Source organism: Artibeus jamaicensis, unplaced genomic scaffold, assembly GCF_021234435.1.
Source record: "Artibeus jamaicensis isolate MK-2021 breed Jamaican fruit bat unplaced genomic scaffold, CSHL_Jam_final contig_3113, whole genome shotgun sequence".
NCBI lineage: Eukaryota > Metazoa > Chordata > Mammalia > Chiroptera > Phyllostomidae > Artibeus > Artibeus jamaicensis.
In genome coordinates, this window is record NW_026521719.1 from 254,500 (window position 1) to 376,395 (window position 121,896).

The 121,896-nt window shown below is 35.5% G+C and overlaps 1 protein-coding gene across 1 annotated transcript; it reads left to right on the forward strand.

Annotated features, from left to right (window-relative positions):
• Positions 1-29,627: 29,627 nt before the first annotated feature.
• On the forward strand, positions 29,628-121,308 carry HTR1F (5-hydroxytryptamine receptor 1F). The gene is made up of 2 exons (XM_037130643.2): positions 29,628-29,904; positions 118,971-121,308. Exon 2 carries the CDS (start codon positions 119,013-119,015, stop codon positions 120,111-120,113), a length of 1,101 nt encoding a protein of 366 aa, XP_036986538.2. The 5' UTR covers positions 29,628-29,904; positions 118,971-119,012; the 3' UTR covers positions 120,114-121,308.
• Positions 121,309-121,896: the final 588 nt, after the last annotated feature.

The window sequence follows — 121,896 nt, forward strand, 5'->3', positions numbered from 1 at the left end:
TTTTGTAAACAGAAGGGGAAGGCCCCATTTTCTGCATAAAACACTTGTCAGTACTTCTGGATATCTCTTCTGACCTTATTCTTGTAACTGTTGTTCTGATACTCCTCAGAACAGACAAATACTCCCCAGCTACATGCATGGGAGAACCAGACAGATCAGCCAAACTACCTCTCAACAGTCTCTCCCAAAACAAAGTTAGACTCAACAACTCAGACTTAACTGGGAACTGTACCAGCTGGCTAGGAGATGCTTTGGGAGACACCATCAACCTGAGTCTCCTAACCAAACTAAGTCCCTCTTGGGGGAGTCTTACAATTGTAAACAACAGTTTCTTTCCAAGATGCATGTGTACCACTGTGTATATTTCTGCAGAAGCCACTGTTAACTTTTCTCCCTCTTCCAGGCATTTAAGGGAATTCAACCTATAATTAATGCAGCCCTCAGATGACTGTGGGGATCTCTTCTAAATGGCTACCCTCGATCCTTCAGGGAGCTTTCCAGGGATAACTGAGTCATGATTTGTGAGTACTGAGTAAGCAGTTTTACCAACAATGGGAGCCATTCCGTTACAGAATGGACTGTGGTAGGGGACACAACACTGTTACAAAATGGAACCCCCATCTCCTGGGTTTCCTCTGTACTAGATTCGCCTTGCCTGCTGCCCTTAGGAATTATGGCTCTCAAAGCCAGAATTTGGTAAAAAGGAAAGGAACTATTTATTCAAAAGTTATATAGATTTAGAGTAATGGTGGAATGCTGCTGTTAAAATCACAAAGTCCCTTAAAACACCCACAAACATATACAGTCCTTCCTCTTCCCCTTTGCTCAGTCAAGATAGTCATATCTCAGGGAAAAAATAGAGGTCTGTGGCCCAGCTACCTTCCAGCTCTTCCCAATAGTCCATGCCCAGCTGGCAGGCCTCCCTTGGTTCCCAGCACTACCAGCTCTGTCCCCAGGATCTCCAGTTCTTAATTTAAACCTGCATGGTACCTTCTCCTGGCCCACCAGCAGGAGTCCTTTCACCTCTTTCTTTCCCACAGCATCTCTCCTTCATTCTTCCTAACCACTAAGAGAGCTCTGCATTGTTGCTACATCTTGCTTTCCTGCTTCCTAAACCATGTGGTTAGCCCTCAAAACCATGTGGTTCCAACCCCCAAGGGGTTGGAATCTTGTTCTGCACCCCCATTTCCAACTCCTCCCATAACTGGCTACACCTACCAGCATCCCCATATTTTTCCAGCCTTTCTTGGCTGCCATGGTTAGTCCAGGCAGGCATGACCTGGTGGCTTGGAGCAAACCATCTCCAAGCTCTCATGCAAGCTCTGTAACCAGGGGAGATGCCTCCCAGTTACAACATGTATCAAAGTCACTCCCATATCCCTGGCTCAAAGCACGGCCACAGCTACTTAATATATCTATGAAGCTAGCCAGCTGTTACGTATATGTAAAATAATCATTTTTTTAGGCCAAGTATGAAGCTGGCCAACTGTCAATATGTAAAATAACTTTCCATGGCCCTGTTCCATGTGTCCTATCCCCCAATTCAGACTTGGGGGTGAGGATATCCTATATATTTATATTTCTTGGACACCCCAAGTTCTGAACCCCATTACAAATCCCTCTTTGGGGGTCCCTGGCTGCACCCCATTACACTTCCATCAGAAAAGGTAGTATAAATTTGTAAAATTAAACTACTGTGTTTGGGATTGTTCATATCTCTGCACAAAGAGTCAGTAAGTTCCAACAGAAGACACCACCAATTGTGTCCTTCGGGAATATAATGTTGGCAGTCTGAAAGTGTCTCTCTGAAAGACATGGGTTCAAATTCCAGATGTGCCACTTAGCAATGAAATGACCCTCAGAAAACCAAAACACTTCAGTACTATTTTTTAACCTCTGAAAATGTGGATAATGTTACCCATATCAACAAACTATGTGAACTTGTCTGTTACACTTACAGGCATATAATAGAGGCTTAAATAAATGAAGATGTATTCTTTTCCTTGCTTCACTAAAAATCTTTAATGGTACCACTGAATTACTTTTTATTTTTATTTAGTCATTTATTATTTAAGACTTTAAGCTACTGACTGTCTTTAAAAGAAAATAAAATAAAATTTTGCCTACACTGTGTGATGTGTTGAAAATAAATTAGACTTTGGATCTACAAATATATATACAAATTGTGGTCCATCACTCTTCATCAATGTAAGCTTAAGCAAGTTACTTAAATTCCTGGACCTAAAAAGAAATAGTTCAATTAGGGTTTGAACTAAATGATCATCACTTTGCTACAGCTTTCTAAAAGAATAAATGTTTTTTTGAGTACAGTGTGTGATTATTAAAGTATTTTTTAAAGGATGCAGGGTTTTTTTTAAAGAATTTGGAAGTGTCATCATTTAGTACTCAAAATACATTTAATCATTTCGTGGTAAATCAAAATTGCCTTTACAATCATTAAATATCATAATGTGCTATAATAATGAATAGTCTTAAAATATTCATGGCTCATAATTTTTAGATTTAGACCTTCAGATATATGGCAATGTGCTTCCAAAATTGAGAGATGTAAACAATCTACTTTTAAAAACAAAATTGGAAAAAATTGATGGTCAGATTTTATTTTTCTTTACAACTGAAAAATACACAAGACAAGGAATATGTTCCTTTTAGACAAAAATTTCTATCTAAATATATATTCAATAAGATTATCTACATTATTAAATTTATTTATAGAAGCAAACTATATTCCACATTATTATTAAACACTAAACTTGGTGTTTTAAGTATATGCAAAAAACAATGGGACTTGTTGACAGAGCTCTAAGACATCAGCACTGTGCCAGATTGGAAGGTGTTAGGTCCCTGTCAGTGAAGTGAATGTGCTCTAAGCACTGCCAGCTCAGCCCCACGCACAGCTTATCACAAACCAGTTCCTCCAAGTATAAAGCATATTCTGTCAGTTCCTTTCAGTTACACAGACAAGGAACAAAATTATTGTCTAAGGGCTGTCTAAGGGCTGAGCTTGAGGGGCAAAGATGATTATTGTAAGCTACATTATTTGAGCCCATTATCTCCTTGTTTACTTATTTGTTATTCAGATTCATTCAAAAGCAGATCATTACGTTTCTTAAAACAAAACATCTACATAAATGCCATGAGTGTGCCATTTGAGAGACTGTCTAGAATGGCAAATCTCTTGCACAATGATCTAACCTCTGCCTTAGCTCATTTCAAGGGCATGTTGATATAAATACACCTTGAAATGTTAAAGAGAAATGGACTTGGTTGCTAAACAGGAGAGGCAATGATTTGAATTATGCTTCCTACATCAAGAAAACAGCACAGGGAAAATTGCTTTTAGATGAAACACTTAAACATTGTAAATGGGAAGTAATACTATCTTATTAAACATCCGAGGCAAGATGGTGCTCATTAATCATCTCTCTTCATGCAATGTCTTTTTTACCCAGATAAGGCATTCCGCTGCTCACAACACCTGTCAGCTGGGCACAGTCACTGAAGGAATCATCTGTTTGAGTAGTTTATTGGGTCTTCTTCACGGAAAACTGTCATTGTGTTTTCCCAGCTCCCTAACTGTATGAAATAAAAATATTTTTTCTAATGCAAAGCAGTCAAATTATTTGTCCATTCTTTCATTATAGCTATACAGAGTATCCAATTTGATTCCAAAAGCTCAAGGTATTTCTCATAAAAGCATTTTTAAAAGAACTTATCCAATTTTTAACTTTTTGGTTTTATAAGTGAACCTTCACTAAAGGACTTTGAGGAGTGACCCTGTGCCAGTGTGTGGGTAGTGGTGGTTCTGCATGTGTGGCATAGACACTGTGTTTCAGCAAGCCACAGAACATTAAGAACTTGAAGGAAGTCCTCTAGATTTCCTGGTATTATATTTCCCAAATTCTAAAATTTTATGGAAAAAATGCATATATTATTTTCTAAAGTATTCTTTTAATATAAATAGTTGAAAGGGTTTCAGTGAATTGAGGAAGTTATTGACAGGAGACTTACTACATTTCTTCCTTTTAAACTCAAACCACTATACCACAGTTCCAGCTGCTTTCTTCACTTGTACTCTGAGGACATTTCTGAAAATTTATACCTTTCCATAATTTATGTTCTCTGCAGAAAGACTATTCTGCCTTCACGATCCCTTCATAGATTCTTGTTCGTCAAGTACAAGCATGAGAGATATTTCTAAGGATGACTCAGTGGGAGCTAATGACTTATTTGATATTAGGAGCAAAAGAAATTATGGCATTTAGATAACAAGCATTTGAAGGCTTTGGTTACCAGCAAAAATAAATGTAAGATATTTATTTGTTTTTATAAGTATGAATCATCTTCTGCACAGTTCCCTTACTGAAAAGTTTGCTGCCACCTTGGGTTCTGGACATTTATTGAGGTTTCTGCTACTTTCCCTAAACAATCAAAAAACTGAGAGTGAAAAACAAGAACTTGCCCTGGCTGGTGTAGCTCAGTGAATTGAGCACAGGCCTGCGAACCAAACAGCCACCATTCGATTTCTAGTCGGGGCACATGCCTGGGTTGCAGGCCAGTTCCCAGCAGGGGATGCACAAGAGGCAACCATACACTGATATTTCAATCCCTCTCTCCTTCCCTTCCCCTCTAAAGGTAAATAAATGAAATCTTAAAAAAAAGAAACCAGAACTTAATCATCTAATCCAAGTTGCCATCTATTAGAATGCTCTTTGACTTTATTTGCCAAAGTACTTAAGTTTTTGTCTCTCTATGCTGCCTTACCTGAAAGCAGACATTTTCTTCTAGATCTTGACTGTATACTTGAAACTGAGAACTTGAATGCCTTTCACTGGAAAATACTCTCCTTTGAAATGTGCTTATGTCAAAAACGTTGGAGAAAATGGCATTTCTTGTCCTTGATTCTAGGGAGCCCTATCCAATACGATGCCAGGCATTGCACTAGCAATGGGAATTTCAAGGCAACTGAGAAAACCTCTCTGCCCTGAAAGGTTTAAAATTTCAACGTGCTAATGAATAAATAAATACCTTACAATATGACAAGTTTATGATTGAAGAAAAGAGAGAAGTCCACAAGGAACTCACAAATTCTACCTAGGGAATGAGGCATCACTAAATGGCTTTGTAGAGGTGCTAACTTGACTGATTATTGAACCAGATATGGGAATTTGCATTTCATTCAGAGAGAGCAGGTGAGTACAGATGCAGCAAACAGACTGATATGCTCAGGGAATGGCAAGCAGATTAGCTTGTATAAAGGGAGACTGCAAACAAGTCTCCTACAAGAGATAGAAATGAATAAGCAGGTAGGATTCACTTTACAGAAGACCATAGTACCTCTAGGGGTACTATGATTGCCTGTCCTATACTGAATACCCCATTCTAATTGAGTGGCAGCCATGTAGTTTTGTAACAGGGGAGATCTAGACAGATCTCTGGGCATAGGGGAAGGAACTTCAAGGCAGGCGAAAGCCTGCGCTCCCGCCCCCCACCCCCACCCGTGGAAAAGAGGGAGGGGTTGCAGGAAATCCCAAGGTGGCAGATTGAAGTCTCAGCTGGCACATGCCTCCATCCTCCCTGGTTAAGGGAAACGAAACAGCCCAGATGCGTTGCCCTGGGCAGAGATCCTGTGCCCTGTGTTTAAGTTAGAAAACCCTCCTACCCGCTTCCATATCATGGCGGCTGGAGGAGGGGTAGAGATGCTGTGTAGGTTGACAGGTGTTAGTCTAGCTGACAGGATTGACCAGAAAAGCAGGACGCTTCCCGAGAGCATAAGATTTTAGGACGGAAGATTTGAATTAAGGGCGTGGAGTCTTGCCCTTTTGCTTTCCCCTTACTCATTCGAAAGGTGGCCAGCTCACAGAGGCTGGGTCCACAGAAGATGCGCGCCTTGCCCTGGGTGGCCCATGGGATGATGTGGCTCTGCGCCACACAGCCTGGATTCCAGATTGCTCCCATTTTCTCAGTCAGAGAGCAGAGCACAGACGTGCATGCCGAGAACTTCACTGACCTAGGGGGTGCGAGCAGCCTTGGACCCCAGGGTCACACAGGCCAGCCCCTTCCACTGCTGGTTGCAGTGATCTGGCAGCGTGCTCTGGCTGGAAGACAGAGGAAACTATGGTGAAGCATTGGCAATGCCCAGCCTACAAGTGTGCACTCCCAGGAGAAAGAGCTGGAGAAGTGGAGACCCGTTGCTTAACAGCCTTGGGCCCCAGCAAGACAAGTAATAATGGAGCAGGGCGTCTGGACACTGACTCTGGTACTGGGGCAGGGGGGCAGAGTGGGGGGGTTGCTTCTTTCTGTGTTTCGCAGAACAGATTGCCTTGGAGCTGGAAAGTCCCTAAGCTCCCCGAAATTTGGCAACATTTTAATAAAAACCGTTTTTCTTTTCCACCATCCTTTGTGTTATGCCTGAGTATGGTAGCGGATGGCCAAATCCCAATTTGTTCAGTAACTGTTTGAATGGGATTTGCTACACTCCAAGTTCAGCCGTGGGCCATGGTTGATCTCAAGCATCAAGGTAATGTCATTCCCCTTCCCACAAGTGATTGGTTCATTGAGCAACATTAATCAAGCCCTAAATGGGTCGAAGCATTGCAATTCTTTGCCCAAAGGGATTTATTCAAAGAAGGCCCAATCAGCATGAACTAAGGTCTTTTGTATATGGTTTTGGGAATTGACTGGGACTGCCCTACCTCTGAAAAAGGAAACAACTTGTACTATTTTCAGGTGGAGCTAATTGATTAGAAGAAAAAGTCATAAACATGCAGGAAGAAATGTGCATGAGGCCCACCATGTATTTTATGATCCAGTCAAATGACTTTAACATTTAGATACAGTGTTAAGTTTTCTGATACAACACCCTCTCAGAGCCACTGAAACGTTTTTGTTAGAAATAAATTATTACCAATTTTATGTTTTAGAAGCACCATTCAAGCCATAGATATAAAAAGAATTTAAAAAGCATACACTGAGGTCAGAGGACTCTGTTAAAAAGCTACTTGACTGGCCCACCTCAGAGACAATACAGACCTACAGTAGAGGTGATGGAGTTGAGTGTCAAATGTCTGACATGATAAGAAGATAAAAACTCTAAGACTTCATGATTTGGGGTCTGGGACAGAGGGGTCAAGAAAGAAGAGCATTATTACACAATTACCATAGTTTTTCTAGGTTTAGGATACATTGTGATTCATGAGACAGGAGATTCTTGAACTGGAATAATTTTTCAAGAAGATTTGGCTATGTTAGCCAAGCTATAGAAGCAACCCAAGTATCCCTTAATAGAAAGGTAGATAAAAAAGTTATGGTACATGTATACAATAAAATACTGCTTGGCTATAAAAAAGAACAAAATCTTACCATTTGCAACAATATTAATAGGCCTTAATATTGACCGTGTATTAATATTAATTAGTATAATAATGGCTATCATACTAAGTAAATAAGTCAGAGGAAGACAAATATCATATGATTTAATTTATATGTAGAATCTGAAGAACAAAATAAATGAACAAATTAAAAAACAACATTAAAAGATTCATAGAGAACAGACTGGTGGTTGGTTGCCAAAGGGAATGGGGTTGGGGGACTGGGTGAAAAAGGTGAAGAAATTAAGAAGTAAAAATTGGTCGTTGCAAAATAGGGTGTAAAATACAGCATAGTGAATATAGTCAATAGTATTCTAATAACTATGTATGGTGCCAGGTAGATACTGCAAATATGGGGGGGGCACTTTGTAAAGTATATGATTGTCTAACCACTATGCTGTACAACTGAAACCAATACAAAATAATACTGAATGAAAAAAATTGTCTGGGTTGATTTTGAAGGAACTGTAAGAAATATAAAAGTAAGCAGTAGATATACTATACAATATAAATTTGAGAATTATAAATACCTACAAGGATATATATTGAGTGAGAACAAAAATGATAAAGGATAAAATTTAGAAAGAAGATTAATATGTAATGTGTGGCCAGAAGAAAAAGGTCTACTAAAGGAAGTATAGAAAATGCCCAGGAAAATAATAGAAAAACTGAGAGGAGGAAAAGAATGACTTAAAGAAAAGGAAGGAAATATTGAAAACACCACAGGAAGTGAGAAGAGAAGTCATTCATTCATTCACAATGTTTATCACGCTCTCAGCATATGCAGGAGCTGGTTGGAGTGCACACACAATGCAATGGGCACACTGTGCACACTCTCATGGAGCTCACAGTCTACTTGAGCTGTTTCTCACCTGAGACAAGGCAGTGTCAGTACAGCCATCAGGTCAAAATCCAAAATACAGATGTGGAAAAGTGAGCAGAATGAAAGACAACCTCAATTGTAGGTGCAAATGTTGAAAGCTGGCCCTGAAGCACAGAAAAGAAAGAGTAAACAGTTCTGGAGGGGCACATCACAAGCCATCTTTGGTTATCAGGACGATAATGAGCATACTTAGGCTATGGGACAAACAAACACTAGAAAAAACATTTGAATAAGAATGGGAACAACAGTTATTGCTGGGAAGGTCATAGAAGAAATGGAATGAGTTTAAATCAAGAGCACAAATGAAGAAGTAAGCCTTGAATAAGAAACAGGATGTGAAAGCAAGAAGCAGTTGGTCACCTGTGACGTCCCCATAGTGAGAGGCTCTGCCCTGTGCTCTGCACGTCACGCACGCACATCTGCTTGATTGTTGAGGTTGTTCTTAAGAGTTTTTTCCCCAATGAACTGAGCTCTGTGGAACCAGCGGCAGTGTTTATTGAGTTTCCCCAATAGTGAGAGTAGCACCTGGAACATAGCACATCCTTAGCAAATGTGTGCTAATAACAAAGCGCTCCCAGAGCTGGACTGAGTATTCCTGACTTAAAGGCCTATGTTCTAAAGGTGAAGGAATCCCCAAGGAACTTCAGTTAGCTCTCATTGTATTCCCATGAGACCTGGGGAGTCAGTGACAGGAATAAAACAAAACACTTAGAAGTTAAAATGGAGTTTTCTTTCTAGTCCTTATTTGATTTTCTTACCATCCTAGCTACAAATAATACAAACACTTCTATATGCTTTCAACCTGCTCCTATGAAAATTGTCCTCTATGTTCACTGGACAAAGGCCCTCCAAATGAGAATAGCTTGTTTGCTGTTAACTCTTTCAAAAATGTAAAAAATGTTCATATTGTGAGATAAAATTAACACTGCTACTTAGTGTTACAAACCACTAGTGTCTCTGGAGCATAAATAAATACAAAAATCTAGAGAGTCCCTTGAATTGATCATCATAACTGTTTTTTAGTTAGAAAAGAGTTCCCTAATGACTCACATAGTCAGTATTATGTGGGAAGGAATGGGATTTAAAACACAGTTTGGGTCTTCCCCTTCATGCAATAAAACACACAATAGCAATCACAATTTTCGCCTTGTCTCTCTTTTTTAAAATTTTATTTTTGACTTACGAAACCTATTTTATTTACTGTATAAAGTTCTCTTTTTACTTCATTTTTATTGTCTACCCAATTACAGATGTCTCTATTTTCCCCCCTTTGCCCACCTCTCCCCCAGCCTTGGACCCTCTTTCCCTCTGGCCATCACCAAACTGTTGCCTGTGTCATTAGGTTATGAACATGTGTTTTTGTCCTGTCTGTTTCTTTCCAAAATATCTCATTACATAAGTAGAAGACTATCATTTATGACCCAGTGAACAAGAATAAAATGCCTTACTTTTGAAAACCCTATTTCAGAGAGACCTTGAATACCTTCAAAGTTCAAGTAACCAAACTTTCTTCATCCTTAGTGAATAAATTTGGCTTTAGTTTTATAGGAAGAGACAATAGGAAATAAAATATGAATGTGTAGCCACTACCATGGACCTCTACAGAAGAAATTACTCTCCCTATTAGAATAAGTTTTTGACATTTTTCTACCACATTTAAAATCCAATTACAACCAAGAATTAATGTGATAATGATTTCTAAGCTCTTACCAATGATGCACTTAGTTTACATGGCTCTTGGGAATTTGCTCTGTAAGTGTTGACCTTAATTTATGTTGCTGTGTTACATCCCTATTGATCTTTTTGAATAGGAGTATCCATTAGGAATTTGTTCCACTAAGTGACAGAAGACCTAATTTATAATTAGTTACACTAACAGGGTTGTTGTTTCACATAATAACTATGAAGGTAGGAGGTGCCTGTAGCTGGTTCAGCTGCTCAATAACATTTTAGGAATTGCTTCAACTCACTGCTGCCCCATCTTTAGTTTTCTTCACATGAATGCTAGTTTATTATCACAATGTGTCTGGTGCAAGTCCAGATACATACCTTCCTGTTTTCAGGGCAGAACAAAAAGGCAGGGGGAACAAAAGATGTTGACCAACACCATTCCCTATTTCAAGAAAGAAGAAGCCTTTGCAGAAATCCCTCCATTTACTATCATTTTGGTCTCATTGACCACTCTGAGATACAAAAGATACCAGGAACGCAGAGAACTGGATTCTAGAAACTTGATTAAGCCAAACATTATTCACTGTCCAGGGCTGTGCTCTTTGTTGCCCCAAACTAAGTAAGAGAGCACTAACAGAAAAAGAGGAAGGAAATGGATTCGGGGTAGACAACTGTCTGCCCCATTACATAATAAAGTCTCTACTGTCTAGAATGTTTGGAGAATACAATTTTACTTTTTCTAGTTAAAAAAAGAGTTTGGGTAGTAACAACTCTGCGTAAGCTCCTCAGGAGCAAGGACTGTGATTTCCTAATTACTTTGTTAAAAAAAAACAGGCACAATGACTGTCATGTGGCAGATATCCAATAAACATTTGTGGGTGAATGGGTAAATGAATGAACGGGTGAATGAATACATATGTGATTACTGACTTTCTAAAATGTTAATTCCTTTTTCTTATATAATTTTGTTTTCTCATCTTTATTAAGATGTAATTGACATATAACATTGTGTAAGTTTAAGGTGTGCAACACATTAATTTAATGCACTTACTGGTACATATGACAAAACAATTACTACCATAGTGTTAGCTAACACCTCCAGTATATCACATCACTACCATTTCCTTTTTGTGGTGAGAATACTTAAGATCTACTCTTTTAGCAACTTTCAAGTGTATACTACTATTATTAACTATAGTTACTGTGTTTTATATTAGATCCCCAGAAGTTACTAATCTTACAACAAGCTTATTCAGACATTTGTACTCTTGGATTAACATCTCCCCATTTCCCCCATCCCTGACCTCTAATAACTATTCTAATCTTTGCCTTTATTAATTCAGATTTTTAAGATTCCACATATAAGGGATATCATATAGTATTTATCTCTCACTGTCTGATTTATTTCACTTAGCATAAGGCCCTCAAGTTCTATCTGTGCTGTTGCAAATGACGGGATTTTTTTGATGGCTGGATAATAAGCCATTGTGCATATAGACAGCATCACAGTTCCTTTATCAATTCATTAATCAACAGACAGTTTGGTTGTTTTTATATCCTACCTTGTGAATAATGTTGCAGTGAACATAGGTGTGCAGATATCTCTTTGAGGTCCTAATTTTCATTTCCTTTAAATACATACCCAGATGTTCAACTGCTGAATCATGCGGCAGTCTGTTTTTAAATTTTTAAGGAACCTCCACATTGTTTTTATGCTGGCTGCACCCATTTACATTTCCACCAATAGCACACAAGGGTTCCCTTTTCTCCACATTCTCACCAGTACTTTTTAATCTCTTGTCTTTTTTAATGATAAACATTCTAACAGGAGTGAGGTGATATATAATTGTGGGTTTAATTTACATCACACTGATGATTAGTGAAGCTGAGCATTTTTCATGAACCTGTTGGCCATTTGGATGTCATTTTTTGGAAAAATGTCTATTCAATTTCTATGACTACTTTTAAATCAGATTGTTTGGGGTTTTCATTTTGTTTTGTTTTTTGTTTTTGCTACTGAGTGATGTGAGTTCTTTATATGTTTTGGATATTAATCCCCTAACAGATGTATAATTTACAAATATTTTCTACTATGCTGTAGTCTTCTTTTCGTTTTGTTGATGGTTTCCATTCCTGTGCAGAAACTTTTTCAGTTTGATGTAGTCCTGCTTGCTTATTTTCATTTTTGTTTCATTTGCTATTGGTGTCAAATACAAAAATAATTGCCAAGACCAATGTAGAGAAACCTAGCCTATGTTTTCTTCTAGAAGTTTTATGGTTTCCATCATATATTTAAGTCTTTAATACATTTTGAGTTGATTTTTATGAATGGCATAAGACAGAGGTCCAGTTTTTTTAATTTAATACTTATTGTACTTTTTTCATTAGCATTTAGTCCCCTTACACTCCCTCCCCCCATGAATCATCACACTGTTCTTTACATCCACAAGTCCAGTTTCCATTTTGCTCAGTGCCTCCATCCCCTTGTAGTTCCCCTGCCCCAGCTGTCATCCTGCTCCATCTATGAGTTTCCATCTAAGAGTCTGTCTCCATTTTCCTTGGTAGTTCACTTTTTTCATTAGATTCCACATACGTGTAAAATCATAGGGTATTTGTTTTTCTCTGGCTTATTTCACTTAGTATAATATTCTCCAGACCCATCCATAGTGTCTCAAGAGGTAAAAGTTTCTTCTTTCTTATGGCCAAGTAGTATTCCATTCCGTAAATGTTCCATGGTTGTTTTATCTACTCATTTACTGATGGGCACTTGGGCTGCTTCCATATTTTGGTGATTGTAAGTAATGCCGCAATGAATGTAGAGGTGCTTATGTTCTTTCTAATTAGTGTTTTGGGTTCCTTCAGATATAGTCCAAGAATTGGGATCACTGGGTCAAAAATCATTCATTTTTAATTTTTGGAGGTATCTCCATGCTGCTTTCCACAGTGGCTGCACTAATCTGCATTCCCACCAACAGTACAAAAGGGTGACCCTTCTCCACATCCTTGCCAGCACTTGCTGTTTGTTGATTTATTGATGATAGCCATTCTGACTGTTGTGAGTTGATGTCTCATTGTGGTTTTAATTTGCATCTCTCTGCTAATTAGTGACATTGAGCATCTTTTCTTATGTCTATTGGTCATCTGTATGTCACCTTTGAAGAAGTGTCTATTCAGATCATTTTCCCATTTTTTAATTGGGTTGTTAGTTGTTTTGGTGTACAGTTTTATTCTTTATAAATTTTGGTTATTAACCCCTTATCAGATGTACTGGCAAATATTTTCTCCCATTAGAGGTCCAGTTTTATTCTTTTACTTGTGGCTATTCTGTTTTTCCAAGGATATTTAGTAAAGAAACTATTTTTTCTTCATTGCATATTTTTTTACTTTTTTTGTCACAAATTAATCTGACTTTTGTTATTTTCTTTCTTTTACTAACTTTGGACTTAGTTTATTCTGTTTACATGTTTTTAACTACTGCAAAGCTGTATGAAATTTAAAGGCAGTTTCCTTTCTCAAAAGTGTTAGGGTAAATTATTTAGATATTAGGTGTAGTAAAAGTCCAATTGGAAGAAAGGGAGAAGAAGAGAGAGAGATAAAGGGAAGCAATGAAAAGAAAAAAGAAAGGAAAGGAAACACTCAGGTCATCAGAGATTATCCAGGTTTGGGTGGCAGGTAAAGGTCCGGGAATAAAATGCAAGATCATCCAAAGTTCTAGAAAAAACACAAAAATATATGTTGATTTAGTTGTGTTTTCTTCTCAAGTATAACAATAAAACCAGAATTAGTTAAATAGTCTTTGATAATAGAATAAAATGAAAAAGTCTCTTATTAATACTCAGGCATTAGAAGCTCATTAAATAATACTCAGAATGATAGCTATTTTAAACAGGTCTAACTAAGTATGGGGCAGGCAAGGATTTTTGTGTCCCCTGTAAGTCCTTTCCTCTCCTGACCAAACCTCTCCTCAACTTTCCACTTTTAACAAAAGAAATAAATTGGTTAGATTGAGAAGAGACTCCTGATTTGCCCAGTGTCAAACTAAGCAAGCCTCAACAGGAAAAGTAGAGAAAAAGTCACACCATTTTCTGGACTCTATACGAGCCTATGGTGAATAATGAGAGCATTTTTTTCTGGAAACAAACTACCTCCACAAACCTGTACACAGTGCAAATGAGAAGCTATATTTTTTGGCAATTACTTTTCAAAAATTTTAATTTTTACAGGAAAAAAGAGAGCTAAGTATACTATAACCTATAATATTACTCTTAGCTGTACATAAAAATACTTGTTAAGCTGATGAGACTTTGCCCTCCTAGTGCAAGGTTGTTTCAACTGCAAGGCAAATATGGAGGAGGGAACAGGCAGCACCATAAATACCGTGTCCGTGCAAATGCAAACCAGTGAGGTAATGGCAAGTTCAAAGGAATCACAAAATTTAAAGCAGAATAAAACCTTAGGGAACGATGATTCTTACCTCCTCGTTTTAATGAAGAATAAAAATTCATATTAAAGCTGTGTAATTCGTTGGCAGAGGTCAAACTAAACTCAGGTATCCAATGGCATGTAATTAATCCATTTCATCATGCTGTTTAAGGGAAGCAGCTTTGCCACCCCCAAATTGTTTTTTGGTGCATTGATTAAACTGGACGTTAAAGAACAGAAAACTCAGGGGGAAACTTTGGCCCTCCCATTTTACCTGCCAAAAGTTAGATAGAGGACCTGCCCTAGGCAGAGAAAGATCACAGATAACTATAGTTGAATACAATCTAATGTGTGATGGACAGAGAGGAACATACAAAGGTCTATTTGTTCGAAGTCCTCACTGCATTCCCTTGTTAAAGATTGCCCAGCAAACATTTATTTGTCAGATATTTGCTTTTTCCTCTCCATGTGAGTGACTTTTCTGTCCTTCGAGGAAACCCTTCTCCTCAGCTCCAGAATGACATAATAGCCAAAACTGCCCAAAGTCTCTGTGGGTCTTGTTTTGATGACACGCCCGAATGTGCATTCATAAAATTATATTTTCACCTGTCAGTATATCTCTGTTAAATTTGGTTATTAGTGAGCTAGAAGAACTTGGTTGAAGGAAAAAAAACCTTTTGCAGCCTCCACACTGCAAATTTTCTTCCTCTTGATGGAGTTTATCATTATACTTATCAGGTATATAATCAAATTTACATGTAAATAGTTTCGGTTAATACAAAACCCGTTTGACAGATTTTTGTAGACTACCTTCATTTGCCTAGCAGCTAACGTGATTATGAATTTCAAAATTATCCATATTAAATAGGAGGCTTATATGCATATAAAATTAATGTGTGGAAGTTAATGTACATACTTGCCTATTAAATTCTATATGAATAATGTAAACATTAAGCCTGGAGTCAGGTCTGACAGAGCTGTGCTGCAGTAAGTGAGCAGCACAGAGGTGGCTCTTTGGAACTCTGCAGACTTGCTAGAAACTCACAACTTCAGACTAGTGCAAAACTGGGAGGATTAAAATCTCTCCATTTTTACAAGATCCCTAGATGATTCCGGGGCATTTTAAAGTGTAAGAAGAACTGGGATAGATTTCCTCCAGACTTCAGATGAGCAGATTTAAAAGAGCTCAACAAGAATAATAGACAAAATTTCATGAAATCAATATCTGGGAAGTATTATAGCTACAAATGAAAGTTCGGGAGTACTAGAAAGTAAGAGTTTGAGTGTACAAATAACCCTGGTGATGAATAAAAGAATGCAGCATGTAGCAAAAAAAAAAAACAATATCAAGTGATGTTAGACCAGGAGCTCTCTCTCAGTACAGGTTTTTAAAATAACAAGTGTAACACGTAATATTTAATGAGGGTTTTCTACATACTAGATGCCATTATAAGCTCTTTATACGAATGAACTTATCCCTCCTTTGTTTGTTAATTAATTCCGTTAAACACATGCAAACAGAGGGAATGCTGTCTTCCCTACATATGAAAATACCGAGAAACAAAGAAGTTGAATGCCCCAAGTATGAACAGCTAATTTGTTGTGGAGGCAAGTCAAATCCAAGAAACCTCTTTCTTATGAAAGTTATAAGATACTTGAACTAACTAGTGACTATAGTATTTTATAGATTCAAGACCAAAATGAGGTTTGTTAGAAGTCTATATATAACAAGAAGTCTTTCTTTTCATTCTTTTGAATTGAGTTTGAGCAAAAGAAGATAACGAAAAGGGCAGTCTCAGTAATCAGGTCCAAAGTTTTAATTGCTGGTAAATGAACAGATGATGATTATCTCTTTACTGACTGAGGTGGAACAAACATTTTTAGAAAGGCATATAAACTTAAGATGAATGAAAATTTGAAAATCTGATCTAACTGTGTTAGTCGCTTGGTCACAGACAAGTTACATCTCAGGGTATTAAGAAAACAAAATAAGAAAATGGGAAAACAATACATCGTAATTTAGTTATATAAAAAGGGGAAAAATTCTAAAACACTGGAAAGGGGACAAAGTGAATTATGTAAATTATAAAATATAATTTTCAAATATCTTGACACTTATTTTAATAAAAATGTTAGAAAAGTTTGTATCAGATAAGGAAAAAAGCTATTCATATATATGAATGTTCATTTCAGCTGTGTTTATAATAGCAAAATATTAGAGCAACCTAAATATTCAGTGATGATTATTATAGAAATTAGGCTACCCTCTATTCTATAGAATAATTAGCAATCTATGCAGGTGACTATATAGAGAACTATATAACCATGAAATGTCTAACAAATGTCCAGTAAACATTTTTTATTTGTATATGGTCTGTGTGCATGTGTACACTTGTGTGTGTTTAGATGTAAAATTATCGAACAATAAAAAGTCTAGAAAAAATTCATTGAAAGATAAAATATGTAAAAAATTCTAATAATTATAGCATTTGCAGAGATTTAAAAGATGTTTTTATTTACCTACATTCTATAAAAAATATGTAACAAATATGTATTATTTTTATTTTTAAAAAGATCTATAAAGCAACATTTTTTAAAGAAATGTTTTGTGAGCATCCCTCACCATCCCATATTACTCGCTTCTTTTTTAGGGAATCAACAGATTAGCAGAAGGGGGAATTGTGGTAGCCATAGAGAGTCTATACCAAAAAAAGCAAATGAAGAATATAAAGTAACTTCTTAAAACTGATAGAGGGAATTTCATGTCAGTTTGCTAAGACTTCTAATTATAAATGGAATGTGAATTATATCAAAATATTTTCTGCATCTACTCAAATTATCATATGGTTTTTCTCCTGTATCCTGTTAATGTGATATATTGCATTTATTTATATTAGAATGTTAACCCATTCCTGGGATAAATTCTACTTGTTTATGATACATTATCTTTTTTGTATAAATTTGGATACAAAACATCATCTTAGTATACTTTTAATACCTATAGGATGTGTAGTGATCATCCATTTTATATTCACTAAAATCTATTAGAACTATTGAAAGAGCTAAGTAAAATTGGGGGTTACATTGATTAATCTATAAAATTTGGTTGTATTTCTATACACTAACAATGAATAAACAAAAAAAATAACAAAACAATTCCATTACCAATAGCATGAGAAAGAAAATACTTAGGAGCAAATTAAACAAAATATATGAAAAATTGAAGATATGTAAATTAAAAGATATGCAAATTTTAAAAAGATATGCAAAAGATATGCAAAGACAAAACTATAAGGCCATGTTGAAATTAAAGAAGATCTAAGTAAATGGAAAGACATTTCTTTTTCAAAAACCAGAGCATTAACATGGTTAAATAATTCCTAAAGTAATTTATAGATTTGTTACGATCCCTATCAATCTTTGGTTAGTTTTATTAAGGAAATTTACAAACTGATTAAAATTTATATGATAATCTGGTTTTGGGATTAGGATGATACTGATCTCAAAAAAAGAATTTGGAAGTCTTCCTCTTCTTGGATGTTTTGGAGTAGTCTGTGAAGGATAGAGGTTAGTTCTTCCTCAAGTATTTTCTAAAATTCTCCTGTGAATCCATCTGGTCCAGGGCTTTTGTGTGCTGGCAGTTTTTTGATTACTGCCTCAGTTTCACCAGTTGTTATTGGTCTCTTCAGGCTTTCTGCTTCTTCTTCATTCAGATTTCAAAGATATTTTTCTAGAAATTTGTCCATTTCACCTAGGTTTTCAATTTTTTTGGCATATAGCTCTTCGTAGTAATTTCTTACAATCCTTTGTATTTCTGTGGTATCAGTTGTAATCTCTTTCTTTCTTATTTATTTGGGTCCTCTATTTTTCTTGATGAGTCTGCACAGAGGCTTATTTATTCTGTTTGTCTTTTCAAGGAATAAGATTCTAGATTTATTTAGTTCTTTGAACTGTTCTTATATTCTCTATGTCATTTAATTCTGCTCTGATATTGATTATATCCTTCCTTCTACCCAATCTGAGATTTGTTTGCTATTGTTCCTCCAGTTCTTGTAGATATAGGTTTATTTATTTGAAATGGTTTTATATTTTCTTGGTAGGTCTGTATCACTACGAACTTTCCTCTCAGGACTGCTTTTGCTGTGTCTCATATGTTTTGGACTGTTGTGTGCTCATTTTCATTTGTTTCCAGAAAATTTTTGTTTTCTTTCTTGATCTCATTTTTAACTCATTAGTTGTTTAATAGCATGCTATTCAATCTCAAATTCATGCTATGAATTTGAATGTTTTTGAGTTTTTTCCTTGAGATTGGTTTCTAATTTCAGGCCCTTGTGCTCTAAAAAAAATGCTTGATATAATTTCAATTTTATTGAATTTGTTGAGCCTTGTTTTGTGTCCTATCATATGGTCTATCTTTGAAAATGTTCTATGTGCACTTGAAAAGAATGTGTATTATTTTCTTTGGGATGAAAGGTTCCATATATATCAGTTCAGTCCATCTGATGTAGGGCATTATTCAATGCCACATTATCCTTATTGATATTTTGTTTGGAAGATCTATTCAATTTTTGACAGTGGGGTACTAAAATTCCCTAGCATAAATGTGTTGCTGTCCTTATCTTTCAAAGTCCTCCAAGATTTTCCTTATTTGGGTGCTCCTATGTTGGGTCCTTATGTTTAGAGTGTTTATGTCTTCTTCTTTTTAAAAAATATTTTATTTATTTATTTTTAGATGGGACAGGAGGGAGAAAGAGAGAGAGAGAAACATTAATGTGTGGTTGCTTTTTATGTGCCTCCTACTGGTGACCTGGCCTGCAATCTAAGCATGTAACCTGACAGGGAATCTAACCAGAGACGTTTTGGTTCACAGCACTCAATCCACTGACCAAACCAGCTATGGCTATTTATGTCTTCTTGATGGATTCTTCCTTTGAGTGTTATGAAGTCTCCTTCTGTGTGTCTTTTTACAGTCTTTGTTTTGAAGTCTATTTTATCTGATATAAGTATTGTTACCTCAGCTTTTTTTTCCTGTCCATTTACTTGGAATATTTTTTTCAGCTCTTCACTTTCGGTTCATGTAGGTCTTTTGTTCTGCTGTGGGTGCCTTGTGGGCAACATATGTGTGGGTCATGTTTTCTTACCCATTTGGCTACCCTATGTCTTTTGATTGGAGCATTTAATCCATTTGCATTGAAGCTTATTATTGATAGGTATTTATTCATTGCCATTTTACTCCATTTGTACCTGTTCTTCTCTCCCTCACTGATTTTCTTTCTTTTTTTAAAGCAGTCCCTTTGGCATATCTTGCAGGCTGGTTGGATGAAGGTATAATCTTTCAACCTTCTTTTGTCTGGGAAACTCCTTATTTCATCTTCCATTTTATTAGAGAGCCTGGCTCGGTAGAGTCCTCTTGCATTCAGGCCTTTCTTTTTCATCACTTGCAATATATCTTGCCATTCCCATCTGGCTCATAGTGTGTCTATTCATAAGTCAGCTGTGAGCCTTATCAGAGCTCCTTATATGTTACTATTTGTATCCTATCTGCTGCCTTTAAGATTCTTTGTCTTTAAAATTTGGCATTTTAGCCCTGGCTGGTGTGGCTCAGTGGATTGAGCATGAGCCTGTGAACCAAAGGATTGTGATTCGATTCCCAGTCAGAGCATATGCCTGTGTTGCAGGCCAGATCCCAGCAGGCGACGCACAATGGGCAACCATACATTGATATTTCTCTCCCTCTCTCCTTCCCTTCCCCTCTAAAGATAAATAAATAAAATCTTTAAAGATATATTAAAAATAAATAAATAAAAATAAAATTTGGCATTTGAATTATAATGTGTCTGGAAGTAGGCCTCTTTGGGTTCATCTTGATTGAGACTCTGTACTTCCTGAACTTGTGTGACTTTTCCGCTCTACACATTAGAGAAATTTTTATCATTATTTTTTCAAAAGGAAAAAATAATGCTTCTTTTCTTCTACTTCTGGTATTCCTATGATTCAAATGTTGTTGTGTTTCATGTTGTCCTGCAGTTCTTTATAAACTATCTTCATAATTTTTAAATATTTTTTTGTGCAACTGCTCTACCTGGGTATTTCTTTCTACCTTGTTTTCCAGGTCACTAATTTGGTCCTCTGCTTCATCCTACCTGCTTGCAATTCATTCTGGTGGGTTTTTTTTAAGTTTCAGATATTGTGTTCTTTATTTCTTCTTGGTTCTTGTTTATAGTTTATGTTTCCTTTTTCATACTGTTGTAGTTCTCACTCAGTTTCTTGTAGTTATCTGTGAGTTCCTTGAACATCCTTATAACCACCATTTTGAATTCTATATCTGATTATTTGCTTGCCTCCATTTCATTTAGCTCTTTTACTGAGGGGTCTTCTATTTCTTTTGATTGTGGGTTCTTTCTTTGTCTCCCCATTTTAGGTGGTTCTTTTTGTTTGTTTCTGTGATTCCAGATGCTCTGCCATGCTAATTGTCTTCGTAGGGTGAACTTCTGTAGTGGGGATTCTGTGGGACTTGGTGGTAAGGTCTCTTTGATCTCTTTTTCTAGATGCTATAAGGTTGCCCTTTCTTTTGTTTGTGTGGGCTCTCTTGTTGTAGTTGGGCTTTACTTGTTGGTGACTCCTTTGTTGGTGGGTTCTCCCCTCCAGCAGGTTCACTGGTATTCACAACTCCCTCCTTGTCTTGTATGCTGTTGTACAGGTATTGGTTAATAAATCAGTATTACCAGACAACCAAACCTATACCACCAAAAAAAATTCCCCTACCACATCAGCAGTCTCAAATGCAATTGAACTAAGATTAATAAATGTGAAGAGAGATTGTAGATATTAAAAGATATGGCAAAGGAAATATGAGATAATTGAAAGAGGGGGAAATGTTGTTGAGTGGTAAGAGAAAGGAGAAGTGAGTAGAGTTGGGATAGAGCCAAAAGCAAAGAAAGGGAGAGAGCAAAATTTACAATGTAAGTTACACATGAAGAGGTATTTAGAACAATAGGGTAAGAAGAGGGAAGAGTATACTATGAGGTTTGAAGTAAAACTGGATCAACTGGAGAAAAATTGTTGAAAAACCACAGCAGGATCTATAGTAATGACAACTGAATGAAGTTTAATAAAGGTGAAAAGGGAATAAGAATATTGCAGAAAAGCACAAAGTGAATATAAGATGTCTACAGTAACGAAAAATGATTTTGAGAGAATGGGGGTAGCAAACTAGTAAGAGTAAAAAGTAGAGCCAAGGTTGGAGTGGGGGAGGAAAAAAAGAGAGAGGAAATAATGAAATAAAATTCTTCACTCAACTGATCATGGGCAGGTCAAAGGCAAAATGGAGTAAGACAGCAGGAGACTATTCTAAGGGACTTAAAGTACAAATAAATAGTGAGCAAATAGGTGTCCCTTCGTAGAAATACGGCAAAAACTGTGATATTTCACCCAACTAGCCACTGTTATAGAAGGTGAAAAAATAAGACTCTTATTAGAAGGGAAAAATAATGTGAGCTGATTTAAGAAAGAAGAGTGCTTATGCAAGGTTAGATGGAGGAGTAATAGCGAAAAGGGATAGAAAGTTGGTGTGGTGTGAGAGAAAATAAAGTTAGCCACAATAGTAATAAAGCTCAGGAAGATGGCGATATGGATTAAGACCAGGGAAAGGTGCTGTGTGGGATTAGAATAACAGTAGTATGATAACTAATACATAATCTGAGTAAAAAGAATGAAAATAAAAGACCAAGAGTAGTGTGTTATTTAGAATATGAGTGACATGAAAGAAGAAAAATAAATGTGATATGAAAGGGAAAATAAAAATAAATAAATCAAACAATTAAAACCTAAGTAAATGGAAAGAATAGAAATAAAAAAAAACATGCAAGTTCTGAAAAATAGCAAAGTGAAATTTGTCTCAGCTATTTGTGGTCACCTTCTGACATTTTTCTGGATACATCTCTGGTTTTCTCACAGCTTCAGGACTTATTATCTCACACTTGAAAAAAACTAGGCTACAATCATCATAGGTGCCCGGTTTTCAGCTCACCGCCTCAGAGCACTGTGCAACCCGCACTGTCCACTCTGTGCACTTGCACCAGGCTGGCACCGATAATCCACCTTGTTTTGCAACCCTTTGATCAGTCTGTGAGGTGCAATGAGAGGGAGCCCACACTCCCTCTTCACTGGCTGGACTGCTGGGCATGTAAGGTCTCTGCACAGCTCTCCTTTTGACAAAAGTTCCCTTGGTTGCCACCTATCGCTCCTAACAAGCACCTGGCTTTCTACACAGTCCAACTCTCTGATCAGTCCAGAGTCTATCTGGGTCATGGCTTGTCACAGCCCAACTCTTATCCCAGCTTTATGTGTTACCCAGTTTCCCAATTTATTCAGTACTGTCCCAGCCTGCAACCATCACCCCAGCCAGGGTACACTGCAGGCTATGTGTCACTTACTGCCTTTTTATCCTCCTAGTGACTTTATGTGTCCAGGTCTCTCCTGGCACAAGTCTGGGACTTCCCTGTCCTGGAAAGGGTGGGAGCCACTAGGCTACTATCACTGACCCAGCTCTCCTCCAATGCTCCTGTGGCAACCGTGGTCTCTGGTGCAAGGCCCAGGACCTTTCCATTGGCTTTCAAAATCTCCTTACTGCCCATTTTTAAGCGTCCTCTGTATACGTTGGCATCCAAACTTCATATCAGCTGGGATTTTGTTGGCTGTTCATTCTGTTCTTATGAAGGTCAGCTTGGTGTCCCAGTTGGGTGCATGAACAATTTGGCTCAGGTCCCGCCTACATCACCACTATCTTCTTTATACATATAATGTAATATTGCTTGGACATAAAAAATAACAAAATTTTATTATTTGCAATAGCATAAATGGGACTAGAAGGTGTTATGCTAAGTGAAAGAATACAGTCAGAGAAAGACAAGCACGATATGACCTCGCTTATATGTGGAATCTAATGAACAATATAAACAAACGAACAGAAACAGACTCATAGACACAGAGAACAGACTAATGGTTGACAGAGAGGAGGGATTAGAGGAATGAAAAAGGTGAAGAGATTGAAGTGCAGATTGATAGTTACAAAATAGTCATGAGGATGTAAAGTACAGCATAGGAAATACAGTCAATAATGTTGTAATAACTATGTATGGTACCACTTGGGTACCAGAAATATGAGGGAGAAACACTTTGTAAATTATACGATTGTCTAACCAACATGCTGTACATCAGAAACTAACACAAAATAATATTGAATAGAAACTATAATTGGAAAAAATAGAAAAGATGCCCTTTTTGAGAAATATAAATTAATAGGTTTTATTTATTTATTTATTTATCTTTATTTATTTAAATGCATCAGGGTGACACTGGTCAGCAACATCATACAAGTTGCAAGCACACATCTCCACAACACGGGATCTGTCCACTGCACTGTGTGTCCACATCCACAGCCCAGTCAGCCTCGGGCAACACACACCTGGCCCCCTCAGCCTCTATTATCCCCCACCCCCTTCCCTCTGTTAGGTTTTATTTATTAAAAAGCTAAAAATATACACTTCTATATTTATTCTTTCATATATTTCAAAAATTACTGAGTATCTTCTAATTTCTAGGCATTAGGCAAATTTCCAAGGGTAAGCAAATATGAATAAAATGGTGGCTCCTGGAAACAGTTCAGAATCTAGAAGAAAATACACAAACACAAAAAAATTACAACAAAGTATGATAAATGATAAAGTAATAGGATAGACACAGTCTGAGGCATCATCTTGGAAAAAAGGTTGTTCGGAGAGTCTGCTTCCCAAAACTGAAATGAGATGTACAAACTCACTAATATTATTAGGTATGTAACTCAAATCACTAATATTATTGCCTATGTAAATATGTGCTCTTTATGGTAATATAAAAACTACAATTTAAAAATGTTGAGAAATTTTCCTGTTTTTTGAAATGAACAGTTCAATGGGTGAACCCAAGTTCAAAGAAACTATCTATTTCATCAGTAACTCTGGGCTTACTCATAGTAACTAACTATTGCGCTGGGGTCCTTGCTTGGACTATTACTATGAAGGCACTTTAGATGTTTACAAAACTGGAATGGAGCTTTGAACAAATTGTATTAAGATCTTTGGGGAATTTTACTTAATTAAGTAACATAATTTACCAATGGCTTTACCCAGCTGTTAGGAATTAGTCTCATTTCACATTCATAAGAAGCATACACATAAATATATAATAAATACATTATTTTTTAAATAATCACAATTTGTTCTTCATCAAGGACACATATTAATCAATCTCCTAAATACTAATGTTCTGGGATCATTTTATTTCACTTTAAATACATAGAATCTACTTTTTGTTCTAGTAAATATCTAAGGGTAGACTTTAATTACAGTAAAGCCCGTTTTACATACGTATATTTTTTGAGAACTGGCAATGAACTAGTATATATAGGGTTTTACCTTGGTTTTTCAAAAGCATTCGTGTTTTCTTTGCTATTATCTCTGTAACTCATCTATGAAGAAATAACCACCAGGACATTGTGAGGATAAAAGAGAAAGAGCTATTTTTCTCAGCTACATACTGGTTGTTTCATTTTTTTAATGTTGCCTTTCAATATTCCAATTGTTTGAGTGTACTCACTGCTACAAATACATGCAAAGCATCCTACCTGGCTATTCAGAAGCTGTATAGTTGCAAATTATATATCTACAAAATATCTTCATTTTAAAATTTGGTTCATATATGTTGACAGAACAAGATTCTGAGCAAAAGATTAGCAACCCTGAAGGTATTTCATTAAGTGTCAAAACCTGATGACTTTGTTCTGATCTTACAAACCTTCTTCACATAAAGTTCATCTTATGCTGTGTAATACTTTACTCTTTTTATGAAAGTTCATGTACTATATTCCAATAAACTCATGGTAACTTTACAGATAGATAATTTGGGCAATATTGCCATATAAAAATTTAGTAAGCTAAAATTGGGAGAAATTAAATTCCTTCTTTAAGTCACCAAACTGGTTAATAACCAGACAAAAATAAGAGTCAGTTTAGTTCAATTCTAATGCAAGTCTCCTTCATAATCTTTATGCCTAGTTTTTCATCAAGGCAGAGACATAACTGCAATTTTTCTGTCACCTTACCAAACACAGAATAAATGAGAAATTATAAAATGATATTGAAAATATTAAGACTAATATAAACAATGGCTATAGGTAAAACACAATTATAACTGAGAATAGCATCAAAATTATTAAGAAACTTAGATTTACTGGTGTTGACTATTTTTTGAGATAGCTTGAGATTTTAGCTGGAGGGTTTGATTATGTAGTAGGTTAATGTTGTTAGTATTTCTTTAACTTAATTGAGCAACAGTTAGTTTGTTATCAGGTCATCATAGTAGACTTATTAACTATTGTTTTTACATATCACATAGTCTTCAAGGTTTTTGTCTAGCCCTATTTTTGGATTGGGCAAAAAGTTTGTTTGTTTGTTTGTTTTCTGTAAGATGGCTCTAGTAGTGCTTACAATTGTTTTGAATGAAGTCTTTAACTTTATTCAAAATAATTTTGTTAAGTCATATTGTGACAGCTGTCATATCAGCATGCATTAAAGAATCTTATCAAAATTGGTCAATATTTGATAGCCATTTTAATGTTGAAGATGGAAGAAAATATGCGACATTTTGGCACATTATGCTTTATTATTTCCAAAAAGGTAAAAATGCAATTGAAACACACAAAAAGATTTGTGCAGTGTATGGAGAAGGTGCTGTGATGGATTGAATGTGTCAAAAGTGGTTTGTGACATTTTGTGCTGGAGATTTCTTGCTGGACAATGCTTCATGGTCAGGTAGACCAGTTGAAGTTGACAGGAATCAAACAGAGACATTAACTGAGAACAGTCAACATTATACCACACAGGAGATGTACCATATTCAAAATATCCAAATCAATAAAGTTATTGGTGAAATGAAAAATATATGTTTTGTATTTTATGGAAAAAAACTAAATGGATTTTTTGGCCAACCATCAATACACACTATAGTATACAAAACACCATGCTGCAGTTCTTCCAGCTGTGGAACTAAAGAACAATGTGGCTACAGATATGAACATCCATTAAGAGTCTGAGTTTATCTTGTTCACTGAACAAACTACCCCTATTCACCTATAATAAAATTGTTCCATAGCGACACACCTGGAAGCTTTTAGTCAAGTGGTCTTTCAGCTACACTGTATTCCATATGTTTGGAAAATGATTGGTAAATTTAGCTAACTAAATCACATAAAAAGGCCAGGTTTCATAAGCATTATTTTAAATACCACTTTTTTGAAAAACATTGCAGAGTAAAATGAAAACTCATGATGCAAATTAAATCATTCAAGTAAGTAACCTCTCCCTAAGTTTGTGGGGAAAGCATTTTAAGGAACTCAATGTTTCTGTCAATGTTTTATATGCTAGTATTCTCTCAGAGTTGTTTAGGCATATTTTCTATTTAAAAGAAAGTAGCATCATTATATGATAGGGATTATTTTCCAATCCAGTCTTCCCCCCATGTGTTATGAACTTAATAAATTGTATTTATTGAACTTCTGCATACCTTTCTATTTGACTTTCCAAGGATTTGATCAATTACCTGATGAATTTAATGAATAGTCCATCTGCATTATTATCAAAAGTAACATGGTTTTCCCATAAACTTAGAGAAAGTTTGCCTATTTCATCATGAGTTTTCATTTTACACTGCAGTATTTTTTCCAAAATTGAAAAAAAAAAGTGGTGCTAAAAACAATGCTCCTTAAAGGTGACCTTTTGATGTCACTTCAATGAGTCAGTGGATCTTGCCTCTGAGGTTCATAAGGTCAGATTAATCTTCAGGATTTAGCATAATAATCAAGAAAAACATAAACCATTAAGGAAAGATTACATCATTTAGGGCTGCACTTTTGGGGTTAATGCTGTCTATAACATCCTTTCACAACCTCTCAGCTTTTTCCCTAATTTTACATTTTATAGTTAGGTTTTACAGTTATCTTAACAGAGTTGTCAGCTTAACTGAAAGAAACAAGGGAATTTCAACTGAGTTTTAAACTGAGATCAGTATTACCAAAATAGTACAATTTGTCCTGAATGCAAATCTCTTTTCTGTCAAAAGCTCAAGAAACAGATTTTTAGTATCATGCCTACACATATGATACACGTGTCCTCGCATATTTAAGAGTAAAAATAAGCAAGACCTTTAAGTAGTGACATTTTCTGGATCTTTCCTCTAAGCTTTCAAGAAGAATTTGTCTCTGATGACTTAATTCAACCTAAACAACGTAAAATCTGTGAACCTAATGACTGACTGAGGTTCTGGTCTCTTTTTCACTGAGATTCAGACTTAAGATAATTAAGCAGCATAGTTACTCATTCTCTACTTACACCAAATAACCCATGCCGCGTGTCTTCACAGCTGAGTTAGTTGTGTGTACTGAATAGCAAAAGGAATATCTCTAGGGTACAACTTCCTGTTGTCCCATCAAGGTGCATTTTTGTCACTGATATCGCAGCAAATTTGCTGCAGTAGCAATAGCACAAACATTTGAAACCTTAGATCCTCTTTGCATCATAGGTGAGGTCTTTCCCAAATCTTCTTTTAATGGAATTTATTTCCCGGATATACAATAGAATTGTTAACTGCAATTGCATAAGTCCAAATAAGGAATCTGGAAACACCCCCTGTGTAGAAGACGGATACATTCCTAACTGCTTGTTGAAGTGGTGTAACGTTGGGCACTCTCCGTGGCTATCATCTATAAGATTATTACAAACTACTCTGGGTATGAGTGTAAAGTCAAGGTGGTCTATCGTATTTTCTAGGGAAATTACTATGTTCTATTAGGAAAGTTATTAATCTTGACTTCTTCTCCGATTATTTTTACTATGCTTTTCTAAATAAGTAGCCATAATGACACAGTCAGATATTCATAAAAGACAAGGACTGAAACTGTGCAGATCATGGTTTTACACAGAGAACCAAGGTTTAAGAATTATGTAAGAGAATAAAAACATGAAATAAATGTTAATGATAATCCGGTCATTACCTAGAATAATTCAGTTAACATTTCTTGAGTACTAAGTGCCAAGCATTATGTTTAGTGTTTTATTTACATACCTCATGTAAATATATGTTACCAGAGAACAAGGAGGACCTCACCAACAGAAGAAAGATGGGCTGGAAAATACAGGTTTAGTCTCCAGGGGAGATCTATATAAGATTGCCTTTGAATGGCCCGAAATATTAGGAGGTGGGAGAGCAAAAAGCATCTTGAGTGACAGTTCTTTTCTGGGAAAAAAAAAGGGATCTAGAACACAGGCCCAGAGTGAAACAACCCTGGGAGGGTCAGTCTTTGGAATGTGGGGGTGGAGCTCTCAACAAAAATATCTGTCCCACCCTTCCCATCATTGGAGACCAGCACCAGTGCCAGAAAACTGCCGCATTCCAAAAACCACTCAAGTTTCTAGGGTCAGTCAAAACAGGTTTGGGAAGTGCCCCTTAGGCTAGCTGAAGGGACTCTTGTTACTGGGCAATAAAACAGTACTCTGGGAGGAAAAATAATACAAAGATTTAAGGCCCTGAGCAGGAAAAGTGGAAGTATTTTCTTAAGGTCAAATCCAGGTCAAAACACTAGAGATGTATTCTTGTATTCTGAGGCAGAGAGAGAGAGAGAGACACCACAGTAGATGCCTTAGAATAGAGTTTTGGATAAAACTTCTCCTCACTACCCTGGCTACCTCTCTTCTCTCACCCTCAACATCAGTTCTCTTCCCGCCCCCCACAAAGATGCTTTGTCAAGTGGTGAGTAAACACATCTCTGTGCTCACTCAGTGGCGAGTTCTCAACCCCACTTCCAAGGACTGCTGCCTCTAATTCCCTCTTCGATTCCCTTTTCCTGACCTCACCTCATTCCTTGCTACCCAACCGTATACAAACTGCCACTGGGCAGGAGGAGATGCTGGGGGAAAGGAGATTAAAGTCGTTTTATGTGTGTGTGGTTTGTTGTTTGTTTGTTTGTTTTAATGCTTTCAGAAAGGTTGTTAACGTCATTTCCAGATCCCGGGAACAGAGATAATCTCCAAGGTATCACTCAAATTAAGGAGACGGGACTTTTTTCCTCCCCCGTCCTTGTCCACGCATCAGTGGAAAGGAGGGCGGAGAGGCTGAGAGAAGAGGGAGGAGGGTGAAAGTGAGAGAAGCAAGATGAGAAAGGAGTGTAGAAGGAAGGAAGAGGTGATGGCAAGAAGAGAGGAGCGTTAGGGGTGGTGGTGAGCCCCAGGCGTCTGCCTTGCCCGTCCACCCTTCTGTGTTTGGGAAGCACCCGGGGGGCAGCGCCCTAGGGTCCGCAGCGCGCAACCTCTCCGCAGCCGCGAGACCGCAGGGGCGCCCCACTCTCCACCTGGTCTCCGCCGGCGCCCCGCCGCCCCTGCTCCTGCCTCATCACCGGATCTGAGGTCAAATTTTCCCGCTTCGAACCTCTGCAGAGTAGCGCTCGCGGTGAGTGTGCATCCCTGCGCCCAGTAAGGTGGCACGCAACTGGGAAGGAGAACGGGAGGAACCCTGGGCAGCGCCTGCCCCTGGGGCCAGGGAAGGACCTGCGGGGCTGCAGCCTAAGTGCTTTCCGACACTTTGGGGCGAATGAGCATTGCTGGAATAGCTTTTTCCCACTCTACTCAAAACCTCTGCTCCCTGGAGCGAAGTTTCGGGGAGCAGGCGTGGTCCTGGGTGGAGCAGGTGAACCAGGCTGGTGGGAGGACCAGGGCAGCAGTTCGATCCCGCAACACCCCACCTTTAGGACAAGCTCCAGTGCCCCTTGTTTGAGGACCCCCTGGGGTGGAGAGAGACGGGGCACAGGCCAAAATTCAGCACTGGAAAGACAGGAGAATCAACGAATCTGTTCCTCAAGGGTGACCTGGGAAGGATTCTTGGGGGAAATAATAAGATAAATGAGTAGCTGCACGGATTCATAGACTGGGAAAAGGTTGCAGTTTTAGAATTTGATTCCCTGCAGCGCAGAAGAGAGCTTCCACCGGGGATCGCAACCTGTCTGGGCTGCGGCAGGTCCTGCCCTGCAGAGGAAGGTGCCTTCCTCTTTGGAAGGGCGGTTGAGCAAAGAAGAAAGGGGAATCCAGGCGACAGTTCATATTCTGTATTTCTGTCCCCGAAGGGGCTGGGAGAGCCGCATTTGTGTCGCCAGTAAGTTAAGGGATGAAATGGAGGTGGTGAGCAAAAAATACATACGGAGCTTAGCATTTTGGGTAACCCAAATGATGGATTTGGGGTTTCGGTTATTTTCCTTTGCACTTAGAGGTGGCCCTTTATAAGCAGTGGATGAGAACATCGGATGCCAGGCGTTTCAGTAGAAACCTTAAGAGGACTTTATTTTTTGCAAGCAAAGTATCTCCCAGGCACCTTGCCGGTTGTTTCATGAACTGATTTAAGTGTATATCTACGATAACATATGCAGACAGCTCACCAGCCCCTCCCCTCAGTTTTTCTGGATTATCTATATAGTCAGCCAGAAAAAATGGGACATTCAAAGTGGGTTTCACGCTGATTCCATTTACGCATACATTTTTGAAATTTGATTTATTAATTAACAATCCAACAATCCCTCCCTTTGAGTTCCCTCACTTGTCCGTTTGTTGAGGGAAGCGGCATGGACTCCTAGCTGGCTGCTTTTGCTGAGGCAATGGGAGTGTCAACATAAAGAGCAGCAAAGCCAACCTGAGGAGGTGCCTGCCATCCATCCCCTAGGTTTGCTCTTGCTGTGCTTCCTTCCCCTTCCCTTTCTCCCTCTACAAACTCATAAGCAGGTTGAAGCATCATCACTTTGTGTTTCCTCCAAAGAAAGTGTAGCCCTCCTTCCCCTTCCCCCCATTCAGATCTGTGTGTCAAGGTCAGTTTTGGCAATTAAAACCATTTGTCTCCGATCAGAAGTGGTTTTCTACACTTTGGGTAGATTGTTCATTAAACTAAGATGTTTCTAGAACAAATGTTATACTCACCCAGCATTACCTTAGAAGTTCCCAAATGTGAAAAATAACTTAGATTACTTATTGTGTTCTAGAAATTTTAGTATTGTTTCACACCCCCTTTGATCAGTGTAAATCATTTATTTGCCAATCTTTATACACTGAGACTTATTGTGGAGCTGATGAGCCTAACTGATATCAAGGGGTTATTCTCTTTCAACAGTATATAAAGATCTTTGTGGGAAGGGTTTAAAAAGGAATATATTTTTTGTCGCTTTGCCTCATTAGGCAAATTATGTAGATGCCAGGACTGAGCAATAGCACATTTTAAAGGCAGCTTTTTCATTGTTTTTAATTTTAAAAATGTTATTGCTTAACTAGTTTTATAAAGTGCTTGGATATACTGTTCTTATAAAGACTACTACCATAAAGCTGCTAATATAAATAATATGACACACCTTTCTTAGGAATTTTTTAAATTTAAAATTGGATGCATATCTCTTTTCAAAGACTTGCAAAATTACAACTTATTTCTTAATTGGAAATGAGAGGAGTGATAGTTTGAATTTTCTTATTTAGTAAATATTGTCCCTTTTGAATTTAATTAGCTATTATTTAAATCATTTCAAAGATTTTTAAAGAGCACTTTCTAGTCTATTAATAATAAATGGCTAGTGTAAAGCAACATAAACATGCTAATTTTTAAAAGGCCTTGACAGGATTCTTTATTTTTTTAAATATTAATTTAAAAGGTGGGAAAGATGTTATATGAGGCAGAATAAACAAGGTGCTTCTTGAATGCTGTAACTGAAAGCACTGATAATCCTTAGGTGAAGCGTCCAGGGATCCCTCGGGAAGCATCTGTAGTGATCTGATACAGAACCACAGCATCTCTGCTCCACAGTGGGAAACCTTGCTTTTCCATCCCCTCGGCCTTAAATTACACAGGCAAGAAATACTAAGTTCTGCTCTAAAGTGAAAAACTCATGAAGAGCAGTAAAGAAACTTAGAATTAGCATCTGACATCTATAACAGAAATGATTATCTCCACTTGAAAAAAGTACATGGAGAAATATTTCAGAGCCTAAGAATGAATGTAAGTAGGCAGAGAGTATGTCAGTGAGTGGACTTGAGTATTAAAGGGGAGGGGACTGTTCTGATCTGATCATTTCTCTTGATGGTGTTTCCTTCGCTCAGAAGTAATGGGTGGGGCCTTTTGACCCATGGTAAAGAGTATCTGTTTTCTTCTGTGCACAATGGAAAGCCATTAAAGCATTTCTTGTGGGAAACTGTTTACCAGTATCCACCTGCTATTGTGTCAAGATGATCTGGTGAAAGACAGAGGGTAAGCAAGGAGGCTGTCAAGAATATACTAGAGTTTCCTTGTCTGTCTTTAACCAGAGTGATAGCAGTAGAGATGGTAAGAAATGGCCAAAATCCTGGACATACTTGAAGATAGAAAAGACAACACTTGATAACAGATTAGATGCGGTTGCTGACAGATCAAGTTTCACGCCTAGATTTATGACCAGAGCAACTGGAAGAATACCATTGTTACCAACTGATATGGGGAAACTAAGAAGAAGCAGTTAAGTTTTGAGTGCTAATTAGATATTCAGGGACAAGCATCAGAAGGGTAGTTGGGCCAGAACAGTGGAACTTCATGAGACAATTTTAGAAAGACTGTTTTTAAAGGATCAGACTGAGAAAAGAGCTCTAGAGCAGTCCAAAATATAGGCATTGAAAAGAGTAGGAGCCAGAAAAGGAAACTGAGAAGGAGCGATTGGTGAAATGGGAAATCATAAAGGTATGATGCTACGAGATCCAAAAGAAGAAAGTATTTTATAAAAGAGGAGGTGATGGTCAGCTATGGTCAATGCTTCAGAAGAGTTAGCTTGCATGAGGACAGAGTTAGCTTGGAATTTTATTTGATCTTGATAGGAACTATTTCAACTGATTTGGTAGGGACAAAAGATGGATAAGGATTGAACAAAGATTGGTGACTGGTGACATAATGATTCTCATCTTAAGAATTTATCTTACATGTATGTTTGCAATTAGGAAAAATAATATGTATTTAAAGTTACTCCCTGCTATTTTTATATATGTAAATGTTGAAAAGAAATACCTAGAAAACAAGCAAAATAAACTATGTGCATTCATTGAGTGGAATATTATTCAGCTGTTAAAATTAATAAAGCAGTTTTCTATGTACTAACATAAAAAATCTTCAAAGTATTTTAAGAGAAAAAGTTGCAATATAATGTGCATGGTATGTTATCAAATATTAAATAACAAAGAAAAACAAACCTATAGGAGGGGGACCCAAGAAAACCAGAATTATCTTCTAGAATACTGGCCCCCTTGTAGTACAGGCTTCCCCTGCTAGATGAGTATTCTAAGAACCCATCTGTTTTAGTATATCAGCTGGTGTCATTGTGAGAAGCTGTGTTTGGCTTTGCTAAATATTTCTTGGAAGCCTGTTTCAATGCCTTTGCCCATTTCATGATGGATGATTTACAAGGGCACCTGTGCGCACAGCACTGAGTGTTCAGCAGTCTTTGACCAAAAATGGCGTGACCCCGGGGCCCCACCCTCTCTATTCACCTGACCTCACCCTCAAGTGACTTTTTTTTGTTTCCCCAATGACAAAAGTCCTCAAAGGAAAATGTTTTACCAGTGTGGAAAAGGTAATAAAAAGGCATCAAAGCACTAAAACACATTAAAAATCAATGAGTTCAAAAACCGTTTTGAGCAGTGGAAGACATTTCAATAGGTGTATTGCACCAAATGGAGAGCACTGGGAAGGTGACTGAAGTTTAAACATGTAAGAATAAATACACAATTTTTTATAATTAAATTCCTGTTTTGGGGATCCTCCCTCGTACATGAAACTGATACAGGGTGCAGCCAAGGGAGTCCCCCAGAAAAGATTTGGAATGGTGTCCAGAATTCAAAGTGTATAGGAATATTGGAGAGACATATAAGATGTCCTCACCCCTTCCCCCACAGGTGTGAGTTGGGGAAGGGACACATAAAGCAGGAACATGAAGGGCTGTTTTGTACAGCCACAGTTTTGCAGCTAACCTCTGGAATGGTCATTTAACATATCTATAACCTTTAACTGGTTTCATAGATATGTTAAATAGCTGTGGCCAGGCTTGGGGCTTGGAGCTAGGGGGATGAAGTCACTTCCCCCAAGATGTAACTGTGGGCAGGTCCCCTAAGTTACAGTGCATGCGTGGGAGCTTGGAGAAGATTGGCTCCAGGACATGGGGCAATACCTGCCCAGACTAACGATGGCAGCCCAGTAAACTGGTAATAATACAGAAATACTGGCAGGTGTAACTGATCATGGGAGGAGTCGGAAATAGGGGTACAGAAGAAGATGGGTGCGAGGATTTAAAAGCCAGACAAAGCAGCCATTAAGGGAGAGCCACGCGGTTTAGGGCAGAGTGAGGACCCCTGCAGTCATGTAGGTGAGAGCCACGCGGTTTCAGTAAAGTAAGAGTCCCCTCTTGGCCAGGTGAAGAGAGAGCCATGTGGTTTCAGCAGAGCGAGGACCCCCTCTTTACCAGGTGAAGAAGAAAGCCACATGCTTTTGGTGGAGTGCGGACCCCTGCAGCTTTGGTAGAAGAGGCCCATGCAGCCTTGGGGTGCCCCCTTTGACTGCGGGGCCTGGAAAGCAGGAGAGACTTTGACTGGAACTGGGTACAAAGAACTCTTTCCAGTGGACCGTGAGAGGGTTCCACGTGACTTTTGGATTAACTAGAGAGAGATCCTGCCTGCTCCGTGACACAGCTGACAGTGCCAACGGCCTGAAAAACAGACATGTGTTCCTTTCCTGATTTACGGTACCTGGAGTTGGGACAGTGGGAGAAGGGAGCGCTGTGTGGTTGTAGGTGTATACCCTAAAGGACTCTGATATTTTAGTGGAGGCGTTAGGCCTGAATAGCATTAAATAAACATTTCGTTTCCTTTTCACAAATCTCTGGCATTGAGAGATGTCTTTCCAATTGGCGGCGGACAGAAGAGCCCAGTAGGTATTAGTATTCCGTCTTTGGGGGGGGCCTCTTGTTCTGTAGCAGTTTTTGGCATGCCTAGGTGGGCCAAGTATTTCCTCCCCTTGGACCTCTTGTTCGCTAACAAAACTACATAGAAAAGAATGAATAATTGCCTACCGGACAGAAACTGAGTGACAAGGCACAATAATGGGGAAAAAGATTAACTGTTGTGTGTGCTTTAACAACTTTGAACTATGTGCACATAGATTAGGTATTCAAAACACCAAATAAAATTTTATACATAAATCTGAGAAAAAATATAATTTAAAATAATGAGAGGAGAAAGAATGGGAGGTGAGGCTGCAAACACTCTGACCCACCTCCCTGCCACCGTAAAAAAAACCAAAAAAAACACTTCTGAGAAGTTTTCGAGAAGAGGATTGTCTAACTGGAGCAGGCCATGGAAGTTTATTTCAAAATGGGAGCTACTCATGTCAGCAGTTACACCAATAAGAATGAATGAGAGAAAAGGAAAAATTAATGATGACAAATGAAGAGGACAATTATCGGAACGCAATTCTTTAATAAGTTGTAGGGGACGGCCTTCCAGGTGCTAGTGAGGCAGGGAACTGTAATGACTAGAGACAGTGCCTTTACCTACAAACCCCCGGACCTGGATCAGTCCTCTGGTCAGCCCACTTCATTCCTGAAGCTAAGCGCTGTGTAGGCCATCCATATAAACTGTTCCAAATGGTGCTATTGTAAAGTCTTAGTTCTAATGTTAGACTTCTCATCAAATCTCATCTGACCATTTGTTTTCCATAGCATTGGGAGCACAGCTTGCCACCCTTCTGAAAAGAAACTCTGTCTCCTCCCCTGACACCCTTCACTCTCAGGAGGATTCTTCTTTGCTAGAAATTCAGAAGCCTCCAGGCTTTACCGGATCAGCCGATTTACCTGATCAGCTGCTCTGCTTCCCTTTGATGTTGCCTGTAGTGAACCGACCTCCCTCTCTTCTCAGGATCCCATAACTGCTCCTCTCCAGTCTAATCCTGGCTCAGAACATATTCTATCACCTGCAACTTTAGCTTCTTTATTTAATGACTGCATCAATTAACTTTATTATTAAAATTATATCACATCCATCCTTAAAACAAGCAAACAGGAAAACCTCTCGTGGCACTATAGGAGGAGCCTGAACTCCCTCTATAGCTAGTCTCCTGTTCATTTCTCCCTTACTCAGCCAGCTTCTCAGTAAAACTAATTTTCCTTTATTGTCACAATCTCCTCCTTTCCCCTGCCTCCTCTCATCTCCCACTGTAGTTGGGCTTTCACTGGCACAACCCCATGAAACTCTTGGCGACTGTCACCATATTATTAAATCAGTGACTATTGATCATTGAAATCTTAGCTCATTGACCCATGACAGGAGCACTTGACAAACTTAATTCATGCCTTCTCTTTCCTTAGACTCAAAGATGACTTTCTTATTCTTGAAGAAAGTCAGCTACAGACTCTTTTAGTCAACTTGCTATATCTTTGAATTTTACTTCTCCATTCATGTGGTGAACCTCCCCACCCCAGTCCATCCTTAGCTCTCTTCTCCATTTACTACATTTTTTAAAAATCTCTTTTGATCAAAGCTCCTTTTGAGAATATAAAACTAAAACCAAACAGACAACCATGGTATCTCTCCCCAGGGAAAAAATGCACATAGATACAAATAACTGCAGGTATTTTCTGTCAATTAACAGTAATTGAAGCCCACCTATGGGAATTAAGAAAACTTTCTAGACCTTCTTATAAAATAGTGTAATCAGCTACTATGGTTTCACTCACCTCCAAATGAGGTGATAGATCTTAGTTATTCCAAATGTGAGTAGGAATCTCAGTTTTACCATTGCTCATGAATGGTCCTTTTTGTTGTATCCAAGTTCCCTCCCATACCACCTTATTGATTTTCTACATACATTCACATCACATTATCTTTTTTACATTGCTTCTTTTTAAGTTGAATTGCATTTTAGAACATAAATAAATAGAAATAAAATCTTTCTCACTGTTGTTAATGCAAAATCAATATTACTGCCACGAATAAGAGGCATTACTACAAAAAGAGAACATATAAAAAACAGTGATATTATTAAATTTTAAATCAGAATTTATTGCCAGCTGAAAGCCTTGAACCTGAGGCTGACTTTCACTTGGCTTATAAAAAAAGATAACGAAAGTTAAAAACAAATTTTCACCGAACAGAAGCTCTCTCATAGGGTTAATCCATGTAGAAAGAAAGGGAATAAGTTTCTCATATGTGGTACAGGGTTCTTCAGTGGAATGACCTAGTAGAAGTCAAGTCACATTGGGTGGCACCCATGGAACTTGGACTTGTGGAAGAGGTGGAAAACTCCAACCTCTTCTGCTTTTCTAGTTCAAACCTCATTGAGCTATAGATCCTAGACATCACCAAATGGACAGATAAATGAACTCTAGACCCAGTCAACAGATTCATAGTAAAACTTACCTTTCTCCTCTAAATGCTTAAGCATCTTATATTCCATAATACATGAGAGAGACTCCCAAATTTCTTTAAGTTTTTTTCTCCATCCACAGCCAAATTTAGTCAGTCTACTCCCTGATGAGCCTTTTGTATCTTCTTTTCTGACTACCTCTTAACTGACTTTAACTCAATATGCCCAGCCTGGACTTTTGAAAATACCTTCAATCTCATCATCTCATCTCCCTGGACTTAGCCTTGCCCACATGAATCATTTGTCCCATACTCTCTCCAGATTAATTTTAGAGATTAATTCTGTCCCATGCTTAAATTCCTTTGGAGGTCCCCCTTTCCTTCTGGGAACAAGCCAAGCCATGTACGTGACCCAGCCCTACTGTATTTCCTCCTTCATATGGATTTCATATGACTTCCTGCCACTCAACCTTGCTATGCTTCACCTATAGGGAACTATTCATGCTTATCTGACACATGAGATTTTCTTCCCTGTTCTTCACTTAGCTCTGAATGTCCCTCCTTCCACCTGGCAGATTCTTAGTCATTTGACAAAATTCAGATTTATTTGTTTTCTTTTCCTTAACCTATGTTATTAGGTTAATCTGTCCTTAACTATTTGTGATAGTTTGAAAGATACCTAAAATATTATTTTGTTTTCTGATGACCATAGCCAGCAATATTCCTGACTCCTGCATTCATAGCTAATTTCAGAAGAAACCAGTTTGGCTCCTCCTTACAAGCAGGGATGGCTTAGTTAAGTGGTACAAGTAATGATAGGTAGTTACTTGCATATTTTCATACCTTCTTATTACATAATATTTGAAATAATGAGTTCTGGATTTGGAATGTGGCCATTTCAACATTTTATCTGCATGTTACTCAATGCAGGCACTGTAACATAACACTAATAACTCAAAGTATCTTTTAGCTGTTCTTTGGAATTATGGCAGCTGTGCTTAACATGGCAAGGACTCTTCGGTCTTAATTGCAGTTGAAATAAAAGTACTGTTCTTATCTTTTATAACTAAAGTCTAGAGTGTGTGTGATTCGGAGGCTTTCTGTTTTCAGGAAAGGATTTCAAATGCTCACAGAACCATTTTCTCTCCAATTCATTTGTGGATCTTTCTTCCCCCTCCTTCCTGATTAGGTCAAGTTGGCCACCTAAAGTGCAAGGAGAAATCAGAAGAGAGAAACTAATATTCTTCCCTTCCTAGTCACAATCCTGGAAAGGGTTTTCAAATGAATGGCTTTTGATCCTGACAAACTTCAATTTTGTCCTGAAGTTAACCAAGATTTAGCACAAATCTATACAAGTTTCTTTTCTGGGCTTATCCTCACAGTATCACTAAAAGCAGTTGCGACCTTTCATTAAACATTATTGCTGCCTCAGGACCTAAGTGGAGAAAATCTGTCAAGATTGTTGCCCTTTTTAAAAAGTATGTTGAGTGCATCACACTATTGTAAAATTGTAAGTAGATAATAATACTGCAGTGACAAAAGGTGATTACATTAAGATTAGTCTTATATGTTGGCACATTATTTTCTCAGAAAAACATATAATTTGATATCATACAAATATGTAGAAATCATAGTGAAACAGGAGATAAGAAAGTGCTTTCTGAATGAATAAATTTATATTATAGAATATGAAAGTGGAAAGGGACCTCACTAAGTGAAAAACAGGAGAAATGCATCTGCTCTGGATATAAGCTATTTGAGTAACTAGTAGAGTAATTGGCAAAATTAAAAGTACATATACATAATTCCATAAGTACAATCATAATGGCTTAGGAACAAGAACTATTTAATAGTGTTCACATATGCATTCGGATATATTATTACATTTTATCTTCACATCCACATTATACCTATTTGGCAGAAGAGGCAAGTGATTCCCAGAAACTACATGGTTTGTCCCGGAGCTGAGGGATCATAAATCCTGGAATTAGGGACACAAACTGACATTTCAGCTCAATTCAATGATCTTGCAATTATAGAATTTATTGCCCTTTGACCATAAAGTATTTAAGGAAAAAAGTGAATTCTCTTCTGGATTCATTTTTTAAATGTGTTTTACTATTTTTACTGTTAGGTTTAAAACAAAAATGAATTGCAAAATTTACACTTAAAACTAAAAAGTATTTTTTACAAATGCTTCCAATATACAAAAATATGATTTTATTCCAACAACATTTGCCTAATTGTTGAAAGCAAGAATATATAAAATGATTTAAAGAATAAAATAAAAATATTCATAATTCTATCACAACATTCTCACAAGAATTGAATGTTATATCTTTTTAACATTTTTGTGGAATTACTAGCCAAAATTATGTATCTTGGAATATTTTTCACCTGGTTACTATCAAATGAAAGGTTGAGTTTTTTAAACCTTATTGTCATTTGAATTCTTCCTTCTAGAATTACCTGCTCATGCTTTTTGCTCATATTACTCTAGGAATATTTATGTTTTTAAAAAGCTTTGTCTGTCATATATTGCAAATTTTCCCCTTTGTTGATGTCTTTGAACTTGTTCCATGGTAATTATTGATAGCACATAAATTCAAATTTTGTCGTTCAACATTTCATTTTTTTTACTGTGACTCGGTTTTGATTTCATGATACCAGAAGTAAGTTAACAACTTTCCATACCATCATCAGTTGGATATTTGTTCATATCTTTCAATTTTATGTCTTATTTACTTTATATTTAGTTTTTTGGTCAAGCTATAATTCACTTTTCATATATCATGTATGATTATTTGCATCTGATCTCTTTCTAAAGAGTTAGCCTACCATCGTAATATCCAATTTTGAAAAGTTATTTTACCCCCCAACACAGAGAAGCCATCAGTTCTGTTTCATTCCTCTCCTTCCTGATGGTTGTAGCAGACCTGAAGTACTTTTAGTAATTATAAATTATATTTTAGCAAATGTAGGGCAAGGATTTTTTAACACTCTTCTCCAAATTTTTGTTTATTCTTTTCTATTTTTCTCCCTCAGTGAACATGGTTACTCTTGTGATATATCAAAAAAGTTAAGATTTTGAATTACAATAGCATTTTAAGTGAAAAGTGATCTGAAAGGACTGACCAAATTTCCCATGGAGGAATATGATATCTCTTAATCTATTTAGGACTTATTTTATATTTGTCAAAGAAGACATCATTGACTATGGGTTCTACATATTTCTTACTTAGATTTTTCTTAGGTATCTTATGTCATAGCATAGTAATATAAATGATCTATATCTCCTTTTAAGTATGCTTAGTTCACAGGAAAGTCACTTATTTTTATTCATTTATCTTTATCTAATTTGATAAATTCTTATTCATATAAATCTGTTCTAATTGATTTTCTTAGCTATTTGAAGTAGATATTATCTTTTAAACCTAAAAATTTTGTCCATTTAATCTTCTAAGCAAAACAATAGTGTATCATTACGTTTATAGAGCAATTCCATTAGAATTACATATTATCCTCAATAGCACAAAACAAATAGTATACCGTTGAATTCTATTGTGTCTCTTTAATTCAAAAGCTGTTTTGAAGGAGCTGTTATCAATGACAAGATTTTGTGGTTTTGTGTTTAAATGTTTTTATTCGATGCTTATTTTTATTATTGTATTATAAATAGAAAATGTTTCCAACATGATTTCTATTTGAGATGCTTCAGTAAGGTTTTATTTTTAGTTTAATATGTTTAATTTGTGTAAAATTTCATTGCACTGTTGGAAAACATTGAAGCTACGTACAGCACTAAAATGTAGCATTATATTTATCACTTTTATATGTTTGTATTATTTTATATTATTTAAGTTTTTTTATATTTTAGAAAGGGGAAGGGAAGGAGAATGAGAGGGAGAGAAACATTGATGTGCAAGAGAAGCATTGATCGGTTGCCTCTCGCACACCCACAAGCAGGGACCTGACCCACAATCCAGGCATGTGCTATGTGACTAGGAATCAAACCAGCGACTTTTTGGTTAGCAGGCTGGCACTCAACCCACTGAGCCACACCTGACAGAGCCTTTTATTTTTAATATTTTATTTATTTTTTTGGAAATAGGGGAATATTTTTATGTTATTTTATATGCTTTATCTACTGTTGACTTTCAGAGATTCATTAAAGTTTCTCTCTATAATTGTATGAATTTGCCATTGGACATCCACTGTATGTTTTATATATTGTGGTGCTTTATTATTGGGTACTTACAAATATGCAATTGTCTGCTTTTCTACGTGAATTTATTTTATCCTTTTTTAATTGAATTCATCTTGTCTGATATTAGCTTTATTTATTATCTTTCCTTTCATTAGGTTTGCCAAAAGTTTGTGGACTTATGTCATTGTATATTTGTATTTTTCTTTTTTTATTAAATCATTTTTATCGTTATTGTATTACAGTTCCAATTTTTCCCCCTTTGCCACCTTCTGCCCCTCCCATCCCCTGCTCCCACAGTCAATTCCCTTACAGTCGTCCATGTCCATGGGTCATCCATACGTGCTCCTTGTCTAGTCCCTTCCCCTTCTTTCCACCGTTATGCCCTTCCCCTCCCCCCACCTCTGGTCACTCTCAGTCTGTTCCCTGTTTCCATGCCCGTGGTTCTGTTTTGTTCATTTACTTTGTTCATCAGATTGCCCTTGTACGTGAGATCATATTGTATTTGTCTTTTACTAACTGGCTTATTTCTCTTAGAATAATATTCTCCAATATTGGCATTTTTTCATACAAGAAAAATGTTATTAGAATTTATTTTTACCGAACCTGGATACTCAAGGAAAAATATTCCCCTCACCCTATTTTTTTAATTAGCTACTATAAATATAAGGTTTTATTTTATCTGGACCAAGAAATTTTCAGCATTTTCTTGGTCTTTCTTTTCTATTTGTCATTGTTTTTTGATAGTGATTGGTAGTTTTTATTTGTTTATTCTTTTGGGGAAAAAATGCATGTTTATTCTATTTGGAATTATAACCAAACAGAGTTGATATGGATTCTGTTAGAAACTGGCATAAACCATTGTTTGAAATCTTTATCATTTGCAAGACCCTATAGTCTCATAGAGAGTGGAGGGAACAAATAATCCCTAAAAAAACTTCTTTCATCAAAACATCATAATTTATTCTATTTGATTTTAATGTCCTTGCCACAATAAAGATCAGCAGTGCCCAGCTGCAGTACTGGTCAGACAATGAAATGTTAGTATGCATCCCAGGACCCCAAATAGGCAGCAAGCGTAAGAATACTATCTTTTATTCCTACTCAAACTTACCTTTGATACCATTCATTCACCTACATTAAGAATGTGACAAGTTGCCCTGGATGGTGTAGCTCAGTGGATTGAGTACAGGTCTGTGAAGCAAAGGTTTGCTGGTTTGATTTCCAGTCAGGGCACATGCCTGGGGTTGCAGACCAGGTCCCCAGTGGGGGACACATGAGAGGCAAGCACACATTGATGTTTCTCTCCCACTCTTTCTCCTTCTCTTCCCCTCTGTCTAAAAATAAATAAATAAAATATTTTTTAAAAAAGAATGTGACAAGTTGAGTCTGACAACATTATTTTTTCTTACTCCTAGATGTAAGGCTTTACCGAAAGAGGTCAAATTGAAAATTATTATATTCCCATCCTCTATGCTATTTATCAAACTGATTTACACTATTTTAAGCAAAAATTCCTGAAATTTTGCCCAGTAAGGTGTCAAGTATCATTGGTTTCTAACAATATCTCAGTTGTTTGCTTCTTTGTTGGTTTATACATTATTTTAATGTGAACTCAAATAGGTGAGCAACTGTATGCAAAAAAATTCAAGTTGTGACTTTTGACCTAATTTATACATTCTATGTAGAATAAATAGACAATTTGCAGAGAAGCTATTAATTTGGAAAAACACTTAGCCAGAAGTGTGTACAGTGAATTCTTTATCTGAGAGACATCTTCCATCTTCTCTTATAAGCTCAGAATATTAAAACTTTCTGCCTTGTTTTTTCTCAAATAATCTGACTCTTTTGTGTGCACTGATCAGTCATAGGCTATATACTTCCACTTTCAGGCAAGTTATTAACTAGTTTCTTCTCATAGTTCAGAAAAGCTACTCGCTTCATACTTCTTAGATTCTCACTCAGGAAATATTTTAAATTATATGTGAATCATGGTCTAAAAATTGGGAACTATTTAATTGTCTGGCTCATTGGCTTCTCTTAATGATTACCATAAATTTCCCCTTGCAGTTCAGGTGTGTATTTTATGGACATTCAATAGAGTACTGTTGTGAAGAGGAACATTTCTTCAGACAAGCTCTTAAACTACCGGAATGGAATGTGACAGTTCTTGGCACAAATATGCACTGGAATTACAATATTGAAAAAAGGGTGAGGAAGGGCTATGAGTACATAAGGGGGAAAGGGAAAATGATGAGTTTTATTTTGTGACAGTGGGGATTTCTGAAGCATAAAAGACACAACAATGGTATTTCAAATGTCAACAGATGAAAACTCAGCCTCGAATGAGATATAATAGCAAAGGAAACACATTAATGTTACTGTACTTAAACAACAATAAAAAACATAGGGAAAAAACACCTGAAGCAGGTCTTGTAATTTTAGGCCTACTGTGGCAAATGGTTAGGTAACTGCATGCAATAATTTGCCTAAATAAAGGTGCCAAATGAAAAGTTTAAAAAAAAAGTTGTTTCTAAAAAATCTGGATAAAGGTGTTTTGGCAAGTAGTGTTCTGGTAGATGTGTAACAATCAGCTAGAAAAGGGAGAACAAGAGCCTCAGTTTGTAGAGTTTGCCCATTTTTATAGTGTGAATACCCCATAATGTTCAATTTCAAATTATCAAGGTGAAGTCACTGAACATGGAGTGGGAAAGAAATGTGCCCAGTGACTTCCATAAATAAGCCAGTAGGAGCCAACTCCAGTATGTCACTGGTAGAATGTTTTAACATTTGAAAAAAAAAGTTTATCAGGCTACATGAGATCTAACCAATAAAGGTAAAAGATATTTTGTGCCTAGTGGGAAGCATTGAATGAGGTGAGGTGATAAAATTCAAAGTGATTGAGACCATGGGATCAGAAACTCAAGAATTGAAATCCAAGCTTCCTCAACAGTGTGTAATTTTAGCAAAATTACCTAATTTAGCTAGACCTTAATTTATTCATCTATAAAATTCTGAATAATAGAAATTATTTCACAGATATCTTTTGGTGATTAAAAGACAATAAATAATGATGTGATTGGTAAATAGGTAAATATTATTTTTCTTTCATCTTCTGTACTATTCATTTTCTTACTCATATTAAAGCGAAGTCAGGATTGATATGGTATAATTAGGAAGGGTATGCTCGTGCCTCAGTTGCTTATACACCTATGTTGCTACCTGAAAATTTCTCTTATATAGGGGGTGAGTTCTTGAGAAATGCAGATGCCATGGAACAAATTGGGGGAAGAATTAACTACATTTGTTTTCCTTTGCATCCTTGAAGTGTTAAAAAATGGACAAAACTTTGAAGAATATATGGGGCAATGGCACATGGACTGTCTTCATGATCTGACTTTGTTGCTTATCATTTTGCAAACTCTGTGGTCAAGGAAAAGAAAGACAAGGATGTGGAATGGGTACCAAGTGTGCCAACTCATGGTATTTGCCACAATAATATAATTCTGGAAAAGTGGAAATAATGCCATGTGAATTCTTGGAAGAAAATAACTTTTAGCCATATTAAACAGGTTAAACTTAAAAACCTGACATTTAAAATGGTGTTTGCAGGATTTTGATGTGTGGAAACATTCAGATTTGGGACATTTTGAGTACATTTTTTAAAAAATGAACTAACATGGAAAGAGAAGAAATGAATATTTTTATTTGTTTACTGTTTATGCTATTACAGTTGTTCTCGCTTTTTTCTCTTTTCCCGCCTCCACCTCGCCCCACTCTCTCCCTTCCCTCAGTCAATCCCCATACTATAGTCCATGTCCATGGGTCATACACAAATGCTCTTTGGTTAGTCCCTCCACCTTCTTTCATCCAGTCCTGCCCCTTCAGCATCTGTCAGTATGTTCCATGCATCAATGCTTCTGCTTCAACTTGTTCGTTAGTTTACTGTGTTCATTAGATTCCACATATAAGTGAAATCATGTAGTATTTGTCATTTGTTGACTAGCTTATTTCACTTAGCACAATATTCCCCAGATCCATCCATGCCGTTGCAAAATGTAAGAATTTCTTTTTTACTGCTGTATGGTATTCCACTGTGCAAATAGACCACAGTTTTTTAACCCACTCATCTACTAATGGGCACTTGGGCTATTTCCAGATCTTAGCTTTTATCAATAACACTGCTATGAACATAGGGGTTCATGTGTATGTGTATGTGTATGTGTGTTTCACGATTCTTAGAATAAATTACCAGAAGTGGAATTACTGGGTTGAAAGCGACTTCCGTTTTTAATTTTTTGAGGAAACTCCATACTGTCTTCCACAGTGGCTGCACTAGTCTGCATTCCCACCAACAGTGCACTAGGATTCCCTTCCGTCCACATCCTTGCCAGCACTTGTTGTTTGTTGATTTATTGATGATGGCCACTCTGACAGATGTGAGGTGATAGCTCATTGTGGGTTTTGCATCTTTCTGATAATTAGTGAGGTTGAGTATTTTTTCATATGTCTATGAAAAAATCTGCATGTCCTCTTTGGAGAAGTGTCTTTTCAGGCCTTTTGCCAATTTTTTAATTGGATTTTTTATCCTCCTGGAGTTGAGATGTATTAGTTCTTTGTATATTTTGGAAATTAAAACTTTATCAGATATATCATTGGCAAAAATATTCTCCCACTCAGTGGGTTTCCTTTTCATCTTGCTGATGATTTCTTTAGCTATGCAGAAGCTTTTTTATTTGATATAGTCTCATTTGTTTATTTTTTCCTTTGTTTCCAGTGCCCTAAGAGAAATATTGACAAAAATATTGCTACATGAGATATCTGAGATTTTACTACCTAGGTTTTTCTTTCAGGATTTTTATGATTTCATGACTTCCACATAAGTCTTTTATCCATTGTTAGTTTATTCTTGTATATGGTGTAAGTTGGTGGTCTAGTTTCCATTTTTGGCATATATCAGTCCAGTTTTCCCATCTGTTAAAGAGACTGTCTTTTCTCCATTGTATGCTCTTGCCACCTTTGTCAAATATCAATTGACCATGAAGGGGGTTAATTTGGGGGATCTCTGTTCTGTTCCACTGACCCATATGTATGTTCTTATGCCAGTACCAGGATGTTTTGATTACAGTGGCCTGGTAATATAGTTTTATATCAGGTATTGTGATACTTCCACCTTTGTTCTTCTTTCACACGATTACTGAGACTATTCAGGCTCTTTTTCGGTTCCCTATAAAGTTTTGGAATATTGGTTCTAGTTCTGTGAAATATGCCACTGGGGTTAAAATGTACATAACCCATCTCTGGACTGTGTGTCTTGGTTGGAGAGTCCTCCTATAAGGTCATGAGTTCGGTTCCTGGTCAGGGCACATACTTAGGTTGCAGATTCAGTTCCTAGTTGGGGTGTGTGCAAGAGGCAACTGATCGATGTTCCTCTCCTTCTCTCCCTCTCTTCTCCCCTTCCGGTTTCTCTAGTATCAGTAAGAATGTTCTCAGGTAAGGATAAATTTTAAGTATGTACCCTAATATATTACAAATGCAAAATAAACTTAGAGTAGGATCAGGAGATGTACTACAAAGTAACTTGGTATTATATTAACATTTGAGAGTATGATTATTTCCTGTGTAAATACCTCATTTAAGATACATACATTATACTAGCTGTTGTATATGTTTCTATTTCATTCCCAGATAATAATAAATGTTAGTATTTTGTGATTTCATATAAATTTTAAGATTGTTTTCTTCTATTTCTGTAAAAAATGCCATTGGGATTTTGAGAGGGATTGCGTTGAATCTGTACATTGCTTTGGGAGTTATGGACATTTTAACAATATTGACTTCCTACCCATGAACACCCATTTTTGCAGCTAATTTTTTCATCATTTTTTATAGTTTTCAATGTTCAAGACTTTCACCTCTTTGATTAAGTTTATTTATAAATATTGTACTCTTTTTGAAACCATTGTGAATAGGATTGTTTTTTTGATTTCCTTTTTCAGATAGTACATTGTCGGGGTATAGAAACACACTTGATTTTTGTATGCTAATTTTGTATCCTGCAATTTTACTGAATTCATTTTTTAGTTCTAACATTTTTTTGGTGGAGTGTTCAGGGTTTTCTGAATATTATGTACTGTCACCTGCAAACAGAGAAAATTTTACTTAGTAATTTGGTTAAATTTTATTTCCTTTTTTTTTCCCTAATTGTTCTGGGTAAGACTTCTAGTACTATGTTGAGTAAAAGTGGCAAGAATGAGCATCCTTGCCTTGTTTCAGATCCTGAAGGAAAAGTTAGTTGTGGGTTTTCCATATATGGCCTTTATGTTAAGATAAGTCCTTTAATACCTAATTTGTTGAGAGTCTTGAACATAAAAGGATGTTGATTTTCAAATGCTTTTTTCTGCATCTATTGATGATGTGATTATTTAGCCTTCATTCTGTTCATGTGGTGTATCACATTATTTGATGTTCAGGTGTTGAATTATCCTTGCATCCCAGAGATAAATTCCCTTTAGTCCTGAAGTATGATCCTTGTAATATACTGCTGAATTTGATTTGCTAATACATTGTACATAAATTTTGCATCCATATTCATCAGGGATATTGGCCTGTAATTTTTCTTTTGGTATCTTTGTCAAGCTTTGATATCAGGGTGATGCTGGCCTCATAAAACGAGTTTGGAAGTTTTCCCTCTTCTTCTGTTTTTTGAAAATTTTAAGAAGGATCGGTATTAATTTTTTAAATGTTTGGTAGAATTTATCTGTGAAACCATCTGGTCCTGTGCTTCTTCTTTGATAGGAGACCTTTAATTTCTTATTCAGTCTCCTTACTTGTTATTCATCAGCTGTGCTTTCTATTTCTTCTTATTTCAGTCCATTGCAGGTTTCTAGGAATTTGTCTATTTCTTCTATATTTCTATGTTTTGATGTATAATTATTCACAGTAGTCTCCTATGATCTTTTTTACTTTTGTGGTATTTGTTGTAAGTCTCCTCTTTCATTTCCAATTTCATTTATTTACATCATTTCTTTTTCTTGATTAGTCTAATTAAGGATTTGTAGATTTTGTTGATCTTTTAAAAATATTTACTGTTAGTTTTTCTATTGTTTTTTATTTATTCTTCTCTGATCTTTATTATTTCTTCCCTTTTGCTAACTTGGGCTTTGTTCTTCTTTTTATTTTCTTGAGGTATAAAATTACTTGTTTGTGTTATTTCTTATTTTTCAATGTAGGTATTTATCACTGTAAAATTCCCACTTAGTACTGCTTTTCTGTGTTCCATAAGTTTTGATATTTTATTATTGTTTCCATAAGAGAGTTTTTTTAATATATTTTATTGATTATACTATTACAGTTGTCCCATTTCCCCCTTCACTCCCCTCCACCCTGTACACCTTCTCCCACCCATATTTCCCCCCTTTAGTTCTTGTCCATGTGTCATATATATAAATTCTTGGCTTCTACATTTCCCATACTATCTTTATCCTCCCCCTGTCTATTTTCTACCTACTATCTGTGCTACTTATTCTCTGTATCTTTTCCCCCTCTCTGCCCCCTGCCAACTCCCCTCCAGGTAGGTGCTCTCCATTTCTGTGGTTCTGTTCCTGTTCTAGTTGTTGCTTAGTTTGTTTTTATTTTTGTTTTAGGTGTGATTGTTAATAATTGTGAGTTTGCTGTCATTTTACTGTTTCTAACTTCCTTTTTGAGTTCTTATGTGACCCAATGGTTATTTAAAAATGTGTTGGTTAATTCCCATGTATTTGTAAGTTTACTCTCTGATTTTTGTTATTCTCTTATTATTCCAGTGTGGTTATAAAATGTATTTGGAATTTTAGTTTTCTTAAACTTGTTGAGGTTTGTTTTGTGATCTGTTATATTATCTATCCTGGAGACTGCTCTATGTGCTCTTGAGAAGAATGTGTACCTTCTCCTGTTGCATGAAATGTTTTACATATGTCTGTTAGGTTTATTTGTTCTATAGTGTTGTTCAAGTCTGCTGTTTCTTGATTTTCTGTCTAGATGATCCATCTATTATTGACAGTGGGTATTGAAATCACTTCCTATTATTGCATTGGTATCTATTTCATTCTTCAAGTCTGTCAGTATTTGCTTTATGTATTAGGTGCTCCAATGTTGGGTGCATATATATTTATAACTGTATTTTCCTGGTGAATTATTCCTTTTATTATAATGTCTCTAGACATTTTGTCTCTAAAGACAGTTTTAGATTTAAGGTCTGTTTTTCTGATTTAAGTACAGCCACTCGTTCACTCTTTGGTTACCATTTGAATGTATTTTTTTTTCATCCCTTCACTCTCACTATATGTGCATCCACAAATCTAAAGTGAGCCCCTTATAGACAGCATATGATTGTAAACTGTTTTTTTATTCATTCAACCACACTATGTATTTGTATTGGTGAATTTAAGTGATTTATAATTAAAGTAATTAATGATAAGGAAGGACTTACTATTATCATTTTGTTCATTGTTTTCTGTCACTTTGAGAATTCTTTTGTATCTCTTTTCCTCTCTTGCTGTCTTTCTGTGGGGTTTGATGGAGTTTTTGTAGTAATATACTTTGATTCTTTTATTTTTATCATTTTTGTACTTGCAGTAGGATTTCTCCTTAAGGTTTCCATATAAGTCTTGCACAAAACTTCTTATAGTTATTCTTAATCTTTTGTCTTCAGAAAGTATTTTTTAAAACTTTCTCTTTAATTGGTTTCTATAGTTAAACTCTCCTGATTTTTTATTACTATTCTTTCTATATCTCATATATTTTGTTCATTTGTTTATTTTGTTTTGGTGGTACTTGGGAGTCAATAGGCTAAGACAAAAATCAAGGGGGTATAATATTAGTAAAATCAAATACTTTTAACTTGGTGTAAAGATTCTTTATTATCAGGCCTCTACATTTTCACAATCACTTCTAAACCAGATTAACTCATTCTGAATTCCTTAACCAAGAAACACTTAACAGTTATAGCCTCAACAAAATTTTTCTAGAGTCCCCATAAGTGTTGTTATTTAATTTACTGGCCTCTCACAGCTCTTATTTGTATATATTTATAGTTCAACTTACTATATATGTGTGTAGTTTATGTAAAAAAAATCTCCCCACCTTCAGTGTGACACAACCTTCTGAATGGCTAGTTCATGTCTTTAATCATTGTCTACCTAGTGAGTAGTGATGAAAATAAGATTAAAAAATCAATAAATATTAATGAATATTTAATTAGCAAATGAAAGTCCAAAGAGCAAATATCCCTAGGCCTCATATTAGTAGTAGCATCTTGTTCATATCTCTAAACTTCTTTGTGTTTTTGTTTATTTACTCACAAAATAAAGGTATAGTAACCCTTGACCTCCTTAAAATCTCACACCTGTTGTTTTAGATCAAAATAAGAAAATGAATTACAGATATATTTCATAAATATAAGATACTATTTTTAGAAAGTAGACCACTTCAAGTTTTGTGAGTCCTTAGTTTTTCTGAAGTTCTGAATAGCACACACAAGCATACAGGCATATACACACACACACAGAAATTATATTAAATGCTACCAGATTTATTGTTCTCACTAATTCTGACATTTTACAATGTGTAGAAAAAGCATTAGCTTTGCTATCAAGGGGTAATTATAAACTTTATTTAACATAGCTTTTGAATCATCTTAGTTTCCATTGTTATTATTCTCTTACATTTTAAGTTCCTGACAAATGAGAAGTACACCTCGATGCAGTACATAATATGCCATTATATGCAGTCAATGAAATGTATCTTTGGTAGTGATAATGACTTTCTGAATGTTTCTAAAAATATTAAAAGTAATAAAAAACTGTTATGCAATTAGAAAAGTCAGGCAATGGTTCCTATGATTCCCATTAAAAATTTCTATACAGAATTGTGCTGTAGCCAGCAAAACATCATTTATGAGTCTTTGAAACTGTACCGGTTGGGAATATTACAATTGTTGAATTGTTGAGAGCTCAGCTTTTTTATTATTTTACTGCATATGAACTAAACAATGATTTTGGCATTCTGAAAATTATTACATTTTACAAATAAAATGCACAGCTGGGATGTAAGTGGACCTCTGCTTCCACCAGTCTTTCAGATGCCTTTAAGTCTAGTGACATTAAAAAACTTAAATTTTAAAATTTAAAGAAACCAAAAGTAAGATTACTGAAGTATTTTAAATATATATCAAATTTTCCATCATTAATTTGATTTACAGATGCCACATAGGTACTATTATTGCTCATGTTGCCAATAAAGCATTGCTATATAAAGGACAGCTCTGTGCAATTCAGAGCAATGAACAGATATTCTTTGTCAAAGATGGAATTGACAAGTACAAATTCTCTGAAAACTATTTGATAACCTTCATAAATTACACCCTACTTTTTATAAGATCCCAGAATGACATCATTATCAGGAAGGAAAGCCAAGTTCTTATGATTTAATTCTTCATTGCTCTAAAGAATTGTACAAATACAGTGTAATTCTGATAATTCTGCACAGATTTACTTGCTTCATGTTCGGGGAGTTCTCAACAGAGAGACCTCAGCTGAGATGAAAAGCAGTCTTCCTAATGAATCTAAGACACTGTGAAAAGTTGCTGTACTAAATACATACATAAGACAGTATTGGTACCAATTGACATAAAGATCAGAGAATTTGTGATAGGAACTTCAAAAATAATTCATATACAATGTGTTAGGGCTGTTGGAAGGATGATAAATCTGGCATGTTTCCTGCATATGAGACAGCCTGCCAGTATGCCACCATGGAGTTTTCTCGGAGAGTAAGGCAGCTCCAGAAGCAAAAGGATCTGAGGAGCAGGAGGAATGGTGAGATGATGTCTCAGACCTAAATGTCGTCCTAGGCTTCCACTTGATCTGCAGAAGACCTGCAGCTCTGTCATGTCAAATAGTGGATTTGTGGGCTCTTCTACTGCCACTGCTCTTTCAGTCCTCGTGAATACCATAGACTAAGTGGACTATAAAAAATTATTTTCTCACAGTTCTAGTGGCTGATAAGTCTGAGATCAAAGTGCTGGAAGATTCATTGTCTTGTGAGAGTCACTTTTTGACTCATAGATGGCAGTCTTCTTGCTCTGTCATCACATGATTGAAGGGAGAAAAGATATGTCTGGAACCTCATTTACAAGGACACTATTTCTTTTTCTAAATTTATTTATTTATCTTTAGAGGGGAAGGGAAGGAGAAAGGAAGAGAAACATCAATGTATGGTTGTCCTTTGCGCATCCCCTGCTGGGAACTGGCCTGCAGGCAACCGGCCTGCAACCCAGGCATGTGCCCTGACTGGGAATCGAACCGTGATTGTCTGGTTTGCAGGCCCATGCCCAATCCACTGAGCTACACCAGCCAGGGCCTACAAGGACATTATTTCTATTCATGCTGGTTCCAACCTCCAAACCTAAACACCTCCAAAGGCCCCATCTCCAAATACTATCATATTGGGGGCTGAGTTTCAACATAATGAATTTAGGGGGGGCCCAAACATTCAAGCTGTAGCACAGGGTAACTTTGGAATCCTCTCAATAAGTTCTGTAGGAATTTGACTAGTCACAACTGGAAACTTTTTGGTAAATTTATAAACTTACATATCAGGTTATGTTGGTTTCTGTCTTCAGCTTTGTTGTAAAATTCCATGAAACAGGAAATATATCCTTAGGCATAGTGTTATATGTAGAACAACAGAAAATTTTTTCTTTCACTTATAAATGGCTCAATGTTTGTCTCACGTCCATACAAATTTACTTCATTTACATTGTTTCTGCATGAAAAATATCCAGCAGTAGGACTACTTCTCAAATGATATGCACATTTTAAAGATGTGTTGCTTATTACCAAGTCTCTTTTTAAAAGAAGCTTACCAGTTGTCACTGTAAATTTTTATAATTTTTTAAATTTCCCCACACCTCAATACAGATATATGCATTTTAATTGCTAATCTGTGGACATTAGATATGACTTTTCTTAACTCAAATATTTTAAAATATTTTTCAATTGTTTTATCTTATGTATTATTTTTATAGGGCAGTTTTGAAATTTAGGTTATGAAATCATCTAAATTCATAGAATAATGCTAGGGAGACCCAGGATGGTGGAGAGGTATGTGAAAACTACACTAATCTCCTTCCAGGACCAAAATTGGAATTACAACTAAATTGTAGAGAAATCATCCTGAATAACCAACTGAACTCTAGTGAAAGAAAAGCCTTAAAACCGCAGACAGAGGGAAGGAACCACTTCACTACAAAAGTGACTGGTAGGGAGTGCAGAGATGCATGAGGGCTGGCTGGGCTCCCATGGTTGGCAGCTGACTTGTCAGAGGAATATGTCAGCTGCTGGGGGGTTCCTGGTGAGAAGTGTGGGATGAAACCATAAGATGAGATCCCCAGCCCTTAGCACTATATCTGGGATAAGAACCCAACTAACAAATCTGTGAAAAATAGACACCTGGACACTCAGAGATGCCTGGAGAGGCAGAGAACTTCTTAAATGGTCACCACAAAAAAAATCCATTTCCAGCCACTTACCCTGTGCTCTGGCAGAGGGGGGAAGAGTGGACTAGAGATGGGTGAGGAGAGTCTGGGGCTGGTGGTCTTGGGGAGAGAACTAAAAAAACACCCTTCAGGATTCCAGTGCTGACTCATCCCCCATACGGCAGAAGCCATTTTCTCATGCAGAGCACTCCCCTCCAAACAGCATCATCCTGAAGGGAAGCAATAGCCCTGCCCACAGAAATTACTCTCCCCTACCCTGTGTTGCTTATGCCATGCTGCTGAGGAGTACAGCTAGAGGAGTTTCACTCCTTAAGTGAACAGAATGTCTACCAGCAGAGACTGATCCTGGGAGTTCTGAGACTGTAGCTGGCCCTCTCCCAAGCCTGGTACTAATAGAAGCCAGCCCTGCTCTGCAGCCTCATTCTTTCTGCACACAATGGGGCCCAGGAGAAGGAATCACATGCTGTGGTTCACTTACAGCTCCAGATTTCCAGAGCCAGTCACAGTCAGGGCTTGACTAAGGCTGTGAAAATAGGGTGTCATTCAAAATAGCACTGGAAGTCCTAGCCACAGCAATCAGACAAGAAGAAGAAATAAAAGACATCCAAGTTAAAAAGGAAGGTTTTCTTTTTTATGTCTAAGTCTCATTTCATTGTACAAATGTCCCATCATTGTTTTATCCATTCATCTATTGAGTGGGTAAAAAAGAAGTAAAACTCTATTTGCAGATGACACAGCACTGTACATACAGTATCCCAAAGATTCCCCCAAGAAACTGCTAGTACTGTTAAATGAATTCACCAAAGTAGCAGGATACAAAATTAATATCCAGAAATCAGTTGCATTCCATCTGACTATTACAAACTAACAGAAAGGAAAATTTTAAAAAGCAACCCTATTTACAATTGCTTCAAAAAGAATAAAATGCCTAGGAATAAATCTAACCAAGGATATAAAAGACCTGTACTTGGAAAATTTTAAGACACCAAAGGAAGAAATCAAGAAGATACAAATAAGTGCAAGTACATACCATGTTCATGGATAGAAAAAATTAACATCATTAAAATGTCCATAGTATGCAAAGCAATCTATAGGTTCGATGCAATTCCTGTCAAGATTCCAATGACACATTTCACAGAACTAAAGCAAAATTTTTTTAAATTATATAGAATCACAAAAGGCCCCACATAGCAACAATGATCCAGGAAAAAAAAGAACAGAATTGGAGAAATTATGTTACCTAATAGAAAACTGTGCTATAAGGTCATCATAATCATAACAACATGGTACAGACACTTAGATCAATGGAACAGAATAGAAAGCCAAGAAATAACCCCCCTCTTTTATAGTCAATTAATATTTGACAGAAGAAGTAAGCACATACAATGGGCTAGAGATAGCTTATTCAATAAATGATGTTGGGAAAATAGGGCAGATATGCACAGAAAAATGAAACTAGACCACCTTCTTATACCACACACACAAAAAAATTCAAAATGCATTCAAGACTTAGATGTTAGACTCAAAACCATAAAAATCCTAAAAGAAAACATAGGCAGAAAAATCTTGGACATACATCTTAGCAAGAGAAACAAAAATAAACAAATGGGACTACATCAAATTAAAAAGATTTTGCACAGCAAAGTTGATCATCAACAAAATAAAAAAACAACTCACAGAATGGGAGAACACATTCACCATTACATCTGATAAGGGAATAATATCCAAAATTCATAAAGAAGCTATAAAACTCAATACCAAAAAAATAAATTCAGTTAAAAAATGGGTAAAGGACCTGAATAGACACTGATCCAAAGAGCACATACAGAAGGCCAATAAACATGTGAAAAGATGCTCAATGTCACTAATTATAAGAAAAATGCAAATTAAAACCACATTAAGATATCACCTCACACCTGTCAGAATGGCTATCATCAATAAATTGATGAACAAAAAGTGCTGGTAAGGATGTGGAAAAGGGGGAACTCTTCTGTACAGTTGGTAGGAATGCAGATTGCTGCAGCCACTGTAGAAAGCAATATGGAGATACTTCAAAAAAAATAAAAATCGATCTTCCTTTCAACCCAACTATCCCACTTCTAAAAATATATATGAAGAAATACAAACACTAATTCAAAATAACATAAAGTGCTCCTATGCTCATTGCAGTGTTACTTACAATTACAAGATAGGGAAGCAGCCCAAGTGTCCAACAGTAGATGAATGGATAAAACAATGATGGGACATTTACACAATAGAATAAGAGTCGGACATAAAAAAGAAGAGTTTCACCCTTTGTGACAAGATGGATGGATCTTATGCTAACTGAAGATAAAGTACCTTATGCTAACTGAAATAAGCCAGTCAGAGAAAGACAAATACCATATGATTTCACTCCTATGTGGAATCTAATGAACAAACCGAACTAATGAGCAAAATAGATACAGACTCATAGATAGAAATCAGGATGACAGCTAAGGCAGGGGGTGGTAGACGGCAGAGGGATTGATCAAAAGGGGAAAAGCACTCATGGACATGACAACGGTATGGGAGGAGAACACAAGGGGACTAAATGGTAATGGGAAAAATACAATTGAAAGGCCATTAAGAAAAAATAAGAATGCTAGGAGAATTATAGTAAAGTACATGTTAACTAGATTTCTCCCTTACTATTTTTTCTGTTGCTTTCTTTTTCTTTGACATTGTCATTATAATGCAATTTGTTTTCAAAATATGTTCTTTTGTTTATATTCATGTTGGAATTTGGCAAGTTATAAAGGAATACAATCACATCATATAAATTATTTATTAATGAAAAAGCTCTATAATTGAAAAGTACAATTGAAAAATACTTTCCTCATGCCAACATGAGTATAATGTTTAATGGATAAGATAACACAAGAAAATTTTGCTTTTATGTACACAATGAGATGTGTTGCTTACTGCCATCTGTAAGATGTGGAGATATACACAATAGGATGGTCACATACCGTCAGACATACAATTAGACATTTGGAAATATACTAATAAGTGGTTTTAGAATAATTAATAGCACTTCATAAGAGATTGAAAATTGGTACACTTGGTTAAAATCCATCTCATAAATTTGTTACTATTAATATCACTTAGTTTTCTATTTAAAGGGAAAAGAATGAGCCTAAAACACACTGGCTAGCATTTAAAGATTCAACCAGCATTAGCATTTATTACTTTATGTCTCATAAACTTTGCATGATCATTTGAATATTAACTCGGGTAGATCAAGTTTTAAGTTTATCTTAGACAAAATTAAACATGACAATCAAAATTTAGTTTAAACGTTTTTATTTGGAATATATCAGGTAAACCAAATATTTTCCAACTGAATTTTTGAGGTCCATTGATTTCCTGAGACAAATAATAATAGAATTGCCAATGAATAAACCAGTTATTTGGTAACATTGGCATTCATATCGAAAATCTACATGATTGGATCTTTGGCTATTATTTTAAGCTCATCTGTGTAACTCTTTTCATTTATTCTTCTTTATAGCATAAAGCCCTCACTGAAAATATATTTATATTTATTTGTTTATCTATTTATTATCTCTCTACCCTATCATGGAAGCCCTTTTTCCATTTTATTCTCAGACCCATAACTGGAATGCTGGTTGACACATTGTAGACACTCAATAATACTTGTGAAAGAATGAATATGGTTATTATTATAACCGTAATATAAACAGCCTTGGAACTGATGGGAATCAGATTGACAGCTATACATGACCTTCAATGTGCTAGACGTGCTTTCATAAACACATTCTTTTTTTTTATGAAATACATTCTTGGTGTTCCTTTTGAGTATGGAGAGCCAAAAAAGTCATATTGTTTCAAAGAAATAATTCTATTATTTTCAATTCAAGGTAATTCTATTAGAATGAAAGCTCTCAAAAACAAGGCAAGGGAAATTCACTTTGTTTATATTTGAGCTGCCCATTCTCCAGTCATCCTGCCCTACCTCTTGAGTTTTTATACTTAGGAACATATTTTGCCTTTCCTCCCATAGTCAAAAATGACATTCAGATATGATAGTGATTGTTAGAAATATTACTATGCCAACTCATTTCAAATTGTACAATAGCCAAACCATATAAAAATATGTCATGGTAATAAATCTGTTTTCCTACTCTTCAGAATATCGTATTTGCCCTAATGACTTTTCAGACAATAGCTGTGATAAATTAACTTTTGAGCATAAGTTGCATATCTTTTACCAGAAAAGTGATGTGTGTTTCAGATCTTAAAGTTATTCTTTATATATTTAAAGCATTCTATATAATACTCCTTTAGGTTGTTCTGACCTGACTAATAATGAATTTTATAGTCTCCTACAGTGTTTATTTGCCTGGGCCTGCAATAAATCAATTACCAGGAAATGTTTTAAAATGTACTTTTGTAAAATCCTTGGTTTCTTCTTCCTGAATGTATTTGAATAATAACTAATGTACATCACATTGTTTTGGGGTCATATGTATTATATTCTCCTAATCATGGATCTTATTTTATATGTGGATTGATGGTAACCTTCTGTTATCCAGTCTCTCAAACTAAAAGAGTGATTAGAGTGATTCCTTAATGCCCAACCTTTCCTCATTTCCTGTACCAAATGAGTCAATACATACTCTCAGTTCTGCTTACAGAATATCTCTGGCATCTGTTTCCTTCTCCAGCACCATGACCTCTTTCAAAGACTGACTCATTCTAGCCTCACAGTGGTGCATTCATCTGGCTTCTCACTGCACTATCCATTCTCCATGAAACCAGAGAGAGGTCAGCTTATAGTCATGTCCCAAAGTCCTGAAAGGCAGTGAGATTTGGGAAGGGTTAGTCATCTTGCTAATATCAACAGTATAAACTAAACTGCAGAGATGCCACATGAGGCAGGAGAGTCTAAGTTGTGATAGCAGAGACGCAGGGATTCAGATCCCATCTCTGCTTCTGCAGTGGTGTCATGTTGGGCGAGTTTACCTCTCTGGACACATATTTAACTTTGAGGTAATAATTCACAGTTATAGGGTTTTTGTGTAGACTAAAAGTCCCTTGTACTGAAAGGTATTTCCTGGCATGTGTTGTATTCTCACCAGATGTTAGCTCTCTTGCATTCTCCAACCACTTCTAGGCATCATCACGTTACTCAGAACACGCCTGCAGAAACTTTCTTAGCCCTTTGATACTGACAGATACCTTTTGGGTAACAAAGGCTTCCTTATTTCTAAATGAGGATAAAGGAACCTGAATGAAAGCCTATTCTGTCTACGGAAACCATTTGCTTCTGCAAATCTTCATTCTAGAGTAGTTGAAAACTATTTCTCTTCCTATTATTTTCTAGCTTTAATAAGCATTAATGATTCCCTTAGATTACAAATAAAAATACAGATTTCTTAGCACTCCCTACTCTACCTGGCATATCTTTAAAACCTCAGCTCTAATACTCATTGCTTTTAACTACTTGCCATTCAAATAAAGTTCATGGGCTTTACCCCTTTGTGCCCTACATGGCCAGTCTGTCCAATTAGAATGCCATTCCCTCCTTGTGTATCCAATAAAAGCCTAGTATTCTCAGATAAATTTTTCTATAAAGCTTTGTCAGCCTTTGGTGCATTTCAGGAAGTCAGTTTTTCCCAGCTTAGTGTTCCCATTATGCTTTCTAAAAATATTTTTTACTTTTAAATTACAGATGACCTACCATATTACATTAGTTTCAAGTGTGCAGCCCCATGATTAGACACATATAACTTATGAAGTGATCACCCCAATAAATCTTTTACTCATCTGACACCACATATAATTATTAAAATTTTATTGACTTTATTCTCTATGCTGCACCTTATATCCTTATAATGATTCAGTAACAACCAATTTGTATTTCTTAATTCTTTTTGCACCCATCCCCCTCAAGGTTCCTCTCATTTGGCAACCATCAAAATGTTTTCTGTTTATGAATCTGTTAGTTTATATTATTCTTTGGATTCTACATATAAGTGAAATCATATGGCATTTGTTTTTCTCTGTCTGGCTTATTTCACTCAGTAAAATATTTCCTAGGTCCATTCATGTTGTGGATGGCAAGATTTCATTATTTTTATGGCTGAATCATATTTCATTATACAAGGGTGGGCAAAATATCTTTACAGTTGTGAATATACAAACACAACTTATTCTTTTGTTATTATTTATGAATTATTGTATTAATTCACTTGTATGTCAGCTGTAAAACTACTTTTTCCCACCCACATATATATGCACCACTTCTTTATTCACTCATCTATGGATGGACATTTAGGTTGCTTCTATATCTTGGCTATAATTAATAATGTTGTAATAAACACATGGCTGTATATCTCTTTTCAATTTAATGTTTTGGTTTTCTTTGGATAAATACCCAGAGGTAGAATTGCTGAGTCCTTCTTTGTCTCTTCTTATAGTTGTTTTAAAGTCTACTTTGTCTTGTATAATATTTGCCACCCTGGTGTTTTTTGTATCCATTTTCATGAAATATATTTTCTATCCCTTTATGTTTGGTTTGTCTTTGTTCAATCTGATGTGAATATCTTGTAGAGAGATTATGTAAGGGTTTTGTTTTGTTATCCATTTATTCACCATACATCTTTTGATTGAAGGGTATAATCCATTTACATTTAAAGTAATTATTGATAGATATGTATTTATTGACTCTTCTTCTCCTCCTCCTCCTCCTCCTCCTCCTCCTCCTCCTCCTCCTTCTTCTTCTTCTTCTTCTTCTTCTTCTTCTTCTTCTTCTTCTTCTTCTTCTAGAAAACCCTTTAACATTTTTTGAATGCTCATTTGGTGGCAATGAATTTCTTTAGCTTTTACTTATCTGAAAAGCCTTTTATGTGTCTTTGATTCTAAATAATAGCCTTGCTGGATAGAGTGATCTTGGTTGTAGGTCCTAATTTTTCATCACTTTAAAATGTTTTTTTGCCAATACCTTCTGGCCTACAAAGTTTCTTCAGGGAAATCAGCTGATAGTCTTATAGGAGCACCCTTGTAACTAACTTCTCTCATTTTGCTGCTTTTAAGATTTCGCTTTGTTTTTAACTTTTTGCACTTTATAGTGTGTCTTGGTGTGGGCCTCTAGGTTCATCTTGTTTTGGACTCTTTGCACTTTTTTGACTTTTACGTCTATCTCATTTACCAGGTAGGGAAATTTTTTGTCATTTTTTCAAATAGGTTTTCAACTTCTTACTCTCTCTCTTTTCCTTCCTACAACCACATTAGTTTTCTTTTTTGGTATTCTGATTGGGTGTTTTTTGTTTCATTATCTTCCAAATAGCTGACTTGATCCTCTGCTTCATCTACTCTATTTGATTCCCTATAATGTATTCTTCATTTCATTTAGTGTACTCTTCATTTCTGAATGGTTCTTTTTTATGGCTTCTAACTCTATTTTTATGTTTCATATCTCTTTTTTGAAGTTCTTGCTAAATCCGCCCGTTCTTCCCCTAAGTGCATTAAGCATCTTTATAACCAGCATTTTGAACTTTGCATTTGGTAGATGTTTGTTTTTCATTTTTTAAGTTATTTTCCTGGAGTTTTGTTCTATTATTTTATTTTGGACATGTTTCTTTGTCTCCTCATTTTGGCTGCCCCCTGTGTTGCTACATTTCCTAGTCTTGGTAGAGTGGCCTTATATACCAGGTGACCTGTAGGGCGCAGTGGCTCAGCCTCCCCAGGCACCTGAGCTGGGCCTTCCAAGTGAACTCCCCTCGTGTGGGCTGTGTGTACCCTTTTGTTGTAGATTAGCCTTGATTCCTATTGGCACCTCATGGAAGGTATTTACCCACCAGCCTGTTGCCCACATGGACAATGGAAGATCTGCAGTGCAGGGACTGACTCAAGCAGAACTCACTTAAGCAGGTATCAATACCCCCAGGTCTACCTTTTGACTATGTCACTCATGTAGATGGTTAGGGGTGCTTTGGCAGGGTTTGACATTGTCCACAGGGTGCACTAGCTCTGGGGCACTTAGGAGGTGTAGGTCAGCTACCACCTGTGTCATGCCAAGGCCACCCAGCATGAGCTACAAACTAGCTTATGGATGCTACTTGTGCTGGGATTAGAGGTGCCCAGGAGATGTCAAGCTGCAAACGAAGTACATCTGCTACTAGTTCCAGGTCTGGGGCCACTTAGCAGGAGGTAGAGACCATGCCCAGGCCAGGTGCTGCTCTTTTCAGAGATTTTTAGGATCAGCAGCACAGACCAAGACAAACCATTTGTATGGAAAAGCCACCAGAAAGGGCTTGAGTGGTCCTGGAAGTTGGCCAGGGCATGGTCTCAGGAATCACCAGGGTAGGGGGGACAACATTAGCCAGGTTGGTTAAAACTAAGATATGGTGTCTGCCTGCCAGCTCTGTGAGGAGAGGACTCAGCAAAGAAAAAATGCCCTCTGCTGGCACTTCTATCTAGAAAAAAAGCTGACTCTTCAACCTGCCTCAATCCAGAAAAATTCAGTTCCTCCTCATATGTCCCTGGTACCTTTTGAGCTACTCTCTCAGCACTGGAGCTCAGAAAGTGAGTCTGAGAAACACCTTGTGGACCTTTAAGAGATTTGTCTAGGACTCTAGAAGCCCCCCATCTCTCTCGGCCACAATCTCCACTAGTATTTACAGCGGAAAATTGTGGGACTTCTCTTCCCAGCACTGGAACCTTAGTCTACGGGCCCTGGTATAGGGCTAATACTCCATGCTCTTGGTGGGGGGGCTGAGACTTCCCTCCTAATTTTTAACCACCACACATGGCTGTGGGACTAGCCTGTTTTGCATCTTTATCCCTTCCTAGCAGTCTCACTGAGGCTTCTTCTCTATATCCTTAGATTTAGAGCTTCTGTTCAGCTAGATTTTAGGCAGTTCTGAATGATGATTTTTCTGCAGTATAGTTCTGCTTTCGATGTGCTTATAGGAAACTCTGAGTTCCGTATTTACTTATACCACCATCTTGACCAGAAGCCTGCATTACACTTTGGTATATCTTTATAAGCATGAATCTTTTCATGCTGGTACTATTTGTATACAACTTGTCTTATCTGCTATTATGTACTATATTTTGCAGTGTGTAATATGCAAATTTTTGCCCAAATTTTTGAGGGAAAAATAAGGATGCAAATTATACATGGGTAGTACTAATTTTGTATCTATGTAAATGTTTTCAGCTCTTTTATTTACATTTATGCATTAAAAGTGCAACTCTAGAAAGCAATAATGATATATGTATGCAAAATAATACCCTGGAGGCCCTGGCTGGTGTAGGGGCAACTACTTCTCGAGTCCCCTTCAGTGCCACGGACACACGTGAATGACTAAGAATATGGCCGAGACATGATGAGATCTGTTTCGGGGAGGAGGAGTGGGCTGGCCAGTTTCTCCACGGAGAAAAAGGCCCCGAGCACCCTCTTCCATAGCCTTTTTTGGGTTGTAATGCACAGTAACACAGGGCAGCAAGGATCAAACAGTAGATAACATTTCAAAGAGATATGAGGGCGTCAGTGTCTGTCAGGAAGAGAGTTGCAGAAACTTTGGGAGACATATTCATTTCCTCTTGGACCCTTATCATATGAATGAAAGCACTCTTAGCAGAGCAGAATTTCACAGGTTTATCAGCAAGTCTTTGTGGTGCCAGGTTTTTCCCTAGGACACGCTCTAGCAAGGCAAGGAGCTGCACCCTTTTCCAACAGGTATTCAGGCTTAAGGGGATTAGAACCATGAAGCACTTCTCCCAGAAGATATGGAGACTCCTGCTTTGTCAAAGCCAGGGGGCGAGAGTTCACTGCTCTTTGTTGCAGCCCCCCCTCCAGTCCTTCCATCAAGGTCTTCCAAGTGATCCAGTCTGGCTTAGGTTGCCCCCCACTGTGAGGGGTCTTACCCATCACTGACTTTTGACCAAGCTTTGGGGGCAGGGAGAGGAACTGAGGCAGCGTTTACTACCAGAGACAAGCTTTGTCTCCTACAGCTGGAATTCCAAAGGTCGTCTCTTGCCCTTAGCCACAAGAGGTAGAAGTACAATTCCTAAAATCAGGCAGACCGGTCTACAACAGGCTGGTGTAGCTCAGTGGATTGAGCTCGGGTCTGTGAACCAAAGTATTGCAGTTCAATTCCCAATCAAGTCACATGCCTGGGTCGCAGGCTAGTTCCCAGCAGGAGACACACACAAGGCAACCATACATTGATATTTCTCTCCCTCTCTCCTTCCTTTCCCTCTAAAAGATAAATAAATAAAAATTTTAAATTTAAAATTAATAACAATACCCTGGTTATCAAACTGATTATTATGATAATCAGTTTGTTTCTAAATATAAATAAATAAATAAATAATTGAATTGAAAAGTTAAAATGAAAGATATTTTTCCTGAAAATTTTGCCCCAAAATGTGGGTGTGCATTATACCTGACAAATATGGTAAATTCCTTGGATGGATAATAGTACCACAGTACCTAGACTGTGCTTGAAGGTCCATAAGATATTAATGGGTAATTACGGTGCTACTATCACTACTATTAAAAATCTTTTCTTTTCCTAGATTTTCTTTGTCAAACTATGCTATCATTTTGTATTCTGTATCTTAAAGAAATATAATTTATATGCAATTGTTATTTTCATAAAATTTAAAACACTAAGATTGAAAAACCTAAATGCATACTCTGGTATGTGCACTTATCTTATTTGCATAAAATAACATTCTACAATTGAGATTTTAAAGCTCAGAAATTTCAGAACCTTCTTCTAAAAAGCCTTAGAAAAATTAATTATATTTTAGGCAGTTTATTAAATAAATAAATTGGAAAGCAATGAAGCATAATTTTAATAAACCTTAAAATAAACCCTCTTCCCTAAGTTCTTTCATATTGCAAGTTTGTTTCAGAAAATATATATCCCTACCCTGATAGCCCTGAGTGGGGAAAACACTTGTAAAAACACTTCATCTTTTACTTGGAAAAGATGAAGAGATATTAGAACAACTAGCATCCAGCTATTATACCAGATTTAACTTCAGTGTATCCAGGCTAAAGGGGACCACATATACCTAAGATCTATATTCTCTTCTATGGTAACTTAACTTCTATGATTCCCCGCATGGGATCTTCAGCACTGAGGTCAAGGCCAGAGAGAAGAGAGCATTTAAACATCTAACCAATAAGCCTACCTTACAGTAAACCAGAAGATTTGAAGATTTTTTTAATAATTCCATCTGGGCATGGGGAGGGCAATTATAATTTCCCTTAGCATATTTGTGATGTGTTTTCATTATTTATGTTAATTTAAGTTCCTTTTATAAGTTCTGCCCATCTCTCAAGAAATCTGACAGGTTATCATGTCTCTACAGTCTTCAGTTTATGCATGAGAATTTTCAAAACCCCACTTTATAAAATAACTGATAAAGTGGGAAATTTGCACTTTTTGACATAACATAAGCTGAGGGTGTCATTCAAGTGTAATTAGTTACCCTTTAAAAAATATTAATCTCATGCTTGAGAAAAGATAAGAATATTTTAGGCCCTTTTCGTTACTTAAAAAAGAATTTTATAACAAATTCTGTTTAAGTATAAATACAATTCAATTATCTGTAACAATGGTGCATGGAAAATAGAAATCTACAGATAATTCAAGATTTTATTTTAAAAAGCACTTTGAATCTTTGTTCCCAGTGAGCTTCTTAAGATTGCTCAGAGCTGAGAATTAATTTGTCTGTTTTTTTCAAGATTTTATTTATTTATTTCTAGAGAGAGGGGAAGAGAAGGAAAAAGAAAGGAAGAGAAACATCCGTGTGTGGTTGCCTCTCACACTCCACCAACTGGGGACCTGTCCCGCAACCCAGACATATGTTGAACCAGTGACACTGGTTCATAGGCCAGCACTCAGTCCACTGAGCCACACCAGCCAGGGCTGGATTCTATTTTTTTTACTTTGATACCTCAGCCCTGGAGGAACAGTAAATCAGACATTAATGAGAGAATGGTGAAAAAAGAATGAAATCAGAAAACAACTTGAATCAAACACAAAATTTACAACTAAGCCTTGAAAATTTAACAAGAAATAAACCTTCATTTTGGTTTTATAATATAAACAGACATTCTAAGAACACAATACAGAACATGTTGAGTGTCAATTTTCTAAAAAGGATCCTCTCCATTTAAAAATACACATTAATTCTTTCTTGTTTTAACTTTCTGGACCAAAAAGTACAAATAACTCTTTCATATTTTATCAAATCCACTTCCTTCCAAGCAACAAAACAAAACAAAACAAAACCAACAAAAAACACTTTCTCTGTTTCTTTTCTGGGTTTTGGAAGTGCTGCTTATCCACAGAAAACCACTGGCAGATGTGGTTCCATTTCAAAGTTGGACAAGCAAAGTTTTTTTATTTTCTGTACAAAATCAGCATGCAAAACAAAAACAAAAAACATAAAAAAGGCTTTAAGGTCTGGTTCTGCCTCTCTGTTCGGAAAGGATCACCACCCAACCAGAGCAAACACAGCGCCAGCCACAGATGGCTTCTTTTACAAGACCACAAACACTCCCTTCTGTGTACTGCAGAAGGTCAGATTTGTCTCCAAACTCCAATGTTTGGGTTGGGTGACTTCATGAGAATGACCTACTGATTTCTGAAAGGATTTAATTCATTATCATTTGTATGTAACATGTAGAAACATCTGAAATCCAGGATTGAAATTGTCAAATGAATATAAGTGATATGTAGAATGTGCCTATAGAAATTATCATCTTTCATAATAAGCTAAAACTGAAATCTTCCATTCATAAGAAGGCATTTAGACCACTATCTCTCGCACTCACTCTCCTAGGAGTTCCATTTCCTTAAGGGGTCCCTTAATTACATCTCCACATCCACTGGAGCTTGAATGGGGCTGAGAAGCAATGTACATTCGACTTCCATTCACTGAGAATATAATTAGTACTCTTTGTTGCTTCAAGTAAACAAGACACACCATTATTCTCATGGAAGTAAGAAATTGGTCCTCCTTTGGAAAAGGAATTATTTATGTAAATTATTCATGAAAATGATGGAGACATTGTTATTTAATTAAAGATGTATTCGACTTGTAAATACTTTGGAGATTATTGATATCCTCAAATGAAACTAATAATTAATATTTGCAAAAAAAAGTATACCTATGATCTCAATGAAATGACTACTATTCTTTGTTCAAAAGTTTTAACCCAAACATAGTCTTTAGTCTGACATATGCAATAGTATTCTCCTAATTTAAGCAAAGTTAACCTTTAGTCTTTTATACAAAATAGAGTCCTATTATTTGATTTGATAGTGATGGAAAACATACAATTTTTAAACAATTAAAAAGAAAATAAATTTTTATTTTAAAATTGGACAGAGTGTAAAAAAATAAATTCTCCCTGAGCATTAAATATAAATATAAGTCTTATTGTGCTATATTTGTTATTTTAGAATATAGTTCTAGAAGATCTGTGGGCCCCTTGGAATTATGTGCAAAAATGTCATGTTTTTATATGTATGTATCACTTTGGGGTAAAAAGTAAAACAGCTTTCCTCAGAACCATGGCATCAATTTCACTTATCATGTGTACATTTCTCTAGCACATGTCTTTTTTAATACTAAGAAATGCCCTTGTGTGTGGACTCACTAAAGTATGTGAAGAAAGTGGATGGGTCCGTTGACATGGACACACAGACATCTTTTCAGAGCAGCAGGAATATTCGTGGTAATAGCATGGATGGTATGTATTAGAATGATGCATTAGCTCTTTTTATCATGCTGTGCTTTACCATCATGAGGATACTCATTTCTCATTATTTCTCTTGTTCCTTTTATGAAAAAAATTCTTTAATAAAAGATAAATATCTTGAATTAATGGCAGCAAATAGATTTGAGCAGATCTCTTGAATGTGTATGAAGTGACATTTTACTGAATCTTGGTTACTTTCTTTTAAAATGAAGAAAATACTTGGGATGTTCAAAAAGCGAATGGGCAGAACTAGAGAGCTGCAGCTGTGGGCACTGACATTATAATGCTGCTTGTACCTCGAATTAGGAGACTCTGAATCACTTGCTCTGGTAATTTCAGTTGTATAAGGAAGTTCCTGGATGAAAACTGATCATCATTTGTTTAAAAATGCTTTGCTGTGGGAACTTTCTCTAATCAATGATTATGGCACATGTGTTGACATTTGAAATAGAAATGAGTTTTAAATAATATTGCATATAAATAAATGTTAGACACAATTCCTTGAAAGAAGGGACTGTGCAGTATCCTGAGTCTGGCATTGAACCAGTAGTTGATGAATGAGAAAACAATTAATTAATATGTAATGTAAATCCACAATTTTCCTTTTGGTTCCTGTGAGTAGGAACAGTGCATGACCTCAGTATAACCTAAGTAACCCTTTAGGTGTTCTTATACATGTTGTAGAAATTTGCCAATATGATAGACAAGCATTATGATACAGTAAAATGATAGCCTAATCAGAGTGAACAAAACACTTTTTCATACAAAATATGTAATAATGATACAAATATTAGTAACTAACTTTTAGAGGGTCTATACATTAAGTGGTCTGAAGAAAAATTATTTAAGATATCTAAACAGGGCAGAGGGTCATGCTTTTAATATTTAAAAGGCCCATTTCAAACTATCTAATAATCTATAGAACATGATTAAATTCACTGTTGGCTATTGATAAGAAGCACAGACTTAAGTAAAGTTACATTTTAATTTGTAGATGGTTTATCTAACACATATACAAGTAATTTCTTTTTAAAGAAATAATTTCTTTTTTTCTTTTTTTTATTGTTGTTCAGGTACAATTGTCTCCATTTTCCCCCACCACTCCCCCCACCTCAGCCATTCCCACCTCCCACCTTCTATCCTACCCCCCTCTGGCTTTCTATATGGAAGAAAAATAAACCAAATTGTTATGATTATTATCCCATAGGAACTTAATCAATTTTAAATCATACTTAGAAATCTTATACTAATATTATTTTCAAATGCCTGTAAGTCCCCAAATCTTCAAAATGCTTTGAATCAGCTTTGCCATCTGATCATTTTACTCATTCATTAATGAGCTGAATAAAACCTTTGACAAGTGTGTTTTATTTGTATGAGTTGTGTTAACCTTCTGAAATTTACACAAGCATAACTGTTCTATTGTCCTTTGCCTAATGTGCTTCTCACAGGCTGCATTTTTTACAAACTGAAGGTTGTGGCAACCCCGTGTGGAGCCAGCCTACAGTGCCACCTTCTCAACAGCGTTGGCTCATTCATGCCTGTTGCATTTTACTAACTCTCACAAAATTTCAAACTTTTTCACTCTTATTATATTTGCTATGCTGACCTGTGATCGGTAATCTTTGATGTTACTAGGGCTAGACACCCCCACCCCCTGCAGGCAAAAAGATTACCATTCACCGAAGGCTCAGAAGTGGTTAGCATTTTTTAGTAATAAAGCATTTTACTCAAGATATGGACATTTTTAAGACATAATGCAATTGCACACTTAATAGACTACTGTATAATGTAAAAATAATTTCTGTATGCACTAGACAACCAAAAATTTCATGTGATTAGCTTTATTACAATACTTGTTTTATCGCCATAGTCTGGAGTCAAATGCACAATATCCTTGTGGCATGCCTGTATGCAAACAATGGGTGATTGTAATCTTCACAGCCACATGGAATAGGCACTAAAATTACCCCATGCACTGTCACTATAACTAACAGTACTGTAGATGCTATTGTCATTCATATAAGGACTGAAAATTAGGGAGGATAAGTGACTCATCCAGGGTCCACGCATGTGGTAGGTAGGAATCACAGGCTCGCTGATGCCACAAGCCTGTGCTCGTAACCGCTGCGCTGTGACACCTGCCTGGAGAGTACAAGAAAACTCACGCTGAAGAAACTGAAGCTAAAAGCCATGCCTGGTTTTTTTCTTTTTAAAATTTTATATATTTATTTTTTTAGAGAGACGGAATGGAGGGAGGAAGAAAGGGAGAGAAAAATTCATCAGTTGCCCCACGCACATGCCCCAACCCGGAATCCGGCCCACAACCCAGCTCTATGCCCTAACCGGGAATCAAACTGGTGTGTGTGTGTGTGTGTGTGTGTGTGTGTGTGTGTGTGTGTGTGTGTGTGTGTGTGAACCCGGGAGAGACTTGATTTGGGTCTGGGGCTTCCAAGGCCCTCCCCCGAGATCATTCCTTGGTTGGTTCTTTCGCTCACAAGAGAAGGTCTTCAAACGAGAGACAAGCACATTTAAGTGTAAATGAGATAAGTTTATTTATGAAACACACTTGAGCAAAAAAGCTACAAGCAAGCACTTGACTAATTCGAGTGCCCCGTGTATGGAGAAAATAAAGTTGTTAGTAAGTTTATTAGAAAATTTGTCCTACACACTTGAGCTGAGGCTCAGAGTGGACACTTGGCTAATCAGAGTGTGCTCTTGGGGTTCGGGGGTTATACACTTTAGTCAGCTTCTAGGTTCCCCCTCCTTCTTCCCTTTCCAAACCTTGGGAATGAATATACAGCTGCAAAAACTTTCTTAGGTAGCAAAGACTCTTTGTCTTAGTGAAATTGCTACAGAGGCTCCCTTTCCCAGCACGGGTCTCAAGGACTCCCCTCCTCCTGCGCTATCCCTGCTTGTGATGTAGGAACACCTGGTGATCTCAGGAGATCAGGCTCAGGGAGGTACAGGCCTTCCTCCTTCTCTGTGTCTCAGTTTACTACCTAGGCTACCTCCGGGATGGCGCCACATCTTAAATGGGGCTTGAAAGCATTGTTAAAGGCAAAGTGAGTTTGTAAAACTCACTAAACTTCATTAAATGAATGTGATAGTACACAATTAATAATATACATATAATATATCTGTGCAATATTATTTATGCATACACATATATACACAGAAATACTTTCTTGTAAGAAATGATTATTACAGTACATATTTTGCTATTGAATTCATAATAAGGACAAAAACCTTTGTCTTTTTAGGAGAATCAAGCTGCACATTTGTCAGATCACCTTGAGGGTTCACAACTGACAATATCAAGCATTCATTTTATAGCAAATTAGTGACGTTTGAAAGTTGTATCGGAGATATTTGAAACTTTTAACAGGATAGTTGATGACTAGAGAAAGTATTTACAAGGTTTTGTTTCCTTTGTTGTTTAGTTTGCTTTTATCTCCAAACTGGCAAATTTCAGAGTAGGGTAAGAGGATTTAAGTGTCTTGAAATCACCATTTCCTTACCTGAAGGTTCTTCTTTAGAATATGGGGTCTGTCTGGATCATCAATACCTATGTTCAATTGTCAAGGAAAGGCCATGAATGAGAGATTTTTTCATCAATTTGAAACCTTTTAAGTTCCAAATGGTGAAGTCAGTTGGTCTTTGCCTGCAGTGTTGCTTATCCTAACCCTAAACTGCTTGGAATTTTGTCATTGTTTTCAGGGAGACTCTGCTCCTTTGAGAGTTGTTTTTAAATTAAAGCATATAGAGTGAACAGACTTCTGCTTTTCTTAAGTGTCTGGAATGTTCCCAAATTGGAACTAAGAACAAATAAAAACCTTAACTGCTTTCCTCTTAAAACCATTTCTTAAATGTTGTCCCTAGGACTCCTTTAGCAACATAACTTAAGCTATTTGTTTAAAAAACTATATATTTAGTGGCCTGATTCTTGACATACTGAATCAGAACCCCTGAGCTGGGATCTGGAACAGTATTTCAGCAAGCAGCTCAGATGATCCCTGCACATTATAAAGCCCTCGTAGCTTTGGCCAATGTAGCTCAGTTGGTTAGAACGTCATCCTGTACACAGAAAACGTGTAAGTTAGTCATGTCAAGGCACATACCTGGTTGCAGGTTTGATCCTCAGTTTGGGTGCATGTGGGAGGCAACCGATCAATGTTTCTCTCTCACATCCATGTCTCTCTCCCTCTCCCCCTCCCTCCTCCTCCACTCTCTCTTAAAATCAATGAACATGTCCTCAGATGATAATTTTTTAAAAAATAAAATAGAAAGTCCCTTTTATAATTTTATGCAACTTGAAATTGTACACAGATTCTAAATTTCTTATTCTGAAAAAATATCTACTTGCATTTTAAATAAGTAACTTAGGGAATAGAACTTACATGTAAGATTCTGATTAAAGGAAAGTTTATTTTGCTCTATCTTCAAAACATACAGGGTGGAGTAAAAGTAGGTTTACAGTTGTCCATATGGAAAATAATACAATAATTAATAAATAGTGATACAAGAATAACCTCTGTTTTGCATACTCACAACTGTGAACCTACTTTTGCCCCACCCTGTATATAGAGTGGCTGCTTAACTGAGGAAGATATTTTGCTTAATGTGTGGCAAGAAGCTACATAGCGGGATGAGTATTCAGATTGTTGCAGACTTCGACAATTGTTGCAAATGAATGTTCCTATTCATTTTAATGGCTATATCTGGAACTGAAATGATATATTTGAATGTAAGTTTGGATTCTTCTGATCCATAAACTACATGTGGCATATGATTGAATTTCTAAATTGAAATAATAAGATACCGTGTGTGTTTTTGTTTTAATATGCATGACTTGACTGTATATGTAGACAACATAGGAAATAGTTTTAGGTCAATGTTGTTTTCAGCATCTCCTTTTATATTTGTGGATAACCAATGTTTAATAAATGCTAAATTTCTGGAAAAAATTTCAGGACATAATAGTTACTAACACTTCCATAGATATTTAGCCTTTTCAAAGTAATTTCTATTTTTATATTTAACCCTCTTCGTAGATATTACTGTCGCTGTTGAAGACAGTAACAGTAACTAATACACACTATTATTATCATCATTCCTATTCTTGCAACTTTACATCCTCCCATACTTCTCTATCATTTTGTTTGTGTATTATATGGGATAATAATTATTTTTTAACTGTGTCTCCTCCATGATAATCTAGGCTTCTTGAGAAATGAAAAGATGTCTTTTAATTCCTAATGCCTGGTAGAGTGATAAACAAATATCATTAAACAGCGACAAATGCATGAGTGAGAACAGAAAGGCTTACATTAAGAATCTGCAAACTATGGTCTGCAGGCCAAATCCATCCTCAGTCTGGTAATTAAGAATGGTTTTTACATTATTCAATGGTTTTTAAAAATCAAAGAAGTATTTAATGACCCAAAACATTATGGGAAATTCTGCTTTCAGAATCCACAATAAAAGTTGATTTAAAAACAACCATCCTCGCTTGTTTAGGTATCGGCTGTGGCCCCTTTTGTGCTGCAGTGATGGAGCTGAGTTGCTGTGACAGAAACCACATGGCCTGAAAGTTGAAATAGTTACTCTCTGCTCTGTTACAGCAGGTTACTGATTTCCTGGCTGAGACTGATGAATTGTCTTGTGGGTAATAGCTGTTCTAACAGGTGTGAGGTGATGTCTCATTGTAGTTTTAATTTGCATTTCTCTAATAGCCAGTGAAATTGAACATCTTTTCATATTCTGTTGTCATCTTGGGAGGCATCATTCATATTTTGTATATCTTCTTGGGAGAAGTGTCTGCTTAGGTCCTCTGCGTACTTTTTAATCAGATTGTTTATTTTGTTGTTGTGTTGTATGAGTTCTTTATACATTTTCAATATTAACCCCTTATCAGAGGTGTTGGTTGCAAATATCTTCTTCCATTTGTCTGGTTTCCTTTTTCATTTTGTTTTTGTTTCTTTCGCTGTTCGGAAGCTATATATCTTTTTTTTTTCTACTGCCCACATCTCCCATTTACTTGGCATCTACAATCCTGAAAATGATTTCATTTGATATTTTCCACTTTTTAATTTATTTCTCAAGTATTACCATCACTAAACTAAAATTGTTTTCACCAAAATTATCGTGACCATGCATTTGCCAATTCCAGCAGATGCTGTGGATCCTCATGCGATTTAAAAACTCATTAGCTAATTTGGCTCTTAAGACTGACCACTCACAAACTCTTGAATCCTTTCCACCCCTGATTTCCATAAATAAGGATTTAATTATCCCTCTGGTTCCATTCATTTTTGCTGTGTTCAGCCCTCATCCCACTTCCCAGTGGCTTTTATCCCATCACTGCATTATGACTAATGGAGTCACCAAGCTAGCAAATCACTCAGTCGGAAGGTGAACACGGTTCTGGTCTGAGATCCATGAGTTTCTATTATAAAACTGTAGAAAATGTAATATCATATTTGTTATTTTGAATCTTCAGTCTGTATAAAGGCTCTAAAACATAAGGTATATTGTCATACAAAGTGCTTTTTACTAACTAAGGCACAAAATAAATTTTCAGCGGTCTATATAGAAAAATCCAATCAAAAATGTATGTAACTGCTCTAATTCTTGTCCTCTTTCTCAGTCTGACGCATCCTCAATTATTTTGGCTGGTGCATTTATTAGAGTCAGTTTTCTTGCCTTTACATTTTAAATGTTTAAATTTGTTACCAAAATATAACAGGCAGGGGAGGTGATTGAACACAGAAGACTTTTTTATTTTATGAAAGATGGACTTCAAAACTTCAAATATGGATTTATTTGCCATCTCTGTTGATGCAGACACCCGCCCGCAATGTTCACATCACTATGGATGAAATGAGAAATTCACACGGACTACCGAGTCCTGTGGAGGAAAAGGGACAGCATGGCTTTTCTTTCAAGGGGAGCAAAAGCCACACCCTTGCCATGACCAGCCTTTATTGGGTTTCTCAGCATATTACTTGAGGGTCCTCATTTACTATGCACAGGTTGCTTTAGGTGATTACCTTTTACAGAAAATAAAGGAACCAATGCCGCTAATCACATCACAGAAGAGGGATTTTTGCAAATGAAAAATGAAAAGTGGTTGAACGGGTTGCACTGGTCCTTGGAAGGTTTAGCATGGATTTTTGGAAGTTACTTTGCAGTAAATGTTTGCCACTGGGGACTGGGCCCTCACCACACAGAATGGTCTCCTCCATCTGTTATAGGGCTGAATATTTTTTTAATTAAATTCATGGGTGAAGGTTTCAGGTTATTTAATGATTTTGCTTATTTGGTAGTAATGATCCTTTTTATCATTTTAAAATAATTAATAGATTTATAATAAGGTGCAAAATAGTAGAAAGAGATCCTATTCACCCTTCACCCAATTAGCTTTGTTAAAATGTGCTTACATAATCCTATGCTATTTTGTCAAATGTGTAGATTCATGTAACTACCACCACAAAAAAAAGATACAAAAGTATTCCATCTCTATAAAGATTCCTCTCATGATATTCCCTCCCCCAACTCTTAACACCTGACAGCCACTGCTTTGTTTTCCTTCACTACAATTTTGTCATTCTGAGGTTTATGTAAGTGAAATTTTATAATACGCAAAAGCATGAGTTTGTACTTTTTCATTCTTTGTAATTCCCTTGAGATCCATCCAGTAGTTTGTATGTGTCAATAGTTTGTTCCTTTTCATTGCTGTGGTTGACTTTTGTTGTGAAATGATGTATGTTTAAATTGTTGCAGTATTATTCTTTTGCATATGGCTTTCCAGTTTTCCCAGCACCATTTATTGAAGAGGCTTTCTCTTTTCCATTGTGTGTTGCTGGCTCCTTTGTGGAAAATTATGTGCCCAGATACATGTAGTTTTATTTTTGGGCTCTCAATTCTGTTCCATTGTTCTGTGTGTCTGTTCTTCTGCCAATACCATGCTGTCTTTATTAATGTTGCCTTGCAGTATTATTTGAAGCCAGGGAGTGTGATAGATACCTCTGGCTTTGTTTCTTTTTTCCCCTCAGAATTGCTTTGGCTACTCAGGGTCTTTTGTGCTTCTACACAAATTTGATGATTTTTGTTCTTTTTCTTTAAAAAAACACCACTGGGATTTTGATGGAGATTGCATTAAAGCTGTATATTGCTCTAGGTAATATGGCTATTTTAAGTATGTTTTGTCATCATATACAAAAATTAACTCAAAATGGGTCAAAATCTAAATATAAGAACTGATACAGTAAATTGCGTGGAAGAAAACAAAAGTAACAAACTTATGTGTATATGGATATAATATGAATATATTTAAGCAGAAAGTGGAAAATGAATTTGGATTTGTGCTTTCTAAATATGCAAGTGATAATCATATAAAACTTTTTGAAATCATATATGCTATGAATCTCTTCTTGACTGCCTATTGATTTCAATAAAATAGTTCCTTTACTAAAATTTAAAAGTATGCTAGAAGTCAAAACTGGTGACATTATCTGCAATCTAGGTGTAAATACAATGCATGGTATTAATTATTGTTAACAGTTGAAATTTTATTTGTCACAATAAACATTTTTGAAACTATTAAATTAAAATATTCACTGTGAGTTATATTTAATCACAATTTGCTCCCTATTTTTACTTTTACAATATAATTCTATTTCCTCTTGATCTCTTACTAATATATAATTTCCTTAAAACATTGTCCTTGTATGTAACATATGTGTGTACCTCAAGGATGTTGTAAAGATTAAATGAGATGAGCTTAAAGTGTTTAGAATAGCATTTAGTACAAAATAAGTAGTCAAGAAATGTTACAATTCATAATTCACATTGTTGTCTAAGGAACTGAAGGAGGTGTATTCATAAAATCATGAATAACTAAATTCACAATATTAAAAAAATCATATTTATATCCTACTACCTGCCATTTCCAAATTATAATGGAAAATATTTTATTTTTAGATCTTAAGTTGGCCCAAGAAGACTTTGAAGTCTCTGTAACCACAAAGACCTAATTTTTTTAAATTTAAGTCTAGAGAACATCATTTTTGCTCCAAATTAGAATAAATTTCCTGACTGTAAATATGAGATTAAAAAAATTTTCATGTACCTACATTTGAAATGCAACAAGAAAAATGTTTGGCAGTTAAAAGCTCCTTTCTGTTGATCCAGATACAGCAATATTGATTGTTTCCTTTAAATGAGGTCATGTCTGACCATTTAATATTTAACATTTGGTTACCTAATAACTGGAAACTTATTGCACTCAGTAATTGGCAGCCTGCTGAGTCTGACAAGTGAAATTCTGACATGAAAATTAGATTAATAATTTAACTGTTATTTAGACATAATAAACTTTTTATTTAGATTATAAGTCTTGCACTAATGACTTTTGGTGAAAAAATATAATTTGAATTTCATTAAAGTAATAAAAGTATCAGAAATTGTTGTTAAAATATTTTATAATTTTTCCTGATATTAAATGGTCAAAAGACAACTAGAGCAAAGGTGATCTTATCATTTTAATGGGAAGCTTAAAACCCTGTGCTTCGCATCTGTGGTTCTTACCTTAATGTACTTTACATCCTGAACTGCCCAACAGGGACCCAGAGAATAAGGTGTGATCGCAGATCACACCTATGCAGTGTTCTCCTCTTAACATGTTTGAGCCATCCCATCGCTGTTCCAAAATCTGTGTTTCATTAATGAAGTTGGTGCTTTGTGGCACTTCAAGGAAGCACAAATAACTCAAGGTGATATTTAGTACATTAACACACTTAGATAAAATTTACTCTAGTATTTAAATGTGTCTTTAAAACTTACCCTCAAATATATACCTGAGGGAATACAATTGCTTAAAACTTTGCAGTTTTCATAAAACTTACATGCTCATATCTGTTATGAATCCTCTTAACAGCCCTCAAGAAACAACAGACAGATAATTTCAGGTATTGGACTTTTAAGAGGCTAATAATTGGGAGAGAAGAGATAAATCTTCTTTAAGAATTCCAGGCAATACACGTAAACAGCTCCTCCCTTCAGGAAGTGAAGCTTAGCCCCCAGCCCCTTCCTTAGAATATGGGCCCGACTGAGAGTAGAATATTGAAAGGGAAAAATGGTAACTTTACAATGTAGAATCTTAAACTACCTTAACTAAGTAATCAAGACCAACATTACCAGTACTGTAATATGGATGTCATATGCTCTCTGATGTGATGGGGTGAGAAAGGCCCTTCTCATTGTTCCAAATTACTACAATATAAAGTTTAATTTTAAAAATATTTTTATCCTCCCTTGAGCACATTTTTTCATTGCTTTTTAGAGAAAGAGGAAGGGAGAGAGAGAAACATCGATGTGAGAGAGAAGCACGCACCAGTTGCGTCCCATAGGTGCCCTGGGCTGGGGATCGTAGGCGCCAGGTTGGGGGACTGAACCCACAGCCTCGGTATGTGTCCTGACCAGGAATCAGACCCGCAACCTCTTGGTTACAGGACAATGTGCCAACTGACTGAGCCACACCACGCAGGGCAAGTTTAATTTTTTTTAAGTACTCAGATATTGATGCTATTGCTGGGACTAGAGTTCCTGCTGAAAGGGTCCTTGCAGTTCACCTCAAACTAACTCTCTCTTAATGTCCAGGAAGAGAATGTTGTGAATATATCCATAAAGAATGGTTACAGTGGTGCATACTTTAACTCTCATATGTTACTCAAATTATTATTTAAATTAATTGGTTTTGTCTCCAAAGAGAAATTTCATCTTATAAACGCACATGTAAGTGTAGTATGTGTTTTTAATTTAAATGATATGTTTATTAATTTTAAAGAGAGAAGGAGGGAGAGAGAGAGACAGAAACATCAATGTGAGAGATAAACGTGGACGGGTTGCCTCCTGTACGCACCTGACTGGGAACTGAACCCACAGTCTAGGTATGTGCCCCAACAGGGAGTTGAACACCCAACCGTTTGGTATACGTGATGATGCTCCAACCAACTGCCATACCGACTAGGGCATAAATGTAGTATTTTTATTAAAGTAAAAAAACATGTAGCTTTCTCTTCTTCTTTGATCAACTCTCAATTCACTTAAAATTTTAACAGATTAATTTCCCCTGAACATTTGGCACCATTTATAAAACGGATTTATTAAATTTTCTTAGACATATTAAATTATAAGTTTTAACATATCCAATTCCCTGGTATCAGCATTCTAGTCAGATCCTACCAAGAGCTCTGTGGTTTCAATTCTAGTGATTAGTGATAAACAAACTCAGGGATAAAATTCTATTTAACTTGGACAATAAGTCAAAGAATGTAATGTGGAATATGTTATGATAGTTCAAAGGCATTGATAAAAAGTATTGAAACTATAAGATGGAATATGCTACAGAATAGGTAATGATCATTAGAATTTTCTTTTTTAAAAGATTTTATTTATTTTTAGAGAGAAGGGAAGGGAAGGGAAAAGGAAGGGAGAGGAACATTAATGTGTGGTTGCCTTTTGCATGACCCCAATTGGGGGCCCGGCCCGCAACCAAGGCATGTGCCTTGACCAGGAATCGAACCAGTGACCCTTTGGTTCACAGGCCCATGCTCAAGCCACTGAGCTACACCAGCCAGGGCTAGAATTTTCTATTGTAATATCCAGATCCTCTGGAATGTTTTCTTGCTTTATAATTACCACAACAGTAGCAAGACAGGGTGGCATGAACTTGAACTACAAAGTCATACAGGCCTGAATTCATTTCCAGCTCTTTTTACTTCACTTTTCTGACTATCAGTTTTCTCACGTTGAACAAGAGGAGAAAATCTGGCTTCTAAGGAGTGACATTTATAATGCTGCCAAGTATAATTATTGGCACAAAGTAGGTGTTTCAGAAATATTAGTATGTCTTATGCCATTGTATTTCAACTTAGATTCACCCATAGTATAAATTGTAAAGAAAATGTTGCATACATAAATACAACATTTTTTAAAATATTTTCTTTCTTTATTTTTTGAGAGAGGGGAAGGGAAGGAGAAAGAGAGGGAGAGAAACACCAATGTGTGGTTGCCTCTCATATGTCCCCTGCCGGGAGCTGGCCTGCAACCCAGGCATGTGCCCTGACTGGGAATCGAACCACGATACTCTGGTTCGCAGGCCTGCGCTCAATCCACTGAGCTACACCAGCCAGGGCCATAAATACAACATTTTTAAATAAAACAATATTATATTATTGTGCATCTTTGTTTTGGCTTTGTTTTTTGTTTGTTTTTTTTATCTATACTGCAATGAAGAGGGGTTAGTTTGCATCTGGATATTTTGGGCAGAGCTGTAAGTATTTTAGCAATGGAGCTTATTACAAAATAAATAATAGCATGTTACCATCACCTATCAGGGCCATCTGTCAAAGACATTTCTGAATAAATGATTAAATCTCTAAAAAAGACAGAGTTCACTACATTTTTTTAAAAAACGGGATTATCATTGCCTATTTTATAGAACTATTGATTATTAGACTATTGACATTGATATCTGAAAAAGCTCCTTCCAACTTACAACTTTCACTCACAAGAGCAAACTGAAATCCTGAGAAATATGACAAACTCTCAATTATTTAAAGCAGTGCTCATCTATCTGCTGCTTTGGGGTGAAGTGCTCTAAAACTATTAATTAAATCTATCTGGTCTAATGTGTCATTTAAAGATCCTGTTTCCTTGTTGATTTTCTATCCATTAATGTCAATGAGGAGTTAAAATTCACTGCTATGACTGTATTTCTGTCGAACTCTTTCTTTACGTTCATCAAGATTTGCTTTATATATTTAGTCAGTCCTATGTCGAATGCATACATGTTTACAAGGGTTATAGTCTCTTGTTGGATTGGTCCCTTTAGTATAATGGTATTCTTTCTATGGCTCTTTTTATAACCTTTTTCTTTATAAGTCTATTTTGTCTAACACAAGTATTTCTACCCCAGGTATTTTTTTCATTACCACATGCATGAAATATCTTGTTCTATCCTTTTACTTTTAGTCTATGTGTATATTTCATTCTGAAATGCACCTCTTATAGACAGTATGTACATGGGTCTTGTTTTTTTTATCCATTCAACTACCCTGTCCCTTTTGATTGGTGCATTTGATGCATTTACATTTAAAGTGATTACTGATGGGTGCCACACTGCCCTGACGAAGTAGTTGGGTCCGCCTGGGCTCTGGAGTGTGATGTTAGCACTTCAGTCTGATCTGTTTAGAGGGAAAATTTCCCAAGAAGAAATTTTCCTGTTAAGATAAATAATTGTTGCAACAGAACAGCTTCAAACTCAACTGTCTGTGGCAGGAAGTCCAGGACTGTTCAGTTTCCTGTGTGGTCAGCAGGGCTGGGGTGCCGGTTCAGGGGGATCACTTACTCTCATGTGTTTATTGGCTGGCTTTTGCTGCTACAGACACTGCTTTGATCCAGACTGTGAATACATCTTTTTAAAATAATTTCAAATTATTGGTAAGATATTATTTTGGTAGATGACTGCAGATTTTCTTCTATTTGTCAAGTGAATTCAGCCCACATGAATCCAAAAAACAAAATGTTTCCTATTCTTTTCTAGATCCAACTTCCTTTCGCTTCTGAATATACTAAGATAAATGTGAAGAATGAAATTAAGGCAGCTACTTAAATGAACGTGTATTTGATACAATTATTCCTTAAAGATACACTATTTACATAGGCCCACCAAAGATGTGGAAAAACATTTCTCCTTTTAGTATTCTAAGAGACTGACTATTTGTGTAACATCATGGTTAGTTTCCTCCATCACTGGCTTCCGGTGAGAAATTATCTTTCCAGTGATTATTCTATACATTCTTAAGTGAGCTAGCTTTAACAATATTTAATACTTGGAGTTAAAGCTAACAAAAGGACCCTCAAAACCTCTGTAATCTCTGACTGGTGTGGCCCAGTTGGTTGGACATCCTCCCACAAAGTGAACGGTAGCCAGTTCAATTTGCAGTCATGGCACATGCCTTGACTGAAGGTGTGGTTTCCAGTTGGAGCATGTAAGGGGAAACCCATCAATGTATCCCTCTCATATCGATGTTTCTCTTCCTGTCTTTCTCCCTTCCCCTCTCTCCAAAAATAAATAAAATATTTGATTAAAAGACCTCTATAAAATAATTGCAAGAGACTACTGAGATAAGTTAAAGAAGGTTTAACTAAATGGAGTGATATACTATGGTTAGAAACTCTCAATATTATGAAGATTTTAATTCTTCCATAAATTGAACAAAATAATTTTAATAGAAATCAGATTTTTGTGGAAAATCGATTCAAAGATTTACCTATAAGTACAAGACAATCTTCAAGAATAAAAATAAAACTGGAATCTTAAACTATCACATATCAAGACATAAAATTATAGTAATAAATACCATTATTGTTATCAAAAGCAGGAAAACCAAATAATAGACCAGGACAGAGGTTGTGGAAACATTTTCACATATACAGAGTCACCTGATTTATAATCAAGAAGCTTATTGTTGTTATGTCTCATTGAGTCAGCTGCCGCTCCTGGCAACCTGATGAACTAGTGATGTCCACAATGCTCCTTCCTTAAGGTCTCTGGCCAGCTACTGTAAACTCAGCCTTCTGCTTTTATTAAGTGAATTGTCTCATATGTATATATTCTTTTTTAAAAATTCATTTATTTTTAGACAGAGGGAGAAGGGAAAAAGAGAATGAGGGAAACATCAATGTATAGTTGCCTCTCGTGTGTCCCCTACTGAGAACTGGCCTGCAACCCAGGCATGTGCCCTGACTGGGGATTGAACCATGATCCTTTGGTTCACAGGCCTGTGCTCAATTCACTGAGCTATACCAGCCAGAGTGCATTGTCTCATATTTAATCTTCCTCTTTACCTGTTGCCTTCTATCTTATATACTTATATATTTATATGTTTTATATTTTATATTAAGATGTTACAGTACAATAGGAGAAACTATTATTTTCAAGAAGTATGCTGGATCAATTTAATTTGGGAGGAGGAAAAACAATGAATCATGATCCCAATCCTTCAATATGCACAAATGTCAATTCCAGATTGAACATAGTCCTAAATAAAAAAGAAAATAGTAAAATACTTATAAGACAACATACTTTGCTTTGGCCAGTGTTGCTCAGTTGTTGGAGCATTGTCCTGTAAACCGAAAGGTTGTGGGTTCAATTCCTGGTTAGGGCACATACATAGGTTTCAGAGTCCATCCAGTTTGGGGCATGTACAGGTAATCGATCGATGTGTCTCTCTCACATCAATGTTTCTCTCCGTCTCTCTTCTAAAATCAATAACATATCATCAGCTGAAGATAAAAAAAGAAAAAAGATAACATATCTTCATGACTTAGGAGTAGGCTAAGATTTCTTAAATGGGACACAAAGAAAAAACTAGAAAGATAAATATGGATTTATTAACAGTTAATAATTTTTAATAACCAAAAGATTAAAAAAATTAAAGTAAGGCCAGAATCAGTAAGACAGTTGCAGTGCATTTGATGGAAAAATTTTTACCTAGAATACATAAAGGGACTCTGCAAATTAGTAAGAAAAAGACCGACAATGCAATTTAACACAAAATGAGCAAGACATGAACCACACTTTCAAAAAAGAGGATAATAGCCAATAAACATAAGAAAATATGCTTTTCTTATGACTTCTCCTTAGTCATCAGAAACACCAGGTAAAACCACAATGATAGACCATTGTACATTTAACAAAATGGCTAAAATTTAAAAGGCTGATAATACCAAATGTTAATGAGGATAATAAGCAACTAGAAATCTTATACAACACTGGCAAGAGTGTAAAAAAGATCCAACACTTTGGAAAACTCTGTACTTGTAACAAGGTTATGCCTTCAATACTCTTCACAAAGCCATTTCCTTCCTAGCTATTTAATCAACACAAATATGTCCACCTATGTATTCTCCAAAAGGCAAAGGCCCCCAGAACCTTTATATGGAAAAAATCAAAAACCGAAAACAACTTAAATGTCCTTCAGCAATAGAATGGATAATAAAATGTTGTATGTGGTATATTCATACAGTAGAAAAATAAAGAGCAATACAAACTAATTACTATTGCTATTTTTTCTAACAGAAAAGAACTAACAATATGAATATCATGATCATAATATTGAGTAAAAGAAGCCAAGCACAGTAGAATGCCCAACAGCACATGTTTCCATTTATATAAAACTGGAATACCAACAGGCTAATCCACAGGGATGCAAATCAGAATAGTGGTTCCCTTTGGTGAGGGTGGGAGTAATAATGTGTGGGAGGAGATAGGAGGGAAACTTTCCAGGTGCCTGTAGTGACCTATAGCCTAATCTGAGAGGTGACTCATGATATGTTCACCTTATAAACATTTATAAATCTGTACACTTAAGATTTGTCAACTTCTCCACATTGTGTTATTCTTCAATACAAATTTTTGTCTTGAAAAACAAAGAAAAATAAATCGATGCCGCTTACAATAATTGTTGACCTAGACTCCTCCAGCATTTCCTTTCAAAACTCAACTTTTTCTCCACTTTCTCTTGATTTTTAAAATGTATATATTTTCTTTTCCTTCATTGGTATACAGGCTGAGATCATTGGCAATAACAAAAATTTTGTGAGGTCCACGCAAAGAAATAAGTAGCATAAAATACAATGTAAAAGTTTAGATTTCTCCTAAGACAGTAGTTACTGTCATCGAAACACGTTTTAAATAGATTTCTTCTAAAAGATGATATTACTGATTGTCTATTTTTGGTGAGTAAGAGAATGTAAATTCCATTCACAAAGGACTTAGAGGTTAATTAAACTTTCCATTTTAAACCTTTTTATTTAGCAAAAATGGAAACTGTCACTCTACTCTTCCCACTATGAAAAAGGCACAAAGACAACATCTTTTTAAAGCTTTAAAATAAAATCCTTCAAGACTAATCTGTGAATTTAAGGATGCCCATTTTGGGTGATAAACCACAAAAAAAAGCAGGGAGTTGATATCTGTGGAGGTCACGATCATGGTTACTGTCAGAGGGAGAGTAGGGGCCATGACTAGGCTTAGGAACAAAGAGGGGCTTCTGGGAGCTCAGGCAAGGCCCATTTTTTTTACCTGGATGACAGTTACAAAAATGTTCACCTTAAAACAATTTATGGAGGTACACATTTGTCTTGTGTTTTATTTTACAATGAAAGGGAAAATTTTTTTTTAATTTAAATTCTCGCTTGAAAAAAGTATCACAATATATGATCCAGGGGGGGAAAATAGCAAAAACTTAGGCTGCTGACCATAACTTTTCAAAATTAGTGTTCCATAACTAACATTCACTGAAACTGTGTCATGAAACTTACCTGTCCTTCTTGATCTGTATGGATATCAATCTGTACATTTGGTAAAAAGCCATCAGTTTCATGGAAGTAGAACTTAATGGCAATTGAACAACTCATTACAGGAATGCTATTCCAAAATTATTTTCTCATACTCAATTTGGAATAAAAATCCATTCAGTTGACAATCTACTGATAATATTGCTAGTTGAACTGAACTGTTAGAGTTTTAATTAGTAGGAATGAAAAGTTAATGACATTTTTAATCAAATGGTTTGAATACCACAGAAAGAAAACATGAAATTAAAGTGGCCATGTTTTTATCATTTAAAAACTGATAAGTTGTCTGAAACTAAATTGATTTGGAAGATCTCATCAAGCTATAGCAAATTCATCAGATGTTTTAAAGGTAAAAAGAATCATAGTCATCATTTATTCTAGAAACAGTCATATCATCTCTACCAAGATAATGCTAACAATTCTAGGTGAAAAGGTATGCAGGAAAGAATGAATTAGTAAAATAAATACAAAATAACTAGATCAAAGGCAAGAGAATAAAACAACTCATAATACTAGAATTAAATATAGGTAAATAATGTAGTTTCTGAATAAGAAGGGACTTTCTTAGCATAAAAGCAATGGGAAAAACAAAAATGGAATAATTTTCATAAGTTTTTTTAAATCAAAAAAGAGCTATCAGTAAACTGATCATATATTGCAGTGTAAATTAGTATAAGGTTTTAGGAGCAATTTGAAAGTATGTGTTGAATTTGTTCTTTCAAATTTATGTTCATACATTTTTAACCAATATTTTCATTTCAAGTCATCTACCTAGAGAAATAATTAGAATTAGATAAAATACTTTTAAAATATTTCCATAAGTTATACCAACATATTCAGAACATGAAAGCATAATTCGCAGCTTTTTTGTTGTGATATTGCCCATCGCAGATTTTTTCTGTCATTCTTTTTTAAGTTTTACAATGTGATTTATTAAGTTTACAATGTTATGATTAATACACATGTATATTATAATATGATTACCTCAATCTAGTGAATTAACACATCCACCACCTCAGCTACCTTTTGCCTTGTGTGTATATAGGATGGGAAGTAAGAATACATAAGATCTACTGTCCTAGAAAATTTCAAGTGTACAATATAAATTATTAACTATAATCACCATGCAGTACATTAGATCTGCAGAAGTTATTTATCTTATAACAGAAAGGGGGCGCCCTTTGGTCAATATCTTGCCGTCCCCCTCCTATCTTCTGTCTTCCTGGCCACCATCATTTCACTCTCTGGTTTGTATGAGTTGGACTTTTTTTGCATTCCCTATATAAGTGAGATAATATAGTATTTGTTTTTCTCTATCTAGCTTATTTCACTTAGCAAAATTATTCTTTTAAATGTTGACTTAATTGTTATGAATCTGTCATAAGCTATTTTGGTAGTGATACTTTATAGCAGCTCCATAAATACTATTTAAAGAAACAAAAAGAATTAGATTGATGACTCGAATTAAAATGTCAGTGAATCTTGTATTTTGTGAAAAATAACCACATTGTTACATTATTACAAAATGTTTATGCAACTAGCAAGCATCAGTGGTTAGTAAAAGTCTTCTCAGGATCTTATACACATAGAAATCTTGTTTACTTAGATATATTCTTTTTAAAATTCTCCATTTGGGATAAATGTTCCTGCAGTGTTTTAATCATGATAATGTAATTAGTTCCCAAGAACCATCTGATAACCTAAATGTTTTTGGAGACTATAATATAGTTGCTGTACCATGAATAAAATTATATTTCAAGACAGCATTCTCTAAATATTTAGAGTCATGAACATTTCCCTTCTCAAATCCTTCTCCCTATGCCCTTGTCTCAGCAGGTTTTATCCGAGCTGCACTTAACAAATGCTCCATCTGTATCTGCTCTGTGAAGGGATGAATGAACGTGTGGGTGTTTGCAAATCTATAGGATTTTAGGGCTCATCTTCTCTAGCAAAGATTCATTATTTCTCAGTTACATTTCCTTACACCTGCTAAAGAAATGTTGGTCTTACCTAGAGATTTTTATCTGGAAATCTTTTAGGGTTTTTTTCTGGAGGAAAATCTTTAAGAAATTAATTTAATTTATAGTGGAATTTGCAACTAAAAGGTAAAAACATTATTATTGTGCATTGTTCTCACTTAGATTCTTTTACATTTTCATAAGGTATTAGATACCATTAATGTTCCCCAAGATCCACTTCTTTTCTGTTTCTGGGTCTGAGAAATACTGTATTTCCCCACACCTTAAAGTCAGTCATGGCCATATACTAACAAGCAATTCTGACCTACAGAATGTGAGGGAAGATGAGGTCACCCAAGTGAATAATAATGCCCCACTGTCTAGATCATTCTTCCCCTTCTGTGCAAAGGAAATTTATTTGGTGTGGAATGACCACATGGAAAAGAGCCCCCCATCAACCCATGTGGTACATGCACAGTGAACAAGCAGTTTTAAGTCGTGAATATTTTGGCCTTATTTGTTGCTACAGCATAAACTAGCTCATATATATATATATATTTCAGAATAGCCTGGTCTGTCTTTGCAAATGAAGTCTGTCTTCAAGACCATGTATACATTCACTAACCATAAAAAATGGTTTATATGTTTCATCTCCTTAAGTTAAGAGTAAAACAATTCAGTAGATTTATATCATCAAATCATAGTTTCTCCTTTTTTCTCCTTTAGAAGCCTCCTAGTGGCAGATACTTTGTAGAAATTTAAAGGACCTGGAGATACAGAATCAGTGTATATGAGAAGGATTAAGTTCAGTTATAAAACAGTACTGAAAATAAGATTTCTTTAAGCATGATAGAAGTTTATTTTTCTTTTATGTAAAAGAAACTGAACTTGAAATTTAAGGCTCATATGGCAGATCCACAGTGTCATCAGATATCCAGGTTCCTATCTCTCTGTTCTACCGTCCTCAGTTCATGGTTTCATTTTCAAGGTCACCTCTTTGTTCTAAGATAGCTACTGCATCATCCATTGTGCTGGCATCCAGGTCTGCAGTGGGAGAATGAGGAAAATGTTATGTCCTACTCAGCTTTCTTTAAGCGACCTTCATGCTTTGAAGAAATTCCCCACAACACTTCCTGTTACATCTCATTAGCCAAAACTGGTCACATAAATTTTATAAGCTACATCTGGCTGGTGGATTGAGCCCAGGCCTGCAAACCGTTGGGTCGCCTGTTCGATTCCCAGTCAGAGTTCCTGCCTTGGGGGTGCCCGAGAGGCAACCACACATTGTTGTTTCTCTCCTTCTCTCCCTCTCTTTCCCTCTGTCTAAATAAAAAAATTATGAACCACAAATGTGGCTTGAAAATATAATATTTTAGCTAGAATCAAGAGGGGAATGAATATTAGATGGCAACTACAATCTTGGCTACACCCCATACTGAAGATCCTATCCTATACTCTTTATAATAATTTTCAATATAAATATTCATTCTTTTAACCCCTTAAAATCCAACTTCTATCCCTACTCATCTTCAACAAACATATTGATATTGCTCTGCTATGTATTGTACCATTTTCTCTTTTCTTGACAAATACAATGATGCTTTTTTTATTCCAAAACCTGTTGGTGCCTATTACAACTTGAAACTCTTACAAATTGAAAGAGTTCTTCTTTTCTTCCTGCTTCTCTTTTTCCCACTTCAATTATACCTCTTCTTGTGTTTTAATTTACTATCTCATCTGGTATTCTCCCTCGCTCAATCTTTGGCCTTTGAGGTAATTTTACATATTATATACACAACTGAGTTCTTCATTATCAATGAAAAATAAACTTATTCTTCACATTTGAAGATGAACCACCAGTACTAGATATCTATTTCTGGGTATTTGAAGGAATCATTAAAATTAAGAATAAGCCAACATGATATATGAGAATATAATTCTATTTGTTGCATTAACCACTAAGTCAAAATAGAAAATGGGTGTAAGTACATATTAATTGGATTTAATTTGCACTCTTTAATGTGAGATTATAAATTATCGTGAGAATTAGTTTTGTGTTGGAAATTTTTCACAAAGGCAGGTGTCAAGTAATATTTGTTTAATTTATGTGCAATGCAAGCTCCGGGAGACTTTAACTTGAAATATATTATTTCCTCTTTGCTTTTTCAAAAAGCAGATATATTCATTTCATATTTTAAGGCATGATCTTATAGGAGTCTTGTTCACAGCCATAAAATTATATTCATATATTTACATTCCCCTATATTACTATAATGATAGTATTTAAGCAGCTAAAGTTAGTATTGATAGCTCTGCATGAAGCTGAATCTTTGAAATTATGTCCACAATTCTCTTAAAAGTTACTTCCTGCAGGTGATTTAGCACTGACTTTGAAGTTGAACAGGGACTCCAAGTTAGCTTTATACTTACCTTAGACGATAGATCAAATTAGGGTAAATATATACATAAGACTCTTCTTGAAATAGTATCTTTCATGTATCTAACTTGTCAGTACAACCTCAAGCAGGTGCCTCTTCTATATGGTGTCATAACACCCCATTTTGATCTTTATCAAACTACTTATAATATTCTTATTATTAGTTTATTTATATGTCCTTTATTCTTTGGGCCTCTTTCACCGAAACATTAATCATTAACCTTTTTATTCTAGACTATTTAGAAACCCTAAATGCTATATTATATTTAGAAATGATAGTTGCCAAATTTGACAAAAGTATTTGTTCTTTGAATAGGAAAGAACAAAAATAAAGATAAGACTTTGTGGTATAAATTTATTCTGTTTTCTCTTTCTAACCATTCATGTTATTTGTGTACATACCAGTCAGGACTTGCAAATACCTCAAGTGAATTATTGCATCTATTCATTTATTATGAAACAGATATTTATTGATGACCATCCACTTGCAAAGCATAGTGATAGATACTCAATTACAAGTTTAAGAAAGACAGGGAACAGTGACTTGAATACACATTAACATCCAGTTTTTTCTATAAGTAGTGACTCTGTAGTGCATTAATTTTAAAGCATTTTTTACAATTCGCATCAGAGGTAATCATGAAGTGCATGAGTAATTTCCACCAGTATCTTAATAAATTATTTTGTAGAAGCACTTTCTGTGCTTTAAATTGTATGTACAAATATCACTAGTTTGAATACTCTTAATTTACTTCTAAATGAAAAATACATATATGGCCTCTAGCTATATGGTGAAATTTGTGAATAGACTATGCTTTATTTGGATGGCTCTAAAAGTTCTAAATAGTATTTTAAGTGATTTTGGTTCACCTGTTCATATGCATTTTACTTTTTATTTCATAATTAAGTATGATTCCCTGTATCTCTAAGATGAACTTTACATTTGTACAAATACAACTTACATGTACAGAGTCAGTTCATGGTACCAGAAACAAGCCCCACTGTTTGCTGGGGTGCATTTGTGATCTTACTACCTTCTACAAAGATTGCTGACATGAACTGCCTTCCACAGGTTTTTATTCTCACTTTATGTTTTGGTTTCTGTCCTTTTGTTCTTCTGTTTACTATTTGTCTTTCATAAGCTTACTCTCCCTTCTGTGAGATAATGAACACAGAAAGTTAGGCGAGAACACTGGTCATCAGAAGAAAAGGGTACACTAACTCGTAAAAAGAGAGAAGATGTGCATTCTGTGTGTGAAGTAACAACATAATCAGTTGCAGGTGCTGAGAAGGCTGTCAGTGAAAAAGAACCCTTGAGTTCATCAGCTTTTCAGAGCAGCTCTGTTGATTATAAGGTGGTGAAGACATCCATTTTTTTGAGAGCATGATCCACATTTTATTTATATTTAAGATTAACTTTAATCTCAGAATTACATATTTATGTACATATTTTCTCTTGCTGAGTTCACTGAAACTCAAATGCATGGTTTGTCTGAATAATATATGTTGGTTACACGTAACACACAGATACAACATTTAACAGAAATTCATCGACCTTCCCCACAAGATGTTTTTATTATAAATACATGTATAAAAACAATTTAGAGCAACATATTTTTGATAGCACTCATAGTCAGCACCCACACCATTTCAAGAATTAGAACAATTTGTGATAATATTCATTGTACCTGCTACTTTACACAATTCAGTGAAAACATCCATTTTCATTGTGGTGCATGCAGTATGTGAGTTCAGAGAAATGAGATGTCTTACTTTTCATATTATCTTGTCAACTAGATGTAAACAAGGATATTAGGCATGACAGATTTAGATCTGAGGAGTAAGAACTGGAATCTAACAGGATCAGCTATGGTCTGAAGCAAGGTTGGTTCAAAGGTGAAGATGTTTTCCTTTCAGACCATGTCAGTAACTACAATGAACGCAACAGTAACCAACAGCCAGGCAAAAAAAAAAAGAAAGAAAGAAAGAAAGAACATGGCACCTGGCACTTCACTGGTAGAGAAAGTGCTGTAGTCCTCAAGAAAACAGTGATAAATTTGGGATCAGGGCAAAGCTTCTTCTCATTGCTGATTTTGACATGTCAGTGAAAATGTGGTGTCAGTGAGGGCAGGCGAGAGTCTCCCTGGCTGTCGTTTTGGATGTCTTTCCCAACTCTTAAGGTCTTTCAGATGTTAAGTGATACTCTATACTGGACCCGAGATCTCCCACTCACCCAAAACACTTTCTACAATACTCTGCTGGTTAAGGTTCTTTGGATTTTAATGAACAGAATCTAATTATTGCCATTGATGGAAAGGATATTTGGATACTGGGGTATCTCACAGAAACCAAGAAAGAATGACACATCAGAAATTAAGACAGCCCTGACTGATGCGGCTCAGTGGATTGAGTGCTGGCCTATGAATCAGAGGGCCACTGGCTTGATTCCCAGTCAGGGCCCATGCCTGGGTTCTGGGCCAGCAACCCAGCTGGGGGAATACAAGAGGCAACCACACATTGATGTTCCTCTCTCTCTCTCTTTCTACTTCCCTTCCCCTTTCTCTAAAAATAAATAAATAAATGAGTAAATATAAAAAAAAACAAAGAAATTAAGACAATTCTCTGTCCTCAAAAATCTACTCCCTAGAGCACAGCTATTAACAGGGCCCAGCTACCAACATGTTCTATGTACCTTCCATTTCAAATATTCAGATATTCTGAAGAAGAGTGTCTGATTGGCCCAGCTTTAGTTAAAGGGTTTTCTCTAGACTATTTTGCTTATCATGACTACTAAGAAGCTTGTCCTTATGGAAAGATTGGCCAGGTTCCAGTAGGTATGTTCCCCGCAGACCTTGTGGTCTCTGATTTAAAGTCTGAAATGAGCCATAGTTTTCAGATATCATTAGCGTTGTATCCGAGCATAAGAAGTTTTAAAGACTCTTCTACCAAAGGTAAGACTACTGGTAAGACTTTATAATAGTCTTGTAATAGTGTTGTAAATATTCAACAAATATTTACAGTGTGTTCATCATAAGCCAAGGACATTGTAAAACCTTTGGTAATTCATTTAGCTTCTTTAAATTTTAGTGTCTTTCTCTCTTTCATGGTCATCTTCACTCCACTCTCCCAGAAGAGATGCCATTTCCACAGTTTTCACCTAAATAATTCCACTGGAGTGAGGCTCCTGCAATTGGCCTGTCTTCACTAGGATTTCTCACTAAATTAAATTGCTTTGTTTATTAAGAAGACCTACTCCTGAACTGGAAATTTATACCTTGAAAATTCCTAACTGGGTTAAAATAGTTTACCAAATGTACTCAAATTAAAACTTAAAGCTATCAAGTAATCTAGAAATAAACCTTTTTAATGTTTATTAATATTATGCTTAGTTGAAATGTATACTAAAATCATAAAATTGTGAGAGATTTCATTAAATATCTTCATGTTAAAAATTTATTTCCTGACTTCAAATGAAATAATTTAGGGAAAAAATTACAGTCTTTAAGAAATTTAGGCTTAATAACATTTTCCCACATTTGGGGGGATTTTCAATGTTGGCTGATTATTCTAAACAATGTAGTAATACTCTGACAGTTTTACACAGTGGAGAATTTTAAAAATAATACAGTTGCACATTTAGCATCTAAAATTAAATATATTGTCTTCTTTTTAGGATTTTATTTATTTATCTTTAGAGGGGAAGGGAAGGAGAGAGGGAGAGAAATATCAATGTATGGTTGCCTCTTGTGCGTCCCCTGGTGGGAACTGGCCTGCAACCCAGGCATGTGCCCTGACTGGGAATTGAACCACGATCCTCTGGGTCGCAGGCCCGCTCTCAATCCACTGAGCTAAACCAGCCAGGGCTTATTGTCTTCTGTTATAACTTTTAAATATGAAAATTAAGCAAATAAAAGTGAATAATTTGTAAATAACTGAGAATTCATTGTATTTTGAATGAAGGCTTAATCATTTTTTCTGCTCATCAATCTTAATCTCCATGTCTGCTTGAATTTCAGATTTAAATTTTTTAAATTCCTCAACTAGTTATTGACTCCACTAGAAACTATGAAAGGAGCTACTGTTTTTAAAATAAATTAATGAATGACATTAAAAAGCATGAATTTTCTTTTTCTAATACTCCAGTGAAAGACTGACCATAGAACAAAGGCAAAATTTGTAATGTCTCTGGCCATGTGTTGCAGCAAAATTTCTGAAACATATCAAGTTATAAAATATAAAACAAAGAGAGTGAATTTTAAAGCACAAAAATACATAACTCAAAGTTGATTTTGTACATAAAATCATGAAACATAAGTAATTGAAATATGGCTTTGGAGGGGTTTGAAATAGCAGATGCTCTTTACAACAACCTTGTTTTATGACACAGTAGGACATGTGAACAGTGTAAACACACAAATCCATTTGTTTGACTGTGAGATACTTATTTTATCTTTTTTTTCAAATTGAGTAATTTTTTTGTAGACAGCCTTATTTTCTTTCTTCTTTTCAAATCCTCACCCAAAGAATGTTTATTGATCTGGGGGAGGAGGCAGGGAGACAGAGACAGAGAAGAAACATCTATTCATTGCCTCCCTTAAGCACATCAACCTAGGATCCAGCCCACAACCCAGGTATGTGCCTTGACCAAGGATCAGAACCGCAGCCTTTGGTGTGCAGAGCAATGCTCCAGCTAAGCCACCCAGCCAATGCTACTCATTTTATCTTGCAAACATATGTTAACATCGATTGTGGGAAATTTATTTTTCCCATTATCTGTGATCTCTGTACTTTTTGGAATAAAAGTGTCTTTATAACCAGGAAAATAATAATTCTAAAAAATAAAAAGTATGACTGATCTACAAAGTTCAAAAAAAAGACTTAGGTAATCTTTATTTATAGTTAGGGGAATATTGTCATATATTCATTTATATAAACCATGAACAGAAATTGGCATTTCTATATTATTTGAATAAGAAGCAAAGAAATACAATCTGAAAGTACTGAACATTAGCACTAGTGGGATTCAAAGGATTATACTTGATTTTACATAATAAATACTCTGTTGTAAAGTAACTTAGAATTTTGAAATGTCTCAAAGTTATCATTGTAAAATCAATTTTTATTGTATTTTCTGTAGATAAAAAACGTAATAAACCTAAAACTGCAATGTTGATCTTTAATTTATTTTTTCCATTTCATTGATTATTACTCTTAAGTTCTCAGAAGAATTTTAAAACTACAAAAGAAATATAATCAATTAAAAGAATCTGTAACCTTTCCAACAAAGAATATAGGATAGTTCAGTACTTGAATGTAGTTGAATGTTATTTATGAGAATAAAACAAATACAGGTTTGTCTAACTTTCCTAAAAACGAATGTTTTACACTGAAAAGGTGAATGTTCCTGATCAATATGGATAAAAGGTTAGAGATAATTCACATATATACCAGTAAGTCTAGCAACGGTGTGAAAAGCGAAGAAACAATAAGGTTTTGCCCTTAAACATTCTGAATTATTTTATAATTTAATGGCTGTGTTGAAAATGGTCATGGATGTTTTGAGTCTAGAAACACATACTTTTTCTTCAAGTATGTCTTTCAGTGAGTATATCTGAACCCCTTTTAGAATAGATTTGTATTTTATTTTATTTTTTAAAGAATTTTATTTATTTATTATTAGAAAGAATGGAAGGGAAAGAGAAAGAGAGGGAGAGAAACATCAATGTATGGTTGCCTCTCACCCGGCCCTGACTGGGGACCTGGCTCAAAACCCAGGCATGTGCCCTGAATGGGAATCAAACTGGTGACCCTTTGGTTTGTAGCCCACACTCAATCCACTGAGCTACACCAACCAGGGCTGAATCTGTATTTTAAAATCAGCAATGTACAATATTGTTTAATGCAATTATTTTATCTTGAAATAATATTAATAACTTCACAAGATTTTTTCTTTGTAATTCATTTGGAGTCTTTTAAAATTTCTTGACCAGAAGGACTGTGCTAAATGGAAATCTTTCACTTTTAAATTGTCTTTAAATTAAATGTTAAAGTACTGGGGAGAAAAACATGTTTTGGGTAAATAATTACTAGAATAGTTCTCTCTTTAAATTATCAAATGTAAATAAATTCATCTTCTCAGAGTACTATGTTTTAATTGCCAAGTCTAAGAAAAAATTATTGATACTTTTGTTCAAGAAACATTAGAATTTTTTCCACATATGGTCTCAAATCAAATCATAACACTTAGAAAGAGAAGTACTTTTGTTAGGTATAATTACACATGTCAAAGGTACAGAAAATATTAGAGAAGCTCTGTAGTATAGTATTTAGAAGCTTAAATTTTGGAGGTCAAAAGGCCAACAATAACCACTTCCTAATCACAGGCCCTTGAAAAAGTTGTTAAAAATTTCTAAGCCTTATTTACATCATCTGTGAAATAAGATAATAATAACTATTACCCAGGATTTTGTTGGAGATTATTGGAAATAATATATGTAAAAACTAAAATGCTTGGCAGAAAGCAATTGCGTGAAAAATATTAGTGACCTTTATACTTATTATCATAATTATTATTATGTTTATTATTAACAAAAATGGTTATATCTTTCTTCTTTAATACACCCAACTAGAATACTTTAAATTTGGCTTGATATTACAAAATTCAAGTTTGAGATTGTTAATCTCAACATTTCTGCTATGCTTTAAAATTTCTTAAACCACTCATATGTATAGTTTTGTTAAATAATGAAATAAAAAAATTTATTTACTAATACTAATCTTAGATCCTTACTTCATTGAAAATATTACATTCAGAAAAATATTACAAACATTAAAAGCTTATCCTAACACCTTATAGCAGCAATTTTCAACCTTTTCCATCTCGTGACACACAGAAACTAATTACTAAAACTCTGCAGCACACCAAAAAATATATTTTTGTCAATCTGCAAAAAAATAGGTAAAATTTGATATATTCAAACAGGATGGTTACTGTGTTAGCTGTTGTCACTTTTGTTTGACAGTTTAAGGGAAAAGATGTCAGTGCCACTAACTAAATAATCAGATATCAGATGTTTTAAAATATTTTGTAGCACATCTGTTGAAAATCACTAATCTAGAGGAATAAAGAAAAGTAAATGTAATTGACCTTCAATTTGAAAGGTTCTGGATTTCAGGTTGACAACTTTCACTGCTTCATTTATTTTGATTGGCCTGCCCCCAATGTTCAGAGCAACCTTGTAAATTATCGTAACACTTTCTGTGAACTGAGGGGATTTGAAAGACCAAAAGGCATCTACCTTATTTTCAAAGAAAAAGCTCACTATAAAAAGGCTCTAAGATGGTGTACTTTGTCTGAAAAGTCTTATCTTCGTTTTGTCAAATTATTTCATTAAATCCATTTACATATAAATTGAAAGTCCCAACTGACAAAAGGACTTTAAAAAATCACCTTCGGTTCTTCTACCAGCTGGTATTATTTTTTATATAATACTCTTTTAATATGACTATTTCATGACTATTCTGTGAAGTTTTTAATTTTTAATATTGTTTCCTCTTCAAAAACACATAGAATCTTGCTTCAGAGGTCCTTAATGAGCCGCAATAACACTCTCATTGCTGTTAAACACTAGAACCTTACTCTGAGCATATTTACTAAGGTCTATAAAAAAGGAACTGTATTTACTTTTAGATTAGTTACACAAACTATTCTGTTTAAAACCAAAATTTGTATCTTTAAATTTAACCAGTGTTTACTTTAACACTGGTTTGGGAAATAACAGTTTTTAAAGACAATTCTTAAACCAGACTCTTGACTTGCTAAAGTGTGTATGCAAATTTGTTCTTCATAAACATACCCAACAATAGAAGTTAATTGCCTTGTCAACTAGACCAAAGAGCTTTTATGGGGTATTTTTTAAGGCTGTCTTACAAAAACTGCATTCTGAATGCTTAGAAAATGATTAATTACTTAAGTGCCTCTACTACTGACAGACAAATCAGTGGCTAAGAATAGCAGCAGCTTGAATGTATGAATCTGCATCTCAAGAAGAGAAGGTTATGTTAGGATGTGAATTCATGGCTCTTTTGCCCCACTCCTTGGGGAAGGAAGGACAAGTCCTCCAAATGACAGGCTTCTGTAAAGGACTGCCAAATTCCTTCAAGTCTGATACGTGTTTTGAGGGAAAGAAGTGACATTGGGAAAAGTGAACAGTATAATGGCAGGTTACAAAGTACAAATAAAAGTCACTATCATGTTTCTTTTGTTTTGCGGAGGCAAGAGGACAGGCTGACATTCTCTTAATTTCCTTCTGCCACTTCCAGACCTTTGCTCTCTCAAATGACTCCACAAGGGGATTGAACATTCGTGTAGAGGGATTTTTGTGGACATATGTTTTTACTTCTTTTTTTTAAAAGATTCTTAAAATTTATTTTTAGACAAAGGGGAAGGGAGGGAGCAAGAGAGGAAGAGAAACATCAATGTGTGGTTGCCTCTGGCAGGCCCACTGCTGGGGACCTGGCCAGCAACCCAGGCAAGTGCCCTGACTGGGAATTGAACCAGCGACCCTTTGGTTCACAGACCTGGGGCTCAATTCACTGAGTCACACTAGCCAGGGCTGTTTTTACTTCTTATGACATAGCAATGGAATGGCTGGGTCATATGACATGTTATGTTTAACTTTTTCAAAGATGCAAATAATTTTCCAAAGTAGTTTTATCATTGTATACTTCTATTAGCAGTGCATGAGAATTCCATTTGTTCCATATTTTCAACAGTATTTTCCACCTTTTTAATATTAACCATTCTAATAATAATTTCATTATCATTTTAAATAGCCTTACCTGTTGAGTATGAGGTTGATCGTGTCATAGGGGATTCAGGCTATTCAAATATCTTATTTTGTGAAGTGTCTGTTTAACTCTTGAGTTTAACTTTTAAAAATTAGTTGTTTGTCTTATTATTAAATTGTAAAAGATCTTTGTATATTCTGGGTATGTGTATCTTATCATTTATATGTTGACTATTGTCTCTCCTTTTGTTGCTACACTTTCTTTTTTGACAGTGTTTTCAGAAATCAAATGTTATAACACTGATAAAGTTTAATTTAATGATCTTATTCAGCTATGATTTATACCAGTTTATCCAGGAAATCTTTGCTTAAACTAAGCAACAATATTCTCTCCTATGTTTTATTTCAGAAGTTTTAATGTTTGAACTTTTATGTCTATAATACATTTCAAGATTTTTTTGTGTATTGTGAAGGATTGATAAGCTTTTCTTTTCATATGAATGACCAGGCATTCCAGTATAATTTATTGAAAAGAATTTCCTTTCCCCAGTGAATTGCCCTGGTACTTCTTTAAAAATTAACTGACTGTATGTATATAATTTATGTATCTATATTCATATAATTTCTATCTATTTTCATGAATTTTACACTGTCTGTATTATAATAACTTTAGAGTAAGTCTTGAAATCATAAACTCTACATCCTTACTGTTATTTTTTTAAATAGGTTTACATTTATACATAAATTTTAAATTCAGTTTGCCAGTTTCTAAAACTGATCCTACTTGAATTTTGACTTGGACTGTTTTGAATCTGCATATAAATTTGAAGATAATTAACATTTTCATTTTACCAAGTCTTCAAATCCATGGCCCTCCATTTTTTTAGGTCTTCTTTAAATTTTTCTCAACTGCATTCTGCAATTTTCAATGAAGGTGGTTTATATGTGTTTTTTTTAATTAATTCCAAAATACTTTGTTTCTAGAGCTCTTGAAAATTACTTTTTAAGTTTTTATTGACCAGCATATACAACTATGATTGATTTTATTTACTTTATACCCTGAAATAGGCAAAATTTATTTTATTATTTATTAAATAAAATTCATTTATTATTTTGTTCTTATAGTTGTTAGATTCTTATAGATTTTCTAAATAAATAGATGTGTCTTCTATAAGTAGAAAAAGATTTACCTTGTCCTTTCAGATCACTATGAATTTTTCTTGCCTTCATTGCCATGTCTCTGCCCCACAGTGTTGAATAGAAGTGACGAGGGCAGGGTTCCTTGGCTGTGTCCAGTTTTAGAAGTAACATTCATACTTGAACAATGAAATATGATGTTAGCTGTAGATTTCTTAGAGATCCCTTTCATCAGATGGAGAAAGGTTCCCTTCTATTCCTACTTTTCTGACTTTTTACCATGAATGGGTATTAAATTCTGTCACAATTTTTCCTGCTCCAATTGATAAAGTGGTTTTTCTCCTGATGGATCTTTTTAACGTTATTGTAAGTTTGCATTCATGAGATAAATCTCACTTTGTCATGAATGTGTTATTCCTTTTAAATTTTGCGTAATTCAGTTGATGGTATTTTAACAAAGATTTTAACATCCAGGTTAATGGGGATATTGGGGTTTTGGTTTTGGTTTTTAATGTCCTTTTCTGGTTTTGGCATCAGGATAATGTTAACTTCAACAAATGTGTTGAAAATGTTTCTGCCTTTTCTATTTATTAAAAATATTTTTAATGTATACTATTTATTTGTAAAATATTTAGTAGACTTTATCAGTGAAGCCATGTGGAATTAGAATTTTTCTTGAATTTAATGACTAAACTAACTCAATTTCTTTCACTGATATAAAGCTCCTTGGGTTCTTTTTTCCCTTGAGTAAGTTTTGGTAATTTCTGTCTTTCAAGGAATTTATTTTATCTAAATTGTCTAAATTTGTTGATATTACTATTACTAATATTCTCATCACCATTTTAATAATTTTATGATTTGTTTAGAAAACCTTTCCTTCATTTCTCTTATTGCCGATCTTTTAATCTTTTATTTTAATCTTTTATTCTCCTAGATCACTTTTATTGATCTTTTATCGACTTCGTTAATTTTCTTTATATTTTTCTATTTTTATGTCACTGATTTCTGCTCTTATCTTTACTATCTCTTTCTTTTCACTTGGATTTAGTTTGCTCTACTTTTTTCTAGTTTATGGGATGAGACTAAAGAAATGGCTGCTAACAACTTCTTATCACTTTATCGCTATTTATTTATATCTTCCTTTATATCTAATGTAATCAATAAGCTCTCAATTTTCTTCTAGGAACTGTTCAGTTGTCTCCAGGGATTTTGACATAGAGCATTTTTATTATCATTCAGTTCAAAATATTTTAATTATTCTCACAATTCTTAATTAACCTAGAAAAATTAGAAGTATGCTATTCAGTTCTCAAATACTTAAGAGTTTTACTCAACAGCTTTTGCATTATTGCAATTGTTGAATGTTCTGTAAATATAAATTAGACAACAGTATAAAATTGTGTTGTTTAGATTCTCTAGGTTCTTACTCTTTTTTATTTTCTTTTTTTGGCAGAGGGTATAAAACTTTTTGTTTTATCATTTTCCGGAAAGTGATTTTTTGTTTTAAACTTCTACTATGTTGTCTGTTTCTCTCTTTAATTCTTTAGCTTTGTGTGCTCAGGGGCACAAGCAGAGTTCAATAGTTCGTGACCCATTAGAAGTATTATATAAATATTAGCTACTTCTGAACCAAATTGTTAATTTACTCATTCAGCTAATGCAGTTTCAATGCCAATCCTACAACAATATTAAAATAATTCCTTAAAAGACTGCTAATAAATTACCAACAGTCAAATCCAGGATTCCTTTACCTATAACATAGTCTGGTATATTTCTGCTGCATTTGCCACTGCTAATCATCATTTCTTTCTTAAAGGCTCTTCCCTTGGTTTCTGTGATAATGTATGCTCTTTATTTTGTCATCTCTTTCCCCAATCCACATCTGTTCTATCTGCTTCCCATTTAAGGGTGTTCCCTCACAGAATCCAGTATTAAAAACATTCCTAATTTTATACTTCTGCCTGTGGTTATTTTATCTACTACCACATTCTCAACCACCACCTCCACCTATAGGTGCCCACATCTTCATCCCTTTACTTTCTCCTGAATGTTTTAGTGACATCAAAAAAGTGATAGATTGCTTCAGTTCACATTCTGAGACTTTCAGACAGGGTAAATAGGAGAGAGATAAACATAAGATGTAAAAAGTACATTTGTACATTATACAGTGTTGAGTTTTACAAGTTCTTTATAAATTTTGTATTTTAACCCCTTATCAGATATATTGGCAAATATGTTCTCCCATTCTGTGAGTTGTCTTTTTATTTTTTTTGATGTCTTCCTTTGCTGTTTATAAACTTTGTAATTTGGTGTAGTCTCGTTTGTTTATTTTTTCTTTTGATTTCTTTGCCTGGAGAGACATATCCAATAAAATATTGCTATGAGCAATGTCTGAGATTTTGCTGCCTATGTTTTCTTATATGATTTTTATGGTTCAAGTTTTACATTTAAGTCTTTAATCTATTTTAAATTTATTCTTATGTGTGGTATAAGAATATGATCTAATTTTATTTTTCTGTCCAATTTTCCCAACACCATTTATTGAATAAATTATCTCTAGCTTATTGTGTGTGCTTTCTTCCTCTGTGGAATATTAATTGACTATAAAGGTGCGGGTTTATTTCTGGGCTCTCTATTCTGTTCCATTGACCAATGTGTCTGTTTTTATATCCGTACCATGCTGTTTTGATTACTATTGCCTTATAGTATAGTTTGATATTACGTAGTGTGATTCCTCCAACTTTGTTCTTCTTTCTCAGAATCACTGTTACCATGTGGAGCCATTTGTGGTTCTACATAAATTTTTTAAACTTTTGTGCTAGTTCTGTGAACTATGCCATTGGTATTTTAATAGAAAAGGTGTTGAATCTATAGATTGCTTTGGGTAGTATGAACATTTTAATGATGTTAATTCCTCCTATCTATGAACACTGTATGTGCTTCTACTTATTCTTCAATTTCTTTCTTCAGTGTCTTTTAATTTTCTGAGGATAGGCCTTCTACATCCTTGGTTAAGGTTTATTCCTAGATATTTTATTCTTTTGAAGCAATTGTGAATGGGATTTTTTTCTTAATTTCCCTTTCTGTTAGTTTGTTATTAGTATATAGAAATGCAACTAGATTTCTGGATATTAATTTTGTATACTGCTGCTTTGCTGAATTCATTTATCAGTTCTAATAGTTTCTTGGAGTCTTCAGGGTTCTCTAAGTACAGTATCGTCATCTGCAAATAAAACTGTTTTACTTCTTCCTTTCCAATTTGGATGCCTGTTATTTGTTTTTCTTGTTTGATGGCTGGGCTAGGTCTTTCAATACTATGTGGAATGAGAGATGTAAAAGTAGATATGCCTGTCTTTCTCCTGATCTTAAGGGGAACATTTGTAGTTTTTGCCCAGTTAGAAAATGAGCAAAGGACCTGAATAGACACTTCTCCAAAGAGGACATGCAGATGGCCAATAGTGATATCAAAAGATGCTCAACATCACTAAACATCAGAGAAATGCAAACTAAAACCACAATGAGATACCATCTCACACCCGTTAGAATGGCTATCATCAATAAATCAACAAACAAGTGCTGGCCAGGATGTGCATAAAGGGGAACATTTTTGCACTGTTGGTGGGAATGCATACTGGTACAGCCACTGTAGAAAGCAGTATGGAAATACCTCAAAAAATTAAAAATGGACCTACCTTTTGACCCAGGCATCTCACTTCTGAGAATATATCTGAAGGAACCCAAAACATTAACATAAGCACCCCTATGTTCATTGCGGTGTTATTTACAATCACCAAGATATGTAAGCTGCTTAAGTGTCCATCAGTAGGTGAGTAGATAAAACAACTGTGGGACATTTACACAATGGAATGTGACTCAGTATAAAAAAAAAGAGAGAAAAAGAATTTTTTACCCTTTTCAGTAGTATGGATGGACCTGGAGACCATCATACTAAATGAAACAAGTGAGTCAGAGAAAGACATACACCAAATGATTTCTTTTATATGTGAAATCTAGTGAACAAACTGAGCTCTCTCCTGCTTGGAAGAGAGCTCATCCCCCGCCAACTCCAATCAAAGGAGTAAGCCTAAAAGATGTAGGGGAGATTTTATAGTAAATTCTGAGATAAAATGTTAAACCGAAGACTTAAAGTTTCATCAGGAATGTGGCTACTTGTTGTGCTGTTGAATTTTTGTTTAAATATAGCTTTAATGTATTATGCATAAACAGAATATCTGGTATCTTACCCAGAAAGCCTACTTCACTGTATGGAAAAAATTATATAACTAAATTCACTGTCTTTTTATTTTATAATCTAAAAATGAAAATTATATAAAGAGAGGAGGTAGGATCTTAAAAGTAATGCAATGTTTACATAAATTCTTCCAATATGATAAAATGTTTTAGTTTCCAGGTAAAATGCAGGACACCAAGTTAAATGTGAACTTCAGATAAACAACTAATATTTTTTTCAGCATAAACATTCTAGACATACTAAAAAATTATTCAATATTTATCTGAAATTCAAATTTAACTGGGCATTCTGTTATTTAGTTGCTAAATCTGGCAACCTAAAGGTGTTAAATATCTAAATTGCATCAAAATGACATATAGAATACGAATAATGAAAACAGATAAATTTTTAGTTCTTAAATATTGATGTGCCACAAAAGAAAGAAAAAGAGAAAAGCAACTTCAATTTCTTGCAAACAGATGATAATAATTAAGTTCTGTCTAGGAATTCAAAATTGTTACTTGGCAACTACTGAGAACAACAATATTTAAGGGGAAAATATGGAAAACTAATAGGCAAATCTTAATTAAATTTTGCAAAAGTGGTTTAGGTAATGAAGATTGATAGTATGAGAAATAGCTACAAAGGCTATTTTAAACTACAATTTTTTTAAAAAGTCATACACTCACAAACATTTCTGATTTTAATAACTATATTATTTATTCAGCATAAAATTAAAAATAAGCCAAGAAAGAAATTCATATTCAAAAAGAAAAAATGAAGTTTGTTATAGTTAAACTGTTACAGAACAGAGGTCCAAGGGGGGAGCAATATTTGGCCCACCCAGGGATGCCAAAAACTGCTACAGAACAACAAGACCCCCTCCCAAGGATGGTATACTAATACCTGCTGGGCTCGTCTGTCCACCGCCAATTAGAAAGACATCTCTCAATGCCAGAGATTTGTGAAAAGGAAAGGAAAGGTTTATTTAAAGCTGTACAGACTTAAAGTAGTGAAATTAATTTATTACAAACAATAAATTTCTTCTTTATACTTGAATTAGCAAGAAAGGAAATCATCAGAAATTCTTTTAAAAACTAAATTATGTTAATTTCTTTGATTGGCATTTAATTTAAGTATTTATATTCCTCAGATTTGTGTTAACAAAATTTCTATAGTATCTAACTATTGGGGAAAAACATAAACAGAGAATACAAATGACAAGACATTTTGTCCTTATTTGGTAAGACTATTTAAAAGTAATCAAAATAATTGGTTTCAAATAACTCTTAAGGAAATGCAGACAACCAATACTCTCAACCTTTTCCCAGATATTCTTTCTTTAGTCCTATAATTTAACCTAATGATTCTCATGTACAATAAGTTTTGCCTTAATAGCATCAAAAATTATGTTTTGTTTTTTGAATTTTTCATTAATTTCTAGTATATCAAATAATCGTGTGCGATTTCATCATTTTCATTAGTTTAATCAAGATTTATTAAAACATTGATTTTATACTCTGATTATATTTTACTAATCTTTTTAAATATATAGAAAATTAGTAGTCTCAGGCAAAGATAAGTGACATGTTTAACCCTTCTAACCAAATAAATGTACCAAATATAAATTATTGGCCTTTTTTATTTATTGAAATATCTTTATTTTCTTGATTTATTTTTGCCAGTTAATTATTTAACAAAAAGCCAAGTTTACACTTAAAATATTTTCATTGCCTTCAAACATTGAGAACATATGTATAAAACTGATATATGGTGGCTTTTCTATAAAGATCATTTTGGGACAATAATCATGTCTTTATTTTTTGTGAAAAAGTACTCAATTATGGGAAACAAGTTTCTGCCACAAGTAACTCTAAGAAAGCTTTTTAATATATATCAGAATATTAGGCAGGAAGGAGTTGCTCAGTTGCCTAATTGCTTAAACGTGAAGAATTTAGGAACCTCAGAGTTGTCCTCACTAAGCCTTATTAAAGTGATGCCCAAGGAGAAGAAATCAACGAGCCACATACTGTGCGCTGTGTACTCACTTCATGGTGACACTAAACTATGGCCTTTCTACTGCTAGGTTACAAGCCCCAGTCTGGCCTTCTTAATATTCCCGTCAGCCTCAAAGTGTTACCTGCAACATTGGATCATGTTTAGGAAACCCATGGTTTTGTAGTCATAACTAGGAATTTTGTGACTCCTCAATGTCCACAGAGTTAAAAGCATTCAGGCAAAGCATCTATATTTGCATCCCAGGGCCAGAGATCTTAACTTTCTCTAAATGAATGCTTTATCTTACCCGCACCTATACATTGCTTTGTCTTTACAACTAAGTTGTAAATGCTTTGAAAGCAAAGTCTGTATTCAGTGTCTATAGCCCCAGAACACCAGACTTCCTTCTTGATAGGAACTTATTAAACATTTAGCGACTAATACTGAGGAATCAAATGCCTCTTCCTTTTAGCACCAGGACTTTTCTCCAGTCCAGGCCAGTTTTCTGGCTTTTCCTTTTTCTCCTTGCAGCAGGATCCAGAAACTCAAGCCAATTTTTTTCCACAACACCCACACAAATCCCTTGAGGTTCTTTTCCCCTAAAATGAATTGCACAGTTGAACACAATTATCACAGTTCTCTACTTATTTCCTCTACCTAAAGATTTAGATTAACTCTTCTCAAAGAAGTAAAATGGGGAGGGAGGAAGGAGGGCAGCCAAAAAGACTGACACTATAGAAAGCTATTTATTAGAGTAATTTCCTGGGTGACTGCCTTGATATAGTCCTACAAGCACAAAATGTCCTAGGGAAGAGAACCACATTTCAAAGAGATTGGGGCCACATCTGTACCAATTGCCAAAAATATCATGGCCTAAGGTTCTCATATGATCTATTTTTCTTTCTGCCTTAGAAGAATGCCAAGGTATTCACCCTCTTCCAAGGATCTTCTAAGGGCAAATATTAAAATTCTATAAAATTGTCCAAAATACTACAGAATAAAAATGCAACACAGCCCTTACCTTTACTCTGAATCTTCTCATCTTCAGCTATAAGTACACATTAGGTCAAATTAAGCCACTTCTAGGGCTCCAATATCATTTAGTTACCTTGTCCATAAATATATCAATAGAAATTATGGACATGGAGTAGTCAAGAGGGGAACTGAATGAGAGAAGGTGAAGGGATTAGCCAAAGAACATACATGCATAACCCATAGCCACAAACAGTGTGATGATAGCCAGAGGGAAGGGTAGTAGAGGCAGGCAAAGGGTTTGAGGGCGGTTTAATGGGGACATCAGTACTAGCGTCAAAAATAACAATAAAGAAAAAACATGGAATAATCAGTAATTTGGGGTAATCACCATTACCCCGAGAATTTCTCTGAAATGCCTTTCGTCATCTACCCCTTGCCCCTTGCCATTTCTTGACTCCGTTCTGCTGGCAATATTTAAGGACACCTTTCTCTAAAACCAATTTAAACATTCTCCTCAGAATATCCATAGGACAGGGAGTTGCTGAGTCAGTTATCCGTGGGATGAAGCAGGCAATTGACTGGAACGCTCATGTAACAGTGGCACCAGGACTTCACGTGGGCTGAACTGCAAGCAGGGACAGTTAGTAAAAAAAAGAGCAAAGATAAATTAATAGGAAAGAGGCCACTAAAATCTGGAAAGAAAGTAACATGATCCCCCTTTGCCTTTCCCTTTCCCTCTTCAGTCCCCAAACGGGACCAGCTATACTTTATTTCTTCACCTAGTCTAACATTATCACTCATTCTGATGACTCCCTTTTCTTAAACTGACTTGGTTGGTTTTCTGTTTTTCATATCATCATCCTCTTCATAAACCCTGATTAATTCTATTAACAGCATGAATTTGCAGAAACTTTGAATTAGTGACATAACATTTCTAAGGAAAGAATGTGCTACATCATGTGGTCTTTAAAAAGATGTTAGAGGAGAGAGAGAAGGAGGAGAGAGAGAAGCACTGATTTGTTGTTCCACTTACTAGCGGCTTTGGGCTCCTCTCGAGAGCAAAGCTGCTCGCCCATTTTCTCCATAGGACTCGGTAGTCCATGTGAATGTCACTCCCCCATCCACTATGTCGCGGACCCCACAAGCCGAGATCCGCATCATATAGCAATTTCAATATTCTCAGATTGAAAACAATATGTTAAGTCAAAGTATATGAACAGGAGTTCCGCTTTCTGCTCATTCAGATATAGACAGATTTCTCATAATTTTGGGGGGCTGAACCTCAAGACATTGCCATCTTAACCAACTTCTGTGATTTAATTTATATCTTGGCATGATAGGACTATGTACTATGTGAAACAGACAAACAAAATATGTTCTACAGGATTAAGTAAAGTTAACTGAATAAAATAAAAATAAAAAATATCCATCTTATTTAAAGTCATAACGCCTTATCTTCATATGAAATTAGTATATATTTAGGCTAACTATGTCTCAGTTGAGTACAGCTTGCTTTACCCACATTTAAATGTTAAGATTTTCTTCATATTTTAGTTAATAGCCTTGACTAATCAGCTGACTGGAAAACTAGATGACACTTCAGCAAAGGTCCAAATCACAACTATATAACATTTGCCTTCTGTTCAGGGCTGTATATTCTATAATGTCATAAGTTGGAGATGACAAATCAGCTAACCACTTTGATCTGAGAGCTTTTAAGCACTCACACCACGTTACTAGATTTCTGCTTTGCATATGAACTCTAGCAACCCAAGGGTGCTCAATAAATGCCAATATTAATCATTTGTTTTATTTCTGATACTCAGTTAATCACGTGGTACTTACTAAATTTATCCGATGTAAATATATACTCTATAAAGCTTAAGTCAAGGGGGTCAAAAGAGAGAAAGTGAATTAAACGTGAAAGAAGAGGAAGAGCGATGCTTCCAATTTAACATATTTTAAAAAGAAAGTAGAATAAAATAGAAGAGCATACATCATGTTCAAGTGAAATACCTTTTATTCCATTAGTTACATTTACATAAACTATAAGTAACAATCTAATGCCTTTCAAGTTCTGTTTAAAAAGAAAAAAAAAAGACTGAGAGAGAAAAAAGTAGATTATTGTGCTTGAAATTGCTTAAACCTTGACAGCTTAGTTCTGCTAACTAGTTATCATGCATCAAAAATTAAAATTGTTAAATCAATTTTATCACTAAAAATAGATTTCTTTTACTCTCACAATAATTTTCATTGAAATTTAATACATCCCAAGCATGTAATTTTTTTCCAAATAATTCACCATGATGTTTTTATTCATGCTTAGGTAAACTTGGCTATTGTCCCCCAATTTTGTGATAGACTTTGTCTAAGCTAATATTTTATTCTAGATTAAGAAAATTAGCCCTGGATGGTGTGGCTAAGTGGATTGAGTGCCAGCCTGAAAACCAAAGGGTCGCTGGTTCATTTCCCAATCAGGGTACATGCTTGGGTTGTGGGCCAGGTTCCCAGCAGAGGGCGCTCAAGAAGCAACCACACATTGATGTTTCCCTCTCTTTCTCCCTCCCTTCCTCTCTCTCTAAAAATAAAATAAATACAATCTTTTAAAAAGAGTAAAAAATTAAATGCTTAGATTAAGATATCTCTCATATTGTTATACTAACTTTAGAAATAACTTTTTGGTAATTTTTATTATGATTGACATACAATATTAAATTAGATTCTGGTGTACAACATAGTAATTAAACCTTTATATAACTTACCAAGCGGTCACACTGATAAATCTAGTACCCATCCAACACCATACACACTTACTACAATATTATTGAGTATACTCCCTATGCTGTACTCTACATCCCCCTGACTGTTTTGTAACTGCCACTTTGTACTTCTTTATCTCTTCCTACCTTTTAAGAGTTATTTATTTATTTTTAGAAAGGGGAAGGAAGAGAGAGTGAAACATCAATGTGTGGTTGCTTCTTGAGTGCCCCCTAATGGAGACAAGGCCTGAAACCCAGGCTTGTGCCCTCACTGGGAATTGAACCAGTGACCCTTTGGTTCACAGTCTCATGCTCAGTTCACTGAACCACACCAGCCAGGGTGATCTCTTCCCTTTCTACACATATGCCACCAGCACCCCTCCTTCCTGGCAAACATTAAAATGTTCTCTGTATCTATAAGTTTGTTTCAGTTTGATTTGCTCATTTATTTTTTTTAATTCCACACATAAGTGAAATCATATGTTATTTGTCTTTCTCTGTGTGACTTATTTTACTTAGTATAATACCCTCTAGGTCCATCCATGTTGTTGCAGATGGCAAAATGTCATTCATTTTTATGGCTGAGTAATATTCCATTTTATATGTGTACTACTTTTTTATTCACTCCTCTATGGATGGACACTTAGGTTGCTTCTACATCTTACCTATTATAAGTAAATACTGCAATGAAGGTATGGATGCGTATGTCTTTTCAAATTAGTGTTTTAGGTCTTCTTGGATAAATATCAGAAGTAGAATTGCTAGGTTCTTCTTTGTCTCTTGTTATAAGCTTTGTTTTAAAGTCTATTTTTGTGTGGTGTAAGTATTGCTACCCTAGCTTTTGTTTGCTTGTTTCTATTTTTTATGTAATATCTATTTCTATCCCTTAAAAAGAACTTCTGAAAAACACTTTTTACTTCTAGCATAGAGCTAAATCTCACTTTTTTAGTAGTTTTCCAGTAAGGGTACAGAATTTCCAGAGTTCATCTAGTTCCTGGTGATAATTACTTACATAAGACATTATAACATTATTATAGCTATGTCACTAGGGAGTGAACTACCTGTCTTACTGAACACTCAAAGAGAAGGGATGTTAGCAAAGAAGAAGATCATGAAAATATTCTTTCAAAATTTCCATCTCTAACTTGTCAATGTGTTACCTGTTTTCCATTTTAATTCAGGTATTGAGAAAATATGTATGTCCTCATTCATGGTAATCGCATGTTTCCTCCCACCACCACCTTTTTACACAGGAATTAGAGAACTTGAAAACCAAACGATGGGGGTACTATAGAATTTTGGCTGGGTAAAAATAAAAGCAATGCTTTTTATCCTGGTATACCCCTTTCATTACTAATGCTTATGGTAATTCTAAAGTTAGAGGTTGCTAGTTCCATACTACAGATGACAATTATAAATATTGAGTTTATTAGGTACCAGGTACCTAAGGGATTTATATTTAATCTTTAACAACATATTATAGGTTTGATTTTTATTATGTTCACTTTACAGATAATAAAGCTGAGTCTTTGAAAGTTGAAATGACTTCTCCAAGCCAATACCAGTAAATGGGGAAAACAGGTTTCAACTGAAGTTCTGTTCAACTCTAGTACTTGCAGGTTTTGTTCATAATGCTTGATAGTGTCTCAATAAACTGAGGTCTTAATGTCATAAACACCTGTTCTTACTGCCTTCACAACCCGTTCCTTACATGTCCCCCAACCCTCCTCTGCCTACACCAATACTCAGCTTCCTCCTTCTTCAGGTTTCAGCCAGCGTCAAAGGAAATAGTACAGCACACTGAGACTGTGCATGTGTATTTGCTGCCTTTGCCATAGCAGGTGCTTCTATAACTAGGTTCACAGTGTTCATTGAGTGCATTGCAGTTTCCCCCAAGATTTTCATTGTTGTAATCAATTATTTTCCCAACTATATTAGATCACTATGCAGGTGTCTCTTGAAAACAGTAATCAGAATAATTCAAGCAATGAAATATGAGTGTGTAAAATTTCACTCAACATCTTTTCTTCTTTCTAGAAATTTTTAAGATTTGATTAAGTTAAAGGCTCTTTCATTAATGGTTTTAATGAAAATTTTGCTTAATATTTGTAAGATTTGGTTAAAGGTACTTTGGTTATCAATTTCCAATTACCACTTAGCAATGTGTCTCCTTGTATCAGTCTAAGACTAGTCAGGGTAACAGAGTCACCCAAATATTCCTGAAATAAGGAATTCAATGAAGATATTGGAGTTTACATTAATGTTGGGAAAACTAGGAAAAGAAAGGTCAGGAAAGTCTAAATTTAATTTCAAGTCAAAATCCAATTGCTGCCTAAAGTTAAAGAAGCAGACACTGAAACATCTAAGACTAAAGTCCCAAAGTGGACAGTTCTCAGTGTCTTCCTTGGAAATTGTTGTAGCTCTCCAAAACATCTGTGAAATTTTGCAAAAGCAGACAGAAGCTCCTGTCAACATCTGCCCATGCATCTAGCTGCACCCTCATTTAGAGGGACATTAACTGTCCTCTTCTGCCTCCCTAACCCTGTGGGAATTCCCCTCATTATCAAACAACAGTGAGGAGACTGTTAGTGAGCCGACTTTTAAGAGCGTCTGGAAAGGAAGTGACAAAACTATCTTGGAGACTAGAGAGAGGGCATGTTTTGTGGTAGCAAAATAATTTGTAAGAATGGTGTCTCCCGTAAGGTAAAAGAAAATAAGCTTGATGAACTTGTGGATCTGGCAAAGAGGATTTCCAGGCATAACATTTAAAATGTTAATTGACAGGTGTTTTTTTTTAACTATGTATGTTAAGGTGTAGAAAGGAAAAAATTAAACTTTGCAAGCATAATTTAGAAAAAAACATAAGAAATATATAAGATTTGCTGGACAGGAAAACAAAACTATATCTCATCACTTATCTGGGAAGATAGCAAAGATTCTCAAAGCAAACATGGCCTTAGGGTAAAGAACAGATCAAGAGTATGAAAGTTTTTATTAAAACTTCAAAAAGGTTTAAGAGTGCCTAGTAGAGCCTGTCGGCTAGACAAAAGAACTTGTAAGAATCTTAACAGTTTTATCCCACAGACTTAATATTCTGTGCAAAGTAGACAGAAGCTTGTCTTGAAAAACGATGCACGTGGCATTTTGAGGCATGTTAGGACTTCCAATCAGATTCACAGAGAAATATAAAGTTTTTAAGAGAATTATACTGATTGGGATCAAAGAGGAAAGAAATAGTTCAAAATAAAAACATCTATTGGCAAAAAAGCAGGCTGAGGAATCTACTTATCTGTAAATCCAGACTATTTCTCATAGAAAAATGACCTCTCTGAGAGCAGTTAAGGGAGAGACTTCCCTTAACTCCCTTAAGGGAGAGTCGCAAGATCTGGTGGATTAGGCGACCAAATTAGAGAGCAAAAGTGAGCCTCCTATGAAGGTGCATTTCTAACTCTCCAAGTACAGCACTCTGGCATTTGTCTGGGTGAACTTTCCAGATCAGGGGTCACTATGTGCCTCTATTGTCCTCATCTTTTCAAGTAGACATGTCTATTACAGTTATCCTGTCCCTGACTGATCACTCTATGCTGGGAACTGGGCAACGGATAACTTTTTTTACCTCACAGACCTCTGAATCAAGAGGCACTGCAGCCTCGGATAACTTCATCTGCTTTTTGATCTCATGCAAAACCCAAGATTATGGACTCTGAGGCTATGCCATGATTGGATGAGTTTGGGGCACCCAGGAGAGAAAGTGAATGCATTTTGAGCATGAGAGAAATGGGAATTATTACAGCCAGGGGGAAGTCTAAAGGGATGATAATCCAAAGGGTGGAATGAGACTAGGACAGACATGTGGGGGTCAGACACATCACCTCAGGTGAATAGAGCCAGAGTTGAAGCAAGATGTGACAGGCAGAAAATGGGTATCCAAAGCTGAAAAGGCAGTTGAGTTGACAAATCTTGGTAGGGTATATCAAGAACCAGAGTTCAAGGGACAAAGATTATATCAAACAGATAGTGATAACAAAATAAAGAAATTTTATACACATACCTGGAAAACGTGAGCAAAGTCCTTGACTTTAGAAGTGTTGTAAAGTGTTTGTGAACACCCACATTGCTCTCTGTAAGCAAGTCTTTACTGGGCTGAAGAAGTTAGAGCACTTATTACCGGTTTCCTACCCCAGTCCTCAAATCACTTCTTAAATTTGAAACTGCAATCCCTGGCTCTGGACATAACTGAAGTCTTTCTCTTCTCTCTTCCTTCCTTCCTTCCTTTCTTCCTTTTATTAATTTTATTTATTTATTTTTAGAGAGAAGGGAAGGAAAGGAGAAAGAGTGGGAGAGAAACATCAGTGTGTGATTGCTTCTCATGTGCCCCCTGCTGGGAACCTGGCCTGCAACCCAGGCATGTGCCCTGACTGGGAATCGAGCCAGCGACCATTTGCTTCACAGGCCCGTGCTCAATCCACTGAGCTACACCAGCCAGAGCCCTTTCCTCCTTTCTTTCTCTCCTTTCTTTTTCATCCTCATACAGTACCCGAGCCTACATTACACCTGCTCCTCAACCTCATCAAGACCTCAAATTACCCATCCCTGGCCATTGAACTGCCCTCTCTGACCTGCTCCTTTCTGAATCTGCTATTGACCCAGCCTGCACCCCAATTCCTAATCCAATCCTGAATCAATTCAATTATCTTTTCCTCTGGTATAGAATCCCTAATTTTAGAGTGTTGTTGGAGGATAAAAAGCCTAGATCAGTTTTATTCTAATGACTTTACCAAGCTCTAATTTCAGGTACATACTTAAGAGTTCTCTTTAATCTTTTTGCTTATGCTTTCTCCCTGAAGCAGCAGCACCACTCCCTTCAAGCCTAATCAGTCTACATGCACAAAGCACAGACCTTATCAATCACTCTGCCAAAAGCACAGATCCCATCCCTTCATTTACCTTCTTAAACATTTAATGACTATTTATGGCCTAGCAAAGAAAATCTAGTGTCCTTATTACAGCATGTCTTTCTAGTTATTGTAATTTTCTTTTTTCTTCTCCAACCTTGGTGCTGATGTGCCTTTACAATACCCACATCAGAGTACTTACTTCCAATGCCTGAATGCATCCTGCCTTTTTATGCTTCTGCTTTTGCTCAAACCTTCCTCTACCTGAAAAGGCTTTCACTGTTTCACCATGGTGATTAATTCTCCCTCACCAGTAGTTCTAAGGACACTTTATACTTACCCCTATAATGCCCTTATTGCCTTGTATGACTGTATTATAAGTATGATTAGCTGTTTTATAAACATGCTAGTATCTTAAAGATAAGAACAATGTGTTATTTTGCTGTTTTGTTTAGGAATAGGTTGGTTTGTTTGTTTGGTGGTTCTTGCGGGGGTATTTTTATACCTGGAAGATTAATCAGCACATAAATAGCACTCAATAAATAGTTCTTAAAGAAATAAGTGAGAGCAAGGAAATACAATAAGAACAGAGGGACATCTCAGAATTGGAAAAGCAGAATAAGAAATGTAAAAACACTATGAACACATTCCTACAGAACAGCAAAAAAAACTTTATTGACCTCAATACTAGAACAGGGTTTATTAAGTAAAGTAACAAATCTCTCATAGACAATAAAATGATGATTAAGTGCCTGGGTTTGTTCCATCAGTCAGTATATCATTATCATAGAAAAGTTCATTAAATCTCTATACTTCAGTTTTTTTGTCTATGGAATGGGAGAAAATAACCGTTCCTACCTTGCAGATTAGCAAGAACAACTGAGTGGGTTAGTATATGTAAAGCAGTTAACATAGACCCTGGAGAAGTAACCACTCAGAAAAAACAAGTATTTTTATTATTCTAATTGGAGCAGCCAATTTTGTAGTTTCTCATCAGGTCTCAGTAGAATTGAATGTTATTTTTTTTGTCTTTTTACAATGTTATTATTAAAGCTATTTGTGTGTGATCCCCTGATCTTTAAAACCTAAAGAAAATTAAAGTAGGAGTTTATAGTTTAACCTAAATTGGAGTATAAGTCAGGAAGTAAATCCTGGGAAGTTTTTCTGTCTGTGTTACTATCAAAAAGGCTACCTATAATTGATGGGACTACAGGCTCTGCTTAGAGTAACCTTAACTATTACCCAGTAAAGGCATTCAAAATACAGAATGCAGTCTGTGTTCTAAGAATAGGAGAAATCTGTGTGCCATAGCCTATGCTCAGTAACCCAGAGGTGGTCCCTAGCACCATGAGGACTCACAGTGGGAACTTTAGATGTAAAAGAATCTGAACAAATCCAATTAAATGCTATGTTTGAATTAATAATGGTACATGTTTTATTGAAATTTAATTATAAGTGGCAAGGAAAATAAGACAAAAAGATGAGGAAACCCAATTGTTTTCCTATTTTCTTTGTTTTCTATCAGAAGATTAATTTTCTAAATTTAATAAGAATATTTCTTATAAACTACAATAGAATTTGTGACATGTTTTGATATTTTTTCTTAGTACTAAGTACCATTTTAAGGTGCCTAATTCGAATGCTAGAGTCTGGTGCTTTGAGAAATCAGTTGAATTATCAAATAATTCACTTTCTTATTACAAGCTGGTCCATTTCCCCACAGAATTACTTTTTACTATGGAAACACACATAGAAACTATTTTTAGTTTCTCTTTTTCAATATTCTATTCAAAATGTAATTTGAAGATTATCTCTTAAAGAGGCTCTTGTGCCAAAACTGTTTATCAGGCAAATTAAAGTGGAAAGTTATTTTTGCTCATAACATGGAAAACAGCAGTACTATTAAATGAATTCTCATAACACTAAATACTGTTGCAAAAGAATTAACCAATTAAGAAAATATTTAGCTTCTTCACAGAATAAGTAGTGAAAATGTTATGATGGGAGAATGGGGGTAAATTTGAAAGGAAGTTAGAAATTAATTCATCTGCTGTGCTTCTAAGATGTCTAAATGGAATAAGCATTTCACCATTGACCATCGGTCCACTGCCCCACTGCAGGGCTGTTTGCAAGGAACATAGCAAAACACCATGAGGCCCAACGATGCTGAAAGCACATAACAGGGATTCTCATGACAGTTCCGATGGTGCCAATGGAACTATGCTCCAATATTGATTTAGGAAATATGGTCATATGGCATAACTCTCATAACAGGCTGAACACAGTGGAAACCTGGAGTTTTCTTACTTGCCCTTTAAAAATAGGTAACTATTGATATGAATTATAACGTAGATATACACACAGCAGAAATACATGTTTTCTGAGTAACAGATATTCTAACTTCTTCTGCCACTCAATTTGCTTAGGAGCGAGCCATCAGAACCAGCCTTCCATGAATAGGAAAAAATAAAAATTAAATTTAGTAATGAAAAACCAGTTACAATAGAATATTAAATATGCTGCACTGCTATGATTTAAAATATACACACACTTCATGAGAAGCATGTGATATAAAAATATCAAGTATTTTAATTTATTGTTCTATTAGTTCTAACAAATGAAACATAACCATTTAAAGTAAAAATTGTTTAAGGAATATGGAAGTGCAATTACTATTAGTTATAGCTAAGAATAAAGTGTCAGGTTTCCATCTTCTCTCTGTCTCTTCCTAAGACATAGGCAGCTGCTAGAGAATTATTAAAGAAAGAGAGAAGCGTAGATGTAAAAAATTATGCTATAAAAACAATTATACTCTGGTTACTCTTATTTGACTTATAATTACATAATAGCATAGACCAAAGCAAAAATCAGAAGCCATGTTTGCAAGGTCTTCTTTCAAAAGTAAGGTTACACGATTGTTATAATGGTGACTTGCAGAAAGAATAATTGCCATTTCAGGCTGTGTGCTCTTATGAACTCGTCTTACTGTCAAGTTCACCTTGTTTAGTGGGTTATTGTAATAATGGGCAGCATTGTCCATTTATTTAACTGTAACTAATTTTATTTAATTTTAAACTACATGAACTACTTCTATCCACAAAGACTAGTAGACACTCTAATATTTTCCTAATTTCATAAAACAATAATGGAATGTTAAGAGATACTAAAAATATTTTATTTTGTTTATTTTCCTTTTTATGACCTTTATATCATGACATAAAATACATTAAAAGTTCCTTCAGTCTTCATAAACTCAATCATAATGTTCTCAATGTAACTTTGAATTTAGTATAAAATTGTTTATGACTTTACTGACTTTAAAATAATATTTTCTTATATAACACACAAATAAATATTAATGATACATGCTTTTAAACTTTTTCTGCTGCAGCTAAAGAGAAAATCATAGCTAAGATTAATATAGTTTTTAAATTAGATCTTATAATGGTAGAAATTTTACTAATAGTTTAATTTACTCATAAAATTGTTTTATTTGAGCTGTATTTTAAGAAATGTTTCTAAAGTTACTGTTTGTTACTGTTCTAACTGGTTTCTTAAATTAAATTAAAAAGAAAAGAAAATTTGCATTCTCATTTTTTTAATCCATAGAATATCTTGGGGAAATAAACATATACACTTTTAAAAAGATTATTCTAAAAAGTCTTTTTAAATTTTGTATTTTTTCACTACCATCCATCTCCCTTATACCCTCTTCTACCTCCAACCCCCCATTCCCCTCACCCCCAAGCTCCACAATAACCACACTGGTGTCCAAATCTTCAGGGGCTTTTTTTCTTTTTTTTGCTCTATCCTTCCACTCTTCACCCCCAGAGCTGGCAGCCTGCTCTTTCTCTATGAGTCTCTCTCTATCTTGTTTGTTAGTTCAGTTTATTCATTAGATTCCACAAATGAGTGGACTCATATGGTATTTGTCTTTTTCTAACTGGCTTACAAAGCCTTCTCTCAACTGTTTTTCTCCTTTGTTACAGGTATCCATTCTTCAGCTATATTTATATTTTAAAACAAAAAAAATGGATTTCTTAAATTCATCGGATCAAAACTGGACGTCAGAAGAACTATTAAACAGAATGCCATCCAAGATTCTGGTGTCCCTCACTCTTTCCAGCCTGGCAGTGATGACAACGACCATCAACTCCCTTGTGATCACTGCGATTATTGTGACCCGGAAGCTGCACCACCCAGCCAACTATTTAATTTGCTCTCTGGCGGTTACAGATTTTCTTGTAGCTGTCCTGGTGATGCCTTTCAGCATTGTGTACATTGTGAGAGAGAGCTGGATTATGGGGCAAGTGGTCTGTGACATTTGGCTGAGCGTGGACATTACATGCTGCACTTGCTCCATCCTGCATCTCTCTGCTATAGCTCTGGATCGGTATCGGGCAATCACGGATGCTGTCGAGTATGCCAGGAAAAGGACTCCCAAGAACACTGGCATAATGATTACAGTAGTTTGGATTATATCTATTTTTATCTCTATGCCTCCTCTGTTCTGGAGGCACCAAGGAACAAGTCGAGATGACGAGTGCATCATCAAACACGACCACATTGTTTCTACTATTTACTCAACATTTGGAGCTTTCTACATCCCATTGGCATTGATTTTGATCCTCTACTACAAAATATATAAAGCAGCAAAGACATTATACCACAAGAGGCAAGCAAGTAGGATTGCCAAGGAAGAACTGAATGGTCAAGTTCTTTTGGAGAGTGGTGAGAAAACCACTAGACTGGTGTCCACCCGCTATGTGCTAGAAAAGTCTTTATCTGATCCATCAACAGACTTTGACAGAATTCATAGCACGGTGAAAAGTCCCAGGTCTCAACTCAGACATGAGAAGTCTTGGAGAAGGCAAAAGGTCTCAGGCACAAGAGAACGCAAAGCAGCCACTACCCTGGGACTAATTTTGGGTGCATTTGTAATATGTTGGCTTCCTTTTTTTGTAAAAGAATTGATTGTTAATGTCTGTGAAAAGTGTAAAATTTCTGAAGAAATGTCAAATTTTTTGACATGGCTTGGATATCTCAATTCCCTTATAAATCCACTGATTTATACAATCTTTAATGAAGATTTCAAGAGAGCATTCCAAAAACTTGTGCGATGCCGATGTTAGTTTAAAAAGGTTTATTATTAAAGGTTGGATTTTGTTTTTTCAAGTGAAGTAAGTAAATGAATGCTAAATGTGAACACATTTAAACTTACCATTTTAGCAATAGGGAGGGGGCAAAAGAGCTAACAAGGACTCTTGCCTCGTATCACTGGAAGAAATGTAAAAGTCAGAGATTGATAATGTCTTTGTATTTAGGTAGTAAAGAGTAATCAGTCATAAAGTGAATTAGGGACCGTAAAATAATTTAGATACTGAACTTGCGCATATTTAACATATTCCTTTTGTTTAATATGAATTCCTAGAAGAATATTTCCCCAACTACCTGTTATCGACATTTGAAATCAAAGCTTTACTCTGGTAGCAATAACTCAAAGGAGAAGCTAGGGAGGTCAGGGGAGGTATTTATTCAGGAATCAAATTTTAGACACTAAGTAAAGTACCCTAGGGTTTCCACCATAGTTATTATACTTCTAATGTCTTTTTAGGAATGTAAAATAAATTTCATTTCTGTTTATGTTAATAAGCTCAGTTGCTAACTAAAATGTTCATGATGCTTTGTACTGCAGCAACTTCATACCTTCCATTTAAACATTCATTCCTGTTTATTAGAGAGAACCCAATAGAAACACTTACACCTATCCATTGATTTCAGAACAATCCTAGTTTAGCCCTGGCTGGTGTAGCTCAGTGGCTTGAGCACGGGCTTGTGAACCAAAGGATCATGGTTTGATTCCCAGTCAGGGCACATGCCTGGGTTGCAGGCCAGTTCCCAGCAGGGGACACACGAGAGGCAACCACACACTGATATTTCTCTCCCACTCTCCTTCCCTTCTCATCTAATGATAAAGAGATAAAATCTTTTAAAAAAAATTCTAGTTTTCCAAGTGGTAGAAATGTATAAAAAAAGACTCATTATTACAATAAAAATGTGTGTATATATAAAATAATAATTATATATATGTATATATCTCCCAATTAGTCATTCCACTAGTTTGGTGAGTCAAAGCAATTTCATTATTTTCTCTTCTGTATTTATATATATGGATATAGATATGAATTTGAAAACAATAGAAAAGATCACAGACCACCTTTTGGAAGGCCTACCATCAACCAAGATCATTTGAAAAACAATATATTTTTTTAAGCTGCACCATAATGTGTAATCTAAACATTTTTTCTTCATGAGGTGATTAAAGCATAGTACATTTTTTTATGTCTCTACACATTACTCTCAATCTAACAAAATGTATAGAGTTTTATTTTACATTAAGGTATGGAGATGTGCTGTATAAAAGATACAAGAAACAATAAAATAGAGTTTATTCTCTTATTGTGTTTACAATCTAAAAGATAGAACAAAAAAATTAGTACTATAATAGAAAAGAAAAAACTAAATCTGGCATGGAAGATGTTTACATAATTATTAGGGTTCAAATTTTAAAATTATCACTTCTCATTGAGAAAAATCAGGAGAATTTCATAAAAATATATCTGAGATGTTAATAAATAAACAACTTTTGGGTAAGAGAAATGAAAGAGCACCCTCCAGGTGCCAGAAACACCAGGAGTTCGGAGTGTATCCTGCAAGTACTTGGTAGGGCATGTTCATGAACCATCAATGAGTCTGGCAACTATTTGAAACAGAAGAAAAAAGAAGAGACTGAAAGAGAAATTAGCCATTGTTGTGGCTGACTCTGAATGTCAGAAAAAGCAGTTTACTGTCAATTTGGCTGCTGTCTGTGAAAGAGTAGCCATTGGTACTTTTTTAGTAAAATATGTCTATGGA

Bases quoted from the DNA above. Each gene is read 5' to 3' on its own strand.
- HTR1F (XM_037130643.2), top strand. From the start codon at position 119,013: ATGGATTTCTTAAATTCATCGGATCAAAACTGGACGTCAGAAGAACTA.